A 144,179-nucleotide genomic window follows, 5' to 3' on the forward strand; every position below is an offset into this window, starting at 1 on the left:
AAGGATTTATTCCACAAGAAGAGACTGATCCCTGTTTTAGGCTGGGGAAGCAGAAATTAGGAGTCCCCAAAGCCTTCCAAAAATAAGACCCCAGCCCCAGGGACTCAGTGTGGCAGAGTCTGGAGCACAAGCAACAGGGACAGCACTTGGAAGGGAGAAATGGTGAGCTTCAGGCGGTTGTCCCGAAGGGGCAAGTGGCCAGCAGGGTCTGGTCGCTCCAAGAGGTCGCAGCTGGAGAACAGGAGGGGCCGTGAGGGCTCTGCCAGGACAGGACCTACCCCCACCCCCACCTCATGGAGCCAGTCACAGGATGGCCTCCTGAACTGGCAGTGACAGGTGCAGCCAGCAGTCCGCGTGGCTGCCGTGGGACTCATACAACCTCAGGACCAGTTAGTGGCCCTGGGGACCGCTCTCAGCCTGCAGAGGGACGCGGCTGGTGGGCGAGGCCGAGGGGGCACCCAATCCGGGACCCCACCCCCGACACGTCCCACCCCTTGCCTGCTTGACCGTCTCCAATATGACAGCGGGTGAAGACAGGGAAAAGGCACTCCAGGAGGTGGCGGGTGCTCGGCCCGGGACCGGCAGAGCCAACAGGGGGAAGCTGAGGCTGTAGGCAGCTTGGATAACGCCAGCATCCTGGAAAGAACCTGGGATATGACCAGAAAGTGATGCTGGTGGAGAATGGGGGTTTCCCTCCCATGTCCCTAGGAGGGCAGGGAGCCAGGCTGCTGGGGTTTGTGCTCAGAGAAGGGCAGAGAGGTGTCTAGGGCTGCAGGAAGGCCCCACCGTGCCCAGCACTCACACTTGTGTGGTATCAGCACATAAGTGAACTCATGGCGCCCCATGTCAGTGGTAGCATCTGGGGCTTTAGGTGCCCGAAAGCTGGGGTGAGGAGGGCAGGTAGGGGTCAGGCTGAAGCTGGTGGAATTGCGGCCAGGAAGACCCATGTACCCTGCCAGCTCCCAGGCCTGGTGGGTACCCCACTCACAGTGAGAGGCTGAGGATGCTGCCTCCCACCGACGCGCCGTACTTGCAGTTGTTGAGGAGGGCCAGCCCGAAGCCGTGCTCTGACAGATCCATCCAGCAGTGGGCCCACACCTGAGGGCAGATCCGAGACACACGTGCTGGCCCTGCGCCTCTCCTTTTGCTCCCAGACTCCAGAGCTCCTGTCACTTGGTGGGGTGCAAGTTCTAGAACCACACAACTCAACTCCAGCTCCCACTCTAGGGGGCCCTGGGCATGTCACCGTATCTGCCTAAGCCTCAGTTTGCTTATCTGAGAAACGGGAATAAATAATAGTATTCACCCCACCAAGTGATCATGAGTATCAAATTAAATGTGAAGTTGTTTTTTTTTTTTTGTTGAGACAGGGTCTCAGTCTGTTGCCCGGGCTGGAGTGCAGTGGTACAATCTCTGCTCACTGCAACCTCTGCCTCCCGAGTTCAAGTGATTCTCCTGCCTCAGCATTCCAGGTACCTGGGATAACAGGCATGTGCCACACCTGGTTAATTTTTGCTTTAAATAGGGACAGGGTTTCTCCATGTTGGCCAGGCTGGTCTTGAACTCCCGACCTCAGGTGATCTGCCTGCCTTGGCCTCCCTTGGCATTACAGGCGTGAGCCACTGCGCCCAGCCAATGTAAAGTGTTTAGTACAATGCACATGTTAGGAAGCGGCAATGTTGATTATCCTCTTCCTCCCCAGCCCATACAAAACAACCAGTCTCCCCAGCCAGGGAGGAGTCCAAGGCCACCCCCACGCTGCCATGTCAGACCTCAAATCGAGCCCAGTCCCAAGAGGTGTTGTAGTGGGTGGGCCGCTGCAGGTGCCCAAACTGGATCTCATAGATGGCCTGGGAACTCCGCACACGAGCCGGGAACTCCACCTTCAGGAACTTGTGGGCCTCATGCCAGCGTACCTGGGAGCGGGATGGAGGGTGGGAGTAAGGGAAGGAAGAGACACACCAAAGCCTGGGGCTGCTCCCTCCTTACCAAGCATGCTTGGGGAAAACAGCCAGCCCCTTACCCACCTGCTACCTCAGTGTGGAAACGGACATAGGGGCAGCCAACGTCCAGCACGACCTCCTGGCTAAGCCAACTATTGGGGCTGTTCTGCCGCAAGAACCCGGTGCTGCCCCGCAGGCTGCCCTCGGTGCCTGCTGACAGGGTCCCTGGTTGGCCCAGCACAGGCTTCCTATGGGAAGGGTGGACACACTGAGCCAGAGCAGCCTGTGCTCCCCACACCTCCAGCATCCCCACGTGCTGCCTGGCCTGTACCGTGTCTCCAGGTGGTAGTCCATGACATCCCACACATCCCAGTACAAGGGGACGTCATTAAACAGCACAAACTGGTTCCCCACGGCACCCTCAGCAATGGCCTCCCTGGAAGGACATGGGATTGGTGCTTACAACCATCTGACTTCATTCCCTCCAGCTGCAGTTGGTGGGGTAGGGTGGAGTGAGCAGACCCAGCAGACGGGACTACTGCCCAGCCTGCCATGCCCCATGTGTGGGCTCCAGACCAGACCCACTGGTGGGTTGCTGTGGGCAGTGTTGTAACCATGGGAGAGAGGAAGCAGGCTGGGATCTATTTGCCAGGCACTGGGAAAGGGCAGTGAGGAGTTGGCACCTGCCAGAGGCCACCAAGACCAAGGATGTCAGGCAGCCAGTCGGGTCCAGCCTCACTCGGGTGATGTCATTGTCCAGAGTCACGGAGCCATCAGTCTTTGCGGGAGGAGGCCTTGAGGCTGAGTTTGTAGGGGCTTCCCACACCAAAAGTCCTCCCACCCCAGCCCCACCCCAGCACCAGCCCCGCCTCACCAGTTGCTCCAGGCAGAGGAACTCAGGACCCCGGTTGGGTTAGAAGGCATCCCAGCACCGCTCCTGCCCCCAGGGCGTGCAGGACTCACCTCTTGCACTACAAACACAGGCTGCTGGGGCAGCAGGGGCTGCGTCAAGGTGGGGGCAGGAACAGGAGCATAGCCCATGCTGGGCACTGTTACCAGGGCTAGGTGTGAAGCCTGGGCATCAGTACAGCCTCCCTGACCTTCTGGAAAGCTTTCACAGGTGGCGGAGAATGTGCTGCTACTCTCCAATCTGGGACACCCAGGGCACAGACCCCCAGGGGTATCCCAGGCCTGATCTGCCACCTCCACCCTTCCTGCCAGCTCGCACCTAGGCTGTGGGCCCCACCCGGCTTGGGCAGGGCCATGACTTCGGTGCACTTCCAGGGCAGGGTGTTGACAATGAGGAGGCCCTCGGGACCTGGCTCCCCGGCACATAAGCCTGTGGCCACATTGCTGAGCAGTGTATTGCCACAGGAACGAATGTCTGAGGAGAGACTGGCTGGTCATGGGTGGGCAACAGGTCTGGAATGGGCCCATGAGTATCCCACAGGGGAGACACTCCAGGCTCAGCCCTGGGGTTGGAGAGAGTGGGCAGGAGTGAGCCTAACCATAGTGGCGCATGGCATCCTCTGCCACCATCTGGATGCAGCTTCCGGTCACCACCTCATGGAACTGGTTCAGAAGCAGGAGCCTGCAGGGACCAAGGGCAGGGATGGAAAGGCTGGGAGGGGCAGCTACAGAAGTGTCTGCTGTGAGCAGTCAGGTGGGCGGCAGGGGCAGAACCAGGCTGACCTCCAGAGGCGCTGCAGCTGGGCTGCTGGGTATAGGAACTGGGCCCTGTGGGCCGGGGCCAGGCTGCTGAGCAGCTCATTGTGCAGGATCTGCTCACATTCCCGGTTCCTCTTCTTGATCTGAGCCCGGGATGGGAAGATCAGTCTGGAGCCTGCCTAAGGGTCCCAGGACACCTTCCAAAGCCCTCCCATGCTCAGAATCCCTGGGGACTCCCCAGGGGCCTCATGAAGAAGGCCTCTGGCAGGTGACCGGCCTCAAATGCTTTCCGTCTCTTCCCTGAAGCCCAAACCCCTCTTTCTTTAGAGACGCTGCCTCCTCCACGCTTCTGTGGCCAACCCAGCTCTTGGACTTCTCTCCTCCAAACTTCCTGGAACATGAACCTCTTCTCCTAGGTCTGGCCTGGGCTCTGTCCCCTGCTGCCTTCTCTGACCCTCTGCAGATCAAGGCCACACCCTCCCTGCATGGCCCTGCAGCCAGTCCCTGACCTGGGCGTGGGTGGTGTAGGTGGCATTGTGCAGCTCCAGGAAGAGCTCCCCGACCCATGTGCACAGCTGCCCAGAGTCGCTCTCCAGCGCCAAGAAGAGCTGCCTTGGAGAAGAGAGCTGCACACTGAGGAGACCACAAGCCTGGGTGTCCCAGCCTTGGAGACCACATGGCTACCCCTTCTTCCACAACAGAGCAGAAAAAGGATCCAGCCCCTACACACGGGAGCCACTCCAGAAAGCTCCCCGTCCACACAATGCCAGCCCTGGATGCTGTAGGAGAGCTTCTCTCTCTGGTGGGCTGGAGCCCTTACCACCTTCAGCTTCCCCCCAACCTCAGGGTGGAAGTTTGGAGGAGCCCATGGTCTAGGATTGGAACAGGAAAAGGTCCAGAGGAGGGGGTGGGCCCCATGTCTGAGGGAAGGCAGGGCTCCTGGCAAGGGCCCAGGATGGGGCTGAATGGCAGCCAAGGCCTGGCCTGACCTGGGCAGCCCGTCCGTATTGCTCAGGCACTTCAGGCGGTCCAGCATGGTCTGAATAGGGCCGCCACCCCCAGCCCCAAAGCCGAAGAGAAAGGCACTGTGGTTGGCCCACCCCTTGTCTTGGTTGTTGGCCACGGTCTTCAGCACCTGGACAGGTGAGGGCAGGCCAGCGTGGGTCAGCCTGGAACAAGCCAGCCCTCTCCAGCCTGCCCCCACCCCAGCACCCTAGGCATCCCCTCACCTCCACGTTGCTGTGCATCCCATAGGAGTCGCCAGGTGGGAAGTGAACCAGTACATGGGAGCCATCCAGTCCCTCCCAAAAAAAGATATGGTGCTACTGGCAGGGAAACAGAGGCAGGGTGGTGTGGCCAGAGTCAGGGCTGAGGCAGAGGTGCAATCTCCAGACTCAGTCCTGCCCCTACCTGCTGTGTGACCTGCTGTCTATGGGGGAGGGTTCGGTGGTCTCTCTGGAACTCCTCAAAAAGGAGGTGAGGCAAATGGGCTGTTGTGAACTGAACGCGAGCCTGGGAATCTCGTCCAGCGAGAGGGTCCCAAACCTGGAAGAGAGCACGCGCCAGAAAAAAAAGGAGATAGAAAAGGCGAGGTCTGGAGGGCTACATGCGCTATGCTCATGCAGCAATTTTATTTTTGCAATGTGTTTCATTATATACTTTTCTGAAGTTAAAGTTGTTTGTGCCAGATTAACGTACTTAAGTTACAGTAAGCAAGTTACACCCAGTAAGTAAGTTAAGCCCAGTAAGTAGGCTACGCCCAGTAAGTAGGTTACTTCCATTAAGTAGGTTACGCCCAATAGGTCAAGGTAAGTAGATTGCAGTCATGCCCTGTAAGCTATGGTAAGTTACAGTTACACCCTGTAAGTTAAGGTAAGTAAGTTACCAAGTATAAATATTTAAGTTAATATATTGCAATGAAGGTAACACGGGTCCAAAATGAACACAATGGGACAATAAACCATAAGAAGCCGAAAGTAGACACAATGCCTCCCAAGTCCTCATATAATAACATATAGTTCCTCTCTTGGTTCCTGCTTTCCCTCAGCTTGACTCCCCCAACTGGGGATCTGTGTCCGGGCTCAAGCTCACCGTATGGTGAGGCCCATTTCCTAGGGGCCTCACACGGGAGTGATCCCCACAGGTCTCCCTTAATGGGCCATGTGGGTCTGAGGCCCACTATGACCCTGACCCCCCAGGGGCCTGCCTGCTCACCGGGAAGGAGTTCACCAAATTCCAGCTCAATTTCTGGGTAAGAAAGCACCTGATGCCACAGCCACGCATAATCTGGGGGAGCTGTGCTGAGTAGCCGAAGGTGCCCGGCAGCCAGAACTGTGGGGAAGAAGGTCCTGGAGTACAGGAACTGGGGCTCCCAGTGGCCTCCCCTCGGCCCCAGCCCCTCAGCACTTCCAGTCGCATGCCAGCCCCATTTGCCCACGGCCTGCTGCAATAGCTCTTGGCCTACCTCAGAGCACATCTTCCCAAATTCCTGCAGAAAGAAGTTCTGGCCCTCCAAAAACTGCCTCACCATGGCCTCTCCACTGGGCAGGTTCCCATCCTGGAGTGAAGGAAGTGGGAGGCAACACAGGTCAGCACCAGATGGGGAGCAGCGGGCGCTCAGGCCAACCCAACCCTGCAGGAGAAGCCAGGGCTGCTCTGACATGCCAGCTCCAGCCAGACCTCAGGAAGTGCCCGTCCTTCAGGCCTGACTGTCCATCTGCCTCAGGGGGTGCCCAGGACTAGGCCATGCAACCTGTCACAGCCCTGGAGGCTGTGACATCCCAGGGACTAATGAGCCAGCCTGCCCTAGAGGGGAACTGAGTGGCCTGCAGAGTCACCAGCAAAGCAGGAGGGCTGGGGTCACCTGAGGGAAGGCCATCGTCACATGGTTCAAGGCTGAGGGATGCCCAGTGCACTTACTGTCTCCACCCAGGTACCCCCCATGGGCACAAACTGCCCATGGGAGGCAAACTCCTGGAAGCAGGAGTACATTCCGGGGTAGTGGCTCTTCACCCACTCCAGCTGCTGTGTCTGTGGGTAGGTTGAGGGGAGCTGGGCCCAGAGGGACCCACCCAGGGCCAAGCATCTGGGACCCAGTGAGTGGCTGAGGGTGAGTAGCAGCCCTGCCCCCAGGCCCGGGAAGCCCTCAGGGCCTGTGGAGATCCAGGGAGGGGTACGTGCCTCCCCTGCCTCTTGCAGCTGTCTCTCTGACCTGGGAGCAGGCAAAGATGAACTCAGGGTTCTGCTCCATCAGCTGCAGGGCAGTCACCCAGCTCCGGGCACATTTCCTCATGGTCTCCTTGAAGGGCCAAAGCCAGGCTAGATGGGGAGTGGGTGGAGGGTGGAGGGAGTGGCAAGGCTGAACAGGCCCAGCCTGGGAATCCAGAGGGTCACCTAGCCCCACTCCCATCCCAGGCCCTTCACCCTGGAGGGCCCCCTGGTGTCCTTCCTGAATGGTCACTTCACTCCAGCGAGGTGGGAGGAGGGGCTGGGCAAAGGAGGCCAGCAGTGCTATAAGACCAATGACACAGGTCAGGAAACGGAGACTCCAGGGCCCGGAATAGCCTCAGTCCTCTTGGGGGGTTAGATACCCCCAAGAGGATCCTACAAGAGGAAGCAGGGACTACCCTGCCCCTGCACACACTTGACAGATAACTGGGAATAGGGGCACAGCTCCCAGGATGGAGCCAGCTGTCCTGCCAGAGGTGCTGTAGGCTCTCCTGACCCCAAGGCTGCAGTTCCTTCTTTACCAGCCCAAAACCTCTCACACCCTACCCTACATCTTGGACCAGCAGAGAAAGCCCTTGTTCTGTGATCCCAAAACTTCAGCTACATCAGAATCAATACCTTCAGGAGCCTGTTAAAAACATGGATACCCCATCAAACTCAGACACTGCAAGCTTGTCCAGGAAGCCTCTGGAATCCCCCCAACCCAGCTGGAGTAAGCACCTCTTCTGTGCTTTCCAGTGCCCCAGACTCCCCACCAACATCACACCAACACTGCCTGCTGATTCTGTGATCACCCGTCTCTGTAATCCTACCCCCAATATCTATCACTCTTGTTGCCCAGGCTAGAGTGTAATGGTATGATCTCGGCTCACTGCAACCTCTGCCTCACGGGTTCAAGCAATTCTCCTGCCTCAACCTCCCCAATAGCTGGGATAACAGGCATGCACCACCACCGAGCCTGGCTAATTTTGTGTTTTTAGTAGAGACAAGGTTTCTCCATGTTGGTCGGCTGGTCACAAACTCCCAACCTCAGGTGATCTGCCTGCCTCCGCCTCCCAAAGTACTGAGATTAGAGGCGTGCCCAACCCATGGGTGATTTTCTTTGCAGTGGGGGTGTAAGGAGGGGTGTGCAGGGGCCCTGGGCCAAGGTAGCCAGGATGCTGTGACTCTGACCCCGTTGACTGTGGCAGTAAACACTGCTCCAAGGGGACCCTGACTGACTGTGACCTCTGACCTCTGTGGCCTGCCTGAAAAAGATGAGCTGAGCCAATCAAACTCCTCTCTCAAGGAGCTGAACGAGCTCAGTACAGTGGCAGGAGACTGAGGCGGGAGGATATTGCTTGATTCCAGGAGTCCGAGGCTGCAGTGAGCTATGATTCACCACTGTACTCCAGCCTGAGTGACAGAGTGAGACCCCCATCTCTTAAAAAAAAATAGACCTGTGCTAAGGTATAAAGGAAAAATCTGGTATCTGGTTGGTGGCAGATGCTTGAGATCAAGGGAGCTGAGGCTCTGAACTGGACAGACAAGGAGGACTAGAGAAGTCTCTTGATTTTCCCTGGAGATGGGATTCCCAGCTCAAGCCTTTTTCCACCATTTCACCATCTTCCATTCCATCATCTTAGCCAAAAATCACCCTCCTTGGGTGCACTGCACTTCACTGTTTGCCAGAGCCTCACTGGATTTGCCCACAGCCTTATTAAGCAAGACTGGCAGAGCAGGGGGCATTGTCAGCGGCCCAAGCTTCAGGAAAATGGTGCTGGAGAAGACCTCAGAGGAGGCTGAAGATGGGTGGGGCTTGCCCAAGGTCACCCACACTTGGAACCCGGGTGCAGTTCTCCTAGCCCTCTAGCCAAGAGCTCTTTCCAACTCTCCATGCCGTTCCTTAGTCATGTTGCATTTCCAAGCTGCCCTGTTCCAGCCCAACAGTCCTGACTCAGAAGAGACACAGGCAGGGAAGAGACCCTGGAGGTGGCAGAGGGTAAATGGCGCAGTCCTGAGTCCCTCCACCACCCGGGTCCTCCTTGTGCTTCCTGAGCCTCAGGCTTCTCATCTCTAAAGTGGGTATATCAGTGTCCATCTCCTGTGGTTGTTAAGAGAACAGCCTGAGATGACGTGTGTCCATGGCCTCCTGGGAAGGGACAGAAAAGGCTGACCCCATGTGCCTCCTGCCTGCTGTAGGGGGCAGGAATGACAAGCAGTGGGGCAAAGTCTCTAATTCCTTTTACCTTGGCTCTGGCGAGTGGGAAACTCCAGGCCAACCAGTTAAAGATTGGCCAGGTGTGCGTGAGCAGCTCAGACCGTCTCCAGACCACGGTGAGTCAGATGGGGCAGTGATCATCTGGTGACCATGGAGCCACCTCAGATCTGTCCTGAAATTTCCTCAGGGACCTGGGCCCTGCTGCAGCTTAGAGGGGCAAAGTATGGCAATGCCTGCTTGTGGTCTCGGCTCACTGCAAACTCTGCCTCCCTGTTTCAAGTGAATCTCCTGCCTCAGCCTCCGGAATAGCTGGGATTGCAGGCACCCACCACCATGCCTGGCTGTTTTGTTTTTTACTAGAGACAGGGTTTCGCCATGTTGGCCAGGCTGGTCTTGAACTCCTGACCTCAGGTGATCAGCCCACCCTGGCCTCCCAAAGTGCTGAGATTACGGGTGTGAGCCCTGGAGCCTGGCCTGCTGGGAGTCTTTGTATGTGACACCAGGGTGCATCATGGGCCTGCCGGCAGTCTAGAGGCTCTAAAGAATAGGGCCATGTCCCCTCAGATAGGAGCTTCCAGGGCCAGCCGTGTTTCTCTCTCAGACAGGGCCAACTTCTTTTCCTGAGATTCTCAGGGCTGGGCTGCCCATGACAGAGCCATATTCCTTTCAGTTGAGGGATCTCAGAGGACTCCACCTCCCTGCTCAGATTGGCCCCTTGGGGCAGCGCCATGTCTGTGGTCCCTCCCAGGACAAAGCTGTGTTTCTGCTTTCAGACAAGGGAACTCAGAACAGGTGAGTTTTGCTGAGACTCCGAGGGCTGGGCTGCATCTCCCTCCTCAGATGCATCTCTCAGAGCAGGGAATTTTCTCCTCAGACTGCAGCCCTCAGGCAGGGCTTTGTCTTCTCTCTCAATATGTGATGTCCAGGGCAGGTCAGGTCTGCTGAGTCTCGGGATCTCAGGACAGGACTGTCTCCAGCTTCAGACTGGGGTTCCCTAGCTCTCCTGAGTGTGCTGTGCCTTCCTGCGTCTGAGAAATGAACTGGGCCTTCTCTCTGATGGAGCTTTCTTGAGGAGTTTGCTTTGGGTTTGAGGAGAGGCATGGACACAGAGCTCAAGTGAGGTACTTTTTCCCTCCAGGATTTTAGCATAGACTCCAGTTTTTACTTTTTTTTTTTTTCCAGAAGTGGGGTCTTGCTGTGTTGCCCAGGCTGGTCCCAAATTCCCGAGCTCAAGTGATCCTCAAGCTCGGCCTCCCAAAGTGCTGGGATTGCAAGTGTGAGTCACTGCACCTAATGATTTTACTTCTCAAATGCATTATTTTCTTCAAAGCCACATACTATGATTATTTTTAGGATATTGGGACAATAATACCAATGGAATACTCTTTATTTTTTGAGGTGGAGTCTCACTCTTGTCACCCAGGCTGGAGTGCAATGGTGCGATCTCTGCTCACTGCAACCTCCGCCTCCTGGGTTCAAGAGCTTCTCGTGCCTTAGCCTCCCAAGTAGCTGGGATTACAGGTGCCTGCCGCCACACCTGGCTAATTTTTGTATTTTTAGTAGAGATGTGGAGTTTTTGCACTTTGGCCAGGCTGGTCTTGAACTCCTGACCTCAAGTGATCCACCCACCTCGGCCTTCCAAAGTGCTGGGATTACACCCCACCACACCCAGTCTCAGTTCTTCATCTCTAAAGAGTTCATCCAGGCTGGGCACTTTGACTCATGCCTGTAATCCTAGCACTTTGGGCAGCCAAGGCGGGTGGATCACCTGAAGTCAGGAGTTTGAGAGCAGCCTAGCCAACATGGTAAAACCTTGTCTCTACTAAAAATACAAAAATTAGCCAGGCATGGTGGCAGGTGCCTGTAATGCCAGCTACTCCAGAGGCTGAAACAGGAGGATTGCTTGAACCCGGGAGGAGGAGGTTGCAGTGAGCCGAGATAGTGCCACTGCACTCCAGCCTGGTTGACAGAGCAAGACTCCATCTCAAAAAAAATAAAGAAATAAAGATCTGATAGAAATAGAAATAACATTTGACCCAGCAATCCCATTAGTGGGTATATACCTGAAAAATTGTAAATCAATCTATTATAAAGACACATGCACATGTATGTTTATGCAGCACTATTCACAACAGCAAAGACTTGGTACCAGCCCAAATGCCCATCAGTGATAGACTGGATAAAGAAAATGTGGCACATATACACCATGGAATACTATGCAGCCATCAAAAAACGATGAGTTCATGTCCTTTAAAGGGACATGGATGAAACTGGAAACCATTATTCTCAGCACACTGACATAGGAACAGAAAAGCAAACACCACAGGTTCTCACTCATAAGTGGGTGTTGAATAATGAGAACACACGGACACAGAGAGGAAAACATCACACACTGGGGCCTGTCAGGCGGTGGGGGAGCTAGAGGAGAGATAGCAGGGGGTGGGGAGATTGGGGACGAATAGCATTAGGAGAAATACCTAATGTAGGATGACGCGGGGCTGGGGGGAGGCAGCAAACCAAGATGGCATGCTTATACCTGTGTAACAATCCTGCAAGATCTGTACATGTAACCCAGAACTTAAAGTAAAATAAAGAAAAAAGGAAACAAAACAAAAAAACAAAAACAAAAGAAACAAACCACCCTGGAACGTGGCTTGTTCCCAGTAATTTGAAACATTTAAAAAATGTTTAAATGAGCACTTGACACTTATATTACAAACAGGAATAAGACAGCCTGAGTTACACATCATTGCTTTAAGAAAATAAATTTTAATGTCAATTTTCAATCTTTAAAATCTTTAATTTTATTTTGGAAAAAAATCCTCAATCTTAAAATGATCATGGCAAAGAAAACAAAGGATTACAGTCCTTTTGCTTTTTCAAATAACAAACATGGAAATGAATTCTTATGAATGTCAACAGTCAATGTAGTGTGGCATATTAAGAATTGACTTTCATATAATGGCTAAGTTTAGAGAGATTACATTTCATGAGAAAATATTTCATGCATTTTAATGGATTTTCTATTCTGTTCTGAAAAACGGTTGTGTCTTTTAGTGTATTCTCCTTCCTGTCCACATATGTGGAATCTGCCTATTCCCTTCTCTTCTGAAATAGTTTAAAAGACTCAAAGAGAATGGCCTGGGCTTTGTACATCCTTAGTCTGATAGATATTTCTCTGGCTGTTCACTTAAATAGATATTAGCAGCTAATTAAATAAACTACCTCTCTCCTCAGTCAGAAATTAACAAAGGCTTAAAAATTAGCAAAGGCTCTGTTTTGCTATGGCCTTAGGTGCTGACAGTCTTATCTTGAGGAAAAAAGTTTTCATTGTATAGATTAAAATTAACTTTGGCAAAAATTGAAATGCAGGCAGGGAATTTTTTTGGTTCAACAACAGAAACCAACAAAAGCGAATATACTGCAAAAATAGAAAATTTCCAGTGTAGAGATGTAAATACAATAATTGACACAGCAAGGGATGATTAATGAATAATAAAATGTTGAGGGATGATCATTTGAATACAGGATATTAATACTTTTGAAAACCATTTTTCCAGTTACTTCCGTATAAATATATATATATATATATATCTCCGTATAAATAAGGTGTCGCTGAATATATATATCCGTATAAATAAGGTGTCTCTGAATAAATATATATATCCATATAAATAAGGTGTCTCTGAAAGGTACAGATCTGGCATCACGATCATGGTGATAGACAAATGGTGGAAAAGTCCTGGTATCACAATCATGGTGGTAGACACACGGGACCTTCTCTACCTGCAGATGGGTGAGGTAGCATTGACACTGCAGTGTTCCCGGAAAAACACTTAGGCTGAATTTAAGCATGAGGACATTTTCAGACAACTTCAGAGTACAGACCATTGAGCCGGACAGCTGACCTGTCCTCTACAAAAAAGCCCATGTCACCACCATCAACGACAACAACAACAAGGTGAAAAGACACTTTGGGTTCAAAAGAACTAAAGAAAGGTAGCTACATTATCTTTTTACTCTTTTTCAACCCAAAACATCTCTTCTACTTTCAGTTCTGTGATTTGTGGTGACATGGGCTGTCTGAAGGAGACAGGTCAGTTGTGCTGCTCACTTGTTCTACATTGGAAGTTGTCTGGACATTACCTCAGGCTATGAAACTCGGGCTAAGCGTTTTCAGCAAGAACATGGCGTGGTTCATACTCTGCACCGGCAGAGTCCCGTGTGACACGTTGTCTTAGTGTGGGAATATGACACCTATCCGGGAGACCAGGTGGAGTCCTATCACTGTCATAGTAAGAAACCCACTGTCCATGTCCAAAGTCAAGCGAACATGCTCTTCTGCATATAAAAAAATGGCATATGTGTAAGCCTGGCATGTGTAATAAAACTCAAGATAAGCTGTATATGTTGAATACAATATATCCAGTGAGTACCAGAAGACTTCAGGCTCTTCTGCTTCCACCAGCTCCATGCTGAGCCTAAAAAAGGAGGAAAAACCGAAGAATAAGTCAGGGAAAATAAGACACCGCAGAGCCCCAACTCAATTTCATGGGTAGCACAAGAAAGTGGTTGATAAAGAAAAAACATAGATCCACTAATGACGTAACGAACTATTGCCTTATGCTGGGATGGACAAGAGTAGGGGAGAAAAGAAGGAAAGAGACAGACAGAGAGAGAGACAGAGAGAGAGAGAGAGAGAGTAAGCTCAGTGAACAGTCCAGGTGACACACTGATGAGGGAGTAAAAGGACACTCTGAGTCAGTACCCTCAGGACACACAGCGTACACTGATCATAAAAACAAGTATGGTCAACCTACAGCAGTTAGTAAATGGTAAGGGGAGGAAGAAATGGAAACCTAAGTATCTACTGCAATGAAAACCAACAGCAACGTTTGGAGGAATACTTCAGGCTTCATTGAAAAGATGGTATCGATATTGTCAGCCCACTCTGTTTTCCCTGGACCTGGCGTCTCCAGGTATCAACACAAAATTAGCTGTTCACAGTTGCTCAAAGTTACCTGGGGCACAGTGGGCCTTGGTCTTCTTCCTCTTCTTGGTCTGTTTTAATCTCTGCAATAAATTCAGATAGGAACAGACAAAGTTAGCCATTGCCCTACACCCATAACAGTCCACTGTCTAATCCCTGCACAGGGACCTCAGACTCCTCAGCTTGAGAACAGGATAACGTGAGAGAGAGACTTCAGGAGGTCTCAAGGCCAATCATGATAGAGATTCCTTGGTTTGTGTCTCAGAACCAATGGTGAAACGTCCCTATTCTGGTAGACCATTATCTCTTTATCCCAAGTTTGTACAAACAGGAAAGAACCTCACAGACATGCTTGGGGAACAAAACTCATGAGGAACTTGGTAGCTGGCAAGAGACATTTAATTCAGATTGACAAACAACTCGTGGGCATGTGCTGCATAGCTTGGTGTGAGTTTGCGACAGCCGCCTTGGGTTTCAACGTCCTGAAAGTTGGTCCAGGGTGCCATGGGCATGGACTGAGACTAGAGAGCAAAGCTCACTGACCCACCCCATGCCCGTGCTTCAGACTGGAATTCGGAGTGACTGAAATCTGCACTGATGGATAGGCTCAGCCCACAGTGATGACAACTCTCAGCGCGGCCAGGGGAGCAATGCACAAAGACTATGGGGTCTATCTGGGACACAAAGTGCAGCTTTACCACTTTCACAAGAGTACTCACTGTCTATGTCATGAGCCAAGTTGACCTGCTGTTCCTCTAATGAGTGCAAGTTGGTCCTGTAAGGCTCATTGAAGGCAAATGTGCCAGGAGGAATTGAGAGAGTTGAATCATCTTCATCCCAGGACTCCTCGGGGGCTTCCTCCTCCACATACTCCTGCAGATTCCTGATGGGCCAGGCAGGACAGGGATGACAGAAGATTAAACCAACACGGATTAGACAACAAAGTCTCCCAGCTGATCTGATGGAAGTCAGAATGGAGTGGTCACAGAAAGCAAAGGCATTTTTCCTTCAAGAGAAAAAAAACTATCGCTTCTAAATGCAGGGTGGAGGGTGACTACCCTGGGGACAGAGCACAAATGAGCAGCATGTGCTCAGTGCATGTGCCACAGATGAGCCACTGCAGGCCACACAGACTCTCCCTGTAAACTCTCATCACGACTTGCAGCACGAGAACTATCACGGGGCTTCAACAACCTCGCATAAGTTGTGTTGAATTTTACATGAGGCATTCAAGTGGACAGAGCTCTTGAGGCACTTCAGACACCCAGATCTGGTGTATTAAGGGCCTCCTTTTTCCAGTATTTTCATATAATATATCTATGTTGTGAATTTCTTCTCTTCACAAATCCTAGCAAACACACTCACAACAAATGGGCAGAAAGCAGATATGTGTCTCTCCCTGGGTTTAAACACAGTGGGAAGAACAGGTGAAACCAGGAAATCCCTGTTTGCTGAGTTCACCTGGCTCATCTGACTGCAGGTTCCCATCTTGGGAGGAGTCAGAAATTAAAATCTATACATGTGCCACAAATTACCCACAACATTGTCCTCTCTGCAACACAGCATGGCTGCCATGGGAACCGGAGAGAAAGACAGCAGCTGGTATTCCTTACACTGGGCAGAAAGGAGCCGAGAAGAAAAAAGACTCAGTTATCCCTGTATAATTCAGTCATGGCACTCAGCACATACAAAGAACCACAACAGCTGCCACACCCTGTGTCTAAGTTGGGTTGAATTGAACATATTGTGGCCAAGGGAATGGAGGCTTTTGGCCCATGGGAGACGCCAGAGAGGGTGTGCTTCTAGACCTTTTCCATACTTTACCACCCATTACTTGCTCCGGCTTCTTCAGTGTTACCTGGGGGCACTTGATTCCTGGATGTTCTCAGCCTCCGTGACATGAACATCTTCATCCTCATCTTTGTCGTTTTCTGTAAGTACAGATGTGTTTGTTCAGATATTTCCCATTTCACACTCTGCAGGGACAGTCAGCCCAATGTGCGCAGGGACATGAACATCTGTGTATGGGTCCCTGTTCTACTGAAAGCTCTCATGTTTTTTCTCTAACAAAATGCCCTGGCATTCTTTCCTGATCCACCAGGCAATGCATTTCGGATCAGGAGGCTCACCGTCAAGATGAGACCAAATGTTGAAAAGGCCTTCTGCTCCCACATCACTGGAGGCTTGTGCAGCCTCTCTCTGGACTTTGGCAGCTCTCCCCGCAATCCCGACAGATCTGATTCCCAGGGACAGGCTTGGCGTCCCATCACAGCTCATATTTACAACCTATTTCTTTCTCTTAGGAGAGGATAAACAAACTTGTCCCACAATCCTCATCAGGTGACTTCACAGGCCCGCCAAGTGGCTTCTGCTATGTTATTCAGGGACATTCTCTCCATGGGGAATGCTCCAAACTGAACCACTTCCTACCACCAAATGCCCACACATCAAGTGCTTTCTCCAACAGCACACAGAGAGGGGCTTTATCTCATTGTGATAAGCGGTCATAAGTGCTCACACATTTGAATGCTTCGGACACTGCAAGATGTCTGCCTTTGCAGATGGAGAAAGAGAAATTTACCTGCCTTTGCAGATGGAGACAGAGAAAGTCAGAAAGAAGAAATCAATTGCTCCCTGACAGTTCCTAAGAACACTGCTGAAGATACAGCCTGGGACCTTAATTCTTAGTCCAGAGCTCTTTCCACTCCAACAACTGCCCTCCTGCCACAGCTTCCTTCCTGTCCTTCACAACTAGACAGATGCTGCCTCCTGTTCCAAAGACCACAATCCATCATGGAAGGAGGGACATTTGCAATACAGTGACCTCCAACTCCATGGGTTTCCCATCTGTGTTCTCTTTCAGGAAGTCCTAGTCATGTCATGGCCACATGTTTCGTGGAAGAAAACACCACTGATAAAACCATCATTGTGGAATTATGGAGGTCTGCAGCCTCTCATAAGGCCATAAAATAAATATGCACAGACTAATAGTTTCCCTTATGCTAGACACAGTAGAATGAAGAACTAACAGACAGCATTGGCCGGGCGTGGTGGCTCACACCTATAATCCCAGCACTGTGGGAGGCTGAGGCGGGTGGATCACAAAGTCAAGAGATCGAGACCATGCTGGTCAACAACGTGAAACCCCGTCTCTACTAAAAATACAAAAATTAGCTGGGCATGGTGGTGCGCACCTGTAGTCCCAGCTACTCGAGAGGCTGAGGCAGGAGAATTGCTTGAACCCAGAAGGCGGAGGTTGTGGTGAGCCGAGATCATGCCATTGCACTCCAGTCTGGGACACAACAGCGAAACTCCATCTCAAAAAAAAAAAAAGAAACTAATAGACAGTGTTTACTCTGTGCCAACAACTGTCCCGGGAGAGTTACAATAAATAGGCCATCTAATTCAGTGCAGCAATTGACAGAGGTAGGCATTATTATAGTATCCTACGAACAGATGACAAAACTGAGTAACAAAGGAAGCAACTTGGATGGAGCTCAGGAGACCGGCCCAGGGTCCCTCCTCTATGCACTGCTGCCTTCACAAAGTTGTGGGTGCCGTCGTTCTTCCTCTTTACCAATGAGAGCCTCTGCAGAGACAGCAGGACGTTCCTCTGACCAGAGTAATCTCTGCTCTTGATGATGCCACTTACAGATACCACAGGGTATGTAAGGAGCAGTCCTCTTTAAGCTCCCTGTAGCGGGAATAGTGTGCTACCATCGCATGTCCCCCAGAACAGAGCTTTCCCTACTGAGCCTCAGCAGAAACTGGAACCGAATGAAGTTCAGCAGCCTCAGACATTTAGAACAACAGACTAGATGCTACTTGTCTGCGGGATCTTAGGTGGTACAGAGAGGATTCCTGTGAACATGATTTAGCCTCTTCCTGAGAAAAATGGGTGGTTCTGTGCCTGTGTCAGAAATCAACAGCTGAGACTTTACCCTCAGTCCCACACCCGCCTTACTGCAGATGTGGAAAATTTGCTACATACTTTGGCCTCTCTCGTCCCCCTTTAACAAAATGTTAAAATACCATTTATATTTTCCTAGATGTATGGTAAAAATGAAATTAATTCTGATGAAGAGAGCCTTTAGTTTCTCACAAGAAACACAGAACATTGTTCAGCACTTTGGTGACGGTGAACCTATGAAACTTACTCTCCGTCTTCAGCCTGCAGCCCGGGTAGTCTTGACTCATAAGAAGTTTATTTTTGCTGTCTCTGTATTTCTGTTCCTCCCCGTGACGTCTCCGATCTTCTGTAAACAAATTCAGAAGAGCAGGTCACATTAAGCAAATCGCACTTCACACAAGACCAAATCAGTGTCTAGTCATAGAACAAGGACGAAAAATATTCTCCGTTTCAGAATGTGATATTCTGAAGGGAATGTTCTACTGGTCCCTAGATTAGGTCACCCTAGAAGTCAATGAGCCTGCTTTTCAGATCCATGGAACAAAATCTCCCTTATCTGCTAGATCTTAATCACTTATCCTCTCACCTAAGTAAGCACAAACAATTAAAACTGTCCCTAAAATCTTCAAAAATTGCCCTAACTACTTTCCAGAAGCATTGCAGTAATACTGATTTATCTCGTCATATATGATGGTTAGAGAAATTTATAGAGAATGGACTGACGGATGAATTCTAACAAGCTTTACATAGAAAAGAATCTGTGGAGCCAGCACAGTGACTCATGCCTGGAATTGGAAAAATTTAGGGGGCCCAGGAAGGGAGATCACGACCTCAGGAAGTCAAGACCAGCCTGGCCAACATGGTGAAAACCCACCTCTACTAAAAATACAAAAACTAGCCGTGTGATGGTGTCCACCGGGGATCCCAGCTAACTAACAGGCTGAGTCACGAATACAAGGGTACTCCCTGCTCTTGATGGTGCCACTTACCGATACCACAGGTTGTGTAAAAAGCAGAGTCCTCTTTTAGTTCCCCACAGCGGGTACTGTGTGTTATCACCGTGTTTACCCCAGTGTCCCCAAAACACTGCTTTGCCTACTGGGCCTCAGCAGAAACCGGAACCGAATGGAAGTTCAGCAGCCTCAGACATTCAGAACAACAGACTAGAGGCCACTTGACTGCAGGACAACATTGCAGCAATACTGATTTATCTCATCATATGTGATGGTCAGCTAATGGTTAGAGAAATTTACAGAAGAGACTGGACCGACAGATCCATTTTTAATAAAATGCTAAGGTACCCATTTATATTTGCCTATAAGTATGGGGAAAATTCAATAAATTCTGATGAAGAGAGCGTTCAGTTTCTCAGAGACATGACAGAAGATCGTTCAGCACTTTCATGATGATGATGAACCTATAGAACTTACTTACCTTCAATCTTCAGCCGGCAGCGTATATAGTAGGCCGCTTGCCTCATAAGAACTTTATTTTTGCTTTCTCTGTATTTCTGTATTTCATGATCTTGTCGATCTTCTGTAAACAAATTCAGAAGAGCAGCTCACATGGAACACATCACACTTCACACTAGACCAAATCAGTGTCCAGTCACAGCACAAGGACATAAAATATTCTTAGTTTATAAATGTGATATTCTGACTGGAATGTTCTATCGGGCCCTAGATTAAGTCACCTGAGGAGTAGGTGTGCCTGCTTTCCAGACCCATGGGACAAAACCTCTTTCATCTGGTAGATATGAATCATGTGTCCTCTGACCTAAGTCAGTGTGAACAATTAAAACTTTTCCTCCCCAAACCTTCAAAAATTGCCCTAACTGCTTTCCAGAAGGGTTGCTGCAATACTAATTATCTCATCATATATCATGGCCAATGAATGGTTAGAGAAATTTATATAGGAGACCAGACTGACGGATAAATTTAACAACCTTTACTGAAAAAGAATCTGTGGAGCCAGCATTGTAGCTCATACTTGGAATCCAAGCAACTTAGGAGGCCCAGGCATGCAGATCACCTGACCTCAAGAGTTCAAGACCAGCTGGGCCAACATGGTGAAACCTTGCCTCTACATAAAACACAAAAATTAGCAAGATGTGGTGGTGCCCACTGGGGAGCCCAGCTAATTGGCTGGCTGAGGCACCAATACCTCAGTACTCCCTGCTCTTGATGGTGCCACTTACAGATAGCATAGGTTCTATTAGAAGCAGGGTCCCCTTTAAGCTCCTCACAGTGGGTACTGTCTGGTATCACCGTGTTTCCCCCAGGGTACCCAGAACACAGCTTTGCCTACTGGACCTTTATCAGAAACCGGAACTGCACGGAAGTTCAGTAGCCTCAGACATTTAGACCAGCAGACTAGATGCTATTTGTCTGTAAAATCTTACACGGTACAGAGAGCATTCCTATAAATATGGATTTAGCCTCTTGCTAAGAAAAACAGGTGGTTCTGTGCCTGGGTCAGGAATCAATAGCTGTGATTGTAACCCCAGTCCCACAGTCCCATAGTCCCACACCCACCTTACTGCAGATGTGGAAATGTTGCTAAATATTTTGGTGTCTGTCTTCCATTTTAACTAAATGTTAAAAATACCCATTGCTATTTTCTACAAGAATGGAAGGATGAAATTAATTTTGATGAAGAGAGCGGTTAGTTTCTCGAGACAAGACAGGACATCATAACTTTTGTGGTGGTCAGCCTATAGAACTTACTGCATGTCTTCAGCCGATAGTTCAGGGAGTAGTCCACCTGACTCATAAGAAGTCTATTTTCGCTGCCTCCGATATTCGGTTTATTATCTTCCTGCTGGGACCAGGATTTCGCAATGCCTTCCGGAATGTTCAACTCAGTGTTTCTTCTGGAAGGAGGCCTGCCAGATGCCACCTTGCTGATGTTTCGGGCAGAACACAGAAAGCCAGGGACTGGGAAATAGAAACCCAAACACACAATGAGTTAGAAACTGGTGACTTCCAATTGGTTTCATCGGGACTGAGGGATGTCACTGACAGCACTGCCTATCGATTTGAAGATGTTGTTTCCCCGCTTTTACTCTTCTCATCTCCACTCTTGATCTCCTTAAAGTCAACTTGTCTTAGCTACTCAGTCACCTTGAAGACAGGACATTAAACACTTCTACCTTTATCTTGCTTATGAGTTCTGCAGGATCTTAAATGGTACAGAGAGAATTCCTGTAAACATGATTGGGCTTCTTGCTGAGAAAAACAGGTGTTCTGTGCCTGTGTCAGGAATCAATAGCTGGGATATTAACCCTAGTCCCACACCCGCCTTACTGCAGACGTGGAAAAGTTGCTAAATGCTTTGGCCTCTGTCTTCCATCTTTAATAAAATGTTAAAATACCCATTGCTATTTTCCTAGAAGTATGGAAAGGATGAAATTAACTTTGAAGAAGAGAGTGTATCATTTCTCAGAAAGAAGACAGAACATTGTTCAGCACTGTTACAGTGAACCTAGAGAGCTTACCTTCCGTCTTCAGCTGGCAGCCCAGGTAGTAGGCCACTTGACTCATAAGAAGTTTATTTTTGCTGTCTCTGCCTTTCTGTTCTTCATTGTGATCTTTTCGATCTCCTGTAAACAAATTCAGAAGAGCAGGTCACATTAAGGAAATCACACTTCACACAAAACCAAATCAGTGCCGGGCGTGGTGGCTCACACCTGTAATCCCAGCACTTTGGGAGGCTGAGGCGGGTGGATCACGGGGTCAAGAGATCGAGACCATCTTGGTCAACATGGTGAAACCCCGTCTCTACTAAAAATACAAAACATTAGCTGGGCATGGTGGCACGTGCCTGTAATCCCAGCTCAGGAGGCTGAGGCAGGAGAATTGCCTGAACCCAGGAGGCAGAGGTTGTGGTGAGCCGAGATCACGCCATTGCACTCCAGCCTGGGTAAGGAGCGAAACTTCGTCTCAGAGAAAAAAAAAATCAGTGTTCGGTCATAGTGCAAGGATGTAAAATATTCTCAGTGTAAGAATGTAATATTCTGACAGGAATGTTCTACTGGTCCCTAGATTAAGTCACCTCAGAAGTAAATGAGCCTGCTTTTCAGATCCGTGAAACAAAATCTCCCTGATCTCGTTGATCTTTATCACATATCCTCTGACCTAACTCAGTGCAAATAATTAAAACTGTTTTTCCCCAAAATCTTCAAAAATTGCAATAACTGCTTTCCAGAAGCATTGCGGCAATACCGATTTATCTCTGCATATATCATGGTCAATGAATACTTAGAGAAATTTATATAGGACACTGGACCAAGGCATGAATTCTAACAACCTTTACTTAAAAAAGAATCTGTGGAGCCAGCCCAGTGTCTCATGACTGGAATTCCAGCCTTTTAGGAGGCCCAGAAGGACAGATCACTTGACCTCAAGACTTCAAGACCAGCCTGGCCAACATGGTGAAACCCCGCCTCTATTAAAAGTACAAAAATAAGCTGGGTGCTTTGGTGCCCACCAGGGATCCCAGCTAATGGAGAGGCTGAGGCACCAGTAGCAGGGTACTTCCTGCTCTTGATGGTGGGTGCCACTTACAGATACCACAGGTTCTATTAGAAGCAGGGTCCCCCTCGAGTTCCTCACAGGAGGTACTGTGTGCTATCACTGTGTTTCCCCCAGTGCTCCCAGAACACAGCTTTGCTTACTGGGCCTCAGCAGAAACTGGAACCAAATCGAAGTTCAGTAGCCTCAGACACGTAGACCAACAGACTAGATGCTACTTGTCTGCAGGATCTTATATGGTACAGAGAGGATTCCTGTAAACATGATTTAGCCATTTGCTGAAAAAAAGATGGTTCTGTGCCTGTGTCAGAGATCAATAGCAGGGATTGTAACCCCAGTCCAACACCCATGTAGACGTGGAAAAGTTGCTGGATACTTTGGCCTCTGCCTTACATCTTTAACAAAATGCTAAAATAACCATTTCTATTTTCTACAAGTATAAGAAGGACAAAATTAATTTTGACAAAGAGGTTAGTTTTTCAAAACAAGACAGGATATTATTCATCAATTTCGTGGGGTGAACCTACAGAACTTACTGTAGGTCTTCAGCTGGTAGTTCAGGAAGTAGGCCACCTGACTCAGAAGAAGTCTAATTTTGCTGGCTCTGAAAGTCGGTTTGTTTTCTTCCTGCCAGGAACAGGATATCTCAATGCTTTCTGCAACGTTCACCTCTGTGTTTTCTCCGGAAGGAGGCTTGCCTGATGCCGCCGTGCTGATGTTTGGGGCAGAACACAGATAGCCAGGGACTGGGGAGAAGAAACCCAAACACACGATGCGTTAGAAATTGGTGACGTCAAATTGCTTTAATCAGGACTGAGGGATGGCACTGACAGCACTGCCTATTGATTTGAAGATGTTGTTTCCCTGCTTTTACTCTTCTCATCTCCACTCTTGATCTCCTTAAAGTCAACTTGTCTTAGCTACTCAGTCACCTTAAAGCCAGGACATGAACACTTCTACCTTTATCTTGCTTCTACGTTTTGCAGGATCTTATATGCTAGAGAGGATTCCTGTAAACATGACTTACCCTCTTGCTGAGAAAAACAGGTGGTTCTGTCCCTGTGTCGGGAAGCAATAGCTGGGATATTGACCCTAGTCCCAAACCCGCCTTACTGCAGATGTGGAAAAGTTGCTAAATACTTTGACCTCTGTCTTCCATCTTTAACAAAATGTTAAAATACCCTTTGCTATTTTCCTACAAGTATGGGAAGGATGAAATTAACTTTGAAGAGGTGAATGTATCATTTCTCATAGACAAGACAGGGCACTGTTCATCACTTTCGAGACAGTGAACCCAGAGAACTTACCTTCCGTCTTCAGCCGGCAGCCCAGGTAGTAGGCCACTTGACTCATAAGAAGTTTATTTTTGCTGTCTCTGCATTTCTGTTCTTCATTGTGATCTTTTCGATCTCCTGTAAACAAATTCAGAAGAGCAGGTCACATTAAGCAAATCACAATTCACCCAAGACCAAATCAGTGTTCAGTCATAGCACAAGGATGTAAAATATTCGCAGTGTAAGAATGTGATATTCTCATGAAAATGTTCTAACAGGCCCTAGGTTAAATCACCTGAAAAGTAGATGAGCCTGCTTTTCAGATCCATGGGACAAAATCTCCCTCATCTGGTATATCTTAATCACATATCCTCTGACCTAAGTCAGTGAAAATAATTAAAACTTTGTCCCCAAAATCTTCAAAAATTGCCCTAACCAATTTCCAAAAGTATTGCTGCAATACTGATTTATATCATCACATATCATGCTCAATGAATGGTTAGCGAAATTTATAATAGGAGACAGGACCAAGGGATGAATTCTAACAACCTTTACTTAAAAATAATCTGTGGAGGCAGCCCGGTGTCTCCTGCCTGGAATTCCAGCATTTTAGGAGGCCCAGATGGTCACATCACTTGACCTCAGGAGTTGAAGACCAGCCTGGCCAACAGGGTGAAACACCGCCTCTACTAAAAATACAAAAATTAGCCAGGTGCTTTGGTGCCCACCAGGGATCCCAGCTAATTCGGAGGCTGAGGCACCAATACCAGTGTACTCCCTGTTCTTGATGGTGCCACTTACAGATACTACAGGTTCTATTAGGAGCAGGGTCCCCTTCAAGCTCCTCACAGGAGGTACCATGTGGTATCACTGTGTTCCCCTGGTGCCCCAGAACACACCTTTGCCTACTGGGGCTCAGCAGAAACCAGAACCAAGTAGAAATTCACTAGCCTCAGACATTTAGACCAACAGACTAGATGCTACTGGTCCGCAGAATCTTATACAGTATAGAGGATTCCTGTAAACATGATTTCACCCTTTGCTGAGAAAAACAGGTGGTTCTGTGCCTGTGTCAGAAATCAATAGCTGAGATTTTTTTTTTTTTTTGTAAGACGGGGTTTCGCTCTCATTACCCAGGCTGGAGTGCAATGGTGCGAACTCGGCTCACCGAAACCTCTGTCTCCTGGGTTCAAGCAATTCTCCTGCCTCAGCCTCCCGAGTAGCTGGGACTACAGGCACACGCCACTGTACCCGGCTAAGTATTTTAAGTAGAGACGGTGTTTCACCTTGTTGACCAGGATGGTCTCGATCTCTTGACCTCATGATCCACCCGCCTCAGCCTCCCAAAGTGCTGGGATTATACACGTGAGCCATCACGCCCGGCCAATAGCTGGGATTTTAATCCCAGTCCCACACCCACCTTATTGCAGACATGGAAATGTTGCTAAATACTTTGGCCTCTGCCTTCCATCTTTAACAAAATGGTAAAAACTCATTTCTATTTTCTGGAAGTATGAAGAGGATGAAACTAATTTTGATGAAGAAAGTGGTTAGGGTCTCAAAAAAAGACAGGACATTATTCATCAATTTCGTGGTGGTGAACCTGTAGAACTTACTGTAGGTCTTCAGCCGGTAGTTCAGGAAGTAGGCCACCTGACTCAGAAAAAGTCTATTTTTGCTGGCTCTGAAAGTCGGTTTGTTTTCTTCCTGCCGGGAGCAGGATTTCTCAATGCCTTCTGCAATGTTCACCTCTGTGTTTTCTCTGGAAGGAGGCTTGCCAGATGTCACCATGCTGACGTTTGGGGCAGAACACAGATAGCCAGGGACTGGGGAAAAGAAACCCAAACACACGATGAGTTAGAAACTGGTGACATCAAATTGGTTTAATTGGAACTGAGGGGTGTCACTGACAGCACTGCCTATTGATTTGAAGATGTTGTTTCCCCACTTTTACTCTTCTCATTTCCACTCTTGGTCTCCTTAAATTCAACTAGTCATAGCTACTCAGTCACCTTGAAACCAGGAAATTAACACTTCTACCTTTATCTTGCTTACGAGTTCTGCAGGATTGTCTATATTAGAAGGATTTCTTTAAACATGATTTAGCCTCTTGCTGAGAAATACAGGTGGTTCTGTGCCTGTATCAGGAATCAATTGCTGGGTTATTAACACTAGTCCCACACCCGCCTTACTGCAGATGTGGAAATTTTGCTCAATACTTTGGCCTCTGTCCTCCAGTATTTTGTTAACATATTTTAACAAAATGTTAAAATACCCATTGCTATATTCCTAGAAGTATGGGTAGGGTAAAATCAACTCTGAAGAGAGTGCATCGTTTCTCAGAGACAAGGCAGGACACTGTTCATCACTTTCGAGACAGTGAACCTAGAGAACTTACCTTCCGTCTTCAGCCGGCAGCCCAGGTAGTAGGCCACTTGACTCATAAGAAGTTTATTTTTGCTGTCTCTGCCTTTCTGTTCTTCATCGTGATTGTTTCGATCTCCTGTAAACAAATTCAAAAGAGCAGGTCACATTATGCAAATCACACTTCACACAAGACCAAAACAGTGTTCGGTCATAGCGCAAGAACGTAAAATATTCTCAGGGTAAGAATGTGATATTCTGACAGGAATGTTCTACTGGTCCCTAGGTTAAGTCACCCTAGAAGTAGATGAGCCTGCTTTTCAGATCCATGGGAAAAAACCTCCCTCATCTGGTAGATCTTAAGTCACATCATCTGACCTAAGTCAGTGCAAAAAATTAAACCTTTGTCCCCAACATCTTCAAAGATTGCCCTGAATACGTTCCAGAAGCGTTGTTGCAATACTGATTTATCTGATCATATATCATTGCCAATGAATTGTTAGAGAAATTTATATAGGATAGTGGACCAAGGGATGAATTCTAACAATCTCTACTGAAAAAAGAATCCGTGGAGCAGGCATGGTGGCTCACGCCTGGAATCCCAGCACTTTAGGAGGCTCAAGCAGGCAGATCACTTGACCTCAGGAGTTCAAGACCAGCCTGGCCAAAATGGTGAAACCCTGCCTCTACTAAATATACAAAAATTTTCCAGGTGTGCTGGTGCCCATCAGAGATCACAGCTGATTGGGAGGCTGAGGCACCAGTACCAGGGTACTCCCTGCCCTTGATGGTGTCACTTATAGATACCACAGGTTCTATTAGGAGCAGGGTCCCATTGAAGCCTCTCATAGTGGGTACTGTACGCTACCACTGTGTTTCTCCCAATGTCCCAGAATACAGCTTTGCCTACTGGGCCTCAGCAGAAACCGGAACCAAATGGAAGTTCAGTAGCCTCAGACATTAAGACCAACAGACTAGATGCTACTTGTATGTAGCATCTTATATGGTACAGAGAGGATTCCTGTAAACATGATTTAGCCTTTTGCTGAGAAAAACAGGTGGTTCTGTGCCTGTGTCAGAAATCAATCGCTGGGATTTTAACCCCAGTCCTGCACCCACCTTACTGTAGATGTGGAAAAGTTGCTAAATAGTTTTGCCACTGTCTTCCATCTTTAAGTAAATGTTAAAATACCCATTGCTAGTTTCCACAAGTATGGGAAGGATGAAATTAATTTTGATTAAGAGAACGGTTAGTCTCTTGAGACAAGACAGGACATCCTTCATCACCTTCATGATGGTCAACCTATAGAACTTACTGTAGGTCTTCAGCTGGTAGTTCAGGAAGTAAGCCACCTGACTCAGAAGAAGTCTATTTTTGCTGGCTCCGATATTTGGTTTGGTCTCTTCCTGCTGGGAGTAAGAATTCTCGATGGCATCTGGAAAGTTTGCCTCTGTGGTCTTCCTGGAGCACGTCCTGCCAGATGCTATCATGCCGACGTTTGGGGCACCACAGGTCGGGCCAGGGACTGAGAGAAGACACCCACACACATGATGGGTTAAAAACTGGAAATCAAATAGGTTTCATCAGGACTGGGGGATGTCAGGAACTCAAATTCTTAACTTACTCTTGAGAAAAACTCGATCCTTCCTCACAGCACTTTAGCTAAGGTCCTTAACCGCAAAAGCAAGGTTGAAAATGCTTGAGCTGAAAACTGAAGGAGCTGCCTGTAGCTCAGACTCTGACAAGAGTGAGAGAGATAGCGGCCAGTGTCCCAGGTAACCGTCTGCTGTTGCAATAACAGAATTAAAAGCTGGGCGTGTCATGGAATCCTAGGAGCCCTTCATTCCAACTGCCCAGGGTTTGCTAAAACACAGGCCTCCTGGTCTCACCTGAGGTCATAACAGATGGGGACCATTACTCTATAAGTCACTCAGTATTTGTGTACCATTGTGACAATGCCACAGTGCCATCTCATTCCCAATACATCTAAGCATGTGCCTCACTTTTCATCTCTTATGTGTATAAAAACATCAAGGCAGAAACAGTTTCCCAACACGTGATACTTCCTTAATGCTAGTCATGAAGTCAGTCATGTTAAACATGTGAGTCCTTCTCACATGTTAAAACAGAATTTAAGGCTTTTCCACAAGTTTAAGATATCAACCTATTATGCTGCCATGATATCCTCTGAGTCTTCTGCAGTTTTTTCTGTATCCACTAGAAAGTCAATGAGTAACTCATTTCTTAAAAATATTTTCTTTCCTGGCTCAATATTCTTCTTGCTGCATCCAATGGTTATGCTGATTTACTTTTCTTACTGGCAGCTGCCAGTACACTAATGTTTGTGGCAGAAGAGGCTTTTCATTACAATTAAGACCAGTGTGACGTCCCTATGTCCAAAGCTTCTTCTAAAAAACAGCCTTAAATTCTGTTTTTTAATGTGACTGAACACTACATCTCATACTTGTCACTTATAGATGTCATTCTAGTCCCAGAAGAGCTCTTTTCAAGGTGTCACATCATTGAAACCATTTCTATAGGTATCTCCTGAAAGCATGTGTGACCATCTAATTTAGGAAGTCTTGGAATCCTGGTATGATTTTGTTGTTTTCGTTTTTTCCATATATTGAAAATAACAGGGCCATGAGCAGTTCTTATGAAAACACTGTTTGATAGATATTTTTCTGAGTTGGTCTAATACCGCTGATGTGTGGGTGCATCCCACTAACCAAACATGGCAAGATCAAGGTGATGGTCAGGGGTGGTTGGTGGTCCTCAGTGTTGCTGTGCAACGAAAAGTGAATTTGAGATGAGAGGAACGAGTAGGGAAGAGTGATCCCCTGAACCACCCCCTCACTTTCTCAGCCGTCATCTCCACCTCGGTTTTCTGAGCCTGAGATTTGGGAGACTGTTCTGTAGCCCAAGTCTCCTATGTTTGGCTGCTGGGCTTGCCTGAGTTGAGGGTGCAATGGGTGTGACCCTGGAGTACCCAGCATTCATGTAAAAGTAGAGGAAGAAGGACTGCCTCAATCCCATTGGAAAACATGCCTCTCTGCAGCCCCCACCATCCTCCAACTACCTGTAGGGATACTGCGTGGAGATATATCAAAGGCTTTATGTAAATGTATGTTCTGGTGTCTGGGACGCCTGACATTCTGTGGCAGAATGAAAATCTGTCACACTCCTTCATTTTAAAACTGATGAAGCTGTAGGTTTACAGTTATGTGGCTTACTTGCAAGGTCACACAGAGATGAGTTTTGAGCACTGCTAATAAAAGCAATCACAACAATTATTCCACAGTTATTCATAGGATCCATGTCATTCAGTAAATATTCATATCATCATCCAGTAATTGTTTGTTGATCAATTTGTATCAGGCATTTTGCTCAAAACTGTGCACATATTTGGACAGCATATCTTTATCATATGCTTCAAAGTAATGCTGTTATCCTAAGAGTCAGGTAAGAAACCTGAGAAGAGGGTTAGCAAATCATGAATTTGGCCATATTTCCATTGTTTAGTTTCTGTGATCCTGGATGAATAACCAGAATGAGTCACAGGAAAAGCATTCATTCCTGTAGCATTTTCCAGGACAGAGGTGTGCCCTCCTAGAGTATTGGGCCCAGAATTCATTAGTGTCTGCAACCTTGCTTTAATGGCATGAGAAATAACCTCTGTTACCTGGAATTTCCCTGGAACTTTGGAATATACAAGAGAAGTATGAGACTTGGTCTTCCCTTGACTATATCTAATTCTCTCTTCTACGGAACACCTATGATTTTCACTAAGAATTTTCTTTTCTTCCTTCCTTTTTTTTGAGACAGTCTTGCTCTGTCACCAGGCTGAAATGCAGTGGTACAATCTCAGTTCACTGCAACCTCTGCATCCTGGGTTCAAGTGATTTTCCTGCCTCAGTCTCCCAAGTAGCTGGGACTACAGGCACGTGCCACCGTGCCTAAGTTTTGTGTTTTTAGCAGACAGGGTTTCAGCATGTTGGCCAAGACGGTCTTGATATCCTGACATCGTGATCCACCCGTCTCGGCCTCCCAAAGTGCTTGGACAGCTGGCATGAGCCACTGCACCTGGTCAACTTTTGCTTTTTTATAACCACAATGTATGTTTTATGAAGAAGATTTTACTGATAGCTCCATTCAGAAAGAATAACTATGAGCTACGGTTTAGGTTTTATGCCCTGGAATTACTATTTTTATGATTTATTTTGAGATTAAATTCTCATGTAAATAGAAAAATACTTATTACTTATGAAAACAAATTTCTTTTTGGTTTGATTTTTTTTTTCTTTTTTTGAGACAGAGTTTCGCTGTTGTTACCCAGACTGGAGTGCAATGGCATGGTCTCGGCTCACCTCAAACTCCGCCTCCTGGTTTCAAGAAATTCTCCTGCCTCAGCCTCCCGAGTAGCTGAAACTACAGGCACACACCACCATGCCCAGCTAATTTTTGTATTTTTAGTAGAGATGGGGTTTCACCTTGTTGACCAGGATGGTCTCGATCTCTTGACCTCATGATGCACCCGCCTTGGCCTACCAAAGTGCTGGGATTATAGGCGTGAGCCACCGCGCCTGGCTTGGTTTGAGTTTTTGATGCTGAAGCACAAACTGTTGACTTTATCTTTGTCCTCATCAGTGCTGCTCATTGTCTCCCAGTATGACCTGGCCATGCCCCTGCACTTACCCTCATCTTGCTCAACCATCTCCATGCACAGTCCAATTCCATCAGTGATTCAGGCTCCTCCCAAGGCTCCCTGAAATGGGTACAGGTAGCAGGATATCAGACACACTCCAGGCACAAAAGTAACCCATACCCTAAGGCAGGCAGTTGTGTTCCCACTTCCCTGAAGTTGGCAGTGATGTACTAGGATGGGAAGAAATACTTTCCCTTGTTAGGGCTCTATTCTTCATGTAGCAGGGCCTCAGACCTTGTGATCCACCCGCCTCGGCCTCCCAAAGTGCTGGGATTATAGGTATTAGCCACCAGGCCTTGCCAATCTGAAAATGTTCTCTTATGCTTCCCCCTGTCATTAGGAGCAATGTCCTTTGACATACCTTCCCAGCCTCCGGGCTGCCACAACACCTCAGTTGGTTAGAACTAGTGTATCTTGTTGAAATGATGTTTCTGTTCTTCCACTCACTGGCTTTTCTTTGGAGACATTAAATAGCTGAATCCCAAGTGCTCAGCACAGTATAAAGAAAATTAAATACTCAATAAATATTTATGAGAAACTTCCCTCAACTGAAGCTGCAGAAGAATAGTAAAGTATCACTGCTTCACATACAAGCGAGGGACACTTACTCTGGCACCTGACCTAGGACAGAGCTGTTCGGTGTAAGAATGAACGCCTCCAACCCTTCTCTAAGCACGGTTATTCCCTCGAACCCACAGTGACCTGAAGAGCATCCACTGCTACGGCAGCCCTGAGGTCGAGACTCCTGGGTCTGAGGGAGGGGGGCTCATGGTCACATCCTCCCCCTCCTGGAGTTGAAGCTGCCCCTCACTATAAACCAGCTCTGATCTACCCTATAGCTCTCCCTGGCCACAGGCAGGAGATTCCTGTGGAGTAGTTTCTCAGTCCCCACTGCTCAGCTCATGCTGCTTCCTGAGAATTTAAGTGATCATAGGCATTGCCCATTTCCCCTGAGGCTTCTGTCCCAGTTTGTCCTTATTCTCCCCTTCTTTGGTTTTCATCTATCAATGGCTTATCCTTTGTGGATTATTCTCATCCCCTAAACTTGCTGACTTTCTTTCTTTCCTCAGCTCTGGGATTTCAGGATGTAGACTCAGCTCAGGCTCCTACAGGAGACACACACAGTCAGGTCTCAGCTGACGGTCCCAGGCAGCACTGAAAACCATCTCAATTCCTCGGAGACTCAGAGAAACAGAGCAGGAAGGGACCTCAGAGAGGTACAATAAGCCCCTACCTTACCCATGAGGAACCTGAAACCCAGAAAGACTAAGACTCTCCCAGGCACCCTCACCTCTTGGTGACAGCAGATCCCACACACAAGCCTTGGCCTCAGCCTCCCTGTGCAGAGCAGGTAACTCACCCTCTAGAAGCTCACTGCTGACTTTCAGAAAACTTTAGAATAGAAATACCAATTTCCTCTGTGAAAACAAAAACAGTAAAAGCCCCTTTCCTTGGACAAACCCTTTATCACAGTTCTATAGTCCTGGCATTTATACTCGGTCAGCTGTCACTCACTAGCTGCTAGATTGGGGCCGGGAGCACATAGGATTAAAGAGTGTTTCACACAACCCTGCTCTCTTGGCCTGGGCTCTCAGCTCCTTGATTCTTCCTCAGAAAGATTCCTCTGCTGTTAACTGCTGGAGAGTCCAGGCCCTCACATGGGCCATTTCTCCAAGAAGATCCCTGTTATTTTCTTCCTTTCTTGGAGATAAAGAGGGAAGAGATGGGTTCTGGGACTCCAAAGTCTTAGGTTTTTCTCCTGAGCCAGCCAGATCAGCTGAAAGCAATCATGACTGTGAGAAGTCAGGACAGTGAAGAGGAGCACAGGCTCACAAGGACAGCCCCTCCTAAAGATGCTCAGAACTGTGACACAGGCAATATCTGACCAATTCTTCTGGGGATGACGCAACAAAGATTAAGTGCAGAATGCTGCCATGAGGGGAAAGGGGAAGAACCAAAAGAGTTGGGGAAGAAGAAAAATAAAATGTGTTCAAAAATGATGGAAAAAAACACAGAGCCTGGAGGCAGAGAAGGGAGGAGCCTGAGAAGGACTCCATGAGTTGTGATTGGTTGAAAGATGGAAAAGACAGGTAAGGAGAAAAGCAGGTGGCATTTGAAGTCAGAGTGTCTCCTGGCTGACAGCCAGCACAGAAAAACGGCCCTCAGTCCTCCACAAACAAGAATACAAACGCTTTCAATACATGTAGTGAACTCACAAAATGGCCTGAGCTCTAGAGAAAAAGCATTCCCAGGCCATTCCTGGATTTTAGCCTCACAGGACCCTGATCAAAAAACTCAGGAAGGAAGGAAAAGAAGGAAGCAATGGAGGGATGGGGGAACAGACAAACTTACATGAAGATGAGGAGATCCAGGGGAACTTACACCACTGATATTTTCCATTAATGGGAACACGGAATCTGGGGGGGGGAGGGAGAGAGAGAGAGAGAAACAGAGAGAGAGAGAGAGAGAGAGAGAGAGGAGAGAGAGAGAGAGAGAGAGAGAGAGAGAGAGAGAGAGAGAAAGGCACTACTATAAAACCATACACCGCGTTCATGGCGTACAATCCTTCCTGGGACGCTTTCTGTCTCTGGCCTGCTGTTGCTAGAGACAGTGAGTCTTCCCTTTGGATAAGTTCTGGCACCCACAGGAATGAGATGAAACAGTGAACCCCTCAACACCAGGCCACGACCTTTCCTGCTGCTCCTCATCCACTCCAGAAGCTACCTGGGTGCAGGTGGGGGTCTTAGCCCCTGGGTCTGACATTGTCCCTTTGCCTTTCTCACTGGGCTTCTCTCCTTGCACTGGCTCCCAGTCCCCCAGGACCTGGAAGGTGACCATATGAGAAGGACACAAACAGGCCACATCACTTTCTTTCTCCCCCTCTCGATGCCTGAAGTGGTGGGTTCCATGGGATAGCAACCTGGTATTTACTCATTATGGTGCACCTAGACCAGAGCAGGGCCTGGCACCAACAGCCACCCTGTGAATGCTCAGTGAAAGACAGCATCCACCACAAGGTCCTGAGGAACCAAGAATTCCACAGTGGCCCATCAATTTTAAGTCCTACACCATTCTAGAATGGGATATTGAAAGGCCTTCAAAAGTGGCCACACTCTGAAATGATTATACAGGCAGCCGAGCCATGTTTCCCCATCCTGGACACATCTAGAGGGCACCGCCTAAATCCAGACACATCTCCCCACCCAGGACAGTGCAGGGGCCTTAGCCTGGGAAATGCGGGTGGATGGGAGAACCATGAAAGCTGAAGAGGAGAAAGTATGTGAAAAGAAAGACAAATGGGGATGGAGACTAGGGGGTGAGAGGGGAAGAGAGAGGAGAGGGACTGAGAAAAAGGCCTGAAGAGAAACTGTCCTCTCCTGAAGTCAAATAACTTTCACCTGACCATGCACTACAGCTCGTGGGTGGCACACGCTGGTCATGCTGCGATGTTTAGGGCTTATGGAATCTTCCCTTCTCATCTGAATCCCAATAGAGAGAGGACTCTCTGACCCCATCCAGCTGGCAGTGCCTCATGATTTTTACCTGTTGGATCTGACAGCTCTTCATGTCAGCCCACACCGTAGGAGGCTGCTCTTGGTGCGCTGAATGGGGAAGATTCTACATCGGTGCCTCGGAGAGTCCACTGGAAGCCCTGGACGGCCAGAGTCGGTGGTGCCCCAGCATGGAGGCCCAGAGCACACAGCACTGAAGCTCCAGATGCCCTCAGGAGGACAGAAAAGGACACTGTGCCGGTGAGAGCCTGGGTTAGCAAGAACCTCTGCCTGGATCTGAACATGATTGGCCTTCATATAAGCTATGACATAAAAGAGAGAAATCAAGGTTAACATTAAGATTTGGGGCTTGGGCAACATGAAGGATGAAACTGCCATTTGTTGAGACTCGGAAGACTAAGAAAGGAGCAGACTGAAAGGTGGCGGGAACTAGGGTTGGCTGGGTTTCTGTCATATGCAATCAACAGTCCTGACCAGCCTGGGCAACATAGTAAGACCCTGTCTCTGAAAATAAAAATTAGCCAAGCATGGTGGTGCACACATGCAGTCTCAGCTACTTGGGAGACTGGGGCAGGAGAATTCCTTGAGCCTTGAGTTACATGTTACAGTGAGCTATGATGGCACCACTGCACTCCAACCTGCAGGAGGAAAAAGAAAAGGTCCTGATTAAATACTTGCACATCCAGAGAAGTTTTCACAAAGTACTCCTTGAGGCAGATCTTAGTGAACAGAAATTCCATTCATTCTGTTAGGAAATTAAGAGTGTAGGTGTGGTTAGTTAATGCTGAATGAACTATCTTTGGAATCTCATCTACTGGTCCATCCGGTCTATTTATATTCGTGTGTGTGTGTGTGTGTGTGTGTGTGTGTGTATTCTGTCTGCCATCTCACTGAGCTTCCCTAGTTTATGCTGCAGTAACAAAAGCCCCCAAAATCTTAGCAGCTACACATACAAAGGTTGATTTTCATTGACATTTCCTCGTATGGCAGGTTAACTGTGACTCTACTCTAGACACGCTCTTTTATTTGTTAGATGGTGAATGCTGCGATACTTGGAGAATTTATAAATGTGGTTCATTCATTCATTTAACAACTGTTTCAATAACTGTATCATACCAGGCAAGGTCAAGTACTGAGAACACGGTAGCAAATAAGAAACAACATCTCTAATTTCCAAGACCTTATATTAAAATGAGATTAAATGCATACAAAATAACCATAATGAATATCATATTCATAAATTAAATAGACTTAGTAAATATTCTAAGTTACAAAAATATAAAATTATTAAAACTAAAATGGCCAGGTGTGATAGCTCACACCTGTAATACCAACAACTTTGGGATGACAAGGTGGGAGGATCATTTCAGCCCAGGAGTTTCAAACCAGTCTGGGCACCATAGGAAGACCCTGCATACAAAAGGTACAAAATTAGCCAGGCATGGTGGTGCATGCCTGTAGTCCCAGCTACTTAAGGCTGAGGTGGGAGGCTGCTTGAGCCTGAGAGGTCAAAGCTGCAGTGAGCCACGATCATACCACTACACCACTGTACTCCAGCCTCGGCAACAGAGCCAGACCCTGTCTCAAGGAAAAAAAAAAAGGAGAAGAAGAAGAAACAATTTAATCGATATACTCCTGAGACTATTATGTAGAATCCTATTGTCTACATTATATCGCAGCCCTTTACTTTAAGTGGCTTAACAGTTAGATATGATCCATAAAATTTTCCTGGTAATTAACTATACCTAAGAACAATTAAGTGTAAAAGAGGTACTGCCTTGACAGGAAGATTGTAAAAATGTTTAAAGACAAATAAATAAAGAAGAGAATAAAACCTGTAGCTCTGTGAGGCACAAATAACATCTAATTGAAGTCACAATGAACATCTAGCAATCATTCTGAAAACCAAAGAATTCACTTAATACATTTTGCCTGAACTCCCAAAAGATCTCACTTACCAACACCTGTATGTAGCCAAGAAAGTGACAATAGTTTATAAATTACCACCTATGACTCCATCTGCTCTACCCACTTAAAAATTTCATGTATTTCTTTATTCTTTATTATTTTTTGTAGAGACTGGATCTTGCTATGCTGCCCAGGTTGGTCCAGGAACAGACCCACACTTATTTGCTCAATCAGATGACCATACAGCCATCCAATTGATGAAAAAAAGTGCTACACAGTGCATAAGGACAAAGATGGTCTTCTCCATACATGGTTCTGGATCAAACTGTCAGTCACATCCATGTAGTAAAAAGTGAATCATGGGTGGGTGGGTTGGCTCGAATCCTAGCCCTCTGGGAGGCTGAAGCAGGCAGACTACTTGAGCCCAAGAGTTTGAGACCAACCTGCGAAAATGGTGAATCCCCATCTCAACAACAACAACAAAAAAATAGGAAACTTAGCCAGGAATGGTGGCACATACTATGGTCTCAGGTACTCAGGAGGCTGAGCGGGGAAGATTGCCTGAGCCAGGAAGTGGAGGTTGCAGTGAGCTGAGATTATGCCACTGCCCTCCAGCCAGGGCAATAGAGTGACAGCCTATCTAGGGCACAGGGGTGGGGGGTGGGGAAGCATAAACTAAACTAAAATTGCTATGAGATTCAGTTTTCATATTCTTAGGTTAGGCATTGATTAACTGGACACAAAACACAGTCACCGTAAACGAAAAGATTGATCAAGTATAAGTTCATTAAAATTAAGTAACTCAGGCTGGGTACACTGGCTCATGCCTGTAATCCCTACGCTTTGGGAGGCCAAGGCAGGTGTTATCACTTGATCCCAGGAATTCCAGACCAGCCTATGCAATATGTTAAAACCCAATCTCTATTAAAAATACAAAAAAGAGCTGAGCATAATGGTGCTCCCTTGTAGGTCCCAGCTACTTGGGGGCTCAGGCAGGAGACTCTCTGGAGCCTAGCTTGGGAGGTGGAGGTTACACTGAGCTGTGATTGTGCCACTGCACTGCAGCCTGAACAACAGAATGAGATCCTGCCTCAAAAAGAAAAGAAAACTGGAGAATCTCCATTCACGTAAAAACACCACTAAAAGAATGAAAAGGCATGCTACAGTTTGAAAAATAGAGAAATGTAATATATATAATACATATATATCCTAAAAATGAGACACATCCAGAATAAAGTATTACAAATCAACAGAAAAACAAGCATATCAATGAAAACAGGATAAGAAGATTGAACAGGCACTTCACAAAAGAGGACATATAAATGGTAATAAAAGTACTCAATCTCAATGTCAGGAAAATGCAAAATGAAACTACACTGATATATTACTGCACCTCTACTAGAATGGCAAAATAATTTTGAATGGACAAGAATAAGCAAAGATGTGGGGTAACCAGAATATTCCCCGCTCAGCAGTACAACCACTTTGTGAAAATGATCAACAATAACTGATACTAAAGTTTTGTCATTCACATACCTCTAAAACCAACAATGCCACTCCTACATTTATACACCAATCTAGTAATGTTCTATTTCTTGATATATGGTGAAATTTACTTAGTGTAAATTCATTACCTGTATTTCTTTTCTTTTCTTGAGACAGGCTCTCACTCTGCCATCCAGGCCTGAGTGCACTGGCATAATCATGGCTCACTGTAATCTCAACCTCCCAGGTTCTGGTGATCCTCCCATCTCAGCCTGCCGGGTAGCTAGGACTACAGGCACATACCACCACACAGCTGATTTTTGTCTTTTCAGTAGAGACGGGGTTTGCCACGTTGCCCAGGCTGGTCTGGAACTCCTGGGCTCAACTGATCTGCTCACCTTGGTCTCCAGAAGTGCTGGGATTACAGGTGTGATCCACGGTCCCGGGACCACCTGTACATTTAAAATTGTGAGCTTCCTCTGTAGACTTCAGTAACTTTTCCAAGATTTCTTTGACACAAAGTTCTCAGAAATCTTAAAGCTACCATTTTAGAAGAGGAATAGCGAGCTTCTGGTTCACAGGTGAAATTTTACCAGTAACATTTAAAAACAAAAGAAAGCTACTAACGCGTATCAGCTCAGAACAAAGATGAAAAACTACCAGCAGATTACTTTTCTTTAACTTTGTCAAGCACTGGGAGTGAAAGAAAAGATAGCACTGCAAGAAGAGACTCCCTTTTGAAAGCAGCTTTACCAGCAACACACAGAAGGAAATGGAGGAAAGCATTCCAGAAATCTTGCTTAACTCTTCTGTGAGAGGATGCCAAACCAGATGATCTGAGAAGCTCCCAAGGCAGACAGACACAGGGAAACCACAGCAACTCTTTGGAGCGCAAACAGCAGCACCACAATCCAACCTACTGGAAATGCTGCGGGTCATTTGAGGCTTGCCCCGCTAGTCCTGAGGCGATTCAGCGACGGCTACAAATGCTCCCCTAGTGCTTCCGGGATCTGGCACACCTGGCTTGCCCACCACCAAGCTGGAGACAGCGCCAGGTGTGGAATCCCGGAGACCAATGAAGACCCCAACTTTGCAAATTTGGGGCTTGAGATCTCCCGCCACTCAGGTCCCCAGAGGTAACCCATTTCTGGCCTCGAAGGTGGGGCAAAGGGTCAATGTCCTCCACCAGATCTAGGAGGATGTGCCACTGAAGCTGCTCCATCCCTCCACCTCCTGTGATGCCACAGGAAGACTCGCCCGCGAGTTTCCTCCCCAGAGCACAGGAGAACAGGGCTGCGGCCGGCAGTGGCAGGGCAGGAATCCAATGCAAGCAACTTAAGCGCTGGGGGGGTGGCAGGCGCGCCCGCCCCGCTGGCACAGCAAAAGTTGTGGAGGCCCCCTGCACACACATCAACTCAGCTGTGCGCCTGTTTCCGGACTCACTGCTCTCCGGCTTGGCGCTGTGCCCTTACCTCAAAAGGCTGGGTGGACTTCCCCTAAACCTTGACTTCCTACTAAACCTTAAACTTTCAGTGCAGATCCCGGCCGCCGCCCCGCGGCAGCACTCACCTCGGAAACGCTGCCTGGACTTCCCGGTAAAGCTTAACTTAGTGCGCCTCCGACGCACCGGCCCGCGCCACCGATGGGCGGCCTGCGCCTACCGCGACGCTGATGCCCAGTTACCGCCGACAGAGCCTCCGACGCCGCTATCTCCCCACAGACCCTCTGGGCGCCCCCGACGCGCGGTCGCCGCAGACCCTCTGGACGCTGCTGACGGGACCGAGCCGCGGACGCCACTGACGCTGTCAGCGCCTGGGACGCCGCCGACCCGCTGACCGCTCGCGGCCGCCCCGGAAGAGCCTACCGCGCCACCTACACTCCCGACGTGCCGACTGCACTGCTGATTCCATCCGCGCCTGCGACGCCGCCGCAGCGCCTCTGATGTCGCCGTCGCGTGGCAGACGGGCCCACCGCGCCGCGAACATCCCCAACATTCCGGAGTCGCCCACTATGCAGACCGCAGCGGGTACACCCCCGACGTAGTGACCGTTCCTGGGACGCCACCATTGCGCCACAGACCTCGCGGACGCCGTCAGCGCCTGGGACCCCCGCCTCCGAACCGATGACCGCACCACGGATGTCCCCGACCAGCATACCGCGCCGCCGATGCCACTGACCTTTTGAGTGGCTGGGAAACCGCCGAACCGCTAACCGTGCTGTGGATGCACCAGACCAGCTTACTACATCGCCTACATTCTTGACGGACCGACCGTGCCGCCATGCATTCCGCGCCTGGGATGCCTTCGACGCACCGTAGGTGCTGTGGTCGCGCCACTGACGTCACTGATGCGCCGACGACGCTGACGCCATGGACACCCCCCTCCACGCCACCTACACGGATCGCGCCTCCAACACCGCTGACGCAGTCGAAGCGGGGACCGCGCCACCAACGGCACTAACCTTGTGAGCGGCTAGGAAGCCGCTGAACCGCTAACCGCGCCGTGGATGCACCCGACCAACTTACTGCATCGCCTACGTTCTGGACGCGCCGACCGCGCCGCCAATGCATTCCGCGCCTGGGACGCCTCAGACGCACCGTAGACGCCGGGGTCGCGCCGCTGACGTCACTGACGCGCCGACCACGCTGACGCCATAGAACCCCCCCATGCCCCCCCGCCGACACCACCTGCGCGGATTGCGCCTCCAACGCCGCTGAAGCAGTCGAAGCGCCACCGACGGCACTGACCTTGTGAGCGGCTGGGAAGCCGCCGAACCGCTAACTGCGCCGTGGATGCACTCGACCAGTTTACTGCACTGCCGACATTCCCGACGCGGCGACCGGCTGCTGATGCCATCCGCGCCTGGGACGCCTCCGACGTACCGTAGATGCCGCCGTCGCGCCGTGATGTCGCTGATGCGCCGACCACACTGACGCCATAGACACCCCTGGACACCGCCGGCGCGGACCGCGCCTCCGTCTCTGCTAACGCAGCCGAAGAGCGGACCGCGCCGCCTACAGCACTGACCCTGTGGGTGGCTTTCCGAACCGCGCCAATGCCATCCGTGCCTCGGACTCCGGCCACGCACCATAGACGCCTCCGACTGCCGCTGACGCTGTCAGCGCCTGGGACACCGCCAATGAAGCTACTGTGCAGGTAAGAGCAAAACCTATCTCTGACTTCGTGGTCCTCTCCCGCTTGTATTCTAAGCCTGAAGCAGGACCCCGTTCCATCAATTTTCTGAAAACCGGGGATTCTGCTTTGTGTAGAGGAGAAAACCAAAAATAGCAGCCATTAGTTCCATGTTTGTAGTTTAGAAAGTGAGAGACTTTAGCATTTCTACTTTCTTTTGTAATAGGAACTTTGTGAGGCGAGCCAGTGAATATTGGTTTCTGTTCACATACTTCTGATTTATTTCCAATTCTTGTTCATATGTAAATATACATTTCTCTCTCCTTCTCTCTGGCTGTCTCTTCTTACTTTTACAGAAGCATTGTCAGGGTCCATGAGGCACATACTATTATCTCTGTTTTATAGAGGAGGATACAGACTTCTGAAGCTAAGTACCCTGTCTAAGCTAACATAGCTAATAAATAAGTAGCAGATCCAGTAAGCTAGGCAGTATGGCTCCTCTGTTTCCTTCTCCATGTACCTTTGGGTAGTACAGAAATTGAAACCATCACTATGATAGCACATACAGCGTTTAGTATTCCTTTCGTTTTGTGCTTCCCTCTCTAAGGTTACACTGGGGAAAAAATAAGTAAATGAACTGAGTGTCCATTTATCCTCATCTAACATTAATTTTTACATGCCATGAACAAATAGGATAAAGACTTATTTCAGAAAGCAATAGTTACATAAGTGGCCACAAGAGATAGTTTTCTCTATTGTTAGTATTCATTCCTGGGACATGTATTTAGAGACTTCCGTGTTCCGGGCCTGGTAAAACAAAAATGCGTAAAACACGGTACTTAGTTTCAAGAATCTCACGGCTCCTTCTTCTGTGATAGTCTTTTAAGCCCTTTGCTATTTACTAGAGGCAGTTCTTTCCCCAAGAAACTTACAGGGTCCCTTCTGTATTAGGATCTTAGTGCAACACTGCTCTGCAGACTTGGATCAGGGCAGAGTGAGGTAGCGGAGGAGCTGTGCCAGCATCTACAGCGAAAGGAAAAGATGCTGCAGGACCTTCTGAGTGATCGACACAAACGAGTGGTGGAACACGAAATGGAGATTCAAGGCCTGCTTCAGTCTGTGAACTCCAGGAAGCAGGAAAGCCAAGTAAGGACTTAGCAGAAAAGTATCACATAGTGCATTTTTAGTCTGCAAATGGGAAGCATTTGCAGACTATGGATACGTGTATGTTTATATATTTGACTGTCAACTCTTAGTTTCTTTCCTTCCATTTATTTCCTAGACCACAGTTTTATTTATTTAGAGATGGGGGTCTCTCTTTGTGCAGGCTGGTCTTGAAGTCCTGGGCTCAAGCAATCATCCTGCCTTAGCTTCCCAATGTGCTGGAATTGTAGGTGTGAGCCACTGTGCCTGGCCTTAGACCACAGTTTTATATTCATCATCAAAGTATGAAAAATTTTTTTGAAAATTTTACATTTGGAAGGGTGCCTAAACAATACATGTATCCGTTAGCTTCATTACATGTGTTTTCTTTTCCTTAATAATCTGATGATTTTGAGAGAAAGGAGTAGGGGTTGTGGAGTGTTTTGATTTTGATTCTAAATTATTAAGACTAGAGTGGGGCCGGGCATGGTGGCTTACGCCTATAATCCCAGCACTTTGGGAGGCTGAGGTAGGTGGATCACAAGGTCAAGAGATCGAGACCATCCTGGTCAACAAGGTGAAACCCCGTCTCTACTGAAAATACAAAAATTAGCTGGGCACGGTGACGTGCGCCTGTAGTCCCAGCTACTCCAGAGGCTGAGGCAGGAGAATTACTTGAACCCAGGAAGCGGAGGTTGCGGTGAGCTGAGATCGTGCCATTGCACTCCAGCCTGGGTAACGAGTGAAACTTCGTCTCACACACACACAAAAAAAGACTGGAGTGATAACTTTGCATTTTCAACGAAGGTATGGGAAAACTTACACTCAACCTGTTTAATCTTAGTTTTTGTTAAATCTGAGTTATCTTAAGAGGAAGAAAAGATTGCATTTTTCAAAGATCATGATGAGAGAGAGAATGAATAATCTCATTACGGTATGGGGTATACTACTTTCACAGTAGTTCAGAAGTAAATTTTTTTGTTTTTGAGGTGGTATCTCCTTCTGTCACCCCGGCTGGAGTGCAGTGCCGTGATCTCAGGTCACTGCAACCTCTGCCTCCTGGGTTCAAGCAATTCTCCTGCCTCATCCTCCCAGGTAGCTGGGATTACAGGTATGCACCACCATGCCCAGCTCATTTTTGTGTTTTTAGTAGAGATGAGGTTTCACCATTTGGCCATGCTGGTTTCCAGTTCCTGGCCTCAAGTGATCCATCCACCTGGGTCTCCCAAAGTGCTGAGATTACAGGCATGAGCCATGATGCCCTGGCCAGGAGTAAATTCTTAAGTTTTTCTCATTTCTGTGTTTTTTCTCCTCAAATCTAAAGTCTCTTAGTTGTCGTGTGCTGCGTTTCAAAGACCACTAACTCAGAATCTCCCTAGTCAGGTTTTAGAGGAAGAAAGACTCTTGCCTATGTTATTTGACCCCATAATAATTTTTTATGTTTCCTTATATTGTAAGGGGATTATCCTCCACTGTTCTGATGGTTAGCCCCACTGAAGTACCAAATTGTGAGGATACTCTCAGTGCTGTCATTGTGATCATAGTTCCTGCATCTTCCTAAGTCCTTCAGTTTTTTAGGGTCCAGTGCAGATACCTTCCAGAGATGATAGTCCTTTATTGACTGCCAAAGAAGATGCCAGCATACCCAGATCCACATTAGGTGAGTATGAAATTTCATTTCATTCAGGGACTTTGTTTTCTGTTATTCCTTGTATTAATAGGTTTGGCTGAGACTCTTTTCTCTTCCTACCTTAATGGAAAAAATAAGTTTGGATTTCCTCTGAAAAGTTGAAGAACTGTCCTTCCCTAATGTTGCATTGAGGTTATCTCTTTGGGGTCACAGTTTGGCCCAGAGAAAGTCTGTCCTTATTCTCCTTTTCAGATAGTTTTGCAGGGATGCAGAAATGCAGGAGGTAGTGGTTCCAATCCTGCACAGCAGGGCCCTGTGCTGACAGCTTTTCCTGGGTATCTATCAAGTCTGGGGCCACTCGCTGTAACTTGACGTCACCTGCGTTCAACTGTTAGGAAGGGTAGGCGGTGTACATTGAGCTACTTGCCAGGCCAAGCCCCATTCAGGGGATGGTTTAGAAAAGTCTAACGAGTAGTCAGTCTCTATTTTGAAAACTTTGTATTCATCAAAGAGAAAAATATTGTTGGATTTGTTTTATTCTTTATTTACCGGTTTAAAAAAGTGTACTTTTGTCTAAATTTTGTATTTTGGAAATTTCAAACCTATAGAAAAGGGGCAAGAATAGTATAGTGAATACTCACATACATTTTTGTTCAGACCAGTTATAAACATTCTGCCACATTTGCCTTATTTCTTTGTATGTACACACACATATGTGGATGTAATGTATTTTCTGAACCATTGCAGACTTTCTCACAGAAATCATGACACTTTATGCTGCATACATCAGTATTTCCTAAAAACAAGGGCATTCTCCTACATAGCCACAATATAATCATCATACTCAGAAAATTTAACCTTGGTAGAGGCTTAGTATCTCGCAGTCCACATTCAGTGTTCCTATTGTCCCAATAATGTTCCGTATAGCTTCCTTGGTTCCCCCCAACCCAGGGGTTATGCATTGTGCTTAGTTGTCATGTCTCTTAGTCTCTAATGTAGAACAGTTGTTTAGCTTTTATTTCTTTATAGCAAAACTGGTGTTTTTGAAGAATTCAGGACTGTGAATATTCCTCAGTTTAGCCGTGATTGTTTTCTCATGGTTAGATTCCAGTTAAACATTTTTGGCAGTAATACCATATGGATGAATTCCCTCTCCCCTCCCCTCCCCAGCCCACCGGACCCCGTTTCTTTTCTTCTCTTTTTTTTTTTTTTGAAACAGAATCTGTCATTGCCCAGGCTGGACTGCAGTGGCACCATCTCAGCTCACTACAGCCTCTGCTTCCGGGGTTCAAGCGATCTTCCCACCTCAGCCTCCCAAAGTGGAGCTAGAACTACAGGCATGTGTCACCATGTTTGGCTACTTTGTTTGTTTTGTTTTGTTTTAATAGAGATGGGGTTTCACCATGCTGGCCAGGTTGGTCTGGAACTCCTAGCCTCAAATGATCCACCTGCCTCAGCCTCCCAAAGTGCTGGGATTACAGATGTGAGCCTGGCTGACATCTTTCTTAGTGTATCACATCAGTGCATGATAATCAGTTTGTATCATCCTTGGTGATATTAAATTTAGTCATTTGGTTAAGATTGTAGCTGCTACAGCTCTCCATTTTAAAAAGGTTCATTTTCCCTTTTATATTTAAGTCATCTGAGGGCTGAATTTGAGATGTTGACAGTTCTGTTTTCCAACAGTCATTCACTGTGGCTATAATAGCATTTGAGCCTTGCTTGAACCAACTCTTAGGTTGGTAGCTTAAAAATAGTGATTTTTTGCCAGGCGCGGTGGCTCACACCTGTAATCCCAGCACTTTGGGAGGCTGACGCAGGTGGATCACAAGGCCAAGAGATCGAGACCATCCTGGTCAACATGGTGAAACTGCGTCTCTACTAAAAATACAAAAAATTAGCTGGGCATGGTGGCACGTGCCTGTAATCCCAGCTACTCAGGAGGCTGAGGCAGGAGAATTGCCTGAACCTGGGAAGTGGAGGTTGCAGTGAACCGAGATTGCTCCATTGCACTCCAGCCTGGGTAACGAGCGAAACTCCATCTCAAAAAAAAAAAGTGATTTTTCAGGGCCGGGCACAGTGGCTCATGCCTTTAATCCCAGCAGTTTGGGAGGCCCAGGAGAGTGGATCACTTGAGCTCAGAAGTTCGAGGCCAGCCCGGCCAATATGATGAAACTACGTCTCTACTAAAAAGACAAAGATTAGTCAGGCGTGGTGGCACATGCCTGTAATCCCAGCTATGCAGGAGGCAGTGGCAGGAGAACCGCTTGAATCCAGGAGGCAGAAAGAGTGCCCCACTGCACACCAGCCTTGGTGACAGAATGAGACTTGGTCTCAAAAAAAAAAAATTAAGATTTTTCTGTTTGTAAAATTTCTTCTTTATTTCTTGTGGATATTATTTTATAAAGAAGTGCTGTTCTTTCCCTATCTCTGTACCCCATTTGTTTTTATCAATATGGTTTAAAAAAATCATTATATTATTGATTTTGGTCATGATTTCCTTAACTCCTCAAATTAACCCAGATTCGGTCAGTGGGAACCTCACTGAGCTGTTTCTCTGACCCTTTGCCATATCCCCACCAGTTTTTTTGGTTGGTTGGTTTTTTGTTTTTTGCACTTTCTTAGTTTCTGGTACAATAAGATGTTCTGTGACTACCTTTTACTTACCTGTCTCAGTCCCAGAATCAGCCATTATCCTAAAGAGCTCCCTGGTTCCTTTTGGTGGATAATGGCATTGAAAAACTGTGATCTGGGCATCAGATGTCTTTATTGCTACATGAATACCTTTTGCTTCTAGGCCCTTTTAAGTGAACAGAGCTAGTAGTGGATATTTTTAAGTATATATGTATGTATTTGTATACATATGAAGATTTGATACTGATTTCTGTAATTCTAACTTAACAATATGGTACTTTTTTCCTTCATTTCATATTTGTATCTCCTTGAGAGCCCTGGTTACTTATAACATCAATATATTTCAAAGGATTTACACATTTTCATAATCCTATAATATACAAAAGTAGTTTCTGAATTACTACATGAATACCACTATCAACAGTAAATGTATTATGTGATGTTTACATTTTTTGGTAATTCTTTTTATCCTTAAGGTATTTTTGTAATTCTTTTTATTCTTAGGGTATTTTGGACTGATGGTGTTCAGTTAGTGAGTTCAAATTTATTTGGATTAATTTGTCTTATCTTCTGGGTGGTTTTATTATCTATTTACTATATAGATTCATTTATTTCTATTAGGATTTAACTTTAGGTTTTTTTATCTCCCTTTAATTGTCAAGATGACTTACATATTAAGAATTCAACTTTAACACAGTTCGAAACTCCAGTATATAAAATGATATACCCAGATGTCCCATCTCTTTCCCTATCCCTTCTCTCCTATTTCCATTCATCTCCTGAAGGTAATCAGTTTCATTTCTGGGTTATTCTTCCTCTATATGTTTTTTTCAAAAATCAGCAAATGAATCATCTGTGTATATGTAATGTATATATGTATATTCTTATTCCCCCTTTTTGTAATGTAAAACTTACTACCTTAGATGTGTTCTTGAGCAGGTAGCTTGTACTCCTTAACATATTCTCAGGATTTCTAAACCGTTCCATATAAGTTCATAAAGATCGTTCTTATTCCTTTCTTTCAGCAGTATGTAGTTCCATCTGTGAATATACTCTACTTCATTCAGTCTTCTCTTGATAGCATGCAGGATAATTGCGGTATTTTGCTATTATAAATAATGCTACAAAGAACAACCTGCTTATATGTTTTATTTTTATCTTATTATTGGAATGTGTCCTCGGTAAACTGACTCAAAGGAGGCAGCTAATATCACATTATGTGAACAGGAATTAAAACTAGCACTCTGTTTTCATTTTAGGAGACTTGAACACAATGGCAGGGCTGGAAAAAGAACTGAGTAATGCAAAAGAGAAACTTGAACTCACGGCTAAAAATGAAAGAGAAAGTCAGGTGAGTTTTCTAGTCAAGTCTTAATTTTTAAATCCCTATTATTTTTTCCTTCAAAATAGTTTATATTTAAAAGCGTTTAGTTCTTCAAGTAGAATATCTGAGTCCAAATGCCAGGTATGACTTTTTTCTTCTTTGGGAAAAATATGTTATTTTTCATATACATTATTATATCAAGATGTTTTTGTCTTTATATTGGGGCTATTAAAACTTACTATGTGCTGGAAAAACACAACTCTCACTCCCCATTGCTAATTGGAATAAAACAACTGTAAAGGCTGAGCGTGGTGGCTCACGCCTGTAATCCTAGCACTTTGGGAGGCTGAGGCGGGCTTATCAACTCCTGATCTTGAGGTCAGGAGTTGGAGACCAGCCTGGCCAATATGGCGAAATCCCGTTTCTACTAAAACTACAAAAATTAGCCAGGTGTGGTTGTGGGTGCCTGTAATCCCACCTACTCGGGAGGCTGAGGCAGGAGAATCGCTTGAACCCAGGAGGCAGAGGTTGCAGTGAGTTGAGGTGGTGACATCAGACTCCAACCTAGGAAATGAGCAAAACTCTGCCTCCAAAAAAAAATAGCAAAGCACTAGTGTAAATAGGGAAGTATTGAGTGATTGCTGCTTAGAGTTATGACATTAGACCCATGAAATTAGTTTTAGAAACATGAAACAATGCAAGGATACACAAAGGCTCAAAATAAAGGGATGGAGGAAGATTTACCAAGCAAATAGAGTGCAAAAAAAAGCAGAAGTTGCAATTCTCATCTCTGATAAAATAGACTTTAAAGCAACAAAGATCAAAAGAGACAAAGAAGGCCATTACATAATGGTAAAAGGATCGATAAAACAAGAAGAGCTAACGATCCTAAACATATATGGACCCAATGCAGGAGCACCCAGATACGTAAGGAAAGTTCTTAATGACTTACAAAGAGACTTAGACTCCCACACAATAATAGTGGGAGACTTTAACACTCCACTGTCAATATTAGACAGATCAACCAGACAGAAAATCAACAAGGATATCCAGGGCTTGAACTCAGACCTGGAGCAAGCAAAACTGATAGACATTTACAGAACTCTCCACCCCAAATCCACAGAATATACATTCTTCTCAGCACCACATCACACCTACTCTAAAATTGACCACATAATTGGAAGTAAAGCACTGCTCAACAAATGCAAAACAACTGAAATCATAACAAACAGCCTCTCAGACCATAGTGCAATCAAGTTAGAACTCAGAGTACAGAAACCAACCCAGAACCGCACAGCTTCATGGAAACTGAACAACTGGCTCTTGAATGTTGACTGGGTAAACAATGAAATGAAGACAGAAATAAAGAAGTTCTTCGAAACCAATGAGAACGAAGACACAACATGCCAGAACCTCTGGGACACATTTAAAGCAGTCTCTAGAGGAAAGTATATAGCAATAAGTGCCCATATGAAGAGAATGGAGAGATCCAAAATTGACGCCCTATCGTCAAAATTGAAAGAGCTAGAGGAGCAAGATCAAAAAAACTCAAAACCCAGCAGAAGACAAGAAATAACTAAGATCAGAGCTGAACTGAAGGAGATTGAGACACGAAAAACCCTTCAAAAAATCAATAAATCCAAGAGCTGGTTTTTTGAAAAGATCAACAAAATAGACAGACCACTAGCCAGATTGATTAAAAAGAAAAGAGAGAACAACCAAATAGATGCAATAAAAAATGATAAAGGGGAAATCACCACAGATTCCACAGAAATTCAAACCATCATCAGAGAATATTACAAACAACTCTAAGCACATAAACTAGTAAACCTGGAAGAAATGGACAAATTCCTGGATTCCTGTGTCCTCCCAAGACTAAACCAGGAGGAAGCTGAAACTATGAATAGACCAATAACAAGGTCAGAAGTCGAGGCAGCAATTAAGAGCCTACCACACAAAAAAAAAGCCCAGGTCCAGACGGGTTCACAGCTGAATTCTACCAGACACACAAAGAGGAGCTGGTACCATTCCTTCTAAAACTATTTCAAACAATCCAAAAAGAAGGGAATACTTCCCAAATCATTTTATGAGACCAACATCATTCTGATACCAAAACCCGGCAGAGACCCAACAAGAAAAGAAAACTTCAGGCCAATATCCATGATGAACATAGATGCAAAAATCTTCAATAAAATATTGGCAAGCCGAATGCAACAGCAAATCATAAAACTTATTCACCATAATCAAGTAGGATTCATCCCAGGGATGCAAGGCTGGTTCAACATACGCAAGTCTATAAACGTAATTCACCACATAAACAGAACCAAAATCAAAAACCACATGATTATCTCAATTGACGCAGAGAAGGCATTTGACAAAATTCAACAGCCCTTTATGCTAAAAACCCTCAATAAACTCGGTATCGATGGAACGTATCTCAAAGTAATAAAAGCTATTTATGACAAACCAACAGCCAATATAATACTGAATGGGCAAAAACTGGAAGCATTCCCTTTGAAATCTGGCACTAGACAAGGATGCCCTCTTTCACCACTCCTATTCAATATAGTTCTGGAAGTTCTAGCCAGAGCAATCAGGCAAGAAAAAGAAATAAAGAGTATTCAAATAGGAAAGGAGGAAACCAAATTGTCTCTATTTGCAGACAACATGATAGTATACCTAGAAGACCCCATCACCTCAGCCCAAAAACTCCTGAAACTGATAAGCAACTTCAGCAATGTCTCAGGATATAAAATCAATGTGCAAAAATCACAAGTATTCGTCTACACCAATAACAGACTTAAAGAAAGCCAAATCAAGAACGAACTGCCATTCACAATTGCTACAAAAAGAAGAAAATACCTTGGAATAAAACTCACAAGGAACGTAAGAGACCTCTTCAAGGAGAACTACAAACCACTGCTCAACGAAAGCAGAGAGGACACAAACAGATGGAGAAACATTCCATGTTCATGGTTAGGAAGAATTACCATCGTGAAAATGGCTATACTGCCCAAAGTAATTTACAGAATCAACGCTATCCCCATCGAGCTACCATTGACTTTCTTCACAGAACTGGAAAAAACCACCATGAACTTCATATGGAACCAAAAGAGAGCCCACATAGCCAAGTCAATTCTAAGCAAAAAGATCACAGTTGGGGGCATCACACTACCGGATTTCAAACTATACTACAAGGCTACAATAATCAAAACAGCATGGTACTGGTACCAAAGCAGAGATATAGACCAATGGAACAAAACAGAGGCACCAGAGGCACCACAACATATCTACAACTATAGAATCTTTGATAAACCTGACAAAAACAAGCAAGGGAGAAAGGATTCCCTGTTTAACAAATGGTGTTGGGAAAACTGGCTAGCCATGTGCAGAAAGCAGAAACTGGACCCCTTCCTGACACCTTACACTAAAATTAACTCCAGATGGATTAAAGACTTAAACATAAGACCTGGCACGATAAAAACCCTAGAAGGAAATCTAGGCAAAACTATCCAGGACATAGGAGTAGGCAAGGACTTCATGAACAAAACACCAAAAGCATTGGCAACAAAAGTCAAAATAGATGAATGGGACCTAATGAAACTCCACAGCTTCTGCATGGCAAAAGATCCAGTCACTAGAGTGGATCGGCAACCAATAGAATTGGAAAAAATTTTTGCAGTTTACCCATCTGACAAAGGGCTGATATCCAGAATTTACAAAGAACTCTAATGGATTTACAGGAAAAAAACAAACAAGCCCATTCAAAAGTGGGCAAAGGATATGAAAAGACACTTTACGAAAGAAGACATATATGAGGCCAACAATCATATGAAAAAATGCTCATTGTCACTGGTCATCAGAGAGATGCAAATCAAAACCACATTGAGATACCATCTCACGCCAGTTAGAATGGCGATCATTAAAAAATCTGGAGACAACAGATGCTGGAGAGGATGTGGAGAAAAAGGAACACTTTTACACTGTTGGTGGGAGTGTAAATTAGTTCAACCATTGTGGAAGACAGTGTGGCGATTCCTCAAGGCCTTAGAAATAGAAATTCCATTTGACCCAGCAATCCCATTACTGGGTATATATCCAAAAGACTATAAATCGTTCTACTATAAGGACACATGTACACGAATGTTCATTGCAGCACTGTTTACAATAGCAAAGACCTGGAATCAACCAAAATGCCCATTGATAATAGACTGGATTGGAAAAATGTGGCACATATACACCATGGAATATTATGCAGCAATCAGAAATGATGAGTTTCTGTCGTTTGTAGGGACATGGATGAATCTGGAGAACGTCATCCTCAGCAAACTGACACAAGAACAGAAAATGAAACACCGCATATTCTCACTCATAGGCGGGTGATGAAAAATGAGAACACATGGACACAGAAAGGGGAGTACCAAACACTGGGGTCTATTGGGGGGAAAAGGGGAGGGCCAGTGGGAGGGGGAGATGGGGAGGGATAGCCTGGGGAGAAATGCCAAATGTGGGTGAAGGGGAGAAAGAAAGAAAAGCACACTGCCATGTGTGTTCCTACGCAACTGTCTTGCATGCTCTGCTCATGTACCCCAAAACCTAAAATCCAATAAAAAATTAAAATAAAAAAAGAAACATGAAACAAGAAACTTGAGTATAGTCAGTGTTTACTGAGTGTTCATATGCAGTGTGCTGTGCTAGGTATTTATTTATTGGTTAATTGGTTTTGGAGATCGAGTCTTACTCTGTCACCAGGCTGGAGTGCAGTGGCACAATCTCGGCTCACTGCAACCTCCACCTGGGTTCAAGCGATTCTTCCGCCTCAGTCTCCTGAGTAGCTTGGACCACAGGTGCATCCCACCACGCCTGGCTAATTTTTGTATTTTTAGTATAGACGGGATTTCACCATGGCCAGGATGGTCTAGATCTCCTGACCTTGTGATCTGCCCGCCTCAGCCTCCCAAAGTGCTGGGATTACAGGCGTGGGCCACGGTGCCCGGCGTGTGCTAGGTATTTAAATTAGCCCTGATGCTTACAACTCTACATGAAGTAAATGGTGTCGGCCCAATTATTATAGATGAAGAAGCTGAAACACTGATTTCTCCTTTAGAATGAGAGTGGAGAATAGTCATGTAACTAATAAATGCCAAAGCTTTGATTCAAACTCCAGTCTTCTGTGGCTTCACATACTTCCTGATTCATTTTTCCCACCTTATGCCTTAACTTTCTTGAGCATAGAGTTTTCATCAATTATTTTAGAGATTCGCACCCCTCTGCCTTTCCTATATATATTTTCTTTTTCTGTTCCTAGAAGAGAAAAAGTCTGGTGTACCCACAGAGTCATGAGTGAGGAGTAAAATGGCTGATATCAAAGTGGGAAAAGTTAGGAACCAGAGCACTAGGTTTGTTAAAAGAATTAACTGGGCCGGGCGCAGTGGCTCAAGCCTGTAATCCCAGCACTTTGGGAGGCCGAGGCGGGTGGATCACGAGGTCAAGAGACCGAGACCATCTTGGTCAACATGGTGAAACCTTGTCTCTACTAAAACCACAAAAAATTAGCTGGGCATGGTGACGTGTGCCAGTAATCCCAGCTACTCAGGAGGCTGAGGCAGGAGAATTGCCCGGACCCAGGAAGTGGAGGTTGCAGTGAGCTGAGATCACGCCATTGCACTCCAGCCTGGGTAACAAGAATGAAACTCCGTCTCAAAAAAAAAAAAAGAATTAACTATACAAAGCATTTGTTACAGAGCCTGTAGCATAGTAAATGTTAGCAGGTATTGTTATTATCATGATTTTTTTTTTTTGAGACAGAGTCTTGCTCTGTCACCCAGGCTAGACTGCAGTGGCGTGATCTCCACTCACTGCAACGTCCACCTCCCAGGTTCAAGCGATTCTCCTGCCTCAGCCTCCTGAGTAGCTGGGATTACTGGCATTCACCACCATGTTGGGCTAATCTTTGTATCTTTAGTAGAGACGGGGTTTCACCATTTGAGTCAGGCTAGTCTTGAACTCCAGACCTCATGATCCGCCCACCTGGTCTTTCCAAAGTGCTGGGATTACAGGTGTGAGCCATGGCACCCAGCCTATGATGAGTTGTAGTGAACTTTGTCATAACGAAGTATTTGTCATTTCTTGTTGAGAACACTGAAAGATTAGGGCATGCAGTGCTAGCTTTTGGCAGGATTCCTTCAGAAGTGGTAGCATGTTCTTCCCTCTGGAGGCAGGTAATGTTTGGTGATCTCTTGTGATGTTAGCAGCTTTTGTGGTTTGATGCCTAATCCATTAATTCATTAAGGGTTTCAAAATGGAGATATCCTAATGCTATCATTTTTTCATCTATTAGCTGAAGTACTTACATAAAAACTTCATCTCTTGCTTCTGCTAATGGTCACCATTCTTTTTCAGTATCATAATAAGCTTGTTAAACAAATTTGATGTGTTTTATGGTGCCAGATATGGTGGAAGATGTCATTAAAAATGACTATTAAATCTTCCCATAAAACATTGTTTGTTACTATTCTGCATGGATTTTTTTATTTGATCCTGTAGAGCCCTGTTCTTGTCTCATTTTCTCTTGCATTACTGGCTGTTAGTGATATGATATGCAAAAGCATTTGCCTCCGTGTTAAAATATAAACGTGGCAGATATTGTTTCCTCTATTCACAGTTGGAACTTTCTGCTCTACAGTCCATGATGGCTGTGCAAGAAGAAGAGCTGCAGGTGCGGGAAGAAGAGCTGCAGGTGCGGGAAGGGGAGCTGCAGGTGTGGGAAGGAGAGCTGCATGTGTAGGCTGCTGATATGGAGCCTCTGACCAGGAAAGTACAAATTAAAGAAAACCTCATAAAAGTCCTTCCAGACTTTTTACAGACCATTGGAAATGTTCACATCTCAGATTACCTGTAGGGCATCTTCAGACAGTATTTGCACACATTGAATCCCTTGCCCAGTGCTTACCAATATCTCACCTGAAAGTATAGGCAGACTGTTTCAAGAACATTTGTTCCTGTGCTCATCAACTGAAGAATACTTTTATTACTATTTTCATGTTTACACTTACTTTTTGACTTCTAGGACCTGCAAATACAACTGATTATCCTGAAGACATACCACCTGTGGAATGCCTGACCCAGGAAATATTACTTCTTTGGGAAAAAGTTTCTTCAGTAGAATCCCAGGGTCAAGAAATTTGAGGAAACCAAAGACAACAGGTAAGTCTTTGGAATACAGACACTTTATCCCCTTCCCTGTCTCCCTCCCCCACTCTCTCCCCCATCCCCCACTCCCTCTCTCTCGCTCTTGCTCTCCCCCTCCCACCCCCTCTCCCCCCATTTCTCTCTCCTCTCCTCTCCCCTCCCCTCTCTTCCCTTCTCCTCTCCCCTCTCCCCTTCTCGTCTTCCTCTTTCTAAATATATATATATGGACATATTTAGACATGTCCATATCTAAGCTTGTCACCCAAGCTTGAGTGCAGTGGTACCACCATGGCTCGCTGCAGCCTCAAACTCTGGGGCTCAAGGCATCTTCCTGCCTCAGCCTCCTGAGTAGTTGGAGCTACAGGTGCATACCACCACACGTGGCACAAACCTTGTTTTTCTACTGTGGATTAAACCATGGTAGTGGTTTTTCATAAATGGTGTTTCATGGAGAAACTGTGCTCTGAAGTTTCCTACTTTGGTCGATAGCAGCTCTAGATGCCTCTTTCTGATGTGTGGTTCTGTAAAGAGCCGCAGTTCTTCTGGACACATAACAGTAGTTACCCCTCACACTCATACATAAGTCGTCTCTCTCTCAACTGAATCTTTCTCCTCTGTCTGCATTTAACCATGTTCACATCTCTCCCAGTTTAAAAAAAGAGAAACCCCTGCCTTTGCCCCAGCTTTCTTGGTAGCTACACCCCGTTTAACCTTTCTTTTCCAACAGACTTACTTGCCTGTATTCCCTGTCTCCATTAGCATCTCTCTCACTGACTTCTGGCTTTCAACTCTACCTAAAACAGCTCTCTGTTGGTTATACATGATCACAGCTCATTATCTTTATGATGGTAGTAGACTCATAATAGCACACGTCTATGACTAATGAATGTCTTTTTCCTCCACTAGTTAGTAGGCTTTCCCTTAGAACCTGGAATGGAGTCTTTCCCATAGAAGGTGCTTAATATTGATTCAATGAATGAAGAATACTGGTAACTCCTATTATATATGTTTCCCTCTTGCCTGTCCCATTTCCCTCTTACTCCTTTCTCTTAGCTGCTTTCCTGTGCTTCTAGCTTCTCTCTCCTTTTTCTTCTTTTTGCTCCCATGTTTGAATTCCACCTTACAGGGTTTTAAAGATTAAAAAATAATATGACATTGATTTGAAAACTATACAATACTATGAAAAGCTTGAGTGCTAAGATAGCAGACTTTTTAAGTGAGTACATGCGAATGCATTTTCTTGCTGCTTGGGAAAACTATAAAATACCATCAAAAGCTTAAGCACTAAGATAGGCTTTTTAAGTCATAGTACATCCTAATGCATTTTCCTGTTTCTCAGGATTAACTGTGGCTTCATGTCTCACTGTGAATTTGTGTATTGCTTCTTCTCTCTTCTTTTCTCAGTTGCTGTTGTTGCTAGAAGGACTAGTAGATGAACAGAATCAGCTCAGTGAGGACTTAGATGCAAAGAGACAGCTCTCTAGCAGTTTGGTGAAGTTCCATGCCCATCCAGAGAGGTAAGAGAATGGCTATTTTTTCCTTTTATTCCTTGTTGAAATTTTTATTTTTTTACTGTTGTATTCTTTTTATGCCTTTTCTTCTTCATTAAGTGTAGATGCTTATGATACTGAAAAGGGGATAAAAAACAGAGACAATGACTGGGCCACCCACGTTGTCATTTGTTTAATAAATTGCTCTGAGCCTTGGTTTCAAAATCTTAAGTCAGGAATAGTGCCTGTTTCACACAGCGATTGCAGAGATTAAATGAGAAGACAGCTTTGCTGTCTAAAACCATGCCTTGCATATAGTCAGCACTCAATATAGGTTCCCTTTCTTTTGTGATCCATGTCCTGTTAAAGGCTGTTCTATTATAAAAGTAAGGCTACATCCTGTCTCTACTGAAAATACAAAAATTCACAGGGCATGGTAGTGTGCGCCTGTAGTCCCAGCTACTCAGAAGGGTGAGGCAGGAGAATCACTTGAACCCAGGAGGCAGAGGTTGGAGTGAGACAAGATTGCGCCACTGCGCTCCAGCCAGGTGACAGAGACACTCCATCTCAAAAAAAAAAAAAAAAAAGTCTGGCTGTAAAGGGCACTGATATTATTTGATATCATTGAAGAAAATATATTAGTTGGGATGGCTAATATCACCCCAAGAGCACCTAGAGCCATCATGACGAACATATTTTCTTCTGCCTCTTGATTATTGGTCATATATATGATACCTCTCTGGGTCATTTAATATTCTCCTTTTCCTCATTTCACCTTCTACTCGTTATCATTTTTTTATTTTTTACTATTCACTTTTTTTCTAATTTATTGTTGGGCTTTAAAAATGTTTTCTTTGGGCCAGGGGCAGTGGCTCACGCCTGTAATGCCAGCACTTTGGGAGGCCGAGGCAGGTGGATCACGAGGTCAAGAGATCGAGACCATCCTGGTCAACAAGGTGAAACCTCGTCTCTACTAAAAATACAAATATTAGCTGGGCATGGTGGCGCGTGCCTGTAGTCCCAGCAACTCGGGAGGCTGAGGCAGGAGAATTGCTTGAACCCAGAAGGCGGAGGTTGCAGTGAGTTGAGATCATGCCATTGCACTCCAGTCTGGGTAACAACAGCAAAATTCCATCTCAAAAAAAAAAAAAGGTTTTCTTTGTATCAGGAAAATGAAGGCAGAGCAAAGGTATGATAGGACCAGTTGATTTTGTGACTTTTTTTTTTTCTTCAGAAAAGCGATTTATTAGAGAGAGTTTCCAGACAAGTTTGGGGGTTTTTTGAGATGGAGCCTTGCTCTGTTGCCGAGACTGGAGTGCGATGGCACAATCTCGCCTCACTTCAACCTCTGCCTCCCAGGTGTTGAAGCAATTCTCCTGCCTCAGCCTCCCGAGCAGCTGGAACTATAGGCACACACCATCATGTTCAGCTAATATTTTGTATTTTTAGCAACAATGGGATCTCACCATGTTGGCCAGACTGGTCTCAAACTGCTGACCTCATGAACCACCCACCTGGGCCTCCCAAAGTGCTGGGATTACGGGTGGGAGCCAACGTTCACAGCCAACATTGGTCTTTTCTGGCCTTTGGACTCGAGCAGAAATACTACTACTTCTTGTGTCTTCAGCCTGCCAACTTTCAAACTAGAACCTACACCATCGTCCCTCCTGGTCCTCAGGCCTTCAGTCTCCAACAGCAGCTAGACCGTCAGCTCTCCTGGGTCTCCAGCATTCTGCCTGCAGATCTTGGGGCTTCTCAGCCTCCATCGTCACATAAGCCAATTTCTTCTAATAAGTCTCTTTCTCTGGCATCTATAAATCTCCTATTGGTCCTTTTTATCTGGAGAAGCCTAATACAGTGGGGCCATGGATCCCAGAGAGAAGGTAGGGGTGAAGCAGGGAGCCCCATCCTAGCAGCTGGGTCCTAGGGCCCTCCCAGTCTCTTCTCTGAAGAAGTCCCAAGTCCTACCTAGAATCTCAAATAAAAATGGCAACAGAGCCCGGAAATGCCTTCTAGATCCATAGAGGAAGGGGTGTGGCTGGGTGACTTTCCACACTTGTCTGAGCTCTTTCCCCAGCAAGAAGACCCAAAATCTATCACCCTGTGTCCCCTACCCCAGCCCCAGGGAAACCTGGCTTTGTGGCTGCGGCTGAAGTAGGCACCTACCCCCCACTCCCCATCACCACTGCAGCCCCCTAAGAAACACATCTTTGTTGGCTCAATTTGCTGGCAGGAAATTCAGAGGGGCACAAATGACCATTCTCTGCAAAGAAAACCTGGGCTAATTAGGAGCCGAGGTGGGGAGGGGAGTCAAGGTGGGACTCTGTGGCCCATGGCGAGCATGTCCAAGCCCCCCATTTCTCAGAGAAGGTCAGGCTGCTCAAATGGAGTGGATGAAACGACTGGCCTCCCCGGGCTGACAGCTGGTGAGGAAATTGTGGGTGCTGACTCGTAAACCCAATGGCTCAATATTTATCAGGCAAGCAAGCTTTCCCCAGGTCCATCTATCAACTGAAGAAACGTCCCAGCCAACACCAGAGGGATCCAGCATTGACGGGTACAACAGCCACTATCACTTTCCCTGTTCTGTGTCCCCGCTTTGGTGGGCTCAGTGGGACAGAACTGGACCCCCTAACACCAAGAGGGAAACATGTAATGGGGATGGGGACACTGCTCCCCTGCTGAACCACAGCAGCTAGTGTGATTATTATGAACTTCTCAGTTCATCATAAGGTCTGGCGCTGCTGTAGGCAGGTCCACAAGTCAACTGGAGCAGACTCCTTTATTCTCTGCTGCAAAGATCCTCAGACTTCAATGTGAATCAGAGTGACTCGGCGTACTTGTTAAAGTGCAGATTCTAGGGTGATACCAGGTCAGATTCTGAGGAGGTGGGGCCCAGGAACCTGGGCTTTGTTTCCTTTGGTCTGTTTTGAGATGAGGCCTCACTCTGTTTCCCAGGCTGGAGTCCAGTGACACTATCACAGCTCAGTGGAGCCTCGACCTCCCAGGCTCAAGTGGTCCTCCCACCTCAGCCTCCCAAGTAGCTGAGACTACAGATGCATGCCACCACACCTGGCTGTATTTTATGAAATCTTTTCTGTAGAAATGGATTTTGCTAGGTTGCCTAGGCTGACTGCAAGCTCAAGCAATCTTTCTGTTTTGATCTTACAAAGTGTTGGGAATACAGGTGTCAGCCAACGTGCCCAACCTAGAATCTGTAAACACCTCCCCAGGTGATTCTGATGCAGGTCGTCCAGGAGCATTCTTGGAAGCCCTTGCTGCCCTGGTCATCCTCCCCTGTTCCCAGTGGCTCCCTCCACACCTGATCTGGCCTTTGGCCTCCCTGGCCTCACCCCCCATGGCTCACATGTGCCCCTGAGGGATGGGAGAAGGGACTCAGGCTGTTGTATCGCTAGCCAAGGCTCACTCCTCAGTGTCTTTTCCTGCAGCCATGGGGAGGGAAGAAATGATGGCATTTGGGCCAGCCAGATGGGAGCACACACAGCACACCCAGATCAGCCAAACAGCTGTTCTTTGTACAGCCAGACAGTAGAAGAAAATAGAAGTCTGAGGGCTTACCTTCTGCCAGGCCCCTTCAAGGGGACTGGGTGGAGAGTTAACCATTCACTGAGCACTACAATGTGTCTGGCCACAGGTGGTGCTTCATTTATTTATTTATTTATATCATGTCTGATCCAACCCCCGTCCTACAAGGCTGCTTGCAGAGCTGGGCTGGATTGGAGCATCTGGAGGCAACGTCACAGCCCATACTTTAAGCCACAGTGCCCTGCTGCCAAAAGGAATTCCACCGACTGACCCTCACTGGCCTATTCTCCCCACCTGCTGCCTCAGGCCTCACCATCAAAACCTATCAGCTCTGGATCCTGAAGCCCACAAAGCAGCCTTGGCATCACTGGGGAGAAAACAACAAAAGCTTAATATAAGCGGCAACACTTACAGAACCTGTGAACTCTGACCAGACTCTCAGATGCCCTGGCCTGAAGGGTCAGGAGGTTCCTGGAAACCCTCACTGCAGGCCTTGGCCAACCCTCCCACCGCATGGCTTCCACCCTCCGTCCCAAGTCCTGGGTGTGTGAGGCTGGAGACCACAGCTGCCAAGTGCAGAAGAACGTCTGGGCCCAGCAGTCAGTCCGGCACCCCAGCCCCTCCACCACAGGGTTCATAGAAAATAAGATTTCAATGATATATGACAAGTAAGTATGGCCATAAAAGCCAAATTGGATTTCTTCCTGGCTGATGAGCTCAGGGCCCTATTCATTCTGAGATGCGATTAACAAATCTGTAGAACAATTCCCCCAACATCTCATCTTGGGTTCTTGCTGCAAGTTCAAGCTTGGGGTCAAGGGAGGTGGAGGAAGCAGGCAATCTGTGCCTGGGGCATCACAAGTGGCCCAGGGACTTCAGGTTGGAACCTTCCTGGACACGGGCCTGCTGTGTGGCCTAGCACATGTCCCGTCACATCTCTGGATAGGTAGTTTCTTCATCTGGTAGATGGGGAGCGGGAAGAGACGCTGTCTAAACCCTCTGCCTCTGATTCTCAGTCACCACCCAGTTGGGGGAGGCAGAGCAAAGGGAGCTGGATGCTGGGAGAGGCTCCCCTTCACCTCTCTACAGAATCACTGGTGGGGGCAGCATGCAGGGGTCCTGATGTCTTTAGAGGGGACACGCACAGGGGCCAGGCCATGTGGCAAAAACAGATGAATAACCATGTGCTAGGTGCCATCAGCTTTGCTGGAACACAGCAGGTTGTCACTGGCCAGTTCCTAGCTCTGGGGAAGGCTTCGGAGACTGTGATCCCTTCTGCAGCCTCAGCACGCCCAGACCACAATCTGTGGGTCCAGGGATGTTGCAAAACTCTTCCTTGCTTCGAACCACCCAAAGAGAAGCTGGAGAATACATGGGAGGCTAAATGTGCTCAAACCTGCTAGGGGGCCACCATGAGGGACTCCAGATGGAGCTCTGGGAGAGAGCTGTACCCTCAGCCTCACTGCAGAGGACTGGGGATGGAGAGGGGACCCTCAAGCACTGCCCCAACCCAAATGCTGCTTTTCTCACAAAATGCTTGGGAGGCTCAGGGTTGCAGGAACTAAGAACCGTGGCTCCCAGCCACAGAGACCAGGAAAGACCCAGCGAAGCCACCTGGGCTCAAAAATCACAGACCCCTTCCCTCGCACCCCCACCCTGCTCACTGCTGTTTATTGATCATCTCTGAGTGCCAGGCCCAGGCTAATCGCATATCCTCCCCTGTTCCCAGTGGGACCCTGCTCATTGGTGGAGTGCTATCCAACGTCTCATGGGCATGCCCCTCCCCACGCACCAGTTCTTCTTTGATAATAGGGCTCTGTCTCCTATTTGAATTTGGGCAAGTCTTTCCTTCTCCTGGGCCTCAGTTTGACCCTGACCCTGGGCGGTCCGCAGTGCAGAGGATGCCCACCCGGCTGACATGGGTACCACGTCTTTTTGGCAGCATCTTGGCAGTGTTTCCTTGGCACTCCTGGGATTTTCTTTGCAAGGTTAAGATTCTAGAGTCCAGCAGAGCTGAGTGTGATCCCACCAGCAACACTTACTAGCGATGTGCGTTGTGCAAGCAAATGAGCCTTGCTTTGCCTCACCTGATAAATGGGGTGGTTTTCAGGGTCCAGCAAGATATGCGATTAGCCCGGGCCTCGCACTCAGAGATGATCAATAAACAGCAGTGAGCCTATGACAAAGGGCCTTTTTCCTGCCCCTATGGGAAGGAGGACCTCATTCGTAGGTAAAGAATCCACCCTCTCAGTGGCTCACTTGTCCAAGCCCGATCCCAGTGCCAGCCTCAATGTGCCTGTCGACAAAATGGGAAGATGGAGGGCCCCATAGCAGCATCCAGGCTGCTGAGTTCCCAAAGTAGACACAGCTGAGCATTTCTGGGTGCAGGGGCAGAAAGAGTTTCAGTGCCAAGAGCTGGGGGCAGGACAGGGTTCACTGCCCAGCCGGGTCACCCTCGCTGGCATTTTTGCCTCTCTAGGAAAAGCCATCTTGTAAAGCAGAGACGACTGCTGACTTCCCACTCTGGTGGTGGAGAATCTGAAATGAGAAAATGGATTCTCAAAAATCTCTGTTACTAAGTAAGCCTGAGAGAGTTCAATGGAGGCAGAAACAGATGCCTGCACTGAGGGACTGGACCCCTCTTACCTGGCTTCCCTGGGTCCCAGAGCAGGGCCTGTGACCAACAAACACCCCCCGCCAGGAGTGTCAATTAGCTGGAATCTGTTTCACTCTTAGGAAGAAGTGGGAAATGCACTTATTCATTCATTCAACAGTTTTCTGCAAGTCCACTGGGTGCCAGGCACTGTGCTAGGTACCCAGGCTACAACTGTGAACAGAACATTCCTGTCCTGAAAGAGGTCACCGTCTGGCTGGGGAGACAGATATTAAAGAAAGAAACAGGCAAACAAACACGCAGCTGCAAATATCCCTAAATGCCCTGAAAGGAAAACTCATGAGCCGAGGGCATGCAGGAAATAAAAAGGAGCTGGTGGAGGAGCAGGCAGGGCAGGCCTCCCTCTGGAGGTGACATTTACCAAGGGTCCTGAGGACTGAGCCAGAGGTAGTCTGGTGAGGAGGAAAGGAATTCCAGGCAAAGGGAACAGTGTGTGGGAGCTCTGAGCCTGGAGACCGGAAGGAACACTGGCATGTGTGCAAGGACAATGCCTGCGTGGCCCAGAAGCCAGCAAGGGGAGGAGTCCGTGGAAGCACAGTTAGGCAGGGTTATCCTAAGGATCTTGATTTTTGAAAATGGCCACAAAGGAGGCTCCTGGGGACTTAAACTAAAATACACACCCCTGTTTTTCAAAGTGATTCCCAGGATTGGGCTTATAGTCAATCCCATTTCACTCACCTTCTACCTGTTTCAATCTGAAGGCACTGGGCAATCTAGAATCAGAAATGGATTTCATTACACTCTGCACATTGCACTATGAAAGAAAAGGAATGCTGAGGCTGGGCACAGTGGCTCATGCCTACAATCCCAGCACTTTGGGAGGCTGAGACGGGCAGATTGCTTGACTTTGGAGTTCCAGACCACCCTGGGCAACATAGTAAAACCCCATCTCTACAAGAAACACAAAAATAAGCCAGGCATGATGGTGCATGCCTATTGGTCCCAGCTACTCAGGAGGCTGAGGTGGGAGGATAGCTTCGGCCCAGGAGCTTGAAGATGCAGTGGGCCAGAATCACACTACTGAGCTCCAGCTTGAGCAGCAGAGTGAGTTTTCTGTTTCCGTGAAAGAAAGAAAAAGAGAAAGAGAGAAGAGGAGGGAGAAGGGGAAAGGAAGGGAAGGAGGAAGGAAGACTTTTAACAGGAAGATTAGAATTACAGTTGGATGTGAGGTTAGAGTTGAATTTTAGGTTGGGTTTAGAGTCGGGTTGGGGTTAGAGTTGGTTTGGTGTTTGGTTGGGCTTGGGATTCAATTTAGGGTTGGGGTTAGGACTGGGGTTAGCATGGGTTTGGGATTAGGGCTGGCTTTAGGATTGTGGTTGGTATTTGGGTTAGGTTTGGTTTGGGGGTTAGGGCTGGGATTATGGGCCTGCACTCCACTAAGTATACATACGTCACTGGCCCCAAACAGAATAGATTTGTTTAATGAATGAATTTCGACGTTTCATTGCAAACCAGCAAGACAAAGTGACCAGCCAGCCTTAATTCCATGGATATTCTAGTTTTCTTCTTTGGATTAGCCTAAGAACAGGCTAGAAAAATTCACCTGTGCACTAATTTCATATTGTTCTTTCTAAAGTGGAACTGAAAAGCATACCACAGTAGGAAGCAAGAGAGACATAGTCTGTGTGTGCATTTCAAGCAGGTGACCAAGAAAGGAGAATTGGGGCCCGGGAAATGAGAGTCACAGGGTGGGGTGGAGGCAGGTCCCCAGCAGTTTTTATTACAAGGCTGCAGGAAGCAGGGAGCAAGACACTGTCAGGAGGTCAGAGGAATCAGGGCAGACTGGAAGGTGGAATTTGGATGAGGATTTCAGGAAGGGAAAAGGTGGGAAGGTGAGCAGTAGAGCTGAAGAGCTGGGTGGGCCACAGGTCATGGAAAGTCCTCTGAGCCATGCAGATGTAACTCGAGTAACTCTGGGGCCATGTGGTCTGGAACTCTGCAGAGTCTCATTAAAGCAGCTTGGGGCAGCACCTAATATTCTTTATAGGGACTGTCAATATTTTTTATGTCACACTAAGGAGAGTCCAATTTATACCCCTCGGCAGGACCTCTCAGCTCCCCACACCTCTCCCTCCAGGACCCTCGTACTGTGTGCCACCCCCACCCTTCTTTCTGCTCACTCGGTTCTTCTTCAGACCATCCAGCTTAGCCTCAGTCACTCCAGTTCTTTTTCTTTCTGTTTTCCCAGAGTCCCTTTGAGAGAGAACAGCACAGCTCACCCAGCAAGTACACATCTCAGCCTCTCCCAACCTGCTGCAGTCCCGTCCCCTCAGTCATCCTCCAGAAGATCCTGACCAGACTGGAAAAAAGGGGGTGCATGGTGGAGAGCCCAACCGGCAAGGTGAGGACTCAGTCTCATGAGACGCAGGTGAGCAGGGAACACTTCTGTATCTTGTTCCTGTCCTAGTACAAAGATCCCACTGTCTCCATGGACAATGGGGAACCATGGGGGTTTTGAGCCGGAGTGGAGCAGGCAGATTCATGAGTGCCTGGAGAGCAGAGATCTGGATGTTTGTGGGCAACCCCTCCCCCACCAGCACCAACAAGATTCTGCTTAAATACGTGATAAGTAGTCCGGGCGTGCTGGCTCACGCCAGTAATCCCAGCACTTTGGGAGGTTGCGGCAGGCGGATCACCAAAGGGCCGGAGTTGGAGATCAGCCTGACCAACATGGAGAAACCCTGTCTCTACTAAAAACACAAAATTAGCTGGGTGTGGTGGCACATGCCTGTAATCCCAGCTACTCGGGAGGCTGAGGCAGGAAAATTGCTTGAACCCAGGAGGTGGAGGTTGCTGTGAGTTGAGATCACACAATTGCACTCCAGCCTGGGCAACAAGAGCGAAGCTCTGTGTAAAACAAAACAAAATAGAATGTGGTGAGTAAAGAGGTCAGTGGTGAATGAATTCCGTTTTTTTTTTTTTTTTTTTTTGAGACAGAGTCCCACTCAGTCGCCCAGGCTGGAGTGCAATGGTGTGATCTCAGCTCACTGCAATCTCTGACTCCTGGGTTTAAGCAATTATCTTGCCTCAGCCTCCCGAGTAGCTGAAATTATAGGTGACCACTGCAACGCCCAGCAAATTTTTTTGAAATTTTAGTAGAGACAGGGTTTCTCCATGTTGGCCAGGCTGGTCTCAAACTCCTGACCTCAGGTGATTCACCCACCTCCGCCTCCCAAAGTGCTGGAATTCCAGGCATGAGCCACCATGTCTGGTTTTTTTGTTTGTTTGCTTTTTGAGACAGGGCCTCACTGTTGTCCAGGCTGGAGTGCAATGGCGTGAACTCAGCTCACTCGCTGCAGCCTTGACCTCCCTGTGGCTCAAGCAATCCTCCCACCTCAGCCTCCTGAGTAGCTAGGACTATAGGTGCATGCCACCACACCCAGCTAATTTTTTTTTTATTTTTGAAGAGATGGGGTCTCACTATGTTGCCCAGGCTGGTCTTGAACTCCTGAACTCAAGCAGTCTGCCCGCCTTGGCCTCCCAAAGTGCTGGGATTTACAGATGTGAGCCACTGCACGCAGCCGGGAGTGAGTTCTTGAACTCAATGTACAGTCTGGATTTTCGTGCAGGGCTCAAAGACTGCAGAACACTTGCACCCTCCCCATCACCTCTCTCAGCCCTTGTTCCTCATTCTTTGTGTCAGCCAGAGGTCTTGCAACAGTGACCTTCAAGCTAGTAAGGGATGAGGGACCCAGGCTCCCCAACCCCCCACAGTGGAGTCTCTGGACTGGCTCCATCAATCTGCTGGGAATGACCCCTGGTCCCCTAGGCAAGACCCATGATGCACGGGAAACCTCCTAGCATTGGCTCTGGCTGTCATTCTGGTTTCCAGCAACATATAAAAATAGCTTCAAGGACGTGCAGGGCCTGGAGAGGGAGACCTGGCCCCTGGCTTCCAGGGGAGCTAGCTACACCCAACTCCCATCTCTCCTTCTTCAAGGCCCCCCTGCTGCCCTCTTACTCTGGCTTTGAACCCTGCTCTGTATTTACCTGTGGACTATGGGCCTAAACCCACAGAGCTCCTCCATCAGCAGTTCCATCATCAAGACAAGCAGTCGTAGAAGTCATGATGGGGAAGTGGCTTAAATTCCTTCCACTGCCAACCATGAGCTTGATGAGATCCACAGGGCCCCTGTGCATGATGGAAGCACAGAAGCTGCAGTCCAGGGCTGAGCCTGGAGGCTGCGGATAACCAGGGAGCCAGTGGCGAGGGACGGGGCTGACCAGCTGTAGGGGCCTTGCAAGGCTCTGCCAGGTGCTTCCAGACCCCCAAAAACAACAGTGAGGCCAGTGTGTGCTCCAAACCACCCTCCAGCACCATACAGAGCAGGCCCAGGGACTGGGAGAGACCTCAATAGCAGGAGCAGCCCCAGCCAGGGTGGAAGGGGAGGAGAGGGGAGGAGAAACCCAGTGACCTCAGGCACCTGGTGAGTGCAGACTGTGCCAGGTGCTGTGGGCCCATCCTCTCTGTGAAGGAGTGTCATGATTCATACCCAAGATACAAATGAGCAGAGGGAGGCTCCGAGATGGGTGACTGACCACACGGCACGTGGGGCACAGAGCTCACAGGGCAGAGGCAGGATTTCAACCCCAGGGACTCAGGAGCCTGTGCAGGAAAGGCAGGGGCCCCTGGGTAAACACTCAAGGCAGAGGCCTCTTTTCTAACATGCTTCCCAAAGGCCCCAAAATAGATCTGCTTACTAACGAGGTCTCCTCCCCTCCACTCCGCAAATACCCAGGTTCCCAGGCCCAGCCCAGGGCGGGGCTGCAGGAGTCAGTGCCTGGCAGGACCTATTTCTGGCTGCCACCTGGCCCGGCCACAAGCAGCCTTCTGTGGTGGCCTCAGCCACAGCCCACAGTGGAGGCACAGGCTTGGCCCAGCCTCCAAAGGCCGCATTGTCTGGCTGCCTGGGCTACTGAGCCTGGCTCCTGGACATCCGAGTTGGGGCAGAGGCTGACCTAGGGCAGAGGTGGAGGTCTCTGCGGACTGAGGGCCTCTGTGATGGCCGCAGCCAGCTCTGAGGACGTTCCAGTGTCTGCTGCACCCTTGCAAGAGGAAAACAGTTTTCACCTTGGGATGGGCCTCGGCTGGCCTCAGAGGTGAGCACATCCTCCCCAGCTCACACACAGGCACACACACGTGCACACACATACATACACATGCACACGCACACATACACATGTGTGGCACACATGCACATGCACACACACACAAATGCCCTCACACGTGTACACACACATGCACATGTGCACACATGCACATGCACATAAACGCACACACACATGCACATGCACTCACACACACAGGTGTCAACTGCTGGGTGCAGCCATCAAGTCCACAGAGACATGCAAAGGTGAGAGCCAGGCCTCAGCACCTGGTAGGCTGGGATTCTCGTCCCAGCTTTTCTGTGATATCCTCCGATACACAGGGCGTCATCTAATTTCCCAGATATTCTCATCAGGGTCATTTGTTCCAAGTCAGAATCCAGGTAAGATCTCCGTATTGCATGTGGTTGTTATGTCCTATTGGGTTTTTTGTTTGTTTGTTTGTTTTGTTTTTTTGAGACTGAGGCTTGCTCTGTTGCCCAGGCTGGAGTGCAATGGCACCCTCTTGGCTCACCACAACCTCTGCCTCCCTGGTTCAAGTGATTCTCCTGCCTCAGCCTCCTGAGTAGCTGGGATTACAGGTGCACAACACCACACCCGGCTAATTTTTGTATTTTTAATAGAGACAGAATTTCACCATGTTGGTCAGGCTGGTCTTGAACCCCTAACCTCATGATCCGCCTGCCTCAGCCTCCCAAAGTGCTGGGATTACAGGCATGAGCCACCATACCTGGCTCCTCTTGCTTTTTAAAAAGTTTTCATTTCATGCCATCGACCATATTGAAGAAACAGGGTCAGTATCCCACAAATGTCCACAGCCTGGATTGGTCTGTTTGCTTCCTCACTGTCTTTCTTTTTTTTTTTTGAGACAAAGTCTCACTCCATCGCCCAGGCTACAGTGCAGTAATGCAATTTTGGCTCACTGCAACCTCCACCTTCTGGGTTCAAGTGATTCTTTTGCCTCAGCTCCCTGGGTAGCTGAGACTATAGGTGCCCACCACATTTTTGTGGTGTTAGTTTTTAGTAGGTGTTTTTAGTAGAGATAGAGTTTCGCCATGTTGGCCAGGCTTGTCTTGAACTCTTGACCTCAAGTGATCCACCTGCCTCAGCCTCCCAAAGTGCTGGGATTACAGGCATAAGTCATCATGCCCGGCCCCTCACAATGTCATTTAACTTGTTTCTCTCTCCCTGTATTTCCTGTGACTTAGGGATGAGCTCCCTCTCTTTTTGAATAACTGCTTATTCACATGCCATAACGTTCACCTTTTTTCTTTTTGAGATGAGGTCGCACTCTATCACCCAGGCTGGAGTGCGGTGGTGCTATCAGGCTCCCTGCAGCCTCAACCTCCCAGGCTCAGGTGATCCTCCCACCTCTGCCTCCTGAGTAGCTGGGACCACAGGCATATTCCTTTACACCTGGCAATTTTTATGTTTCTGTAGAGACAGGGTTTCACCATGCATCATGCTGTCCAGGGTGGTCTTGAACTCCTGTGCTCAAGCAATCTGCCTGCCTCCAATTCACCCTTTTAAAGTGAACAACGCAGTGGTTTTCAGTCTGTTCAGAAAGCTATCCAACCATTCCCACTGTCAAATTTCAGAATGTTTTTCTCCCCCAAAAGAAACTCGTTACCCATAAGCAGTCACTCCCCATGCTGCCCTCCTGCCAGACCCTGGCAGCAATTCCTCTCTCTCTCTCTCTCTCTCTCTGTCTCTCTCTCAATCTCTCTGTGTCTCTGGATTTGCCTGTTCTAAACATCTTATGTCAATGAAATCTCAGGAAATATGGCCTTTGTATCTAACTGCTGTAACTTAGCACCATGTTTTCAAGGTTCACCCATGACCAAGTATCAGTACTTCATTCTTTTTTATTGCCAAATAATATTCCATTGTAGGATAGGCCACATTTGATTTATCCATCCATCAGTTGATGGATATTTGAATTGTTTCCATCTTTTGGTGATTATGAATAATGCTGTTATAAGTATTTAAATGCTTGGGCAGGCAAGGTGACTCATGTCTGTAATCCCAGCACTTTGGGAGGCAAAGGCAGGTGGATCACTGAGGTCAAGAGTTTGAGAGCAGCCTGGCCAATAAAGTGAAACCTCAACTCTACTAAAAGTACAAAAATTAGCCAGGCGTGGTGGCACATGCCTGCAATTCCAGCTACTTGGGAGGCTGAGACAGGAGAATCACTTGAACCCAGGAGGCAGAGGTTGCAGTGAGCCGAGATTGCATCATTGGACTCCAGCCTGGGTGACAAGAGCAAACCTTTGCCTAAAAATAAAAATAAAATGCTTGTAATGTGCTTGTTTGTGTGTCTGTGTTTTCAGTTCTCTTGGGTATATACCTAGTGGAATTGCTAGTTCATAGTAACTCCATATTTACCTTTCTGGGGAACTGCCAAGCTGTTTTTCAAAGCAAATGCACCATTTGACAATGCTACGAGCAATGTATGAGGGGGTCCCCTCTCTTTACATCCTCACCAGCACTTGTTTCTGTCCATCATCCTATAAAGGTGAAGTGGCATCTCATTGTGGTTTTGAGCTGCACTTTCCTAGTGACTAATGGTGTTGACATGCATGTGCTTGTTGAAATTTGCATGTCTTCTTTGGAGGAATGTATATTCAAATCCTTCACCCATTTTCAAATTGGATTGTCTTCTATTAGTGACTTGTAAGAGTTCCTCATGTGTTCTAGATATAAATCCCTTGTCAGATATGTGATTTGCAAAATTTTCTCCCTATTCCATGAGTTATCTTTTCATTTCCTGGTGTCTTTTGAAACACAGACATTTTTAATTTTGATGAAGTTCGCTTTGCTGTTTATGTTTTGTCCGTGTGCTTTTTGTGTCATATGCCTAATCCAAGGTCACAAAGATTTACTCATCTGTAGATATTTGAGACAGGGTCTCACTCTGTCACCCATGCTGGAGTGCAGTACTGTTATCTGGACACACTACAACCTCTGCCTCCCAAGTTCAGGTGATTCTCCCACCTCAGCCTGGGATTACAGGCACCTGCCACCATGTCCTGCTAATTTTTATATTTTTAGTAGAGTCAGGGTTTTGCCATGTGGGCCAGGATGGTCTCAAACTCCTGACCTCAGGTGATGTGCCCTCCTTGGCCTCCCAAAGTGCTGAGATGACAAGCATGAGCCACCATGCCTGGCCTTTACTCCTACATTTGTATCCAAGAGTTTTATAGTTTTAGCTCTTACATTTAAGTCTATGACCCATTTTGAGTTAAGTTCTGTATATGGTGTGAGGTCAGGATCCAATTTCCTTCTTTTGATTTGGATATACAATTGTCCACACCATTTGTTGAAAAAAATCTGTTCTTTCCCCTCATTGAATGGTCTTGGCACCTTTGTCAATAATCAGTTGAACATAAATGTACAGGTCTATTTCTGGACTCCCACTTCTATTCCATTGATCTCTAGGCTATTCTTATGCCAGTGCCACATAGTCTCATTACTATATCTGTGTAGTATGTTTTGAAATGAGAAAGCGTGAGTTCTCCAATTTTGTTCTTTTTCAAGATTGCCTGGCTATTCTGGGTCTCTTGCATTTCCATGTAAATTTTAGGACCAGCTTGTCAATTTCTGCAAAAAGCCAGCTGGAATTTTGATAGGGAATGAATTGAATACATAAATCAGTTTGTTTGGTAGTGCTATTTTAACAATATTAAGTCTTCAAATCCATGAACACAGGGTGTCTTTCTGTTTACTTAAGTCTTCTTTTTTTTTTTTTTTGAGATGGAGTCTCCCTCTCTTGCCAGGCTGGAGTGCAGTGGTGTGATCTCAGCTCACTGCAACCTCTGCCTCCTGTGTTCAAGCAATTCTCCTGCCTCAGCCTCCTGAGTGGCTGGGATTACAGGTGCACACCACTACACTGTTAATTTTTTTATTTTTAGTAGAGATGGAGTTTCACCACATTGGCCAGTATGGTCTCAATCTCCTGACCTCATGATCCACCCACCTCAGCCTCCCAAAATGCTGGGATTAAAAAGTGCCCAGCCTAATTAGGTCTTCTTTTAATTTCTTTTTTTTTTGAGACAGAGTCTCACCCTGTTCCCCAAGATGGAGTCCAGGGACATGATCACAGCCCACTGCAGCCTCAACCTCCCAGGCTCAAGTGATCCTCTCACCTCTGCCTCCAAGTAGCTGGAATCACAGTCACATGCCAGCATGCCTAGCTAATTTTTTTTATTTTGTATAGACAAGCTCTCCCTATGTTTCTCAGGCTTGTCTTGAACTCCTGGGCTTAAGCAATCCTCCCGGCTCTGCCTCCCAAAGTCCTATGATTACAGTCATGAGCCACCATGCCTGGCTTCTTTACATTTCTCTCAACTATGTTGCATACAAATCTACACGTTAAATTTATTCCTGAGTACTTTTTTATGCTAATGTAAATAGAGTTGTTTTCTTAATTTCATTTTTGGAGTGTTCATTGCTAGTGTATAGAAATACAGTCTGTTTTTGTATATTGATCTAGTATCCTGTAACATTGCAAAATACATTTATTAGTTCTAATTTGTATATGTGTGAATGCGTGTGTGTGTATTCCTTATGATTTTCTATATACATGATGTGATCTGTGAATAGAGGTCATTTTAATTCTTTCTTCCTAATCTCGATGACTTCTATTTCTTTTTCTAGCCAAATTGTCCTAGCTAGAAACTTTGATACATTGTTGGATAGAAGTGAAAAGAGTGGGCATTCCTGTTTTGTTCCTGATCTTAGGGGGAAAGTTTTCAGTCATTCACCATTAAGCATAATATTAACTGTGGGGTTTTTTTGTTTGTTTGAGACAGAGTCTCACTCTGTCACCAGGCTGGAGTGCAGTGGCATGATCTCAGCTCACTGCAACCTCTGCTTCCCAGGTTCAAGCAATTCTCCTGCCTCAGCCTCCAAGTAGTTGGGACTACAGGTGTATACCACCATGCCCAGCTAATTGCTTGTATTTTTAGTAGAGATGGGGTTTCACCGTGTTAGCCAGGATGGTCTCAATCTTCTGAGCTGGTGATCTGCCCGCCTCAGCCTCCCAAAGTTCTGGGATTACAGGTATAAGCCACTGCGCCTGGCATATGAGTTTTTTATACATGCACACAGGCAGAATTTTAATCCAGACCTGTATTTGTCTGTTCTTACACTGCCAAAAAAGACACACTGGATAGAATTTATGAAGAAAAAGAGGTTCATAAAAGCATCTTACAAAGAAAAGAGGTTTGATGGACTCAGAGTTCCACGTGGCTGGGGAGACCTCAAATCATGGCAGAGGGAAAAGGAGCAAAGGCATGTCTTACACAGCAGCAGGCAAGAGAGCATTGCAGGGGAACTGCCCTTTATAAAACCATCAGATCTCATGAGACTTACTATTCCTATCACGAGCATATCATGGGAAAAACACACCCTTGTGATTCAAATACCTCCCAACGAGTCCCTCCCGTGACATGTGGGCACTATGGGAGCTACAATTCATGATGAGATTTTGGTGGGGACACAGCTAAACCATATCAAGATCCAATGTATTCCAAAGCCCTGACTCTTTTCTTAGCCCTAAGATAGGGAAGATAAGAGGGGTGGCCTCATCAGGGAGGCCTGCAGGGACAAAGTTCACAGAAGCATCAAAACTTGAGTTGGGCTTGAAGGGTCTGGGTGATTTGAGATGAGTCAGTTCAGCCGGGAATACCAAGCCCCACTGATAATCCTGTCCTCATCACCCCTACAGCCTTAGAAGGCCCTCAATCAGGCAGAACAAATGTGGGGAGCCCAGCATCACAGAGGGCCCTGCAATTTACTACCCACACCCTCAGCTCCATCCCTCTCTGAGGCAGAATGCCCATGAAAAAAGAAAGAAGAACAGTTGACATTAGCTCAGGTGGGAGGGATGGGGTGGACAAAAAGGAGGCAGCTGGGTGGGGAGGTCAAGAGCACAGACTTGGGAGCCAGACTTCTGGGTTGGAGCTGCCACCACTGGGTCCCAACAGGACACCCAAAAGGGTATCCTCAAGGAAGTCACTTCAGCTCCCTGAGTGTGACTTTTCTGTGTAACAGGAAGAGTGACAAAATCCACCTCCCAGATTCTCAGTGAAGGTAACATGGATGAGCCTGGGAAGGTGCTCAGTGCAGCATGAAGCAGGGTCTGGGCATTCCATCAGTGCTGGTTGTCATTGCCTTATCATCACTGTCACTCTTGCCACCATTTACATGGCTGCTGCTGGTGTGACGGTGGCCCTCCTGAGTGCCTGTGCTGCACCCCTCACCATGTGGGACCCAGCTTAAAACAGGAAGCCCCCCCCAATGACTTCCTCCACCAAGGCAAGAACTGTGTCAGCTCAGAAGGCATCCAGGGCCCAAATGCGGCTCCAGAGTCCAGGAGTCATAGTCATGCCACACACTCCAGAGATGTTGCCTCATGAAATCCCCACCACGACGTTAGAAAGGAACAATCATTATCCCCATTTTACAGAAGAGAAAACCGAGACCCAGAGAAGTTGAGCTATTTGTCTAAGGCTCAACAGCTAGGAAGGGGTGGAGATGGATTTGGACCAGGGTCATTTCTCCTTCCTGCTGGGATACACCCTTCTCTCCAAACCCTGACCCACTTGGAAAGTTCATGTAGTCACCTTGGGGTGAGAAAGATGGAGCCCAGATGGACGTCCAAAAGCATTCCCATCCTGTCCTCCTAGAGGGGTCCAGGACAGGAGGACGTGAGGGTCAGGATCTCCATGAAGCAGAACCTGCACTGGTGACAGAAGCATCACATCAGGCTCTGGGATCTACAGTTCAGGCCGGGTGAGGTGGCTCATGCCTGTAATCCCAGCACTTTGGGAGGTCAAGACTGGAAGATCACTTGAACCCAGGGGTTCGAGACCAGCCTGTGCAAAGAGTGAAACACTGTCTCTGTTTGATTTTTTAATTAAAAATTAAAAAAAAAAAGATTTATAGTTCAGATCCCAAGCACCCTAGAGACCCTGTACTGGGCATCTCTTACAGGCTCAGGGGCCATCTGGGGACCCTTGGAGACCCACACTAAGCTGGAGCCAATCGAAGGTCCCTGGAGCTTCCAGCCAAGCTGCTGAGAGGTTCCCTCTCCCCCATCCTTATGCTGAGTTTTGGAGCTGCATACAGGAGTTCACATTTCCTGATCCTAAAATCCTCCTGCAAGTTTCAGACACCAGGGGAATCTTTGTGAATCTGAATTCCACCCAAACAGGGAGCCGGCACCTCCTCCAGCTCTGGGTCCCACAGCACAGAGCCCTCCTCTGCCTCCCTCTGTCCCTCCCTCAGTCTGCCGGGGCGCCTGTTGTACTTTCTGGGTCATTCACTCCTTGTTTCTCACTCCACAAAGTCACTCACCTCTGAGGGTGGGGGTAGGGGATTCCTAGGCAACAGAAACAATAGCGGAGGACAATGACTAACACTCTTTCTCCATCTTGTAGTCTGTAAATCTCTCTCATTCAAGCATTCAGCAGATTTCCTGTGCAGCTGTGCCAGGCATGGTAGGGACCGGGACCCAGGCCCCTGCATCCAGGAGCCTCCCGTCCGGGGGGAGACCTGAACCACCATCTGTAAGCCCCTACTCTGCCTGAAGCTCCACATCATCCACCAAAAGCTCACAACAACTCCATGCAGCTTGGCCTATGTACTTATGAATAAATACTTCGCTTTATCTAGAAAATATTGACCAGGCTCAGTGGCTCACATTTTGTAATCCCAGCACTTTGGGAGGCTGAGGTGGGCAGATCACCTGAAGTCAGGAGTTCCAGACCATCCTTGCCAACATGGTGAAACCCCGTCTCTACTAAAAATGCAAAAAAATTAGCTGGGCGTGGTGGCAGGCACCTGAAATCCCAGCTACTTGGAAAGCTGAGGCAGGAGAATCACTTGAACGCAGGAGGCAGAAGTTGCAGTAAGCCGAGGTCACACCTTTGCACTCCAGCCTGGGCAACAGAGTGAGACTCCGTCTCAAAAAAAAAAAAGTAAAAATAAATAAATAATTAAAATAAAAAATATCCATTGAGCAGTTACTAAGTGCCTGGTCTGTGCAAAGAATGATTCCCAAATGACAAAGATGTCCCAGGTCCCTGCCTCCCTGGAAGGTGCTCCCCAGTAGGAGAGGCGGTTCCTGAACAAGACAAGACAGGGGAGGGAGGAAAGGAGGGCCCCCAGCAGCAGTAATCGCTGCAGATGAAAACACAGGCAGGAAAATGTAACAGAAGTGATCACCTTTAAATCGTCTAAGGAGGCAACATTTCAACTGAGAACGGAAGGTTGAGAAGGAGCCAGCCACATGGAGCACACGGAAAAGCACTCCAGGTCGAGGAACCACCAGCATGGAACCCTGAAGTGGGAGCTGGCCCAAAGGCCAGTGTGGCTGGAGTGCAGTGAGCCATGGCATGGGTGGGGAGAGATGAGGCCAGCAAAGAGCAGGCTGGATCAGGGATGCTGGGGACCCAGGGTGGAAACAGGAAGGATGAGTCAGGGTCTTGGGGGTTTGAGCAGGGGCATTGCCCAGCTGCCGTGTGGAGCCTTCCAGCAGGGAGATGGTGACAACCCAACCTGTGTGGGGGCCACGGGCATGGACCAGCATGTGGATTGATGTGGACAGACCAGTGGGTTGTGGTTTGGATGCAGGAAGTGAGGAAAAGAGAGGAAGCAGTGACAGCCCCCAGGTATCTGTCCAGAGTAATGGTTGAATATTCTTTTCACAGCCGAGACATTTCTGGAGCTTCCTGCCATGTCCATCCTCCCCTGGTCCTCTCCTTCTTGCTACCCCATTTTGTGGGGGAGGTGGGCAGAAGAGGTAGCTTCTAGTGCACCCACTATCTGTGTGGCCTTGGACAGTCACTGTCCCTCTCTGGACTTGGTTCTCCTCACCTGTAAAATGATCAACCTCACCTTTTCCTCCATCACTGAGGCCCAGTACGGAGACAGCACTCACTATATTTTAAAGCACTTTACAATGTGCAAGAATGCTGGCTGGGCAAGTGGTGGCTCACGCCTGTAATCCCAGCATTTTGGGAGGCCAAGGCCGAGGATCGCTTGAGGTCAGGAGTTAGAGACCAGCCTGGACAACATGGTGAAACCCCATGTCTACTAAAAATACAAAAACTCATCCAGTGTGGTGGTGGGCACCTGTAATCCCAGCTGCTCAGTAGGCTGAGGCAGGAGAATCACTTGAACCTGGGAGGCGAAGGTTGCATTGAGCCAAGATCACGCCATTACACTCCGGCCTGGGCAAAAGAGAGAGACTCTATCTCAAAAAAAAAGAATATTACCATCATGCCCGAAAATCCCAGAAGGAAATGTGCTTCTCTGTCACAGCCAAGCCTTTGCTAAGGGGCTTCTGCATATTCCAGAACTCTTCCCATGCCTAGTGGGAGCCATATCACATCATCTCTTTGGAAGGGAACTGAGGCTCAGCTGTGACATGGTCAGCCTGAAGCCTCACTGAAACTGAGATAGGAGAATAAACCTCCAGTGATGCCAATGGCAGATCCCAGCGAGCACTTGCTGAGGGCCAGGGCCATGCTGGGCATGCCCCATGGATGGTCACATTTCATTCACACGACAGTCCTGGCCCCAAGTCCTTCTTGTCATTAGCCCTGTTTTATGGAAAGACAGGTGGGAGCAGAAGGTCCCTGAACTGGATTTAAGACAAATGGGGCCATGGCCAGGCGCAGTGGCTCATGCCTGTAATCCTAGCACTTTGGGAGGCCAAGGTGGGTGAATCATTTGAGGCCAGGAGTTCAAGATCAGCCTGGCTAACATGGTAAACCCTGTCTGTGCCAAAAAAAAGAGAGCGAGAGAATTAACTGGGTGTGGTAGCATGTGCCAACTACCTGGGAGGCTGAGGCACAGAACTGCATGAACCCAAGAGGTGGAGGTTGCAATGAGCTGAGATCAAGCCACTGCACTCCAGCCTAGGTGACAGAGCCAGACTCCATCTCAAAAAAAAAAAAAAAAAAGACAAATAGGAAATTTCAATAAACTCCCCCCTGAGCTCTCTCATGTGCCAGGCACTGTCCTAGGCACTGATGATCCGAAGCGATGAACTCCCTGTTCTCCTGGGGCTTCGACGAAGGGGAGGGAGACAGGCAGCATGTCAGGCGACACGGAGGACATGCTGCAGAAGTGCCCAGGCTCCTGGCAGCACAGGCTGGCGGAGAACTCGCCAGCACCTGGTGGCTGCTGTGGCTGAGACACCAGGCTCCTCTGCAGCTGCTGCCTCCTCTCCTCTTGCCACGAGGCTGCCTGGATTCCCAAGGCAGCCAGGAACCCTAAAGGGTTTCGTCCAAAATGTGTGGGTGTAAGGGGTGGGCCCCAGAGCTTGCCTGCGCCTCCATCCTCATGGAATAAACACATGATTCGGTGATCAGATTATGGAAGCCCCATGTGGCCAGACGCAATGATGAAATGGTCGTCTGTTCCGCTTGCTCGTGATGCTGGAATGATGAGCCGAACAGGGGAAATTCACTCTGGTTCCACCGAGGCTCTGGGCATTTTCCTTCCAGAGAAATTGTGGGTTGGGGGGATGAGATCTGCATGTTCCTGAGCTGAGGTCCCAAGTCCCGATGCTGCTGGAGGCCAGGGGTTGGGGAGGGGCTTCAACTGGGTCATGGCTGCCCCTAAATCCCAGCCACCCTCACAGACACTGCATGTCCCCCTCATGACCCAAAGGCACCCTGGTCAAAACTGGATATTTGTGGCCCTGCCTTCCCACACCCAGGGCAGACTGGCTCCTCCTCCAGGGATCATTCAATCTGTGAATGACAGCTGTCCTCCCCTCAGCACTCCTTGCAGAGCTCCCTGCCTCTCAGCACCTGGCTCTCACCTGTTACCAGTTCCCATCCACCCAACTTCTGGATGCTTCTCGAATGCCTACCCTTGTCTTCCTCATGCAGCCTCCTCCTCAACACCAGCCTCATCACCACCAACTTCTCCTTTGCCTCCCTGCCTCCGTCCTCACCCAGCTCCACGCCTTCTCCTCCCAATAGCCTCAGAGATCCTCTAAAGGCAACTCAGACCCTGTCACTTCCTTGGCTACAGACTCTTTGGGGACTCCCCTACATGTGGAATGAAGCCCGCCCTTCCAGGTCCCCTCCACCCAGCATGCAGGGTCCAGCGTCACCCCCACTCTGCAGCTCCAGTGGATGGAACTCCCAGGAGGGGACACACAGGTCTGTCCAGGAGCTCCATGAAGCGGCAATCAGGCTAAGCCAAGTGAGGCCAACAAGCTGTGTGACCTTGGGCAGTCACGGTCCCTCTCTGGTCTCCAGTCTCATCTGTAAAATGACCAGCCCCACCTTGTCTTTTGTAATTCTTACCAATTGTAGGGGAAACATTTCATATACATTAAGGCACTTTACCATATTTGGGGACATTATCATTACTCCTGCAAATCTCAGTGAGAAAACCTGCTTCTGGCCAGGCGCAGTGGCTCATGCCTGTAACCCCAGCATTTTGGAAGGCCGAGACGGGCAGATCATCTGGGGTCAGGAGTTCAAGACCAGCCTAACCAACATGGTAAAACCCCATCCCTGCTAAAAATAAAAATAAAAAATTAGCCAGACATGGTGGCACATGCTTGTAACTCCAGCTACTCAGGAGGCTGAGGCAGGAGAATTGCTTGAACCTGGGAGGTGGAGGTTGCAGTGAGCCAAGATCGAACCATTGCACTCTAGCCTGGGCAACAAGAGTGAAATTCCATTTCAAAAAATAAATAAATTAATTAAAACCCTGCTCCTCTTCCTCTGCCAACTCCCCTACCACCTGAGTCCCACCAGCCACCTCTGAGTGACAGCCAGGGATCAGGAACTGCCAAGAGGCCAGCCACTGAGCCATCAGCCCTTGTGAAAGCAACCTCCCACCCCATTCCCTGGCAAGTCTGGGACACACCCTAAGCACAGGAGAACGGGGGCTTACAGGTTTCACCCGATGCCGTGTACCCAGCCCAGGGTCCTGCATACAAGTGGTGCTCAGTCAAGGTTCCAAACCACAAACTCTGTGGAGGGTGATGCTGGCCAGGGCCTGTGTGGGCCAGGGCGGTCAGCACCCACTGTATAGGGGAGGCAGAGCCTGGCCTTGAAGGACAAGGTGGCTGTGACCTGTGAGGGGAGGGAAAGGGCTTTCTGGAGAGGTGTGCAGCATCAGCAAAGGCGGAGGGGTTGGAACATGGGCAGGGAACATACACTTGGGAAAACAGTCAATAAAACCTAGTGAGGATGCCCCATCTGCCCCACCCCTTCAGTGCTGCAGGGAGATCACGTGGTTTCCCCTGCCTTCCAGATGGGTAGACTGAGGTACAGGGCCCACAGTGAGGGATCCTAGCCTGAGTCAGAGATGCAGCCTTCTTGAACATCATCGCTCCCCATCTTGCGTTCTCTTGCCAGCCTGTTTTGGGATTGGTGTGCACAGGCATGAATTTTACGGGAAATGAGCTCCCTAGCATTTGAGTTAAGACTGCCCTGCCTTACATATCTTCCTCTTCCCGTGACCTACAGACCCCAGTTCTTGATTTGGGGGTCAGGGAAGTGTGCGTTAGAAGGGACCTGGAGCCAGTCTTTGTGAAGGCCTGGGCAGGGGAGGTGGAGGGGACAAGAGGACAGGCCTTCTCACAGGCACTGCTGGTTCAGATGCAGGGTAGCAGATGGGTCCCAAGACACAGACCACTGACAATGTAGGAGAGTGGGAAGCCAACCACCCGCCTATCCACCCAATCATTTATTCAACCAGTATTGGTCAAGCCCACAGTCTAACAGAAGCAGGTAATTACAGCCCACAGTGCTGCAGTGGAGGATGTATGGGGAATTGTGGGAGCCCAGAAGAGACCCGTGACCTAGCAAGGGGTTGTTGGGGTGGGACAATCAAGGCAGGCTTCCTGGAGGAGGTGGTATCCAACCTGAGACCTGAAGACAAAGAGGACTTAGCAGACCAAGAGGTAGGGAAAAGTGCCTCAACCTGAAAGAACCCAGCAGCACCTGTCTACCTCCAGAGGGGAGTGGCCTTCAGGGACCAGAGCAGCTCAGTGTCTCGGAAGCAGACTGCACCAGGGAGGGGAGCCTAGAGGTGAACTGGCAGAAGGTGATGGCCAGGCCCACTTCCTCCAGGACCTTGGGAGACCCAGTCAAGACTGGGGCCTTTGTTGAAGGACAGCAGGCACCCCTCAAGGCCTCTCAGTGAGGGCGAATTGTGGCCAGACATCCTGTTTAGAAAGGCAAGTCAGGCCTCTGGTAGCGGTGCGCCAGGTTACTGTGACCAGCATTGTAGCTAAACATAACTAAAAATTGAAATAATCTAATATATATCTTTTCAAAGCATTAAAAGCTTATCAAAAAATAAAAAATCTTTAAACCAAACCTGAAGGAAAAGCCAGAACGCAGAGAAAGGCGTACACTGGAGGCACTTTTGCTGAGCAGGCTATTCTGGGCCGGGCGTGGGGGCTCATGCCTGTAATCCCAGCACTTTGGGAGGCTGAGGTGGGAGGATTACAATGTCATAAGATTGAGACCATCCTAGTGAAACCCTGTCTTTAAAAGATAAAATAAAATAAAATAAAAACAAGCTATTCTAAGCCCAGAACAGTAATTCCTCTGCAATCTTTGAAGGACAAAGGGGACAGAGATGGAAGCCCTGGACCCACAGAATGTGGAAGTCTGATGGTCAGACACAGTGGCTCATGCCTGTGGTCCCAGAACTTTGGGAGGCCAAGGCAGGTGGATCATTTGAGCCCAGGAATTCAAAACCAGCCTGGGCAACATGACAAGACCCTGTCTCTACAAAAAAAAAAAAAATACAAAAATTAGCTGGGCATGGTGGTACACACCTGAAGTCCCAGCTGTTTGGGAAGCTGAGGTGGGAGGATCACGTGAGCTGTAGTGAGACTTAATCGTCCCACTGTCCTGGAGCCTGGGTGACTGAGCAAGACCCTGTCTCAAAAAAAAAAAAAAAATATATATATATATATATACACACACACACACAGAGACAGAGAGGTAGATAGAGATAGAGAGACAGAGATAAAGGAGACTGAGATAGAGATGATAGAGACAGAGAGACAGGTAGAGAGAGATAGAGATATAGATAGAAAGAGAGATAAAGATAGAGAGATAGAGATAGAGGGAGATAGAGAGATAGAGATAGAAAAGATTGAGATAGAGATGACAGAGACAAGGCCAGGAAAGGTGGCTCATGCCTGTAATCCAACCACTTTGGAAGCCAAGGCGAGTGGATCACCTGAGGTCGGGAGTTCAAGACCAGCCTGACCAACATGGTGAAATCCCGTCTTAAAAAAAAAAAAGAAATAATAAAGACAGAGAGACAGAGACAGACAGAGAGAGATAGAGAGATAGAGAGGGAGAGAGAGACAGGGATAGAGAGAAAGAGAATTCTCCTTACAACTGTCTGGAATCACAGGGCTGCATCCACAGGGAGAAGGTAACCGGAAGTAGACCAGCCCTCCTCAAAAACTACAGCCTGGCTTTGAAGGATGCAGGTCTCCCAGGGAAACTGAGGCTTGGGTTAAGATGGCTGTAGATATAGTATATCAAAATCTGTGGTAGAAACAAACAAAACAATGCCCTCTGGGGAAAGGCAGCCTCATCATGCCTCAAATTATCCCTGCACTTTAGTTTTTTCAACACGATGACTAACACACAGAGAAAACTAGGCACACACAGAAAGACACCGTGAGGAAAACCAGCAGGAACAGCAGCAGCACACCACCAAAATCGTCACGCATCGGAACGAGCAGACACAGGCTACACAACAGCTATGCTTACTATGCCTTAAAAAAGTAAAAATGCAAGCTTAAAGTATCACTGGTGAGCATAAAAGCTATGAAAAGTGATACAGTGAATTTGTAAAAGAACCACATAGAGGCTCTAGAAATGCACATTACAATAATTGAAATTTAAAATGCAAACATTTTGGCTAGGTGTGGTGGCTCACTCCTATAATCCCAGCACTTTGGGAGGCCAAGAGGAGCGGATCACCTGGGGTTAGAAGTTCAAGACCAGCCTAGCCAACATGGTGAAACTCCATCTCTACTTTATGAATATATATATATATATATATATATATACACACACACACACACACACACACATACATCCACAAAAATTAGCTGGGCATGGTGGTGCACACCTGTAGTCCCAGCTACTCAGGAGGCTAAGGCGGGAGAATCGCTTGAACTCAGGAGGCAGAGGCTGCAGTGAGCCAAGATCTCACTACTGCACTGCAGCCTGGGCAACAGAGTGAGACTCCATCTCAATTAAAAAAAAACACTTTGGGAGGCTGAGGCATGTGGATTACGAGGTCAAGACATCGAGACCATCCTGGTCAACATGGTGAAACCCCGTCTCTACTAAAAATACAAAATATTAGCTGGGCATGGTGGCGCCTGCCTGTAATCCCAGCTACTCAGGAGGCTAAGGTAGGAGAATTGCCTGAACCCAGGAGGCGGAGGTTGCGGTGAGCTGAGATCGCGCTGTTGCACTCCAGCCTGGGTAACAAGAGCGAAACCATCTCAAAAAAAAAACAAAAAAAAACTGACACCCAAGAGAAGGCACACATTTGGGAGAGTATGGGCTTAGTGTTGGTTGTGGCAGTCCCAGAAAATAGAGGCCATTGGTTGTGGCAGTCCCAGAAAATAGGTACCCAGAGGAAAGAAGGGCCTTCTGGGTGGAAGGAGGAGGTAACGCAGCCAGCTCTTAAGGGCCGGTGTCAAAAGGAGGAAGATCTCACCAGGTGGGTGGCACCCACAGCTCCAGGGACACAGAGGGGAGGGAGAGATGGAAAAGAGCAGAGGCCAGGCAGGGGGTGGGGGTCGGTCAGGCTCCCTCCTCTTCCTGCAGCTTCAGCACCCAGCAGAGAGCTTGGCTCCTAGCAGCTGCTCAGCAAACACTTGTTGAACAGTTGAAGAGATGACTTCCCCACACGTCATAGGCCACTGTAACTGGTGGTGATGGTGAGGCCAGAGCTTCCCTGGTTCCCCTTTTCCATCCTGGTCTGGAGAGCAAGCCCTGGTTACCTGTCATCTTCCTCTTGATCTGAGATTCTCAAACCATAGTTATCCCTCCCGTAAACTCCAGTGGGTAGAGCCCCAAGTTGGGAAACTGAGGCAGCCAGGGACAAAGATTGCTGAGTAGAGCTTTTGGGTTTTTCTGACGGGAGAAACCAAGCACCAACCCCTCACACCTGCCTCCCAGCCCCTACAACCCCCAAACCTGCAAAGAGCTCCCACAGGGAGAGGCATATTATCAGCTCAGCCTGCCTGCATCCTCAGGGGTCCCACCTCCAGAGCTAAACACACAGCCATTTAAGGACGCAGAGACCCTCTCCTCCCAGGAGTGGAGAACCCCCAGGGGTCCCTGAAGCCTGCGAAATTGGGGGAGCTGAAGCTCCGCCTGCCTCGTGGCTGCTCATTTCTGCAGAATCTGGGGGTCAAGGCTCCAGCCTGTGACTCACCTCCCTCCCTCCCTCCCTTCCTCTCTCTGAGTAAATGTCAAGTAACATTAGTTATCCCGTCTCCCTCAGCAGCACCCCCCTCCCTGTTTGTGGCGGAGCTGTGAAAACAGAAACCCTTTTAGATCCAATTAATGAAACTTGGGCAGCAGGAATGTGGCTGTTTAAAATTTCACCACCTGGGCAGGGAAGGGACTGGAGATGAGGAAGGTGGGCCAGAGTCAGGCCAGGGGCCCGGTGCTAGCAAGCTCTAGGGCTCCTCCAACATTCGGGAGAGGAACCCCAATATCTGAAGTGGGGGCTGGGAGGGGCCCCAGAACCAGGCCCTGGCCAAGCGCTGTCTGCAGGCTCGGTGCTTCCGGAGTGGAAACAGCTGCTGAGGTGCATCCTTGCCGGGCAAGCAGAAGAGTGATGGTGGGGAGGGGCTGAGGGCAGACAGGAGGTTGAACGGTGGGAAGGGAATGAAAACAGCCCCCACCACGCACAAGCCTAGCTTTGGGTTGGACCCCTGGCTGCCTCGTGTTCCCAGGAGCCCTAGCCCCAGGGATGTGCCGTTTCATTTCGAAGCCATTTCTCGGGAACTGTGCCAGGGACTGAGGCCCATGGTCTTGTGGTAAGCAGCGTGGCTCCGCCCGCAGCTCTGTCACTGCTGGCTGCCTGATCTTGAACAAGCAGCTGGCCCTCGGAGCCACTTTTCCTTTGCATCTGTAAAATGGGATGATCATGTGTATGCCTCATGGGGCAACTGGGAGGGTGAAATGAGAGAAGCCCCAAAAGTCCTTGGCGTGGGGTCTACCCTCCTCCAGAGCCTGCTCGTCCAGCCAGCATCCTCTCCACCAAACCCCCGAGCCTGCCCCTGCAGCCCAGGGGCTGGCCAGCTCCAGGAGCTCCGAACTGCACACTCATCTCAGCAAAGACCCATGGCACTTGGAAATTTCTCTAGAGTGGGGCATGTGTGCCCTGGCTCGTGGGACCATCCCCCTAGACTTCCCTGTAAGGTGAGTCCTGTGATTCACCCATTTCATGGGAGAGGACAGACAGAGAGTCGTAGCAGCGCCTGCAATGCAACCTACACGCTCCAGGACACAGCCTGGCTCTGCCTGACCCTACCCTGCAGCAGTAGGGGCTCCCTGACTGTGGACCCTGCAGCTCTGAGGATCATGAGCACCCAGCAGTCCCACCCCCAGGACCTCCGCTGCCAAGGCAGGGTGTGAGCTTCTCACGTGCCCCACCTGCGGCATTGGGCTGTGGTGTGAAAGGATGAAGGAATGTTCACCGTCTTCCAGGCATCTTAAAGCAACTGTAGTTACTATTCCAGTGACTTCAGCTTTGGCCTCAGTTGGCTTGTCTGTAAAATGGGAATGGAAGAAAATGCTTCACATGCCTGCAGCCTCATCGCTGTGTCCAGGCAGGGGACAGCACCTGGCAGGACACCATGTGTCCTTCGGTCCACCTTCTGCATCTCCTACCCACCCCCAACAATGCAGGGGTGAGGGGCACCAATGGGAGTCCTCCCCAAAGGCCTGCACTTTGGGGTTGCCCAGGGTAACCTCTGCCAATGGGGGTGGGATGCTGGAGGAATGAGGGCTGCTTTCCATACACCCCTTGGAGAGGCCCAGTAGAGGTGGAGGCCACCCTGCCCACAGTGGTGACCAGCCCCATGGCACCCTAACATGGCCTTCTCCTGCTTGGCCTCCTGCTCCCACCCCTCACCCAGGAGCCTGCTCAGAGCCCTTCCCTTTTGCACCTGGGTCTTCATCACAGGCTCTGTTTTCAGGGCAACCAGGCTAAGACAGGGATGAAAGACAATGACTTCATGAGCCTATGTGATGACCTCATGAGCTCATGGTGGCCCAAAAGGAGCCTGAGCAGAGCCGTGGACAGGGGGAAGGGTGACAGGCCCAGCCTGGAGCAGGTGCTTGATGGGCAGGTGCAGTCTCCAAGGCAGAGTGGGCATCCGTTCATTCACTCCACTCACGCCATGCATGGTCAAGCCAGGGCTCAGCCCCAAGAGTGGGACAGTTCCTGCCCTCGAGGACTGCACTCTTGTAGAACAGATGGACAAGCCAGCCAAGGGGTGCACAGCCAAGTGACAGGGTTCATGTCCAAGTGGTGCAATGCAGAGGGAGGGGGAAGGAGGGTGGGGAAGGCATCCAGATTGGGGGAAAGGAGGCTGAGCGGGAAAGATGCTCCAGCAGAGGAAACAGCTGCAGCAAAAGACCCAAGACAGAGGATGGCATGGGGTGGGGGCAGGGTGAGCAGGGATGAGCTGGGGAGGCCCAGAGGCACAAGCTTCCAGCAGAGACCATGTCCTTGCCAACCAAGCCTACACTGGCTGTGAGTGATGGCTGGTTTTATGGCACTGGCAGAGGCACCAGGGCTCATGTGGTGCAGATGTCCCTCCACCCTGCCAGAAGCAGCTGGGACTTTTGTGGAAGTGCCTGGCTCCAGAGGGGTGCACACAGGAGGGACCCCAGCTGTGGCCAGGTTCTGGTGGCTCTGTCAGGTTCAGAGAGGCCCAGCAGAGAAGGGAAGCTGCTGTGCCAGCCCAGGGCCCAGGTCCTGCCAAGACCCAGCATGGACAAGAGACCACATCAGCAAAAGCCAGAGTATCCTTTGCAGCCGTGCAGCTCAGCCTCACTCAGACCGTTCCAGAAAGTAGCCATGAACACCTCCAGGGGCTCTGCACAGGTGGAGGATGCAGACAGTGCTCACCCATCTTCTCACACACAGAGAGTAGGCACCTTGGAGGTGGGAGAGTGTTGTGTTAGCCAGGCTTGGGGACACTCTGCTGCAGGAACAAACAACCCCAAAATCTCAATGGCTCAACATAACAGAAGTCTGTCTCTTATGAAGGCTACATGGTCACTGCTCTGCTCCACATGACCATTCAGGTATCCAGGCCACAGGGGCTCCATCATCTTGTAGCTCCTCATCTGGAATGAGGGATTTTCTCAGTCACTAGAACAGGGGAAGAGACTGCAGGGAAGTCATCTCTGGTTCTTCTGTGCTTCATCCCAGAGAGAATGTGTGTCCCCTCACCTCTCAGACCATTGGCCAGAGACACAGAGGGTCTGGAAGTGAGAGAGCAGAGATGAGAGAGCTGATGTCACAAGCCGTGAGGAGGTGAAGTCTTAGAGTGGGTCCCAGGTATGGTGGCCTTGGCCACGAAACTCAATCTCTTGGAGTCTTGATGTCTACACCCATAGGTGTGGACAGACTTGGAAAGTCAGAACAGTGCCTACAATGAGACCAAAGGAGCCAGGACATGGCCTGGTTCTGCCTGACAGCCCTGGCCCTAAAGTAGGGATAAGGATGGTCTCTGCCTCGCTGAATTGGAGTGAAGGTGTAAGAGGTGGAATTAGTAAAATTCTTCCCCCTGCACCAGGGCTGCAAACAGCTGTCCCTGTGTTTGTGGGTCTTCATCAGCATCTCTGACTGCAGTGGTTAGGAGTGTGAACTATCAAAACATTGCATTGAATTGTTCCCTTATTTTACAGCATTGAGTTGAAAAATGAAAGCAGACCACAAGCCAAAAGGATGAGGAGGGAGCAGCTCATCAGTGTCACATGACTGAGGGCAGACACCATGGAACCCACCAAGAGTTACTGGCGGACTCTCCTTTGGGGACACACTGGCTGTAATCTGGACACTGTGCCCAAGGAGGTAACATTTAAACTAAGACCCAAAGACAATGGAAGATTGATTACACAGAAATCTGGACATCCTCCCAAGAGCAATGGGCAATCCTAGTGTTCATCATCGCTTCCTCCAACCTCCACTCCCACCCTTAGCCTCTCCAGACCTCTATTACAGCACCTACAGTGCTCTGTTGGAACTGTTTCTCATATGTCTGTCTCCCCAATGAGACTAAGCTTCTACAGGCAAGGACCAGGTCTGACTCATCATTTTATACCCAGCTTCCAGTCCAGGACTCAGCACAAGACAGGGCTCAACATGTCTTAGTTGAAGAAAAAGAGATGAGTGACTAGATGGGTGGGTTGATAGATGAATAAATAGATGAGTGAAAACATGGATGGATGGATGGATGGATGGATGGATGGATGGATGGATGGATAGATGAATGGATGGATGGATGGGAGGATGAACAGATGGGTGGATGGATGGATAGATGAATGGATGGATGGATGGATAGATGGATGGATGGATGGGAGGATGAACAGATGGGTGGATGGATGGGAGGATGGATGGATGAATGGATGGATGGACAGATGGGTGGATGAGAGGATGAATGAGAGGATAGATGAATGAATGAGAATATGAAAGAATTGTAGGGACATGGATGAATCTGGAAAACATCATCCTCAGCAAACTGACACAAGAACAGAAAATGAAATACCGCATATTCTCACTCATAGGTGGGTGATGAAAAATGAGAACACATGGACACAGAAAGGGGAGTACTAAACACTGGGGTCTATTGGGGGGAAAAGGGGAGGGCCAGTGGGAGGGGGAGGTGGGGAGGGATAGCCTGGGGAGAAATGCCAAATGTGGGTGAAGGGGAGAAGAAAAGCAAAGCAAAGCACACTGCCATGTGTGTACCTACGCAACTGTCTTGCATGCTCTGCTCATGTACCCCAAAACCTATAATCCAATAAAAAATTAAAAAGAAAGAATGGATAGACAGATGGATGAGAGGATAGATGAATGAATTAATGGATGAATGGGTGGATAGGTGGATGGATGGGAGGATAAATGGATGGACAGATGGATGAATGAGAGAATGGATGGATGGATGGATGGATGGATGGATGGATGGATGGATGGATGGGTGTTTGGTGTTTGGATGAGGTGTTTGGATGAGAGGATAAATGGATGGATGGGTGGATAAACAGATGCATGAGAGGATGGATGGATGCATGGATAGATGGATGGATGAATGGACAGATGGATGAATGAGAGGATGAACAAGAGGAGGGATGGGTGGGTGGGTGGATGGATGGATGGATGGGGGTGGATAGGTGCATGGATGAGAGGATAAATGGGTGGGTGGATGGATGGATAAATGGATGAGAGGATAAATGAGAGGAGGATGAATGCGAGTATGGATGAGAGGATAGAGGGATGGATAAATGGGAGGATGGATGGACAGATGGATGAATGAAAAGATGAACAAGAGGATGATTGCGTGGATGGGTAGATGGGTGGATGGATGAATGGATGGATGCATGGACAGATGGATGAATGAGAAGATGAACAAGAGGATGATTGGGTGGGTGGATGGATGGATGGATGGATGGATAGATGGATGAATGAGAGGATGAACAAGAGTATAGATGGGTGGGTGGATAGATGGATGGATGGGTAAGAGATTGCTTGGAAGGATGGATAGGTGAGTGGGTGGATAAATAGGTATGTGGGAAGGAACGGACAGTTGGGTGAAAAGAAGGAAGTATTAGTCATTGATGGATGGATAAATATTTGGGTGGATGGATGGATGACAGATGGGTGGATGGATGTGGAGGTAACAAGATGAGAAGTGTCACACCCCACATAGAGTTCTGACAGAAGGAAAACCAGGGATTTTCTCAGGATGAAGAATGGGGGTTCCTCTCTTTTTACAGATTGTAATTTAATAGAGTTTTCCATAAAAGATGACAGCTCTGTCTCTCAAGACAAGGAAATGATGATATGAGAATTACTTCTCTTTATCTTCCAGGGGCACCTACGTTACTCAGCTCTCATGCAGTTCCTGATTCTCTCCACACCCCATGGTTCAGAACCACCTGAAAGCCTTTAAGATCTATGACACCTGGATCAGATCAACTTGATCTGAACTTCCGGGGTGGAGCCCAGGCAGTGGTGACTGTTCAAGCTCCCCAGGTGATTCTAGCCTGAAGCCAGGGCTGGACACCCCGTGCTAAGGCACTATCACCCTGATTTCTATGGCGTAGGGAATGCAACAGGTGACTGGCTTACATCACAGGAAGAGAACCAGGCCTGGGACTCCTCCCCACTATCCCACGCTGCCCCAGCTGGCTGGGTGCTGTGAGAAGCTATCAAGCCAGCCCCCGAGACCCCCCACATGCTAGGGGTTGTGCCAGGAAAGGGCAGGCTCTGCAGTCCGACACATCCACCTTCTCCACTTGCCACAGTTAAGAGAGGCCCCCTCCTCTGTGAGCCTCAGTTTTCCCGTGTATAAAATGGGCACACTGGTCAGACCTACCTATTCAGATCAGTGTGAAGCTTCCAAGGCCTGACTGTGTTAAGTGCTCAACAGATAACCACTGTGAGCTTATTTTTCAGGGAGAGTGAGAGTCTGCGGGCCCCTTGCGACGAGCTCTTTGGAGACACGTCCTTTGATGGGACATCCTTGGGCTCAGGGCACTGTGGAGTGGGCAGGGCCGGCCCTCCCATCTTACACACCACTCTCCATGAGACCCCACCTTTGGGTTGGGGGCCAGGGGTGGGAAGGAGATGGGGAGACAGCACCCCCAACCCAGGGCAGGAGTCAGGAGCCAAAGCAAAGCTAGGCCAGGGCTCAGGGCTCAGTGGGTGGGGGAGACCCCAAGGCTGGGGCAGGCAGAACATCCTGTGGTGGAGTCACAGGTTCCAAGTCAGACAGACGTGGGGGCTCCAGCCCCCACTCAGCTACTCAAAGCTGTATCAGGGCTGAGTGGGGCTCTCCAAACCTCAGCAGCCTCCAGTGAAACACCGGCTGATCATAGTATCTGCTCTCAGGACTCAGACAAGGCGTGGAAGGGAGCATGTGTGCAGGCTTTTCCACCTCCTCTCACCCTCTCCCAACTTTCACTCTCTTGATTTCCATCAAGAGCAGAACAGCACTGGTGTTCCCATATGAATCACACTCTCTGGCATGCGGTGACAGCTGTCTACTCTGGACCCCCAACCACTCACCCCATGGTGGCCCTTCCAGTTGGCCTCTCAGCTCTAGGCACAAGTCCTGATGCCAAGTACAGGACGAGGCGACTCCAAGGAATTCTGGAAGCCGATGGCCATCCTGTGGTCTCCTTCCCCCCCACACCGTGGGTGACAAGAGGTCCAAGGAGCGCTTGGAAAAGCCTCTTTTAGGATTGTCAGGTCCAGCAAACAAAAATAGAGAATGCAGGTCAGGCACAGTGGCTCACTCCTGCAATCCCAGCACCTTTGGGAGGCCCAGGCAGGAGGATTGCTTGAGGACAGGAGTTCAAGACCAGCCTGAGCAATATAGTAAGACCCTGTCTCTAAAAAAAATGTTTTAATTAGCCAAGTGTGGCGATGTGCACCTGGAGTCCCAGCTACTCAGGAGGCTGAGGTGAGAGAATCACTTGCACCTGGGAGGCAGAAGTGGCAGTGAGCCAAGATTGTGCCACTGCTGTCCAGTCTGGGCAACAGAGTGAGACCCTGTCTCAAAAAACTGAAATCATATATATATATGCAATATACATACCTATATATTACATGTATATATTATATATGTTACACATATGTGTGTATATATACATATATAATTTCATTTTATATAATTGTTATATATACACATATTATATAATGCACAGTTTCATTTGAATTTGAGATAAACAGCATAATTTTTTAGTGTAAGTATATCACATGCAATATTTAGGACATGCTTATACTAAAAAATTATCCATTGTTTATCTGAAAATCAAACTGAACTGAGTGCCCTGTATTTTATGTGGCAACCATAATTCATTACAAAAACTTTTTACATTCATGTTCTCCCTTAAGATACATCCACAGCTCCCCAGTGCCTCAGACCAAAGTCTAGAACAGCAGAAATCTGCCTGGTGTGGCTCCTGCCTCTATTCCAGCCTCAGTAGGAGAAGAAAGTTGAGACCATGTTATGAACAGCCTCCAAGACCATGACAGGAGTGGGTAGTCAGATGTTGTTTTATGAAGGTAACAAAGAGGGAGGCATGGAAAGAAACCCCCACCATCCACCCCACCCTGGCACCCTGACTTCGTCAGAGGGTAAAAAGGATCAGAAAGAGTCCTTTCGCACTGGGGTTCCTCTGTTCATTCTGTAAACAGTGACCAAGCCCCGATCTCTGCAAGCCCCCACACTGGGGCCTGGGAACCCCGCACTGCAGCAATCCTAGGGTCTCTCCATGAATTCCTCGCTTTGTAACCTCATCCCCACCCCAGGCTTTGGCCTGAAAGGCATTTCTTTTTGTCTGGAATCCGTGCCTACTTCCCAGTTCCTCCTCTTCATGGGCGAGAAACCCCTAGTTTCAGATCAAAAAGACTCCAAAATTCACATGGCATTTCAAGTGGAACCCACAACTGAACCCTTGACTTCAGAGGGTGCCCAGGAGCATGACTGGGCAGAGCTCCCTGGCCTTTGCCTCGCAGCCTCACAACAGACTCAGAATCCTGGGCAGCAACAAAGGATGAAGGCCTCTCTGCTTTCAGATTGAGCCACAGACCAGCGATGATTCAGGCACGGCAGGGATAAGACCCCAAAAGGAGAGATGGGGGCAGCAACATTGGGTACCTCCCGCTGAGCGCTCACACCTGATCATGTGGGACTTGCTCCAAGTTGACCTCCCTCGCCACCACCTCAGAACAAGCTGGGTCCCCGGGGACCACTGCCCTGAGCACCCTCTACTTCCCACACCTCAGGCAGATCATCATTTCATTATTTCAGGAATGAGGCATTCAACATCTGTCTCCCCACCAGACCATGAGCTTGTGCTGCAGGAACGAGTAAGGTGAGGTCAAGGTGGGTTTCAGAGCCCAGTGCCAGTTACAACCTAACAATCAAGGCCCCGCAGGCCAAACAAGGTGGCTCACGCCTGTCATCCCAGCACTTTGGAATGCTGAGGAGGGCGGATCACTGGAGGCCAGGAGTTCAAGGACTGCACTGCTCTGTCACAGCACTCAGCACCCCGCACTGCAGCTGGCAAAGAGCAGGTGCTCAGTAAATATTATGGGAGGTACAAAAATTAGCCCCGTGTGGTGGTGCATGCCTGTAGTCCCAGCTACTCAGAAGGCTGATGCATGAGAATCGCTTGAGCCCAGGAGGCAGAGGTTGCCGTGAGCCCAGATTACGCCATTGCACTCCAGCCTGGGCGACAGAGGGAAACTGTCTCAAAACAAAATTGATTAATTTTAAAAATGTTTTAGGAGGGAGGAAAGAGGTGGCTCACACCTGTCATCCCAGGACTTTGGGAGGCCGAGGCAAGCAGATCACCCCAGGGTTAGGGGAAGGACGTCCATTTATGGTATCTGCATTTTACTAAGTCGTCCTCATAAAATTTTTCCTCCCTAAAAGAGGTGGAGTGGAATTGGCAAGATCAGACTCATTTTTGTTTTACAGATGAGGGAAACAGTGCTCGCTGAGAGAGGTGACACTTTGCTGCATGAAAACCATCTCTAGGCTGGGCACAGTGGCTCACACTTTGGGAGGCCAAGGCAGTGGATCACAAAGTCAGGAGTTCAAGACCAGCCTGGCCAACATGGCGAAACCCTGTCTCTACTAAAAATAAAAAATTAACCAGGTGTGGTGGCATGTGCCTATAGTTCCAGCTACTCAGGAGGCTCAGACAGAATTGCTTGAACCCAGGAGCCAGAGGTTGCAGGGAGCTGAGATCATGCCACTGCACTCTAGCCTGGGTGACAGAGTGAGACTCCATCTGGGGAAAAAAAAATTAGCTGGGTATGGTGACACACACCTGTAGTCACAGTTACTCAGGGGGCTAAGGAGGGGGGAATCACCTGAGCCGAGGAGGTTGAGGCTGAAGTGAGCTGTGATCGCAATACTGCACCCCAGCCTGGGTGCAGAGCCAGACCGTCTTTTAAAAAAAAAGCCATCTCTAAAAAGTCCAGGGAGGTCAGCAGCCCTGCACACCCGTCATGTGCAGACAGAAAGAGAGCAAGGACCAGAGACAGAAGGAAGGAGAAGGCCATCTGCCTCCTCAGAATGCTTTAGTGTGTTCACACCTAGCCTCTGGAGCCAGATTTCCTGGCTTCAAATCCTAGCACTGCCACTTACTCATGGTGTGACCTTGGGCATGTGAGTTAACCTCTCTGTGCTTGGCTTTCCCGTCTGTAAAATGGGAATCCTGAAGGAAGCTGTGAGGTCTTTGTAAATCGATGCCTAGCCATATGTAGCTGTCACTACAATTGTGAGGCCACAAGAGGCCACACAGGTTTGTGGGTAGACACACAGCCTTGGCGCCCACCAGCAGCTCCGCTCTGAACGAACCCATGGTCCCGGGCGAGCTGCAAGCTCACTGAGCCTCTGTTTCCTCACCATACCCTCCAACCAGGGGTGCCGGGAGGATGGGGAACATCACCACATGTAAAGCACCTGACCCGGTGCCTGGCCTGCCTATGCCCCAGCCTACACAGGACCCCTGCATCTGGAACTATTCCCTTCCGAATAGCCGTAGCCTTCTCCTGGCTTCTACCTCCACAGCTACCCATGCTGGCTTCTCCCTCCTCTCACACACCCCTGATCCCAGGCCTATGCTCCCAGGGACTCTGGCTGCACCTGCAGAGAGTGGGGAATCCCAGAGGCATTGGCCGGGGGTGGATACATCCTCAGGAGTCCTCTGTGGCTCCCAAAGGACCCCATGGTGAGACTGGCAGGCTGGGCAGCCTCTGGTCCTCTCAGGCATGGCTCTCAATGCTTGATTGAACCCCAAAACCACCCCTGCCCCCAGAGGACCCATCTGGACCCAGCACCACAGGAGTCCAGAGCCACTGATTGGTTCATTTCTGGAGCACATTGGCCCCCGAACGCCTGCCCCTGCCCTCAGCACCTGCACACCAAGGGGCCTTCTGTCAACTTTCCACCAGCTCCGCAGAAGGAAGACAACTCAGGTGAGGTCAAGGTGGGTCTCAGGGCCCAGTCCCACTTACAAGGCCCCGCAGGCTGGGCAAGGTGGCTCATGCCTGTAATCTCAGCACTTTGGGAGGCTGAGGAGGGCGGATCACTTGAGGCCAGGAGCTCAAGACCAGCTCGGTCAACAAGGCAAAACCCCATCTCTACTAAAAATATAAAAATTAGCCAGGCGTGGTGGTGGGTGCTGTAATCACAGCTACTCGGGAGACTGAGGCGGGAGAATTGCTTCAGCCTGGGAGGCTGAGGTTGCAGTGAGCCGAGATCATGCCCACTGCATTCCAGCCTGGGTGACAGAGCAAGACTCCATCTCAAATAATAATAAGTTTGGGCCAGACGCGGTGGCTCACGCCTGTAATCCCAGCACTTTGGGAGGCCGAGGCAGGTGGATCACGAGGTCAGCAGATTGAGACCATCCTGGCCAACATGGTGAAACCCATCTCTACTAAAAATATTTTTTAAAAAATTAGCCAGGCATTGTGGCATGCACCTGTAATCCCAGCTACTCAGGAGGCTGAGGCAAGGGACTCGCTTGAACCCTGGAGGCAGAGATCACAGTGAGCCGAGATTGCGCTACTGCACTCCAGCCTGGCAACAGAGTGAGATTCTGTCTCAAAGAAAGAAGTTCCAAGAGAAGAACTGTGGGACCACAGGGGCACAAATGCCTGTGCCTTCAATGGGTGTCACAGCTCCCCCACCCCACCATGCAGATCCCCCCTCTGTCCTTCCTCTTCTCTCTCCTCCTCACCCTCCTTCTTCTTCTTTCCCCTCTTCCTGTTCTCTCTCCTTCCTCTACTCCAGGACTCCCCATCCAAGGGAGAAAGGACTGGCATGCCCCAGCCCACCCCACCAGCTGGCAGAACAGCCGTGGCAGCCCAGGACCCTCGGAGCCAGGCAGTTTGGTGGCCTCCACCTCCATCCTGGAAGCGTCTTTCAAAGAATGCGGGATGTGGAGGGTGGGCAGGCCTGGCTTTCGTCAAGCACTGCCCAGCCTGCAGGCCACGAGTAAGGGAGCCAGTGGATGTGGAGGAGGAAGGGGGTCAGGGGAGGGGGTGGAATTCTCCAGATTTTCTCCCAGACTCCAGAGGGCCTCTGGAGAGGCGCTTATATAAGCTTTCATTTTTCTAAGTGTGGAAAGGAAATTTTTGAAAATATTAAGAAATGTGGCTGAGCACAGTGGCTCACACCTGTAATTCCAGCACCTTGGGAGGCCAAGGCAGGAGGATCACTTAAGCCCAGGAGTTGGAGACCAGCTTGAGCAACAAAGTGAGACCCTGGTCTCTTTAAATTAAAAAGAAAAAAGGAAAGAAAAAAATTAGCTGGACACAGTGGCTCATGCCTGTTGTCCCAACTACTTGAGAGGTTGACAGGGATGATCCCTTGAGCTCAGGAGTTCAAGACCAGGCTGGGCAACATAGCAAGACCCTGTCTCTATGAAACAGAAGAAGAAAGGAGAAAGGAGAAGGAGTGGTGCCACACAGGGCAATAACAGGATGAGCACCCCCCTTGAGGATCAGGCACCTTCCCAGCCAAGGGCTCCTACTGTTTTCTGAGGGGCAGGGGCTGGTCCATCTTCTCTCACTGTGTACAGAGACCAATCTCGGTGCCAGGCAGGAGGAGGTGCCTGGCAAATATTTGCAGCTTTAATGAATGAAACCAAGGAAAAGGGAATGAGAGGAAGATAAAAGGGCCAGGACTGGGGGTGCTAGAAGGGAGCCTGAGAGAGACGAGGCTGACAGAGGCTGGGTCCCGATTGGGAGAGGGAGGGGAAGAGGGGAAGGCTCGGGAATCGGGAAAGTGCTGTGCACAGGCTGTCTTTGAAAAGGGCCCAGATTATTCATCTCAGTCCTCTCTCACTCCATTTCAGTTCAAGCGGCTGCAAATATTTGAAATGAGTAATTTCTCCTGATAAAGAGAGTTTGATTTTGATTCTGCCTAATTTATTTCAAGATTTAGGGAGCACCCAGAGAGAGCGGGGTTGTGCCTGTCGTCAGGCAGCCCCAGCCTCTCTCCTGTGCTGCCTCCCGGTCCTGCCAGCCCAGGAGTCGAGGGAGAGGAGGTCTGGCTGGCATGCCTGGGTCAGGGGAGGTGGCTGCCTGGACCACAGTGTACCCATGGGCCCAGGGAGTGGAGGGCCCCCTGCCAGGGACAGACCCAGAATGAGGGGGCCGCAAACCGACCTCAGGTTCTGGCCGCTGCAGCCTCCTCTCGCATCTCCAGGTCACCATTTCACAGCTACCAGATTGGACCAGTCACTCCCCCTACCCATAGTGTCAGTGGCTCCCCAGGGCTCCTAGACAGATGCCCAGGCCTGTCCCCATCCAGCCCTGCTTTGCCTCCCAGCCTTGCCTCCTCCATCTCCTGCTCACCCCTCCTCTACTCACTTCGGCCAGTGCTCCTCCAGGCGGTGGACCTTCTCCTCACTCAGCAACACCAGCAGCCCCCTTTCCTCCCACAAGGCTTGAGCCCAGGCCCCCTGCTCTGTGAATCCTTCCCTGCCCTCACAGGAGGTGGGGGCACCTGGGGCTCTCCTGCCCTACAGCACTCTGGTCCCCTGTTCAGTCACCAGCAAGGGCCCCCCGCCTTCCTCACAGAGCAACGGCCAGGCTGATGCACTCAGCACTGGGCCGAGCACACAAGGTACTGGAGAAACAGCTGGGACAAGAATGAATCCTAAAACACAAATGGTTGGGCATGGGGACTCAGGCCTGTAACCCCAGCACTTTGGAAGGCCAAGGCACGTAGATCACCTGAGGTTAGGAGTTTGAGACCAGCCTGACCAACATGGAGAAATCCCATCTCTGCCAAAAATACAAAATTAGCTGGGTGTGATGGCACATGCCTGTAATCCCCACTACTTGGGGGAGCTGAGGCAGGTGAATCTCTTGAACCGGGGAGGCAGTGAGCCGAGACAGCACCATTGCAATGCAGCCTGGGTGACAGAGCAAGACTCCAAAAAAAAAAAAAAAGAAAAGAAAGCAAAAAGGAAAAAGTAATTAGCTGGGCATGGCAACGTGTGCCTGTAGCCCCAGCTACTCGGGAGGCAGAGGCAGGAGAATCTCTTGAACCTGGGAGGTGGAGGCTGCAGTGAGCCAAGAGAGCATCATTGTACTCCAGCTGGGCAACAAGAGCCAGACTCCACCTCAAAAAAAAAAAAGCACAAATGAAGAAGTGATATGCGTGTGGGTGAATACATGAAGAACCAACAGCTGAACTCAGAGCCCACCCTCAACAGAGGCACCAGAACCCTGCAAGGGCCCAGGGACTGTGGTGGGGGCCTAGTGAGAGGTTGGCCCTCTGCCCCTCTCAGGAGTCTACTCAGACAGGAAGCAAAAGGCCTTGCCTTGGGCTGGGTGCAGCGGCTCACGCCTGTAACCCCAGCACTTTGGAAGGCTGAGGCAGAAGGGTCTTTTGAGGCCAGGAGTTCGAGATCAGCCTGGGCAACATATTAAGATCCCATCTGTTAATTTAAAGGCCTGGCCTTGGCCCTGGGCTAGGGACCATTCAAGAGCCCCATAACCCCTCAGCGCCACCTGCATAGGGGAGAGGGCAGCTGCCTCAGGGCCGTCAGTTCCCACAAAGAAAAGGCCACTCCAGTGCCACACGGCAGGAACTCAATAAACACTTGTGGAAGGAAGGAGGGAGGCAGGCCCTTCTGACTCCAGCGTCACAGCAGAGGGCACTGGCTTTAGGCGAGCAGCTTGGGCTCGAGAGCTGGCCTCGCCTCTGCTGGCCTAGGGGCTGCAGGCCACCTCGCAGGGACTCAGGCTCCGGAGTGATGGAAGTGCCCCCTCCCACAGCACTTCCCACTCCCACCCAGGAACCCAAGTCCCCAACACCTCAGATCACAGTGCCACATGGGCCATTTGTTGAGCACTGTGCCAGGGACTCTCCCATATCATGTGACCCACAAGTGACACCTCATTTCTCACAGACGACAAAACTAAGAAGTAAAGAAGCAGAGCAGGCTGGGCGTGGTGGCTCATGCCTGTAAACCCAGCAGTTTGGGAGGCTGAGGCAGCCAGATCACCTGAGGTCAGGAGTTCGAGACCAGCCTGGCCAACACAGCGAAACCCAGTCTCTACTAAAACTACAAAAATTAGCCAGGCGTGGTGGTGCATGCCTGTAGTCCCAGCTACTTGGGAGGCTGAGGCGGGAAAATGGCTTGAACTTGGGAGGCAGAGGTTTCAGTGAGCCGAGGTTGTGCCATTGAACTCCAGCCTGGGCAAAAAGAGAAACTCTGTCTCAAAAAAGAAAGAAAAAAAAAAAAGAAGCAGAGTGGCAGATCCCAGTTCAGATGGGGGGACACACACCCAGGAAACGGCCTTGGGGGGAACAGGGAGGAGCACTAAGCAGCTGCCCCAGAGCCAGGTCGAGGCCCACCCTCCCAGCAATGGCTGAACTGGGCTTTTCCAAAAGAGGGAAAGGTTTGAGCTGGGTGGCCAGGCAGTCCCCACCACCTGCGGGTCTGAAATTTCAAGATGTAAGGGCATGGGGTAAGCAGGGAGGTGAGAGAGACAGTCTGGCTCAAAATACGGGTTCCCAGGTCCTGCTGGCAGAGACTGACCCCTGGGTCACAGCCCAGGCCCAAGAATCTGCATTTAACCAGCAGCCCAGGTGGCCCTGACACAACAGGTCTGGCAGAGGGTCACTACTCTGTTTGGGGGAGTGCTTCAGCCCTGGAGTCTGACAGATGTGGGGACAAGTCCCACCTCACCCCTTCCCCACTATATGGCCTTTAATCAGTTGTCTTCCCACTGGTGCCACTTGCAGCCAATTAGGAGAAGCAGGTTCATGCAGGAGTTAAACTCCTGAGGTCAGGAGTTCAAGATCACCCTTCCCAACACAATGAAACCCCATCTCTACCAAAAATACAAAATTTAGACCAGCATGGTGGCACATGCCTGTAATCCTAGCTACTCTGGAGGCTGAGGCAGGAGAATCACTTGAACCTGGGAGATGGAGGTTGCAATGAACAGAGACTGCACCACTGAACTCCAGCCTGTGACAGAGCGAGATCCAGTCTCAGAAAAAAAAAAAAACAGCTCAGTCTCCAGTCAACTACCCGGGATTCTACTCAACCTCTGCTCTCACTGCCTGTGGTGTGACCTTCAGCAGCTTAATTAACTTCTCTCTGCCACAGTTTCCTCCTATGCACAGGGCTGCCCCAGGGTGTGAGAAAAACTACACTCGTGCCCGTACCCACCACATGCTCCTGACTGCTCTCTGCTCCTGCCTCACCTGAGCAGCCCAAGGGGTCCTGAGTCCATCAGTCAGGCCTCACCAGACAACCCCCAGGAAACTCCTGTTTCTCATCGTGGCCCCCGGGCCGTGCATGAAGCTCTGCCCACCGCCCTTCCTTTCTTCCTTTCTTCCCATCCTTCAGGATGTCTGTACCTGTCAGGTGCTGAGTTTTCAATACAAACAGCACTTACAGTTATTTACAGCTACCTAAGAAACTTAGAAAGATTCTTCACAAAGGACAGTGATTCTCGTGATGGCATCACCCAGCAGAGGGACGGAGGTGAGAATGGGGCCTCCTTTCACAGCTTTTGTTTTATTCTGGGATTTTTTGTTTTTTTGTGGGTTTTTCAGATGGAGTTTCAATCTTGTCACCCAGGCTGGAGTACAGCGTGGCGTGATCTCCACTCACTGCAACCTCTGCCCCCTGGATTCAAGTGATTCGCCTGCTTCAGCCTCCCAGTAGCTGGGATTATAGGCATGTGCCATCACGCCTGGCTAATTTTTGTATTTTTAGTAGAGACGGGGTTTCACCATGTTGACCAAGCTGATCTTGAACTCGGGACCTCATGTGGTCTGCCCTCCTTGGACTCCCAAAGTGCTGGGATTACAGGTGTGAGCCACTGTGCCCGGCCTCTACTCTGGGTTTTGAGCCATGTGAATGCATTATGCAAATAAATGGATGCACTTTTTAAAGTCATCTTCCTGGAGAGGGCCTCCCTGGCCAATCTTACTAAAATCATCCCCCTTTCCCACTCCTTTAATTTTTTTGAGACATGGTCTCACTCTGTCACCCAGGCTAGAGTGAAGTGGCACAATCTCAGCTCACTGCAACCTCCATCTGCCTGGTTCATGAGATTCTCCCACCTCAGCCTCCAGAGTAGGTAAAATTACAGGCATTTGGCACCATGCCCAGCTAATTTTTGTATTTTTTTGTAACGATAGGGTTTTGCCATGTTGGCCAGGCTGATCTCAAACTCCTGACCTCAAATGACCCACCCGCCTCAGCCTTCCAAAGTGCTGGGATTACAGGCGTGAGCCACTGCACCCGCCCCCGACACCCCAGCTTTATTTTGTTCCATAATCCTATCCCTACTGCCATGGTGCTGAGCATGTATTTGATTGAGTGCTAAGTGTCCCCTCCATTGGAACAGGACCCCAGTGAGCCAAGGGTCATGCCTTGCTCCCCACTGCATCCCACATCTGGATCAGGGAATCCAGGCCAAAGCTGCTTAATAGATCCCTGCAGGAGGCGTGAGAATCATCACACAGCCGCTCCCATCAGCCCAACTCCATGCACCTCCAGGCACCATCCAGAGTTGGCTGACTTTGCACCCAGGATCGAGCCACAGATGCTCAATCAATGTCTATTGAATGAATAAAGAAATAAATGGTTAACAATCTTTGAACAGATGGATACACTCCTTCCAGAAGGATGAAGTTTTTTGAGAGAAAAACACCCAGAGAGGCGCTACTGATATAGAGGAGAGGCTACGCTCTGCACAGGGTGGCTAGTATAATTCTTACTAAAGTGTGAATGACTTATCCCAGCAGAAGGAAGAAGTGAGGCCAGAAGAGCCCCAAGAAGAGAGGGAGGAAATGATTCTAGAGAAACAAATTCCTATTTGGAAAATTTTCTCCAATAATTATATCATTTCCTTTTTCTTTTCAAAAAGCCTCTGTCCACCTGGCTCTCCTGTTGCCTGTCACCCTTCGCCCCCCAAAGTAAGACATCCCAAACAGTTTGGGGTCAGGAGACTCCCTCAGGAAGTCCACAGGTTCAAACCAGTGGCCAGGCTCCCAAAGGTCCACCATGACCGTATCTTGGTTGGGGGGGGGATCAGAGAGTAAGAGCCTCTTACCCCTGCCCATCTCCAGGGCTCCCCCAGGCCCTCCTTCCAGAAGCCCCCATAAGCCACAAACATGTGGTGGAAAGAATTTGACCTCTGGAATCAGAGAGCACTGAGTCCTATTCCAGCTCCTGATCTTCCAGCACATTCAATGCCCCACTCTCCTTCCCTGTTACTTTATATGCCTGGTCTTAATTCATCGCCACGTCTTTCGGGAGCAGCTATGTTATTGCCCCATTTCGCAGCTGAGGAGGTTGAGGCTGGATAGTCACCCACTCAAGTCTCCAACAGTGACTGTGTCCAAAGCCAAGAGCCACACCCAGCTTGTCTGTGCCTATCGCCACAGGGTACTGCCCCAGGCCAGGTCCTCCACCACCAGCCTCAGTTTCTCTATCCGTGAAATGGGAATAATGGAGACTCCCTTTCAAGTTTCTTGCTAACACTTAGTCACTTCTAGAAGGACTCACAGGCCAAGCACGGTGGCTCACACCTGCCATCCCAGCACTTTGGGAGGCTAAGGCAAGGGCCCAGAAGTTCAAGACTAGCCTGAGCAACATAGGGAGACCACCTCTCTACAAATAATTTAAAACTCAGCCAGGCATGGTGGCATACCTGTGGTATCAGCTACTAGAGAGGCTGAGGCAGGAGGATCACTTGAGCCTGAGAGGTTGAGGCTGCAGTGAGCTGTGATCATACCACTGCACCCCAGCCTGGGCAACAGAGCTAGACCCTGTTTAAAAAAAAATGTGACTCGTGGAAGGGTGTGGCCCCAGGGGGCTCACCAAATGTTATTTTCCTTTCCTTCCTGGGGGAGCCCACATCAGTCCCTGGCTGGGACAGCACCATTTTTCTGCGACTGTGGATAGGTCATCTTCTCGGTTTTCCTGGTGTTGGTGGGGTGAGGACGGCAGGAGAGTCTGAAAGCAGGAGGCACAGGTGGGGGCCGCTGGGAGGACCCACAGGGGTGGAGTGCCCAGCACAGGGAGGGGCATGGGGGTTCAAGGGCAGCAAAGACTGGCCGGCCCAGCTGTCAGGCCCTGTGCCACCCCATCATCGCCGCGCCGTGGCCCAACTGCCATCAGGCCCCCGGCAGGGCCAACAAGCCTCTCACAAAGAAAAGGAGGGGCAGAAGATGAGGAAAAAGCAACCCCCATCTTTTGTTTCTTCCTCACAGTGTTGTTGGGTGCGTGTGTGTGTGTGTGTGTGTGTGTGTGTGTGTTTTAATTCCAGCCACTCTATGATCCCATCTGGGGCCTCCCACCTCCTCCCATCTCCTTGCTGGTGGCTGTCACAGACAGACATTTTTAGTGATGACAGCTGGCCTTGTGGAACTCAGCTCGAGTATGGGAATGGTTTTTAAAAAAAGAGCGAGCCAAACCACCACCACCTTAAATAGCAATGCGGCGGGAGGAGAGGCAGAGGGGTGCACATAGGCAGGGCTCGCAGCCGGCTGGGTGCCCACGTGCACGCAGAGCCTTTCATGGAGGAAGGCCCAAGCCTCATGGACCCAGGAGCTCACGGGTTCCACCTCTGCCTTTGACTCGGGAGGAATCTGAGGCCCGGAGAGGGTGGATGTCGCACCCAAGATTACAGGCTTGTGGGCAGCAGAGCAGGGACTCACACCCAGGTGTGTGTGGCTGTAGCACCAAGCCCTTCCCCAACAGCAACCGGCATCCTGAGGCCACCTGCCCTTCCGTGACCTTGGAGAACAGAGGTCGCCCCCGAGCCTCTTTAGCCCACCCACTGCCATGGAGACCAGTGCTCTGGACAGGGGAGCACAAAGCAGAGGCTCCCAGGGCCTGGAAGACACCACGGCCTCCTTGAAGAGACTCAGATAACGTTTGCAAGGAACTACAGTCAGAGGCCCAGATTCCAAGAGCTTCCCAAGCATCCCTGGGACCCCACATTTGTAGCTGCCTGTCCGACCCACCCTCCATCCAGTCAAATGCCGACTCCTATCTACACCGTGTCGCCTTTAGTGGCTGGAAATTAACCCCCGTGGGAGTCCTGACACCATGGGAATAAGCACATGCCACAAAACAGGCTTTTGTTCTCTGAAGAGAGCTGGTTGTCGGACATTTACCAGCACCGCTCCCCAGGCCTGAGGGGCCCAGTGCCACAGTGTCGCAGACAGAGCATGAGCTGGGACTCGAGGCCAGCAGGTCTGCATTCAAATCCCACCTCTTCCACTACTCACTTCCGAGTGTGCAACTTGGGAAGTCCCCCAGCACTCTGAGCCTCCTCTGTAAAGCCGGGATGAGGGTAGTAGGGTACCTTGGTGTGAGAAGTAAACGCAAAAATGCATGAGAGGCCAGGTGCCATGGCTCACACCTGTAATCCTAACACTTTGGGAAGCGAAGGCAGCTGGGTCATTTGAGATCAGGAGTTCGAGACAAGCCTGGCCAACGTGGTGAAACCCCCATCTCTACTAAAAATACAAAAAAGTCTGGGCATGGTGGTGCACGCCTGTAATCCTAGCTACTTGGGATGCCAAGGCAGGAGAATCGCTTGATCCTAGGAGGTGGAGGTTCCAATGAGCCAAGATCACCCCTCTGCACTCCAGCCTGGGTGATGGAGTGAGACTCCATCTCAAAAAAAAAAGAGAGAAAAGAAGATGCATGGAGAGCCCAGAACCCTCCTCAAATGGCAGCCATTCTTCCAATGCCCTAGGTGACATGGCTCCAGTCTCCTGCTCACCAGTTCTCCCCTCTCTGGAGCTATGCCCTTTCACTTTTGCCATTCCCAAGGGGCCACTAACACTCAGCACAGCACGGCACATGCCAGTTTGACCCAAACTGGGAGAGAAGGGGACAAACCCCTTCCTTGTTCCAGAGATGGCATCTCTCCTAGTGGAACCCCAGACTGAATTCCACAGGCTTCTGCCACCACCCTGCTTCCAATGCCCTGTCCAGCTCTGTTTCTCCAGGACATACCCTCAGTGCCATCGTATCTGTTGGTTTGATGCCCACCTTCCCCCTCAGCACCAGAATGTGGGCTCCATGAGGGCAGAGGCTCTGTCCAGCATCCACAGGGCCCAGGCCAGGGCCAGGCACACCATGGGTATGTGAATCACAACCACTGCTGGCACCAATGCACCCTGGGCACCCCAGCCAACTGGCAGTCTCTATGTGCCAGGTTTCAAAGCAACCCTCAAAACTCAAAACTAGAGAAGGGAGGCCCGACATGGTGGCTCATGCCTGCAATCCCAGCACTTTGGGAGGCCGAGGTGGATGGGTCACCTGAGGTCAGGAGTTCAAGATGAGCCTGGCCAACATGGCGAAACCCCATCTCTACTAAAAATACAAAAATTAGCCAGGCATGGTGGCAGGTTCCTGTAATCTCAGCTACTCAGGAGGCTGAGGCAGGAGAATTGCTTGAACCCAGGAGGCAGAGGTTACAGTGAGCTGAGATCCTGCCATTGTACTCCAGCCTGGGTGACAAGAGCAAAACTCCATCGAGAGAGAGAGAGAGAGAGAGAGAGAGAGAGAGAGAGAGAGAGAGAGAGAGAGAGAGAGAGAGAGAGAGAGAGAGGCTATCTCACCATGAGGGAGATTCTGAAATTGGCCTGAAGTAGGAAGGTCTCTATCACTAGAAATAGTCAAGCAAAGACTGAGCAACCAACCCCCAGAGATGGACAGGATGGTGACTTCATGCAGGGATGGGGGCGAAGGAGAGGGACTTTAGGGTCTCCATGCTGAGAGCTTTCAGTTCTGTGATCCACATCTCAGGCTGAGAGCAATGGGCACTGTTTCTATAAGCAACACAGTCTGTGCTTCAAGGCTTAGAAGAGAAAAAAATCATTTTAATGAGTGAAATGCATGTGTCAACATGTCGTGTTGTAGATTGGGAAACATTTACTCTACTCTTACCTTATTTTTACATGGTTAATAATAACTTTTTTTTTTGAGATGGAATCTCTCTTTGTCTCCCAGACTGAATGAAGTGCAATGGTGCAATCTCAGCTCACTGCAGCCCCCACATCCCAGGTTCAAGCTATTCTCCTGCCTCAGCCTCCCAGGTAGTTGGGCCTACAGGTGTGTGCCACACTCCGCTAATTTTTTTGTTGTTATTTTTAGTACAGACTGGGTTTCACCATGTTGGCCAGACTGGTCTCAAACCTGGTCGCATGTGATCCACCTGCCTCAGCCTGATTAAATGCTGGGATTACAAGCATGAGCCACTGCATACAGCCGTGATTACTATTAATATCTCATATTTTATAGAGCTGTCCTACTCTAACACAGGTATTTAATGTATTAAATTTATAATTTTAAATATGCAATCTCATTTAATCCTCAAATAATCTGGAGTAGTGAGTGCTATAATTATATAAATGGAATGGTCAGGTTTTTGCTATGATAAGACTGTGTAACAAACAACCCCACCAATCCATGGCTTGCCATGTTTATTTCCATCTCTCACAGGCCTGCAGGTATGCAGGGGATGGCTTTGCTTTGTTCTGTGAGTCGGCTCAATTAATCTGCAGGCCACGGGTCGGATTCAGATCAGCTCCACCAGTCCCTCTTCTGGAACCATCAGCTACCTGGGACACATTTGCACATGGGAGAAGCTCAAACTGCCAAGCCAAAAACCCAGCCATATTTCAAGCCTATGCCTTTGGCACATCCGCTAATATCCCAAGTCACATGGCCAAGCCCACACTTCAGCTGGGTGGAGAAATATACTCTGCCTACTCCAGCAAGACCTACTGCAAAGTCATACGGCAAAGCACATGGGTGTATAATTCTATTACAGGAAGGAATAAAAATTGGGAATAATATCCAGTATACCCCCAGATATTGCACAGATGAGAATCCAGGGTCTCACACCAGTGGCTCAAGGACACAAAGCAGTGGCTGCTTCATGTGCTTCTGCCTGGGATTTTGACCCGGGTTGTCTAACATCCAAGCTGCTCAGCCCCCACAGGCTGCCAGGCAAGTACCTGATACTTAATAGGTGCTCAATAAATGATCAGTTCATTATAGATTTTGTGAATGAAAACTACTATAATACAGGTACTGATAAAGACCTTTTCCTATGGCATAATGTATTATGAACTTTAAAAAATAACACTATATTTCTAAATTTACTGGACTATATATAGAGGTGTGCGTGTGTGTGTGTGTGTGTGTGTATCTTTGACATATTTATTCATGGATACTTAAATATTTCTCACTATTACATTATAAAAACATTACAGTAAGCATTCTTACACAAATACCTTTGTGCACCTGTGCCACGATTATGTTATTTGGACAAATATAAAATCTTTAACTTGGCCTATGTAAAAAATAAAATTTAATATATGCTGACCTTTCTTTCTGTGAACTATAAGCAAGGTATTATAAATCTTTTCAAAAAACACGTCTGCACATGCTACTCCACCTTTCTTCCTATACAGGCTGTACCTACTCAGTCTGCAGATCCTAGCTCTACTATCACTTCCTCATACTGCTGCTTAGATTAGTTACTCAATTGTATTTTCTCATAGAACTGTGTATCTTCCATCCTCCTAGCCTTTGTCAGAGAAATACACACACACACACACACACAGACACACACCCCTCAGCATGTACATATGTATGTATAATCTTTTAAAGTTTACTTTTATCTTCTTCACAAAAATATAACCTCTGTGTAAGCAACACTTTCAATTTTTGCTTGTGATTTTATGTCTGACATGTAAATCAATGCCTATCACATAGTAGGAGATTAATAAGTATACTTTTAATGACTAAATTAATGAATGTGAGTAAAAAATTCACATAATTTTAATATTTTTTCTTAGAATTTATGGATTAATTGGGGAATAATTCATATGTTATAATACGAATGCAAGCTTTTTTAGAGTTTCAATTTATCAAAATTCTACAGGCTATATTAGTTTTCTATTGCTGTTGTGATAAATTACCACAAGTTTGGTACCTTAAAACATTACAAACTTGTTATTTTTCAGTTCTAGAAGACTGAATTCTGGGAGACTGAGGGAATTAAAGATTAAGCACGGCTGTGTTTTCTCTGGAAATTCCAGGCTGGGAATTCATTTTCCTATGTGGTCCACCTCCTAGGGGCCATTTGCAGTCCTTGGCTTGTGGACCCTTCCTCAGTCTTCAACATCCATCACTCTAAACTGTTTCCATTGTCTCATCTCCTTTTCTGACTTTGACCCTCTTGCCTCCCTTTTATAAGAATCCTCACGAAGTGACCACATTGGATCTACCTAAATAATCTATAATAACAGATTCATCTCAAGATTATTAACTTAATCACACATGTAAATTTCTTTTTGCCAAATAAGGTAGCAAATTCATAGATTACAGAGGTTTGGGTGTAAGTATCTTTACAGGGCCATTATTTTCTCTATCACAAACACTTTGCCCATATTTTTTCCTCTGTGTGTGTGTGGGTGTGTTGTACTGTTTCTAGTTTGTGTGAATAAAATATTTGATAATATATATTCTCATTAATTATTGTTGGTATTTAAGATAGATATTATTTAGGACAGACCATTTTGCTGAATCATTGTAGTACTTGCAAGTTGTTCTCTTTATTGGTTTAAGTGGACTTTCTTGAAGTATTTAAGTAAAAACATGTATTCCAAACACAAATTTTCTTTTCAACCACAGAATTTCTGCTATTAATTGAATCAATTTTTAAAAATAATATTTAAATGCTTATTAAATCTCCAATTGTTCTTTTATTAAACTATCCTGTTACTGTATTATAGGTATAAAATCTTGAATTTCTGACAATATAAATTAAACATATATTTTTAAATTTTATATTTCCCTATTTTCTTGAAAGTTGATTTTTTAATTAGGCTTGTTATCTTTGTTTTCCCCTCCTCACCTGCCTCATGTATCTGATAGTAATTCATTGTCCATTCATATAAATTATAGGATGATCAGTAATAGTAAGCTGTAATAAATGATCAGCGTAGCAAACGCATGAGTTTCCTTGCAGAAATCATTGTTTTGTGCTAATAGGAAATCCCTGGTTTGGTAAGTGAGCAGGATGTGCCTCAGCCTGTGAGCCGTATAAATTTTGAGTACAATATTGATAAAGTTACCGAAATATCAACTTGCTTTTCTTTCTAGCTCTAACATGCTTCATGTATGGCATACAAAAATGATTCATTTCTGATTAGAAAGCTGCTCATATGAGTTTTACGTAACCTAGGAACAAAGGACAAACATGAGTTTTACATAACCTAGGAACAAAGGACAAATAGAGCTGTTGTTATATGCAGAGCAGAGGACTGTTTAAGTTACTTACCCATCTGGACATTATAAAGCACACTGTGGAAGTTTCCTGGGTTATCTTATTAAATCAACATACATTTCTTCAATAGCCCCTATAATAGGTCTGGTTGTTGATTTGTATGGCTGAATTTAGTTTTGTTGTTGATTTGAACAACATAGCTCTTTAATTTATATAAACTCTCCAATGTAACTGTTGAATTTTCTAATTATATGATATGCTCTATATTTGTTTTATTTTCTTTTTTTAGTGATACTTCAAAAAAGATGTTGAGTCCCACACTTTCAATCACACATATGGTGAGTGTTAGTAGTTTCAATGCATGTACGTGCGGATTTATAGCCACGGGTCTGAGTTGGCCCAGAAGAGGAAACAAAAAAGATAACAGATAATCAACCAAGTAGACTAAATGCTACCTACCAAAGTGTGAAACACGATATAAATATAGCAAACAGAAGGAGTACTAAAGCCAGCCCGAATATTTGGAACAGATCATAAAACGATAATGCTTAAATGAGAAAAATGTATAGATTTCAACTGGCAAAGAGGGCTGGGAGAGAGAGGATCTAAAGACAAAAGCTTCAAAAGTAATATTTTCTATGGAAAAATGTTATGATAAAAATTCCCCGAAACTACTTTTTTTCACATTTAGTTGCACAATTAGAATAAACTATTCACTGGCCAAGTGAAGAGAGGTTATCAAATTGGCCTCTCGCTACTCTTACTTTCTTCTTCAGTATTCTTCTTAATACTAAAGTATTATCTTTTAAAAAGATATATTAGTGTCAGAGTGATGCCATAAAGCATTTAAAACATGTTAATAACGGGTCCAAATGAGCACAGCTACTATGGTCTTTTGAAAGTCATTTAGCCATATAATAATAAAAAATATCAGCTGATTAATTTTTGTAGTTATGCCTCTCACTTTATAACACCCCAGATGTTCCCTTCTCCTCAATTTAAACACTACACGCACTGCAAAGCATAAACGTATTTGTTTTCCAATGTGCAGTTAAAACTGCCTGAACTCTAGAAGCCATAAGCAATATTATTTGACCTTGTATGGGCTGTAGCTACAATATTCACCAACCAAATTATGATAAAACAAATAAGAGGTTAATGAAATTTCTTTGCTTCTTTCAAATTAACAATAAAGTATAAGGTTAATCAAATGTTTCTTTCTACTTTTGCTTTCCCATTCCTTCTTCCACTTTGCCCTACAATATATATTGTTCTTAAGACGCATTTTTTCCATATAGTTTTCATTAATATCTCTATCATATATATATGTGTGTATTTTTATATAATACAATTATTTTCTCTAGTTTTATATTAATGTGTATTTTTAACTAATAATACAAGGACTTTGCATGCAAGGATTCAGTTTTGAATAATAATTTCACATATTCTAAACAGTTTTATTAAGGTATAATTGCACACATTTAAAATGTACAATTGTATAGGTTTTGACGTATGTATATGTTCAAGAAACCACTGCCACAATCATGATAAACATATTTAGCATTTTCAAAAGTTTCTACATGTTTCTTTGTAATACCACCTTCCCACCCCTCTAACTCCCTTTCTCCATCCCCAGACAAAGCATAGATAAGCTTTCTGAAAAGATTCCTTAGATTCATTTGCATTTTCATCAGAGTATTTTTAATAAATGGAATCATTATAATACTTATAGTGTTCAATTTTATAGATACACTGCAGGTTGCTTATGCATTCATCCACTGATTAACATTTGGGTTGCATTCACAATCCAGCTATCACAAATGAAGTGGTTATGATCATTTATGTACAAGTCCTAATAAGGACATATGCTTCCACTTATCTTGGGTAAATACCTACTAGCAGAGTGGCTAGATTATTTATAAGTATATGCTTAATTTATTAAGAAACTGTACCACTTTTCCTCATGTAGTTATACCATTTTTGTCTCTACTATCAATATATAGAAATTCCAGTTCCTTCCTATCCTTGGCAATATTTAGAATCATTAGTCTCCTTAATTTTTGTCAGTCTCATACATGCGTAGTGGTATTCCATGTTTCCATTTTTATTCTCCTAAAGATTATTGATTGATGTTCAGCATCTTTTTCATATGCGTATTAATTGCATATCTTCTTAAGTAAATAATTTGTTTAAACATTTTGTCCATTTTTTTATTGCATTTTAGGTTTTGGGGTACATGTGCAGAACATGCAAGACAGTTGCATAGGTACACACATGGCAGTGTGTTTTGCTGCCTTCCTCCCCTTCACCCACATTTGGCATTTCTCCCCAGGCTATCTTTCCCCAGCTCCCCCCCGCTGTCCCTCCCCTATTCCCCCCAATAGACCCCAGTGTTTAGTACTCCCTTCCCTGTGTCCATGTGTTTTTATTTTTCATCACCCGCCTATGAGTGAGAATATGCAGTATTTCATTTTCTGTTCTTGTGTCAGTTTGCTGAGAATGATGTTCACATTAGGTTTTTTTTAAAGAGATATATGTGTTTTATCAGAAATATGATTTGGAAATATATTCTCCCAGGCTATAACTTGTATATTGAATATTTTTACAGTATCCTTCAAAGAAAAGACATTTACATTTTTTTTTTGAAACTGAATCTCGTTCTATCACCCAGGCTGAAGTGCAGTGGCAGGATCTCGGCTCATTGCAACATCCGCCTCCTGTGTTCAAGCGATTCTCCTGCCTCAGCCTCCCAAGTAGCTGGGACTACAGGTAGACGCCACCATGCCCAGCCGATTTTTGTATTTTTACTAGAGATAGGGGTTTCACCATATTGGCCAGGCTGGTCTTGAAATCCTGACCTCGTGATCCACCCACCTAAGCTTCCCAAAGTGCTGGGATTACATGCATAAGCCACCATGCCCAGCCACATTTTTAATTTTAATAAAGCCCAATTCATCAATTTCTTCTTTCATGGACATTGCTTTTTGTATTACATCTTAAAATACATTCGTACAACCCAAGGTCACCAAGGTTTCCTTCAGGTCTTATTCTGGAATTTTTATAGCTGTAGATTTTACATTTTCATCCATGATTCATATTGAGTTAATTTTTGTACATAGTGTGAAATATGGACTTAAGTTTATTCACATATTTTGCATGCAGATATCAATTGCTCTGGCTACTAAAATGCCTTTTCACATTTTTGTCAAAAATCAATTGACCATGATTGATTTCACACATTTCAGTGTGAGAATGTTCTTGGAGTGTGTTCTATTTTCTTTCACTGATCTATTTGTTGGTCCTATGCCAATTCCACACTGCCTTGATGACTGTAACATTGCAATAAAGGTTAAAGTCATATAATGTTACTCCTCCTGTTGATTTTTTTTACAAAATTGGCTATCTAGGGTCCTTTGCATTTATGTATGAATTTAAATGTAAGTGTGTAACTAATTTTTAAAGTAAATTAATCAATAAGATTAACTATGCATAACATGCATCTACTACTGTAGGTACATGCAAAATAAAAACTAGATTGTATACACTAGGAAGCATAATTTCAAATAATTGCCCCTAAAAGCATAAAATATTTGACATTCCTTCAGTTAGTAAATTAACATAATAAATACATTAAATTGGTTTCTTGTTTCTAAAATGTTATTTGTAAAAAATGAAGATTTTGTCAACTTCAGAGTTATATCTCAGAGCTGAAATGAATGATCAAGTTCAACTTCCTCTTAATACTCAGGGAAGTCAATATATTTGCATAGAATTAAAACACTGATATCTTTGGTAGGCAAAGTTAGAAGCTATATGGGATGAAATCAATTCAATAATATTTTGCATCATACTCATTTGCCTCACCACACTGCTCTCAGTAAAATAGACTATATTCCTGAATAAAGAAATGCACAAGATATTTCTAGTAGTGCATTTTTGCTTTATACAATAAAATATACCTATATTTGCAGTATTAACCTAAAATGGAAAGATAATGTGTTTTGATCTTCTGCCATAATGTGGATATCTTTTCACCTCCCATATCATCCCTTTATGAAGTTTGTTTTACCTTAAAATTTGGAAGGATTTTTTTAATGACTTTTGTCAGACTCTATCTTACTCTGTGAATTTGGTAAAATCGTGTTTTTTACCAAACATGGTAAAATCGTTTGGTAAAAACGTATGGTAAAATCGTTTCCATATCTGAAAATGCCAGCTTTAAATATTAGGGTACTTATTAACACCACAAATATTAAAGTCTATAGGGTCTACTGGATATGTGAAATAAGTGGATGAGAAAGATCAGTAGGTATGCTGAGACTAGAAGTGTTGCAGTTATTCAGAAGTGCCTGAGAAAAAGGAAGAAAGAACTTTATCAAGAAGAGATTAAAATGCACTTACTTACCATGTCAAGTTCTATGTGCAAGAAAATATTGTGATGGAGTCCTCTGCAGTAGGAACAACATTTCCAAACTTGAATGAACCCAATCTATCTATCAGATAAAAGACTAATTAAAATTCACTTTGCTATGGAGATTAAGATACTACACTCATGACCCAATGGCTTGTTGACTCTAGAATCCATCTTCAATTCGTTTGTACTTTATTAACTTCATAAAAGGCCATTGCTTTATTTACAAAATGATTGACAGATTCTATGAGAAAAAAATGTGAAAGTAAGCAACTACTTTAATACTATCTCTCTATGCCACTAGCATTGGTAAGAGAAAAGTAGTGTTCATGTCAGCCACCAAACAGTCTTACTCATTAACCCAATAGTGGCAGATACTGTCCAACATCTGGAGCCACTCTTCTGTAGCTATGCCCTTTTCTGCTAATCCCCTCCAAACAACCTTTAGATCATCCTGTTACAGTGCTTTCCAGATTATTCTCCAGTTTTCTAGGGTGCAGCCAGATTTCTAGGGTGCACTTGTCACATTACTGAGAAGTTTGGTAATAAGAAATATATTTTTCAGAAGAGTAAGCACAGTTAAAATAAGACGGTAGCAGAACAACAACACTTCTATCTCTAGAAGTTTGCATTTTTGTTAACTGAAGAAAATATTGTTTTGCTAAAATTGTATTATGATATAAATCTTGCTATGTGGTCACTGATGTGATGTAACAGAAGACTAATAGAAATTACATAATAATAACATGGTAATATAGGTTGAGGATTGGCCTATATAAAATACTTGAAATAAAAAATGTTTTGGGTTTGAGATTTTTCCAGATTTTTAATTTTTGCATATATCGAATGAGATATCTTAGCAATGAGACCCAAGTCTAAATGTGAAATTCATTTATGTTTTATATATAAACCTTATTATACACATAGGATGAAGGCAGGTTTTATTTTTACAACATTTTAAATAATACTGTGCATAAAACAAGTTTGTGTAAGTACTTATGTGTGGAAGTTTTCACTTGTAGCATCATGTTGGCACTCAAAAAGTTTTGGAAATTGGATCTCAGATTGTGAATTTTTGGATTAAAGCTGCACAATTTGTAAAATATATTCTAAATTGCATAGTGTATAATATATAATAAACAATTTTAATAGCTAAACCGCAATGGGCTTTTACTGTGTAAACTGATAAATCAAATGTAAAAAAAATACATTTGTATTGTTTTAAATACAACTGCTCTTTTTTTAAAAAAAATCTTTGTTATTCAGCTACTAAGGAAAGTTTTCAATTCCTCTGTGAGTAGCAAGGGCAATATCAAAGCTCTCTTTGCAACCTGGAAGTTCTTTTCATATTGAGAATTGAAATGAATTAACAATATTGCAGCAATTTTAAAAATTTACCAATTCATCTTTCTATTATTGGAATTTTGTTACTAATATCAAGGAGAATTTTTAAAGACACCAGTAAACAATTTTAAGTGACATGTCAATCCAGAGACCTAAGAATCATGAATTAGTAGTTAAGCATATTAATATACTAATAGTGTTTAGAATAAAGCCCGTAGTTCAAAGAAAATCAAGTTAATATTATGTTGTCTGGTGATTATTTTTCTAAAAATTGTATTTCAAATAGAACATTTCTGAAATTTTCAAATTCCCACATGTACTTTAACATGATGGTTTCTAATTGTCTTTATATGAACAAAGGTCTATTTGAAGAATATAATTAATAATTTTGATAAGAGAGTGTATAGTCACTTTATTCTTAAATTTGAATTTCAGTAAGTATGTATTAAGTCATTATAGTGTTGCTTTAACTGGGTTTGGCTTTATTAGCTTTAAAATTTTTCTTTTCAAGGCTAGGAAAATAACCTTTTTAAAACTGTAGGGAAGAAAGTAGGTAGGCAGAAGTAATTATAGAACTGGAACTTCTCCAGAACACTGGGGCTAACTTCCTGATTGTTAGAGCAACATCTTTTATGGCTACAAGTGATTTTAGACGAGCCTAAAATCATCAGTTCCTGCTTACCCAAAATGCCACTTCTAATTCCTGCTGGAGCAATGGCCACCTGGTAAAATAAGTGATAAATTTTCTTTTCAGTACACATTAACTTCCAAAATCCATGTGAAGTTATACCTCTCATTGCCTAGGTAGTCTAAAATGGTTGTCAACATAGTGCATTCTGTCCCATTGTCTGAGGACTGCCTAAGATAGCTATCACAGACAGGTGTGGTTAGGAGGCCCTAGGAGAGTCAGATTTTCTAAGATAACCCTTCCAGTGCATTAAGGAGAAATAGAAAGAAGGTATTACTGTTAAAATAAGATAGTGAATTCTATGGTTCAATGAGGTTTTAACCCTGGGTAAGAAAATTTTAGTTATCTAGCTTTCATTTATTAAGTTGTACATTCACCATGTCTAAGATACTATAGCACAAAAGTTAAAAACATGTACAAACCAGGAAGACAATATGGAAAGAAAAATTTTTTTGTACTTCATCTTGAAAAAGCTGGCATTGAATCAAGGGGCAAACATTTATCTGTAGAACCCCTCCTTGGCATATTATAAAAAATATATAAATAGATGTTTGTTAGTAAATGAATCCTATGAATCGTGACATGGGAATCAAAGTTTTCAGAATAGTGTAGCAGTTTAGATGCAAGAGACAAAATGAATAACTTAAAGAGCACTGAAGTTGCTAAAATATGATTAAGTTTCATAAAGGAAGATAGGTAGAAATATCAGAATATCTTATAGGTTATTTTTCTAATTGATAAACATTCAGGTCCGAATGATCTGAACTACTGCATATAACGATTAGATTAACTTGGTAAAAGTGACTCATCACCTTCACACTGAAAAAAAATGAATGAATAAGTGAATACAATATGTATTTATAAAATTAGAAAGGAATAATATTCCCATGTTGTCTACTGCTCTGAAACTCCTGCCTGGAAGATGCCAGGATTAACAGAATTTCCAAAAGTCACCTATGCCAAAAAAAGAAAAAAGGGAAAAACACTCCTACCAATTAAAACTTAACCGACTAAATTGCTTTTATCTGTTAGTTCTGAATACATGAAATGATTTCTGTCCTTGTACAAGTCACTGTCCCCTAAGTGGCCAACAGGTATTTAGCTTTGTTTTCAGGAGTAACATGAAGTAGTTACTATAAAATTAGAACAAGTATTTGCATCCAAGTCTCAAAGCAAATATTCAGTTGTAAATGATTATAGAAATTAATCAGGAAAGGCTGATTGGCTACATTTTAAAAATATCAAATTTCAAAGCATACATATTTATTTCATGTAACCAGAAAGCTGTCAATGCCATTCAGCATACCAAGATTTTGACATCAAACACAGCTCTGTTGGTATTCCCAGGCTGATCACTTATTAAAAGACTAAGTTTTTAGGCTATAAATTTTCTTATTCTTGCCATGTACATATTTTGTTGTATTGCATTGTATAACTCAGTTGTTGCCACAAAGATGGCTCCAAGTTAATTATGAGGAATTTGCCCCATGATCTGAACACCTTCCATTAGGCCCACCAGGAGTCAAATTTCAACATGTAATTTGGATAGGTCAAATATTGAAACAATTTGCTAACTATTTTGAGATTAAAGACCAGACTTTTTAGTTTTACTATTTATTTATGTGCCTAACACAGTGTCTGGCATGTAGAAAGTACACCAAAAAATGCATGGTAAATTGAATTACATTGGAAGAGAAATCACTGGGTTCCTTTTTCACGTCAAAGTCATTGAATTTAGATCTATTTGACTTATGGTTGTAGAATTTGGGTACTTATCATCTGTTCAAACTATTAAATTACCCTCAAGAAAGCAATCCTGTAACTATCATCTGCTACAAAATTAGTAAAGGTCAGCCTCATGGCTTTGGTATTACAGAAGCCTCTGCAGTCTTTACTGCTTGAAAAGCACTGGCACCAAAACATATTTCTCAACTTTACATGTTTGGAATAAAAACGCAAATGAAAAAAATATTGTAATAACAACTGTGCTTCAGAGTTTTGAGCTTGAATAGAATTGTAGAGAAACATCAGAGAGATACTGGAGGTCATGGCCTTAGATGCAATTCAGATACAAGAAACTTCACCATTTTGTTTAAATAAATTTTATGATTATCAACACAGCATTTCAGAACCTTTTGCAGAACATATATCAGTGTAAAGGGAAAGAGAAAAGAGAGAGGTATGCCCACTTAATGATGAGTAAGTACCTTATACTCTGAATAGTGTATCTTAGAAAGATATTTCAAGCAGGTGCAAACTGGTAAATTTTAAAAATTAAATGACACATCAATTTTCAAGCATACCAATTTGAGTACTAAGGAATCAGGATGTCTGGTACTAATAGAAATATTGTTTTGAAATAGTATGATTTAAATAGAACACCTGTAGTATTTACTGCAAATGGAATTGAATTACACAAAGAATATTCATTTCTCTTCAGATAAAATTACTTATTCAGAATAATGCTTTTAACAATCAAGTCTGTGGTTTTGGTTTGCATTTCTCTAATGACCAGTGATGGTGATCATTTTTCATATGTTTGTTGACTACATAAAGGTCTTATTTTGAGAAGTGTCTTTTCATATCCTTTTCCCACTTATTGAAGGGGTTGATGGTTTTTTTTCTCTTAAATTTATTTAAGCTCCTTGTAGATTCTAGATATTAGCTGTTTGTCAGATGAATAGATTACAAAAAATGTCTCCCATTTTCCTGTTCACTCTGATGATAGTTTCTTTTGCTGTGCTTTTTAGTTTAATTAGATCTCATTTGTCAATTTTGGCTTTTGTTGCCACTGTTTCTGACATTTAATCATGAAGTCCTTGCCCATGCCTATGTCCTGAATGGTACTGCCCAGGTTTTCTTCTAGAAGATTTATGGATTTAGGTCTTATGTTTAAGTCTTTAATACATCTTGAGTTACTTTTCTGTATAAGGTGTAAGGAAGGGGACCAGTTTCAGTTTTCTGCATATGGCTAGCCAGTTTTCCCAATAGCATTTATTAAATAGGGAATCCTTTGTCCCATTGCTTGTTTTTGTCAAGTTTATCAAAGATTTTATGATTGTAGACGTGTAGTGTTATTCCTGAGGCCTCTGTTCTGTTCCATTGGTACGTGTGTGTGTGTGTGTGTGTGTGTGTGTGTGTGTGTGTTTTGGTACCAGTATCATGTTGTTTTGGTTACTGTAGTCTTGTAGTATAGTTTGAAGTCAGATAGCATGATGCCTCCAGTTTTGTTTTGTTGTTGCTGCTGGTTTTTGCTCAGAATAGTCTCAGCTACACAGGCTCTTTTTTGGTTTCATATGAAATTTAAAGCAGTTTTTTAATATTCTGTGAAGAAAGTCAATGGTAGCTTTAAGGGGATAGCATTGATTACTTTGGGCAATATGGCCATATTCATGATATTGATACTTCCTATCCATGAGCATAGAATGTTTTTCCACTTGTTTGTGTCCTTTCTTATTTCCTTGAGCTGTGCTTTTTACTTCTCCTTGAAGAGGTCCTTTAAATCCCTGGTAAGTTGTATTCCTAGGTATTTTATTCTTTGTAGCTGTTGTGAATGGGAGTTCACTCAGGATATGGCTGTTTATCTATTGTATATGAAAATGCTTGTGATTTTTGCACATTGATTTTGTATCCTGAGACTTTACTGATGTTGCTTATCAGCTTAAGAAGATTTGGGGCTGAGACAATAGGGTTTTCTAAATATACAATCATGTCATCTGCAAACAGAGACAATGCAACTTCTTCTCTTCCTATTTGAATACACTTTATTGCTTTCTCTTGCCTGATTGCCCTGACCAGAAATTCCAATACTACGTTGAATAGGAGTGGTGAGAGAGGACATCTTTGTCTCATGCTGGTTTTCAAAGGGAATGATTCCAGCTTTTGCTCATTCAGTGTCATATTGGCTGTGGGACTGTCATAAATAGCTCTTATTATTTTAAGATGCCTTCCATCAAAACTTAGTTTATTAATATTTTTTAGCATGAACGGGTGTTGAGTTTTATCGAAAGCCTTTTCTGTATATACTGGGAAAATCATGTGGTTTTTGTCATTGGTTTTGTTTATTTGACGGCTTATGTTTACTAATTTGTATATATTGAACCAGCCTTCCATCCCATGGCTAAAGCCAACTTGATCGTGTTGAGTAAGCTTTTTGATGTACTGTTGGATTCGGTTTCCTAGTATTTTATTGAGGATTTTTGCACTGACATTCATCAGGAATATTGGCCTGACATGTTCCTTCTTTTTTTTGTGGTGTCTCTGCCAGGTTTTGGCATCGGGATGATGCTGGCTTCATAAAATGAGTGAGGGAAGAGTCCCTATTTTTCTATTATTTGGAATAATTTCAGAAGTAATGGTACGACCTCCTCTTTGTACCTCTGGTAGAATTCAGCTGTTAATTCATCTAGTCATGGGCATTTGTAGATACTCTTATCAACTTGAGTAACATTTTATTCTTTTTCTTTTTTATTGCATTTTAGGTTTTGGGGTACATGTGCAGATCATGCAAGACAGTTGCATAGGTACACACATGGCAGTGTGTTTTGCTGCCATCTTCCCCTTCACCCACATTTGGCATTTCTCCCCAGGCTATCCCTCCCCCCTTCCCCCACCCCGCTGTCCCTCCCCTATTCGCCCCAGTATACCCCAGTGTATAGTACTCCCTTCCCTGTGTCCATGTGTTCTCTTTTTTCATCACCTGCCTATGAGCGAGAATATGCGGTATTTCATTTTCTGTTCTTGTGTCAGTTTGCTGAGAATGATGTTCTCCAGATTCATCCATGTCCCTACAAAGGACACAAACTCAGCCTTTTTGATTGCTGCATAATATTCCATGGTGTATATGTGCCACATTTTCCCAATACAGTCTATCATCAATGGGCATTTGGGTTGGTTCCAGGTCTTTGTTATTGTAAACAGTGCTGCAATGAACATTCGTGTGCATGTGTCCTTATAGTAGAATAATTTATAGTTTTTTGGATATATACCCAGTAATGGGATGGCTGGGTCGAATGGAATTTCTATTTCTAAGGCCTTGAGGAATCGCCACACTGTCTTCCACAATGGTTGAACTAATTTACACTCCCAACAGTGTAAAAGTGTTCCTATTCCTCCACATCCTCTCCAGCATCTGTTGTCTCCAGATTTTTTAATGATCGCCATTCTAACTGGTGTGAGATGGTATCTCAATGTGGTTTTGATTTGCATCTCTCTAATGACCAGTGATGATGAGCATTTCTTCATATGTTTGTTGGCCTCATGTATGTCTTCTTTTGAAAAGTATCTGTTCATATCCTTTGCCCATTTTTGAATGGGTTTGTTTGTTTTTTTCCTGTAAATTTGTTTGCGTTCTTTGGAAATTCTGGATATCAGCCCTTTGTCAGATGGATACACTGCAAAAGTCTTTTCCCATTCTGTTGGTTGCCGATTCACTCTAGTGACTATTTCTTTTGCCTTGCAGAAGCTGTGGAGTTTGATTAGGTCCCATTTGTCTATCTTGGCTTTTGTTGCCAACGCTTTTGGTGTTTTGTTCATGAAGTCCTTGCCTACTCCTATGTCCTAAATGGTTTTGCCTAGATTTTCCTCTAGGGTTTTTATGGTGCCAGGTCTTATATTTAAGTCTTTAATCCATCTGGAGTTAATTTTAGTGTAAGGTGTCAGGAAGGGGCCCAGTTTCTGCTATTTGCATATGGTTAGCCAGTTATCCCAACACCATTTATTAAACAGGGAATCCTTTCCCCATTGCTTGTTTTCGTCAAGTTTATCAAAGATTGTATGGTTGTAGATATGTTGTGTTTCCTCCAATGCCTCTGTTCTGTTCCATTGGTCTATATCTCAGTTTTGGTACCAGTACCATGCTGTTTTGATTACTGTAGCCTTGTAGTATAGTTTGAAGTCCAGTAGTGTGTTGCCTCCCGCTGTGCTCTTTTTGCTTAGAATTGACTTGGCTATGCGGGCTCTCTTTTGGTTCCATATGAAGTTCATGGTGGTTTTTTCCAGTTCTGTGAAGAAAGTCAATGGTAGCTTGATGGGGATAGCATTGATTCTGTAAATGACTTTGGGCAGTATAGCCATTTTCACCATATTGATTCTTCCTAACCATGAACATGAAATGTTTCTCCATCTGTTTGTGTTCTCTCTTATTTCGTTGAGCAGTGGTTTGTAGTTTTCCTTGAAGAGATTTTTTACGTTCCTTGTGAGTTGTATTCCTAGGTATTTTATTCTTTTTGTAGCAATTGTGAATGGCAGTTCGTTCTTGATTTGGCTCTCTTTTGGTCTGTTATTGGTGTATAGGAATGCTTGTGATTTTTGCACATTGATTTTGTATCCTGAGACTTTGCTGAAGTTGCTTATCAGTTTCAGGAGTTTTTGGGCTGAGGTGATGGGGTCTTCTAGGTATACTATCATGTCGTCTGCAAATAGAGACAATTTGGCTTCCACCTTTCCTATTTGAATACCCTTTATTTCTTTTTTTTTTTTTTTTTTGCCTTATTGCTCTGGCTAGAACTTCCAGTACTATATTGAATAGGAGTGGTGAAAGAGGGCATCCTTGTCTAGTGCCAGATTTCAAAGGGAATGCTTCCAGTTTTTGCCCATTCAGTATGATATTGGCTGTTGGTTTGTCATAAATAGCTTTTATTACTTTGAGATACATTCCATCGATACCGAGTTTATTGAGGGTTTTTAGCATAAAGGGTTGTTGAATTTTGTCAAATGCCTTCTCTGCGTCAATTGAGATAGTCATGTGGTTTTTGTTTTTGGTTCTGTTTATGTGGTGAATTACGTTGATAGACTTGCATATGTTGAACCAGCCTTGCATCCCCGGGATGAATCCTACTGGATCATGATGGATAAGTTTTTTGATGTGCTGTTGCAATCGGCTTGCCAGTATTTTATTGAAGATTTTTGCATCTATGTTCATTATGGATATTGGCCTGAAGTTTTCTTTTTTGTTGAGTCTATGCCAGGTTTTGGTATCAGGATTACGTTAGTCTCATAAAATGATTTGGGAAGGATTTCCTCTTTTTGGATTATTTGGAATAGTTTCAGAAGGAATGGTACCAGCTCCTGTTTGTGTGTCTGGTAGAATTCAGCTGTGAGCCCATCTGGACCTGGGCTTTTTTTGTGTGGTAGGCTCTTAATTGCTGCCTCAACTTCAGACCTTGTTATTGGTCTATTCATAGTTTCAGCTTCCTCCTGGTTTAGGCTTGGGAGGACACAGGAGTCCAGGAATTTATCCATTTCTTCCAGGTTTACTAGTTTATGTGCATAGAGTTGTTTAGAATATTCTCTGATGATGGTTTGAATTTCTGTGGAATCTGTGGTGATTTCCCCTTTATCATTTTTTATTGCATCTATTTGGTTGTTCTCTCTTTTCTTTTTTATCAGTCTGGCTAGTGGTGTGTCTATTTTGTTCATCTTTTTAAAAAACCAGCTCTTGGATTTATTAATTTTTGAAGGGTTTTTCGTGTCTCTATCTTCTTCAGTTCAGCTCTTATCTTAGTTATTTCTTGTCTTCTGGTGGGTTTTGAGTTTTTTTGATCTTGCTTCTCTAGCTCTTTCAATTTTGATGATAGGGTGTCAATTTTGGATCTCTCCACTCTTCTCATATGGGCACTTATTGCTATATATTTTCCTCTGGAGACTGCTTTAAATGTGTCCTAGAGATTCTGGCATGTTGTGTCTTCGTTCTCATTGGTTTTGAAGAACTTCTTTATTTCTGCCTTCATTTCATTCTTTATCCAGTCAACATTCAAGAGCCAGTTGTTCAGTTTCCATGAAGCTGTGTGGTTCTGAGTTAGTTTCTGAATTCTGAGTTCTAATTTGATTGCACTATGGTCTGAGAGACTGTTTGTTATTATGTCAGTTGCTTTGCATTTGCTAAGGAGTGCTTTACTTCCAATTATGTGGTCAATTTTAGAGTAGGTGTGATGTGGTGCTGAGAAGTATGTATATTCTGTGGATTTGGGTGGAGAGTTCTGTAAATGTCTATCAGGTTTGCTTGCTCCAGGTCTGAGTGCAAGTCCTGGATTTCCTTGTTAATTTTCTGTCTGGTTGATCTGTCTAATATTGACAGTGGAGTGTTAAAGTCTCCCACTGTTATTGTCTGGGAGTCTAAGTCTCTTTGTAGATCATTAAGAACTTGCCTTATGTATCTGGGTGCTCCTGTATTGGGTCTACATTATTTAGAATCGTTAGCCCTCCTTGTTGTATTGATCCTTTTACCATTATGTAATGACCTTCTTTGTCTCTTTTGATCTTTGTTGCTTTAAAGTCTACTTTATCAGAGACAGCAATTGCAACTCCTGCTTTTTTTTTTTTTTTTTTTTTTTTGCTTTCCATTTGCTTGGTAAATCTTCCTCCATTTCTTTATTTGGAGCCTTTGTGTATCGTTGCGTGTGAGATGGGTTTCCTGGATACAGCACACCAATGGGTTTTGGCTTTTTATTCAATTTGCCAGTCTTTGTCTTTTGATTGGTGCATTTAGCTCATTTACATTTAGGGTTAATATTGTTATGTGTGAATTTGATACTGCCATTTTGGTGCTAGCTGGCTGTTTTGCCCATTAGTTGGTGCAGATTATTCTTTTTTTTTTTGATGCTCTTTAGCATTTGGTATTTTTTGGAATGGCTGGTACTGGTTGTTCCTTTCTATGTGTAGTGCCTCTTTTAGGAGCTCTTGTAAAGCAGGCCTGGTGGTGACAAAATCTCTGGGTACTTGCTTGTTCGCAAAGGATTTTATTTTTCCTTAATTTCTGAAGCTCAGTTTGGCTGGATATGAAATTCTGGGTTGAAAGTTCTTTTCTTTAAGGATGTTGAATATTGGCCCCCACTCTCTTCTGGCTTGTAGAGTTTCTGCCGAGAGATCTGTGAGTGGCTTCCCTTTGTGGGTAACCCAATCTTTCTCTCTGGCTGCCCTTAGTATTTTCTCCTTTATTTCAACCTTGTTGAATCTGATAATTATGTGCCTTGGGGTTGCTCTTCTTGCGGAATATCTTTGTGGTGTTCTCTGTATTTCCTGAAATTGAGTGTTGGCCTGTCTTGCTAGGTGGAGGAAATTTTCCTGGATGATGTCCTGAAGAGTATTTTTCAGCTTGGATTCATTCTCTTTGTCACATTCTGGTACACCTATCAAACGTAGGTTAGGTCTTTTCACATAGTCCCACATTTCTTGGAGACTTTGTTCATTCCTTTTTGTGCTTTTTTCTCTGATCTTGGTTTCTCGTTTTATTTCATTGAGTTGATCTTCGATTTCTGATATTCATTCTTCTGCTTGGTCAATTCAGCTATTGAAACTTGTGCATGCTTCGCAAAGTTGTCGTATTGTGTTCTTCAGCTCCTTTAATTCATTCATATTCCTCTCTAAGTTATCCATTCTTGTTATTATTTCCTCGAATCTTTTTTTATATCTTTTTTCAAGGTTCTTAGTTTCTTTGCATTGATTTAAAACATGTTCTTTTAGCTCACAAAAGTTTCTCATTATCCACCTTCTGAAGTCTAATTCCGTCATTTCATCACAGTCATTCTCTGCCCAGCTTTGTTCTTTTGCTGGTGAGGAGTTTTGTTCCTTTTTAGAAGGCGAGGTGTTCTGGTGTTGGGTGTTTTCCTTCTTTTTGCGCTGGTTTTTCCCATCTTTGTGAATTTATCCACATGTCGTCTGCGTAGTTGCTGGTTTTTCGATTGGGTCTCTGAGTGGACACCCAGGTTGTTGATGATGAAGTATTTCTGTTACTTGGTTTTCCTTCTACCAGTCTAGTCCTTCACTGTACAACTGCTGAGGTCCACTCCAGGCTCTGCTTGTCTGAGGTGCACCTATAGCAGCTGCGGAAAAGTGAAGGATGCTACCAGTTTCTTTTTCTGCTATCTTTGTTCCAGGATGATGCCTGCCAAATGTCAGTCTTTTGGATATAGAGGTGTCTTGAGGAGACAGTCTGTACTTTATAGGAGCTCAATTGCTGAGCTGTGTGCTCTGTTGTTCATTTAGGGCTGTTAGGCTGCTATGTTTAATTCTGCTGCAACATGACTCATTAAAAAACCCTTTTTTTCTCAGATGCTCTGTCTGGGGGAATTGGGGTTTATTTTTGAGTGCTCGGTGTGCTGTCCTGCCCAGCTAGGAGGCAGTCTAGTCACTATTTGCCTGCCAAAGCTCCACCCTGCTGGTGTGAGGTTCACCCTGTTGCTGCAGGCTCTGCCCTTCTGCTGCAGTCTTCGCCCTGCTGCCACGGGCTACGCCCTGTGTCAGAGTCTCTCTGTTGTAGCGGGTTGCCTCGGCAATGGCAGGCTGCTTCAGCAATGGGCGTGTACCTCAGTAGGGGCGGTTTGCCTCGGTAATGGCGGACGCCCCTCCTCCACAGAGTTGCAGCCTCAGGGAACCCCTCCATGGGGAGCGTTTGGAATCACCGTTTTGTTTGTTCCACTGCACTACCCCAAATGCTGTGGCCCTGGAATCTCCTGGGCTGGCTCACTGTCCAAGTTCCGTTCAATCTCAAGTTCAGCCCTCCCAAGTCTCAGGTTGCCAGCCCAACAGGGCACCTGGACCAGCGCACTTTGTGAGGAGCGCTGTGTAGCGCCGCCACAGCGTGGGCCGCTGCTGCATCAGCCGCCGGCTGCACCAGCCAAAACCTCTGCCTGGCGCCCTGCGTCTCCTCTATACCTAGGAATCTCTCCGTTCTGTAGGCAACAAAGATTTGTCTGGAAATGCAGCCCTGACTCACCCCCTTCGTGCATTGACCACGAGCTTCAATCCTGGGTTGTTCTCACAGCGCCATCTTGAGTCCTCTCTCCCACTGAAGATTTTATGGATTTTGCCTAATGTACTTAATCTCACTGTGCCCCAATTTTGAAGTATATAAAATAGAAATGAAATATGTATGATTTTGTTATATTTAAATATAAACTTCCCCTTAATGTACTTTATATAATTACAGTGCAAATCATAAAATAATACATGTAATACACTTAGAAATGATACTTGATAATAAATAAATATTTGGCAAATTTCAGTTATTTTAAACGTGAGAAGAGTCTTTTTCTTTTATTATTTGCTTTAATTTATTTTGATTTTTTTAATCTGATAATATCCTTTTCACTTACACATGAGATATACTAATTAAGTAGAACCACTGAGTACATAGACCAGATGTGCTCAGATTAACTGCCAATATTGGTTTCTGTGAACTGGTCCAAATATTGGCTTTTAAAAATAAATAATGGTAATTCCTCGATTTTCAGAAAGGAGTAAAAAGCTAATAATGGCTAGAATGTTCTCTATTTTAATCTCTTTTTCCAGAAATATTTTTCTAAACCTTCATTATATGGGCCCAGCAGATGAACGAATTAGTAAGTTTTTAATTGTTTAAATTAAGCATTTTTCCATTACTTGTCATTCATCCACAGCCATACATTAAATTTACTTGATTGATTAATGTTACCCATTTATGGATTCCTAAAAATGTTTGTATATTCAATTAGTATTAGATATTATTGCACAGAGATATTCATTTCAGCTACATACGTTTTCATCATTTTAGTTTTATGGTGGAATATAAGTGAAGTATTTACGTTATGCTGTTCTACAAAGAACTCATGTGTTCTAGGTACCCAGCTATCTAAACAGGTCTGAGAACTACTAAATAAAAGCAGCTACTTTTTGTAGAACATCAAAAGAGAAGTAAGATTATTCTTCCCTTAGTCTTTTTCTGCAATTATATGAGTTTAGAACTTGCATAATTAAAAACTGACATCCTGCAGGGGCTTTATACGTTCAAAGTTACATCACAACCAACAGCCTTCATAAGCCAGTTAATAAGGGTTGGCAAATTCAAATCAAAGTAATGCCAAGGTAAAATTACCTGAAAAGTTTGGCCAACTCTAACTCCTATCTTCTAAATTTTGGGTTCCAGATCTTAGCCATTTTATAGGAGAAGTGTTCAGTGAAAACTTTTCTTAAACAGTGGCTTGGTAGTTGTAATTAATTTGAAGAAATAGTTTTTTTTTTTGAGATGATGTCTTGCTCTGTCACCCAGGTTGGAGTGTAGTGGTGTGATCTCAGCTCACTGCAACCTCTGCCTCCCCAGTTCAAATGATTCTCCTGTCTCAGCCTCCCAAGTAGATGGGATTACAGATGCCTGCCACAACACCAGGCTAATTTAAGAAATAAAAAGAGAGAGAGAAAAAGAAAAAGAAAGAATGAGAGAAAGAAAAAAATGAAAGAGAGAAAGAAAGAGGAAGAGAGAACGGGAGTTTGCTTTATTGCCCAGGCTAGAATGCAGTCTAAAAATGGGTATTGAAAACCTCCTTTTTGCCAATAATTGTGCTTAACAATGGAGACAAGAAGAAATAAGGGAGAAAAATAACAAACAAGCAGCCAACTAATATTAAACCTGTGAAATAATGTGCAATTACTGAGGAGTAATTTACTTCCAATTATATAGTCATTTTTAGAGTAGGTGTGATGTACTGATGTGAATGCATGTTTTGTGTATTTGGGGTGGAGAGTTCTATAAATGTTTATTAAATTTACTTGTTCTGGGTCTAACATCAAGTCCTGGATGTCCTTGTTAATTTTCTGTCTCGTTGTTCTGTCTAATAGTGACAATGTGATGTTAAAGTCTCCCTTTATTAATGGGAGTCTAAGTCTCTTTATAAGTCATTAAGAACTTGTCTTATGTATCTGGGTGCTCCCTTATGGGGTGCATGTATATTTATAATAATTAGCTTTTCTTGTTGCATCGATCCTTTTACCATTATGTAATGCCCTTCTTTGCCTCTTTTGATCTTTGTTGCTTTAATGTCTATTTTATCAGAGGTGAGAGTTGCAACTCCTGCTTTTAATTAATTTATTTATTTTTGCTCTCCATGTGGTTGGTAAATCTTCCTCCATCCCTTTGTTTTGATTCTTTGTGTATCCTTGCATGTGAGATGGGTCTAAATGCAGCTTACCGATGGGTTTTGACTTTTTATTCAATTTGCCTGTCTGTGTCTTTTGATTGGGGGATTTAGTCAATTTAAATTTAGGATTAATAATAATATATGACTCTGCCTTCTCAGAGATCCAAATGCCAACTAAAAGCGCACCCAGTCCTGCATAATCTGTACTGAGAACCACTGTGCTGGGATGCTGGCAAAACAGCCGCACCGGCTAAGAGAGTCATGCTGGCGACGCATGGGGCTCCTCCGTTGGGAATCTCCTGGTCCATAGGCAACAAAAATTTGTATGGAAATTTGGCATCCACTCACTCCCTGTGCCTTCACCGGGAGCTGCAACCCTGAGCTGCTGCTAGATGGCCATCTTTGATCTCTCTCAGGCTAATTTTTTGTATTTTTAGTAGACACGAGGTTTTACTATGTTGGCCAGGTTGGTTTCAAACTCCTCAGCTCATGTGATCCACCTATCTCTGCCTCCCAAAGTGCTAGGATTACAGGGTGAGGCACCGAACCCTGTCAGAAATAGTTTTCTTACTAGTAGAGAACGTTGATCTGTCATGTGATAAAAGTAAATGAAAAATTGTATAATTTTGCTACTGAATTTTCAGAGATGTTAAATATGGATTATGTTTAACTGATTTATTTTCTTTGTAATTGCTAATGGAATCCCAATCCTCAGGTAGAAGAATTGTCACTTGATTTTTAGTTAAAATGTTTTTTATTGCTCAGCAATTTTTTTCCAGTTAATGTAATTTTCTTATTTCTACCTTTTTGGAAAATCTGCCTGATTTTGCATAGATGTTATCAAGTAGAAAACTAAGTGCACCACTCTTTTAGTAAGATTGTAGGTGAAGAACTTTAAGCTACATAGTGTTAGTTATGAAATGCTCTTAATACACCTAAGAACTATTGAAGAACAAAGTGCCTATTTACTCAAAACTATATGGTCATGATCACCTGCTGCAAAATGTGTTGTTTACTGGAGAGGAATTTTTGTGCAAATACCCTTGGAATCATGTATCAAACTGTGCTGGAATCTTTTTGCCATGAACAGCTAGTGAAATAACTGATGAAGGAATTGTAACAGAGTAAACACTGTCAAGAATTTGCCATTGCATCTAAAATTATAATCTATTTTCACTGTTTCTCAAAGGATAACTTCATTTAATTTTGCCCCATTATACTTTCATTGTTTCCTACTTGTGAATCTTAAGTTTCCTGTTAAATGTCATGTCTTCCACTATTGTTAGTATAATAAGTGAGGACAATTACAATACTTTGATGTCAAAAAAATAATTCTTCTTCTAAATGTCTATTTTCTATAGGATATGACTTAAATGACACATTTGATGGATCAGTCATTCAAAGAAAGGCTAGGGTTTCATTTTGGGAATGATTAAATCATAATAGATACTTTATCATTTCCATCATTTGGCCAGCAGGTGTGAAACCTGAGCTAAATTACTTTTGAAGGGTTTTTCTCTCTAGTTTTATGGTTTTGTGATTATATGAGTAAAGGCATAAAATTATGATGATTTGGAAGTTAGAGGTTAACGGCAATATTGCATTATAAATTGAGAGTAAATCACCACATCATTGACTACATTGTGACACTCCCCTCAAGTAAAAGACATCATGGTGTAAAACTTATTATTCATCTCCAAATAAGATAGGTTTTATAAACTAGCAGAAGATAAAATAAGCTGGAAACTATTAGGCATCCACTATGAACCAAGCATTTTCAAAATTGTAAAAGATAAGTACTAGTACATATTTTGTATTTTATAAAGTACATATTTTATATTCAATAGAGTAAGGCTGAAACAAATAAAGTTCACCCAGTTCATGCATCAGAACTGGGGTTTGAACCAAGTTCAGACTTGGTTCAAAGAGTGGGTCCCCCACTCTTTAATGTTATTTCACTCCTTAGGTAGTGTTTTCAGTAAATTCCTCCTTCTACTTGTCATCTTATGTGCTACAGAGAAAATCCTCAGGGGTTTGAAGATGCAAATATAAGCATCATTTGGTTACACTATAGTATAGCTGACAGCATTCCTAAGCTTAATATTTTCATATTATTTAAATATGTAGTTCACATTCTTATTTTCTATATTTTCATGATGAATATATTTTCCTGTGCCTAAGGTAATAGCACAGAATATATTAATTAAAATGTTGATATCTCCTTTCTTCTGCCACCATTGCTTTCCCTCCCAGTTTCCATTTCTATTTCCTAGAAATAAACATTTTAAAGAAGTTGATATGTATGTTCTAGAGTGTTTTCTATGGCATATATATTTTCGATGAGCTTATATTACGAAGTTCGTTCTCATTTTAATTTAGCAGATTATCGTGGCTATATTTTCATACAGATTTGCTGCATTTTAAAGTACTTATATGTTAATTAAATATAATGTGGCTTACCTCATTATTATCTACCTTATTTTAGTATCTACATAGCAATATTGAATTATAATTTATTTAATAAGTTTCTTATTAATAAATATCTAGATTGCTTCCCTTTTTTAATTCATTAAAAGTTTCTGTAATCATTGTCCATCAATATAATTTTATTCATATATGAGCATTTCTGTATATGTCTAGAAGGAAAATTTTAGATAAAATTATGTATTCATTTAAAATTTTTGACATTTCTTACTATGTATTGCAAAAAAAAGTCACGCTTACACTAATATTAATGAAACAGAATGTCTGATTCCTGACACCTTTGACTGATATGTTTTAATTATTGCCAATCTGATGGAATAAATACCTTGTTTCTGTTTTCATTTGCTTTTTAAAAAATATAAATTAAGTGAAGCAATTTTCCCATACTTTTTGATATTTCTTTAGTATGATTTAAAAGTTTAAATATTTGATTCACTTTTCTATGGTGTTGTTTATGTTCTTTTTGGAATGCTTTTAGTTATAATTACCATAGACACAAATTTCAGTATATAAGCTGCAAATATTTTCTCCTCATCAGGTATTTTTCTGTCCCAGATGATTAAGGCAATTTCTGACCTCGGAAAATCAAAGAATTGGAAGACCAATAAACATATAAAACATTACACATGAATAGAAAATACTGTACTAGCGGTAGGAACATTGGTCTGTGGGGTCCTGAAAAAAACAAGGTTATAGGGGTCCCCTATAATCTCTGTATAGGGAATCAGAGAATGTTTCACAGTGGACATTACTTTGGAGCAGTGTCTAAGATTGAACAAGAAGTACATAGAGGCAGTTTATGTTCAAGAGCATGAAGCCATGTGTTTAGGTTAGAGTGGGAAGTACAGGCAAACTGGAAGATGGCACATATAAAGTGGAATGGAAAGAAATAATGTTGTGAGGTTTAATTGTTGTCAGATTGTAATAAACTTTGTGGATTTTATGAGAAAGCAATGCTTAGGAAATGAGATCTTTAAGCAGAGGATTAAAAATTATCAGATTTAGTTTAGAGAACATGGGTAAAACTGTGTACCATTTCAATGAATTGGCCATTGATCTACAATGGGGAAAATAAACTAACAAATCCTTTGAGGAGTGAAGGAGGGACTCAATATAAATTGGTGGTGTGAGATATTTTTTTCTAATTCTGAAGTGTTTTTAGCTTTACTGTTAATACTTTTATTTATCAGGTATGATAATTTTGGCTTTGAACATTGACTGATATATCCTTTCCTTTGAAGACATTTTTATGTAAGGGGAGGGAAGAATCCAAAGACAGGGTAGAGGGTAATACAAGCCCATAGAGTTTTGAATCTTGGTAGGAAATTGGGAAAAGGCTAGGATGTTTATCATTTGTGGTAGTTGCAACAGTGTGAATTGCGGTGTTAAAGAAAGACATTGTTGTCCAAAATCTCCTATTGATTTTAGACCTATTGATCTGTGGGCTCCTTGAAGATAGGGACTAGCCATTTCTCATGCATCTTGTGTCTTCTTGATCAAGCTCTGTCTACCACACAGTTCAAACCACTGGACTCTTAGCTAATTTTAATCTTTTTTTCTTCTTGCTTGCTATTTCTCTCCCACATAATGTGACATGTAGCTTCCTGATTAAGATACATTGTCTCCTGAATTTTGCAAGTATTGTTTCCTTTATCTGAAATACCCTTCTCTCTGTGACCCCTCCCCTCACTCCTTGTTCATCTTCTGGTCACCTGGTCAAATACTTTTAAACCCCGTATAGAACTCAGGCATCATTTCTTTCAAAAAGACCTTTCTGATTGACCAATTCTGATTAGCCACCTCTTCTGTAGGAGCCTACATTTGTCCTTCATTACGTTATCTCTATACTAGAAATATTTTCAGATTTGACAGTAGGACCAATGTCTCTGAGCTCCTTGAAGGATGGAACATAAGTATTTCCTTTTTGATTCTTCAATGTTTAGCCTTGTTTCTCCCTTATAGTAGAGGCTCAAAATATCTTTGATGAATGGATAATTAGATGTTTGTCAAACATAAACTAAATTTGAATTCAGTGTTCTAATTATGCCTGATCATTGGCAGTTAGAAATATGTATTTAAGAAATATGTTATTTATATTTATCCCATATTCAACAATAGTCCTGGAGGAGGAACTCAAGATGGCGCTGTGAGAACAACCCAGGATTGAAGCTCTCGGTTAATCTGCGGAGAGGTGAGTCAGAGCTGCATTTTCAGACTGATCTTTGTTGCCCACAGAACGGGGAAATTCCCAAGTATAAAAAAGATGCGGGACACCAGGCAGAGGCTCTGCCTGGAGAAGCCGGCAGCCAGGGTGGCCGCGGCCGGCCCTACCCAGCGATCTGCACAGGGCACACTTGTCCGGGTGCCCTGTTGAAATGGCAACCTGAGATTTGAGAGGGCTGAACTTAAGACTGAAAGGGACTTGGGCAGTGGGCCAGCCAAGGGAATTGCAGGGACACAGCGTTTGGGATAGCACAGTGGGACAAACAAAATGGTGATTCCAAAATCTCGCCACGGAGACGATCACTGAGACACTCCGTGGGGGAGGGGCGTCCACCATTACTGAGGCAAGCTGCCCCAACTGAGATACATGCCCACTGCTGACGCAGCCTGCCATTGCTGAGGCAACCCGCTACAACAGAAAGACTCTGCTGCAGGGTGTAGCCCATGGCAGAGACCGCAGCAGAAGAGCAAGAGCCTGCAGCAAAAGGGCGAACCTCACAACAGCACGGCGGACCCTCGGCAGTCAAATAGTGATAGACTGCCTCCTAGCTGGGCAGGACACCTCCACAGACATCCAAAAACAAAGCCCCAACCCCCCAAGACAGAGCATTTGAGAAAAAAAGGGGTTTTTTTAATGAGCTCTGTTGCAGCAGAATCAAACATAGCAGCCTAACAGCCCTGAATGAACAACAGAGCTCACAGCTCAGCAATTGAGCTCCTATAAAGTACAGACTGTCTCCTCAAGCAGCTCCCTGACCCCTCTATATCCAAAAGACTGACATTTGGCAGGCATCATCCTGGGACAAAGATAGCAGAAAAAGAAACTGGTAGCATCCCTCACTGTTCTGCAGCTGCTATCGGTGCACCCCAGACAAGCAGGGCCTGGAGTGGACCTCAGCAGTCGTACAGCGAAGGGGCTAGACTGGTAGAAGGAAAACCAAGTAACAGAAATACTTCATCATCAACAACCTGGGTGTCCACTCAGAGACCCAATCGAAAAGTCAGCAACTACGCAGACGACATGTGGATAAATCCACAAAGATGGGAAGAAACCAGCGCAAGAAGGAGGAAAACACCCGAAACCAGAACACCTCGCCTCCTAGAAAGGACCAAAACTCCTCACCAGCAAGGGAACAAAGCTGCACGGAGAATGACTGTGACAAAATGACAGAATTAGACTTCAGAGGGTGGATAATGAGAAACTTTTGTGAGCTAAAAGCACATGTATTAAATCAATGCAAAGAAACTAAGAACCTTGAAAAAAGATATGAAAAAAGATTTGAGGAGATGATGACAAGATTGGATAACCTAGAGAGGAATATGAATGAATTAAAGGAGCTGAAAAACACAACATGAGAACTTCATGAAGCATGCACAAGTTTCAATAGCCGAATTGACAAAGCAGAAGAAAGAATATCTATAGTCGAAGATTAACTCAGTGAAATAAAACGAGAAACCAAGATCAGAGAAAAAAGCGCAAAAAGGAATGAACAAAGTCTCCAAGAAATGTGGGACTATGTGAAAAGACCTAACCTACGTTTGATAGGTGTACCAGAAGGGGACAAAGAGAATGAATCCAAGTTGGAAAATACTCTTCAGGACATCATCCAGGAAAATGTCCCCGACCTAGCAATGTCAACACTCAAATGCAGGAAATACAGAGAACACCACAAAGATATTCCACAAGAAGAGCAACCCCAAGGCACATAATCATCAGATTCAACAAGGTTGAAATGAAAGAGAAAATACTAAGGGTAGCCAGAGAGAAAGGTCGGGTCACCCACAAAGGGAAGCCCATCAGACTCACAGCAGATCTCTCGGCAGAAACTCTACAAGCCAGAAGAGAGTGGGGTCAAATATTCAACATTCTTAAAGAAAAGAACTTTCCACCCAGAATTTTATATCCAGCCAAACTGAGCTTCAGAAGTGAAGGAAAAATAAAATCCTTTGCGAACGAGCAAGTACTCAGAGATTTTGTCACCACCAGGCCTGCTTTACAAGAGCTCCTAAAAGAGGCACTACACATAGAAAGGAACAACCAGTACCAGCCATTCCAAAATCACACTAAATGCTGAAGAGCATCAACATAATGAAGAATCTACAACAACTAACAGGCAAAATGGCCACTTAGCATCAAAATGGCAGTATCAAATTCACACATAACAATATTAACCCTAAATGTAAATGGACTAAATACACCAATCAAAAGACACAGACTGGCAAATTGGATAAAAATCCAAAACCCATCAGTGTGCTGTATTCAGGAAACCCATCTCACATGCAAGAATACACAAAGACTCAAAATAAAGGGATGGAGGAAGATTTACCAAGGAAATGGAGAGCAAAAAAAAGTAGGAGTTGCAATTCTCATCTCTGATAAAATAGACTTTAAAGCAACAAAGATCAAAAGAGACAAAGAAGGCCATTACATAATGCTAAAAGGATCAATACAACAAGAAGAGCTAACGATCCTAAACATATATGGACCCAATACAGGAGCACCCAGATACATAAGGCAAGTTCTTAATGACTTACAAAGAGAATTAGACTCCCAAAAAATATCAGTGGGAGACTTTAACACTCCACTGTCAATATTAGACAGATCAACCAGACAGAAAATCAACAAGGATATCCAGGGCTTGCACTCAGACCTGGAGCAAGCAAACCTGATAGACATTTACAGAACTCTCCACCCCAAATCCACAGAATACACATTCTTCTCAGCACCACATCACACCTACTCTAAAATTGACCACATAATTGGAAGTAAAGCACTGCTCAACAAATGCAAAACAACTGAAATTATAACAAACAGCCTCTTAGACCATAGTGCAATCAAGTTAGAACTCAGAATTCAGAAACCAACCCAGAACCGCACAGCTTCATGGAAACTGAACAACTGGCTCTTGAATGTTGACTGGGTAAACAATGAAATGAAGGCAGAAATAAAGAAGTTCTTCGAAACCAATGAGAACGAAGACACAACATGCCAGAATCGCTGGGACACATTTAAAGCAGTCTCTAGAGGAAAGTATATAGCAATAAGTGCCCATATGAGGAGAATGGAGAGATCCAAAATTGACACCCTATCATCAAAATTGAAAGAGCTAGAGGAGCAAGATCAAAAAACTCAAAACCCAGCAGAAAACAAGAAATAACTAAGATCAGAGCTGAACTGAAGGAGATTGAGACACGAAAAGCCCTCCAAAAAATCAATAAATCCAAGAGCTGGTTTTTTGAAAAGATCAACAAAATAGACCACTAGCCAGATTGATTAAAAATAAAAGAGAGAACAACCAAATAGATGCAATAAAAAATGATGAAGGGGAAATCACCACAGACTCCACAGAAATTCAAACCATCTTCAGATAATATTACAAATAACTCTATGCACATAAACTAGTAAACCTGGAAGAAATGGATAAATTCCTGAACTCCTGTGTCCTCCCAAGCCTAAACCAGGAGGAAGCCGAAACTATGAATAGACCAATAACAAGGTCAGAAGTCGAGGCAGCAATTAAGCGCCTACCACACAAAAAAAGCCCAGGTCCAGATGGGTTCACAGCCAAATTCTACCAGACACACAAAGAGGAGCTGGTACCATTCCTTCTAAAACTATTCCAAATAATCCAAAAAGAGGGAATCCTTCCCAAATCATTTTATGAGACCAACGTCATCCTGGTACTGAAACCTGGCATAGACCCAACAAGAAAAGAAAACTTCAGGCCAATATCCATGATGAACATAGATGCAAAAATCTTCAATAAAATATTGGCAAGCTGAATGCAACAGCAAATCAAAAAACTTATTCATCATGATCCAGTAGGATTCATCCCAGGGATGCAAGGCTGGTTCAACATATGCAAGTCTATCAATGTAATTCACCACATAAACAGAACCAAAAACAAAAACCACATGATTATCTCAATCGACGCAGAGAAGGCATTTGATAAAATTCAACAGCCATTTATGCTAAAAACCCTCAATAAACTCGGTATCGATGGAACGTATCTCAAAATAATAAAAGCTATTTATGACAAACCAACAGCCAATATCATACTGAATGGGCAAAAACTGGAAGCTTTCCCTTTGAAATCCGGCACTAGACAAGGATGCCCTCTTTCACCACTCCTATTCAATATAGTACTGGAAGTTCTAGCCAGAGCAATCAGGCAAGAAAAAGAAATAAAGGGTATTCAAATAGGAAAGGTGGAAGCCAAATTGTCTCTATTTGCAGACGACATGATAGTATACCTAGAAGACCCCATCGCCTCAGTCCAAAAACTCCTGAAACTGATAAGCAACTTCAGCAAAGTCTCAGGATATAAAATCAATGTGCAAAAATCGCAAGCATTCGTCTACACCAATAACAGACTTAAAGAAAGCCAAATCAAGAACGAACTGCCATTCACAATTGCTACAAATGAATAAAATACCTTGGAATACAACTCACAAGGAACGTAAGAGACCTCTTCAAGGAGAACTACAAACCACTATTCAATGAAATCAAAGAGGACACAAACAGATGGAGAAACATTCCATATTCATGGTTAGAAAGAATTAATATCGTGAAAATGGCTATACTGCCCAATGTAATTTACAGAATCAATGCTATTCCCTTCAAGCTACCATTGACTTTCTTCACAGAACTAGAAAAAAACACCATGAACTTCATATGGAACCAAAAGAGAGCCCGCATAGCCAAGTCAATTCTAAGCAAAAAGAACACAGCGGGGGGCATCACACTACCGGATTTCAAACTATACTACAAGGCTACAGTAATCAAAACAGCATGGTACTGGTACCAAAACAGAGATATAGACCAATGGAACAAAACAGAGGCACCGGAGGCAACACAACATATCTACAACTATACAATATTTGATAAACCTGACAAAAACAAGCAATGGGGAAAGGATTCCCTATTTAAAAAATGGTGTTGGGAAAACTGGCTAGCCATGTGCAGAAAGCAGAAACTGGACCCCTTCCTGACACCTTACACTAAAATTAACTCCAGATGGATTAAAGACTTAAACATAAGACCTGGCACGATAAAAACCCTAGAAGGAAATGTAGGCAAAACTATCCAGGACATAGGAGTAGGCAAGGACTTCATGAACAAAACACCAAAAGCATTGGCAACAAAAGCCAAAATAGACAAATGGGACCTAATGAAACTCCACAGCTTCTGCACGGCAAAAGAAACAGTCACTAGAGTGAATCAGCAACCAACAGAATCGGAAAAAATGTTTGCAGCTTACCCATCTGACAAAGGGCTGATATCCAGAATTTACAAAGAACTCAAACAGATTTACAGGAAAAAACAAACAAACCCATTCAAAAGTGGGCAAAGGATATGAACAGACACTTTACGAAAGAAGACATATATGAGGCCAACAATCATATGAAAAAATGCTCATCGTCACTGGTCATCAGAGAGATGCAAATCAAAACCACATTGAGATACCATCTCACACCAGTTAGAATGGCGATCATTAAAAAATCTGGAGACAACAGATGCTGGAGAGGATGTGGAGAAAAAGGAACACTTTTACACTGCTGGTGGGAGTGTAAATTAGTTCAACCATTGTGGAAGACAGTGTGGCGATTCCTCAAGGCCTTAGAAATAGAAATTCCATTTGACCCAGCAATCCCATTACTGGGTATATACCCAAAGGACTATAAATCTTTATACTATAAGGACACATGCACATGAATGTTCATTGCAGCACTGTTTACAATAGCAAAGACCTGGAATCAACCCAAATGCCCATTGATGATAGATTGTATTGGGAAAATGTGGCACATATACACCATGGAATATTATGCAGCAATCAGAAGTGATGAGTTCGTGTCATTTGTAGGCACATGGATGAATCTGGAGAACATCATCCTCAGCAAACTGACACAAGAACAGAAAATGAAACACCACATATTCTCGCTCATAGGCGGGTGATGAAAGATGAGAACACATGGACACAGAGAGGGGAGTACTAAACACTGGGGTCTATTGGGGGGAAAAGGGGAGGGCCAGTGGGATGGGGAGGTGGGGTGGGATAGCCTGGGGAGAAATGCCAAATGTGGTTTAAGGGGAGAAAGCAAACAAAACACACTGCCATGTGTGTACCTATGCAGCTGTATTGCATGCTCTGCACATGTACCCCAAAACCTAAAATGCAATTAAAAATAAATAAATAAATAAAAAACAATAGTCCTGAGTTAAAAACAGCCCTGGAAATTTGTTATTTTATCAAATCAGTGAGGTATAAATTCTATCATATATATCATTAAAAAGATAACTGTGTATATAGTCACTCAAATATTACAAATGTTGTGAGTTGGGGGCTTAAATAGTATATTCCACTTCTTTGTTTCTTCATCTGCAAAACCAGAGTGCTAAGTTTAATTTTCAACTGCAAAATTTAATCTTTGAGGATTGGAACAAACTCAACCCACAGGAACAAAATTATGTTTACAGTTACTCAGCTGAACTGCTGTTCCAAATATAATTTTCATTAATGAGGGAAATAATAAGCACTGAACATTTAAATGTTTTTAAAAATGCTTATTTGTTTTCTGTTCTCTCATTCTCTTTCCAAAGGGGCACTAATTTATTGTCTTCAAATATCTGGATGATTAAATTTACCGACAAAACCTTTGACTATTATGTGGACAAATTTGAAGCAGGATGAGTTATCTCTCAGATGTCAGAAAATTACCCATGATGTCACTTTCGAAAGACACAATCTTGAAGCAGGAAGAACAGAAAATAAAACACACAGATAACTGCATGCGCTCTCTCTCTCTCCCTCTCTCTCTCTCTTTCTCTCTCTCTCTCTCATACTCACTCACTATTCTATGAAGCCTATAAGTAAATGTAGAGGTCCACTTTATAAACTGAATCTCTAGATATTACTTCTTAGACAAATGATTTTTGACAGTGAACTAAACCCATCAATGACTGAAAAATACTTTATGGAGTATAAAATCAAATGTCATCAATGAGGACTTATTCAGCTCAAGGCAAATAAGTTGTAGTATACTTCTGAAGACAAGAGACTTCATGAAGTGTCAACAAATTTAATGACACAAACTAGGTTAACAACCTTCTGATAAGCCTGTAGGGATCATCTATAACGATTAAAAAAGGAATTATTGGTAATTGGGATATTATCTATTTTTATATAAATTGAGATTTTACAGAAAATCCTGAAAACATTAGGCAAACTAGATATTCTTGCAAAGTGTTTATTTTAAATAATACAAGTTAATATGTTTTATTATTTTTGATCAAAAGAATTGTTTTATTGTAGGTCTCATGCATTTATTTAATTCAAACTTTATATTTTTCAACTAATTTTCCTTTCTCAGTAAATCTCACAAATGTTTCATACTGGGAAGTTATGTGGCAAAGACAAAACATGAACTTTTAGACAAACCTAGCTCTGTTATTTAAACACTTGTTTGACCTTGGACAAAGTACTCTTTTTTTTGTGCCTCAACTTCCACACATTGAAGATGAGGATTATGTGTCATCTGTTGTCAGAAATAAACGAAGTAATACAAATGCTTTGTAGATGCTTGATAATGAAAGTTTTTCTTTTTGTAAAAAAAAGGTAAAATTCCCATAACTTTGTGATTCTCTGTAATTTATTGCAAACTTTTACATTGGTATGTTAGGGCTATGAGATTTTCTTTTTTTTTTTTCTTTACTTGAAAAACATACAGCATGCCACGTATTTAAGTCAGCTATGGCTAGCAATTACTTGTTACTGTTAGTAATCACTTGCTTTTATACCCTGACTTGCATTGTTATTTTCAATATTTCAGGGCAAAAGAGAGATTTTGTGAGAAAAGGAGGGAAAAAAACCAACCAGTAGGAGGATTGTCTTTCCTGTGCATGCCTTTTTCATTTCCTGTTCTATTTTTATTTTGTATTATTTTACGTGCTGTATTATTTTCATTCTTTTTAACTTTCATCACCAGGAAAGGATGCAGGCTTCCTTCTGACCTTGGCTTCCCACTCAGTTTACCTGCAGCATTTGTCATATTAGTGGTGTGATATAGTCCTTAACTGCAGATTCCTCTTTCAGTTCTGCAGCTGTTTTACTTCCTGTCATCAGCAGTAGTTATTTTAAATAGAGTCGATATTATGGCCTGTATTTTGATATTACCTCTACCATATATATATATATATATATATATATATATATATATTATTTTTTATTTCAGCTTTCTTGCTTGTGTGGGTTGAAAAATGTGAGATACAAGATTCTAAGAAATAGGAATGAATCTAGAAAATAAACTATAGTTCAGACTACATTTCTGTTTATACTTTTAAGGTATTCACTTTGAGCCTCCGCCCCGCCATGGACCCGGCTCCCGGCACCCTGATCTCCTCGCCGCCATGCCCGCGCTCCTGGGCGTCCCACAGGCGGAGGTGCTGGAGGACGTGTTGCGGGAGCAGTTCGGGCCGCTGCCCCAGCTGGCTGCCATCTGCCGGCTCAAACGGCTGCCCTCAGGTGGCTACTCTTCCACCGAAGACCTCCAGTTGGTGCTGGAGTGGCGGTGCATGGCCAACACTAAGGAGCGCGAGCGGATAAAAAATCTCAACTGTGGTTTTGCCAAATTGAAGGCACTTGTGCCATTTCTTCCCCAAAGCAGGAAGCCCAGCAAAGCTGATATTCTTAAAGGCACAACTGAATATATATACAAGTTCTCAGTCATGTTTTGGAAGAAGCTGAAGACTCAGAGAAACAAGACCTAGATGAGCAGAGCTTGGTAGCAGCACTTCTGAACCACCTATATCCTCCGCTAGAGAGCTATCAAGAAACATCATCCAAGGTATAGGCTGTGCTTTCAGCTTGAAGAATGAAGAGGAAGAGCTTTGGGCAGATGGCGGCAGTGGTGAGCCCGCACATTCTCATCACCAGAGTGTTGTCTACAATTGGAGTCATGTCCCCAACCAGAAGTCTGGATAGAGTCCCAGAAGTAGAACTCCTGAGTCACAGACTTCCACAAGTATGAAAAATGAAAGGCCCAGGGTTACCTTCTAGAAACAAATAAATGCAGTCTTGAAATTTAAAAAAAAAAAAGTATTCACTTTAAGACCCTGCCAGTGGCACATGTCCTCTAATAAACCTGATGACTAGTTGGAGCCCAGTTAAAAAGAATCCTTCATTAGCTGGAATTTATCCCCAGGTGATAGAAGAGTAAGAGAATGAGGTTAATTATATGAGTTTATGCTTGCATTAGTGATTTTCACACTAACAGCATTCAGAAATTTTTTTTGGCAAAAAACAAAAATATCGATCCACTTCATATCCCATAATTACATGCAATGTGTCATATTGTATAGCACTTCAGTCAAACTCATACCACCTTCCTTCTCTCCCCTGGGTGCCCTGGGTGTTCATTTTCCTCCTCTCTGCAGCCCTAGAACTTAAATAATATTCCTTTCATAGTGTTATATAGCTAGCCTAGAGTTAGAACTTGTACACTGCCATTTTATAAAACGGACAAAACTGTTTCTATTCTCCTCACAAGGACTGCCAACCTTGGTTTCTGTAACCTGCTAATTTACTTTGCAAAAAGGTAAAGCTGTATACTTCCCTTTATCTGTAACTGCCAGAATTGCTGGCCTTTGATTATCGGTAATGGCCAGAGTAAGCACCCCCGAATAATTCCCTTCTGGCACCAAGTAACTCCCACCCAGACGATGTGTAAGCAAATGGTTACGTTAAGTTTTGCAAATCTCTCCCCTAGCCCTTGGAATGTCCGAAGCCCATCACCCTCCTCTCCTACCCAGGAGGTGATTTACAGCCCACTGAGATATCTGAAGGTTTTCATCTCTGCTCCTTATCCCTGCTCCCAAAGTAGTTTAGTGGGTATAAAAAGGTCTTGTCTCTCTTTTTTGGGGCCACGGGTTGGAGAGACGTGAGTCCTCCATGGTCACCGGCAGTAAACCCTGCAATTTGGCATACTTTTGTTCTGGTGTTGACTTTCTGTGCTCAGTCCGGTATAACACATAGCATTGATTAAATGGTGATGCTATAGTTTCTAATTCCAGATACAGAATCACTTTGTAGACCCCATGGTACTCTGAATTACCTTGTGGTTAGGGAACTTCTTTTTTTTTTTTTTTCAAATCGCAAAGTATAGAAGGAATAACTGATGCATGGTTATTAACAAAGATGTTGACTACAAATAGAAAATGGTACAGGGGTTCTGGATAACCTTAGAAAAAGACAGTAAAGCACTTCAGTATGGTAATTCAATTTTTAAAAAGCCTATTTTGGAAGTTAAATAGTTCAAGAGTTTGAAAAAATGATGTTTTCTAATAATCCCAGAAAATTTGTTCAACCAGAATATTTCATTCTCAGTGCATGTCAGTTATCTTCTTATATAAAATAGAGAGCATATTTGACAGAAAATGTGGGAGAATTTTCTAAAGTAGCTGAATGCTGTCTTAAAGTGGGCCTCTGCATGAAGTTTTCTTGCATTCAAATTCACAAACCAAGCAAAGCCAAGTGCCTGACTAACACAGGGTACTGGATATGGAGAGCATACTTGTCTTGTTTAGTGAAAAGAATGGCAAAAGAGGGATGAAATATTATAAAACTCACCCTGGATTATTTCACTATTATTATCGGATCAACTTAATTTTACATTTGGATTGGAATGGTTATTTACAGAGCCACTTACAATCTCTTTAAGTCGAGGTGAATTGTTTTTAAACCCATGCCAATATCTAAATGTACCTCCACCCAATAAGTATGCCTGAATTTCACTGGGAAAACTGGCCTAATTCTTCAAGAGGTTTTACCTGGGCCAGTTTTGGATTGAGTGTGACACTCTTCATGAAGAGCTGGAGGCCCTTTGTATAACTGCTCCTTTAGTCTGCCCATATTTCAGACAGGCTGTCTCATTACTCTGGAGTGGTC

The 144,179-nt window shown here is 45.5% G+C and overlaps 2 protein-coding genes and 1 pseudogene across 17 annotated transcripts; 2 read left to right on the top strand and 1 right to left on the bottom strand.

Annotated features, from left to right (window-relative positions):
* Positions 1-11,795: 11,795 nt before the first annotated feature.
* On the bottom strand, positions 11,796-40,319 carry LOC128928756 (NBPF family member NBPF3-like). 11 transcript variants are annotated; one of them, XM_078335952.1, is made up of 16 exons: positions 40,181-40,319; positions 34,359-34,629; positions 30,806-30,875; positions 27,426-27,672; positions 26,144-26,248; positions 25,362-25,571; positions 23,779-23,883; positions 23,008-23,217; positions 21,436-21,540; positions 20,666-20,875; positions 19,374-19,475; positions 18,187-18,285; positions 15,888-15,960; positions 14,749-14,912; positions 14,061-14,112; positions 11,796-13,520 (listed from the first exon to the last, which is right to left on the bottom strand). In XM_078335952.1, exons 3-16 carry the CDS (start codon positions 30,845-30,847, stop codon positions 13,277-13,279), a joined length of 1,968 nt encoding a protein of 655 aa, XP_078192078.1. In that variant the 5' UTR covers positions 30,848-30,875; positions 34,359-34,629; positions 40,181-40,319; the 3' UTR covers positions 11,796-13,276. The 11 variants fall into 11 exon arrangements, with proteins under 11 accessions (XP_078192078.1, XP_078192077.1, XP_078192081.1 ...); XM_078335951.1 differs by having other exon boundaries at positions 39,898-40,319; XM_078335955.1 differs by having other exon boundaries at positions 27,426-27,635; positions 34,359-40,319.
* A 314-nt stretch (positions 40,320-40,633) lies between these two features.
* On the top strand, positions 40,634-71,479 carry LOC103787623 (myomegalin-like). 6 transcript variants are annotated; one of them, XR_013521673.1, is made up of 8 exons: positions 40,634-40,875; positions 41,803-41,997; positions 43,565-43,654; positions 47,518-47,609; positions 54,247-54,321; positions 54,652-54,788; positions 56,178-56,290; positions 57,127-71,479. XR_013521673.1 is itself a non-coding variant. In XM_078335966.1 (8 exons), the coding sequence occupies exons 2-6, from the start codon at positions 41,893-41,895 to the stop codon at positions 54,703-54,705; spliced, it is 408 nt and encodes a 135-aa protein (XP_078192092.1). In that variant the 5' UTR covers positions 40,634-40,875; positions 41,803-41,892; the 3' UTR covers positions 54,706-54,788; positions 56,178-56,290; positions 57,127-71,479. The 6 variants fall into 6 exon arrangements, 3 of the variants coding, with proteins under 3 accessions (XP_078192092.1, XP_078192093.1, XP_078192094.1); XR_013521675.1 differs by having other exon boundaries at positions 43,573-43,654; positions 57,864-71,479; XR_013521674.1 differs by having other exon boundaries at positions 43,573-43,654; positions 57,891-71,479.
* Positions 71,480-141,605: 70,126 nt separating this feature from the next.
* On the top strand, positions 141,606-142,263 carry LOC100400183 (factor in the germline alpha pseudogene; annotated as a pseudogene).
* Positions 142,264-144,179: the final 1,916 nt, after the last annotated feature.

This window comes from Callithrix jacchus, chromosome 8 (genome assembly GCF_049354715.1).
Source record: "Callithrix jacchus isolate 240 chromosome 8, calJac240_pri, whole genome shotgun sequence".
Lineage (NCBI taxonomy): Eukaryota > Metazoa > Chordata > Mammalia > Primates > Cebidae > Callithrix > Callithrix jacchus.

Excerpts from the sequence above, each read along its gene's own strand:
- LOC128928756 (XM_078335952.1), bottom strand. The coding sequence starts at position 30,847 with ATGGAATTGGACTGTGCATGGAGATGGTTGAGCAAGATGAGG. Across the intron at positions 27,673-30,805 it reads GATGGTTGAGCAAGATGAGG|TTTTTAACCCATCATGTGTG; the intron begins GTAAGTGCAGGG and ends TTTGATTTCCAG. Across the intron at positions 25,572-26,143 it reads CTGCCGGCTGAAGACGGAAG|TCCCTGGCTATCTGTGTTCT; the intron begins GTAAGTTCTCTA and ends TCTTTTCCCCAG.
- LOC103787623 (XM_078335966.1), top strand. The coding sequence starts at position 41,893 with ATGCTGCAGGACCTTCTGAGTGATCGACACAAACGAGTGGTGGAACAC. Across the intron at positions 41,998-43,572 it reads CCAGGAAGCAGGAAAGCCAA|GGTCCAGTGCAGATACCTTC; the intron begins GTAAGGACTTAG and ends TCAGTTTTTTAG. Across the intron at positions 43,655-47,517 it reads CATACCCAGATCCACATTAG|GAGACTTGAACACAATGGCA; the intron begins GTGAGTATGAAA and ends TTTTCATTTTAG.